This window comes from Euprymna scolopes, chromosome 12, assembly GCF_053919585.1.
Source record: "Euprymna scolopes isolate OS-2025 chromosome 12, ASM5391958v1, whole genome shotgun sequence".
NCBI classification, from domain to species: Eukaryota; Metazoa; Mollusca; class Cephalopoda; order Sepiida; family Sepiolidae; genus Euprymna; species Euprymna scolopes.
In genome coordinates, this window is record NC_136493.1 from 150,701,935 (window position 1) to 150,846,113 (window position 144,179).

The 144,179-nt window shown below is 34.4% G+C and overlaps 1 protein-coding gene across 4 annotated transcripts; it reads right to left on the reverse strand.

The window, feature by feature from the left end:
• Positions 1 to 26,778: 26,778 nt before the first annotated feature.
• On the reverse strand, positions 26,779 to 116,289 carry LOC145291547 (toll-like receptor Tollo). 4 transcript variants are annotated; one of them, XM_080137561.1, is made up of 3 exons: positions 116,020 to 116,289; positions 102,283 to 102,500; positions 26,779 to 31,522 (listed from the first exon to the last, which is right to left on the reverse strand). In XM_080137561.1, exon 3 carries the CDS (start codon positions 31,505 to 31,507, stop codon positions 28,115 to 28,117), a length of 3,393 nt encoding a protein of 1,130 aa, XP_079993687.1. In that variant the 5' UTR covers positions 31,508 to 31,522; positions 102,283 to 102,500; positions 116,020 to 116,289; the 3' UTR covers positions 26,779 to 28,114. The 4 variants fall into 4 exon arrangements, with proteins under 4 accessions (XP_079993687.1, XP_079993686.1, XP_079993688.1 ...); XM_080137560.1 differs by lacking the exon at positions 102,283 to 102,500 and having other exon boundaries at positions 116,020 to 116,283; XM_080137562.1 differs by lacking the exons at positions 102,283 to 102,500; positions 116,020 to 116,289 and adding an exon at positions 95,530 to 96,232.
• Positions 116,290 to 144,179: the final 27,890 nt, after the last annotated feature.

The following is a 144,179-nucleotide window of genomic DNA, read 5'->3' on the forward strand; positions in this document are numbered from 1 at the left end:
CTCCCAGTCTGTATTAAGTCCCCCAAGAATCATCCCAGTCTGTTATAAATGTCTTTCTGTCAGAATTATCATCATTATATCCCTGTTCTAAGTCACCGTTAAACATGTCTCCAGTATGAGCCCCCCGACCCGCTACACAACATGAGGTCACACAATGTCAAGTTTGACAAACAACAGACCACACAAGTATTGCTGTACTATCTCTGGTTTTGTCTCTAATTCAGCAAGTGTTTTGACAAAACTCTCAAAGGTGCATAATGAAGTCCAACCACAAGCAACACCAAATATTGGCAAGTTCCTCTGTCACCTCTGTGAACGATTTTGCAAGAGTGTAGCTGGTTTGAAGAGCCATCTACATGTGTGTGGACGCTCTCATCAATCTGAAGAGATGGCAAGCTTCTGTAAAAAAGTAGGAGGGAGGGGATCATACTCTGCTGCAATATTTGACAGTATATATCGGAGTTCATATTTCCTCCCAATGAACTGTGGTTCTCCAGCACTCATGCAGCCCCAGACCATGATATTCCCACCACCATGCTTGACTGTAGGCATGACACACTTATCTTTGAACTCCTCACCTGGTCACCATCACACATGCTTAAGGCCATCAGAACCAAACAAATAAAAATTTCGTCTCATCAGACCATAGAACATATTTCCAGCAATCTATTGGCTTTCTTGACATGTCTTCAGCAAACTGTTTGTAGGCTTTCTTGTGCATTCCCTTCAGAAGAGACTTTCTCCTGGGTTGGCAGCCATACATACCAATTTGAGGAATACAAACATAAGTGCATCATGCTTACAGTCAAGCATGGTGGTGGGAATGTCATGGTCTGGGGCTGCATGAGTGTTGCAGGTGTTGAAGGGTTCTAATATGTACTGTCAAATACTGCAGCAGAGCATGATCCCCTCCCTCCAGAAACTGCGTCGCAGAGCAGTTTTTCAGCATGACAAGTACCCAAAACACACAATCAAGGCAACCACTGCTTTACTGAAGAGACTGAGGGTAAAGGTGATGGACTGGCCAATCATGTCTGCAGACTTGAATAGAACATCTTTGGGGCATTCTCAAGCAGAAGGTGGAGATGCGCACAGTCTCAAATATCCACCAGTTCTGCGATGTCATAACTGAAGACTGGAAGCGCATTCCAGTGGCTACATGTGAAGCTCTGGTAAACACCATGCCCAGGAGAGTAAAGGTAGTTTTGAATAATGATGGTGGCCATACAAAATATTGAGAGTTGACATGTATGTTAATATTGACAACTTTTTGTAAGGGGTGTACTCACTTTTGTTGGCAGGTTGGTTGGTTGTTTTTGTTTTACAGCATATCAACTCTTTTCAGATTATTTAATGCCGAATTCAGTGATTTTGAAGAAAATAATTTTGAAGAGAATATATATTTTTTTTTTTAAATCGGTTTCTATTTAACCCATAGCTGGGTCCCTAACAGGTACTACCACTCCGGGTCAGAGTGGACCTGAGAGCAATGGCAATTAAGGGGTGGCTCCACACTCCTCCAAGCCCGCAAGCTGGGGCCTCACCATCGGATATAGTTTAAGGTCATATCCAAGACCTTTGTTGGCAGGGATTTAGCTTTTAATGGCTATATTTTGAGTTATTTTGAGGGGAAAATAAAGTAACTCTATTATATATGCTGCAGACAGACTACTTTTCATTGTGTCAAAAGATTATTTTTTCAGTGTTGTCCCATGAAGAGATATACTTAAATATTTGAAGAAATGTGAGGGATTAGGCGTGTCAGAATTCGCCATTAAATAAAGAGTGATTAAATAGACTCCCTATCTTTCAAAGCTTATAACAATATGAATAATGTAATTTAAACCATAATTTTTTTCAATAAAAAAGAGCAAAGACCAAACTTTAAAATAATAAAAGGTTTTATCGAAAAATATACAATATTTTTTTTAATCGGTTTTCATTAAGAAAGATTTCACGAAATTCAACGAAATTTAACTTAATCTAAAAATAATAAATATATATAAATTAAAAAAAATCACTTACCTATATAAAATACTAATCAATAGATGCTCCCATTCTTCATATATGAGAATTTGTCCATATTTATATTTTATATTCCATGTATTTTTAAAATAAAAGAATTTTTTTAAACAACTATTTGAAAAGGCCGCCATTATATATTTTATATTCCATGTATTTTTAAAATAAAAGAATTTTTTTAAACAACTATTTGAAAAGGCCGCCATTACATAAGCATTGTTACGGTGTTAGCAAAGCGGCAAAGCAGTATTTCTTCTTGTTTTGAAATACGGATGGATAGAAGGACATAAAAACGACACATACGCATTAGCCATCTAGCCTTGTGCGTGAAGAAATATGTGTCTCCATAGGTGAAAATTAATCACATTTTACTTATCAGTTTTTGCCTTAAAAAACAAAAGACACTTGAGGAATTTTTGATTTTTTTCTTCTTTTCTCAATATTTTGATTTAATATATTTTATTTCTTCTTTTATGGAGTGAATTTTTTATTTAAATATCTAAAAAGAAACATTAAATGAAATAGAAAAAATTATCATAATTCTACGAAATTTACAATATAACAAGATTATAAGGTTTCACTTAAAAAAAAAAATTCAACATGGTTAAAAAAAAGGTTTTAAACTTTGGACTTTAAAGGTAAATTTGCAAATAATTATTATTTTTTGTTGTTTTAAATAAGCTTATTTTATTTATTGATCTTTAATCTTCAATTTGTGATGTATAAATTTGAGGTGAGAAAATTAATTATTTTCATTTTAATAGACATTTCAAAATGGGGGGGGTGAATGAAAAAAAAAAACGCTTGTCTAGAATATTATTTCGGTTTATTGGAAAGAACATAAAATTTCACATTGAACCTGAAAATATCGTAAAAATTGAACCAGTAGAAAAACTTTGATAGATTTTTAAAGTTTAAAAATTGAAAAAAATCTAACTCGTAAAATTAAAATTTCATTACGTAAAAAACATGGGATGCAGTGATGCACTAGGTGTGTCAGAAATTTCGTGAAAATAGTGAATAATTCCACCCCATCTTTCCAAGCTTATAACTCCTCGAAAAATGTAATTCAAGCCCTAATTTTTTTCAATTAAAGGAGCAAGGACCAAGGTTTCATTAAAAAAAACACAAAAACAAACAGCGTGGGGTTTAAAAAAAAAAAGAAGTTCCATTAAAAAAAAAGAAAAAACAAATAACGTGGTTAAAAAAAAGTTTTTAAACTTCAAACTTTACAGGTAAAATTCTAAAAAACACTACTTGTTTTTTTGTTTTAAATATGAATATATTATTTATTGACTTTTTCTCTCCAATTTGTGAGTAAATTAATTATTTACTTTTCGGTGAGTAAATTAATTATTTACTTTTCGGTGAGTAAATTAATTATTTACTTTTCGGTGAGTAAATTAATTATTTACTTTTTAATAGAAACTTGAAAATGGGGGGGGGCGTGAATAAAAAAAAAAAACGTTTGTCTAAAATATTATATTCGGTTTATTGGAAAGAACATAAAATTTCACATTGACCCTGAAAATATCGTAAAAATAAAATCAATAGAAAAATTTTTAAGATTTTTATAGTTTAAACTATTAAAAATTGAAAAATATTGAGTTCGGAAAATTCATTACTGTTTGAAAAAATATTTTTCTATTACTTTTAAAACAACTTTAATAGTTTATTTTGGAAGTATAATCCATAAAGAAAATAAATAAATAAATAAAGAAAGAAAAATAAATAACCTACTTTTAACAGAGAAATTATGAGATGTTCATATTTTATTCGCAGTTTCGTGTTAGGGGTGTCAAAAATTCCCACAAAAATTCTGATACACCTAGTGATGCACTCACTTTTGTAATATATATATATATATATATATATATATATATATATATATATATATATATATATATATATATATATATATATAGTGGAAATGGTAATTAATAAAAACTGAAGAAAGTGCTCAATACCGTTTGTAGAGCAAATATGCGTTTTATTTGTTATTATCCTATCTTTCTGTTGTTACATTATTGTTTCAGCTACTTGGCCGTTTTTTTGGCCGTCTGTTGCATCCTCAGACTTTTACAGAAAGTCTGAGGATGCTACAGACGGCAAAAAAAACAAAAAAACAAACAACAAAAAAAATAAAACGGCCAAGTAGCTGAAACAATAATGTAACTTAACAGAAAGATACGGTAATAAAAAGAAAGCCATTTCTATTATAAATCTAGCTATGATGAAGCTGAAGCTCATATTAATATTGATCTGGATACAACAGAGATAGATCTGGGAATTTGTAGATTCTTACGAATATTACGATTCCAAGCACAAACAATTGGAATAAACATCAGTGATAGGCCCTATCACAGAGATTTTATTAGATTTTTAGAAAACAATTTTAAATTTTAAAGGATAACCAAGAAACACATTTAATATAAGTCCTTAGATATAGATAAGGCAAGATATTGACTGAAGATTTTGCACCTGTGAAAACTATTTCGCGAGACGAGAATAACATTTTTTTCCGAAAGGGAGATAATAGACATGTACGTTTTGGAGTAATCTCCCCTGTAATAAAGAAAAATATAAAAATAAATCTTTCTTAACGAGATTGCTTAAGGGAAGCAATCTAGAAATATTTTATTATATATTTCATTTTCTTTATTTTTTTTTCCATTAATATATTTAAGCGCCATACAAAGTTTTTACTGGAAAATATGACAAAAACTAATTAATGATAAAAAAGAGTGAAAATATATTAAACGAACAGAAAAAATATGCCAGAATGCAATCGACAACCTGTTTGAATCCGATCTAGAAATAGATCTTCATTTTTTATTTATTTATTTATTTATTTTTTTAAATATTTCCTGCGTCTTTTTTTTTTTATATAGTTTTGTTTTCTGGAGAACTCTGCCATACTAACTACTAAAAAGAAAAATTAATGCAAATATGTTTTGATGAGTGGATCCTAACTCACTTCCCTTTATGTTTTTCCATCAACTAAGATCAAGTCTCAAGTAATTTTTATTATATGCTGTGTGGTCATTTTTTGCTTTCTTTTCAACAGCATGGACAAAATTTAGATCCGCACGATTTTCTTGTTCCAGTTCAAACTAGGCCGAAAAGCTACCAACAAAGCTCGTGATATCAATGATGCATTTGGCCCAGGAACTACTAACAAACATGTGGCATAACGGTGGTTGAAGATATTTTGCAATGGTGATGAGAGGCTCGAAGATGAAGACAGTCATTGCCGGCCAACTGTGGTTGATAACGAACATTTGAAAGTCTTAATTGAAGCCAATCTTCGCAAAACCACATGAGAAGTTTCTGTTGAACTCGAGGTCGACCACTCAACAGTCATTCGCCATTTAAAGCAAATAGGGAAGTAAAAAAAGTTAGATAAATGGGTGCCGCATGAATTGAACAATAATCGTCATTTTGCGACGTCTTCTATGCTCCTTCTGTGTAACAAAAACGACCCATTTCTCGAGTGGATTGTGACGTTTGATGAGAAGTGGATCCTCTACGACAAATGGTGATGTTCGGCACAGTGGTTGGATGCTGTAGAAGCTCCACAACACTTCCTGAATCCAAAATTGCATCTAAAAAAGGTTATGGTGACTGTTTGATGGTTTGCGGCCAGTCTCATCCATCACAACTTCTTGAATCTAGGCGAAACGATTACGGCGGAGAAGTACTCCTGACAAATTGATTAAATGCATTAAAAGCTCCAACGTATGTGCCTGAGATTGAGAGACCAATTCACCTCCATGACAACGCTTGCCTGCATGTTGCTCAACTGACCCTACAGAAGCTGAATAAATTGGGCTTCGAAACTCTGCCTCATCCACCATATTCATCGGACCTCTCGTCCACTAATTATCACTTTTTCAAGCATCTTGACAACTTTCTGCGTGAAAAATGCTTCAAAAGCCGAGATGATGCCGCATCATTCTTCAATGATTTCATCACTTGCAGAACTTCAGATTTTTATGCTAATAGGATAAATAAAATTGCTTCTTGTTGGCAAAAATGTGTCGATTCTAATGGTTTTTATTTCGATTAATAAAGTTTATTATGAAAGGAGTTATGATATTTTGAAGTTGAACATCAAAAAACGACATTATTTTTGCACCAACATAATAGTTTAGACTTACAGCACGTGGTCCATGTAGATGATGAGGATGTTGGTGCTGAGCCAGAGAGTAATGAAGGTGAACCAGTGCTGATGCAAAGACTGCAGAGAGAATGCAATGTATCTATCTGGATTATGTAATGTGAAATGATCTTTCATGATCATTAGGGCGTGTGTAATTAAAAAAATTGATTACGTGGTGAAAGGAATAAAGTAACTTACACAAAGAGATGCGTCTCTCTCTTTCCTGTCGGATGACGGAATGAGGGAGGAAAAGAGAAAGAAAAAATCTTCCTTTGTAGAAGGTTCGGTAATATACATGTGGCATAGATTTGCATAAGAGGAAACTGTTATGAAAAGAGCGAGTTGGAAGCACAACGGCAATTTTTTTTTCGATGGCGGAGAGAGAGAAAACGAACGGTGGAAAATTACAGTTGAATTTAGTCATGGGAAAGCAGGAGTTTGAACGAATATTTTTTCTTCATTTAATTTTCCTTTTTTCATATGGATACATTTTATGGAATGTTGGATTTCTTTCTGGACATATTTATTTGATAGAAGAAAACTTGCAAAGTTGAGACGTTTTACCTTTTTTTTTACATGGAGGTCACCACTTATCAAGGCCCGGAAGCCACTCGGGGATAAGGGTTATTGCGTGTACAGTAATCAATGAGATAGTATGATAGTAAACATTAGTATTGGAGATTTGATAGAGTGTCTTACTTAAGAAGAGAGCATTTGTCAGGAATTTGTTTATGTTGGACTGTTAGAGAATGGATATGGAGAGATAGATAGATAGATAGATAGAGAGAGAGAGAGAGAGAGAGAGAGAGAGAGAGAGAGAGAGAGAGAGGAGAGTGTGAGTTATAGTGTAGACAAGTTGACCGGAAGTCAAGATCAGCTGATTGGATTGCGTGTGAGTCATGTGATCAGGTTAGCTGAATCGAGGAGATTTGGTTGGGACTTGGAAGAGAGCGGACGGCTTCGCTGTTGTCTCCTCCCCTTCGCTGTGGGGGGGGGAACGAAGGCTGACGTGGTAGAAATAAGACCTAGAAAAAGAAACAACACAGGCCAAATTCACTTTCCAATCTTCTGCGTTTAAACTGGAAGGTGAATAAAAAACTATAGAACCAAGTTCTTGTCTTGGAGTGAAATAAATCTTCGTCCCCAAAAACAGGTATCAAGTCTCCTTCCCAGACGAGAATTTCCAGATGGATCAACGAAATGGCAGAAGGTATGTTGAAGATACATGACATGTCACACACATATTCACACTTAACAGCATATGAACATATGTAATAGAAAGACCACTAGACGATCACACACACAACGACATTAACTCTGGTAAGATAATTAAACACTCAATCCTTTCTAAATAAACCAATATACAAAAAACGCTCATTTGGTGTCCGTTGACCAGTTCGCATCAACGATGCGATATCGAACCTGGGGTGAAAAATACGTGGAAGCAGGTCCTGAAAATGGAATGGAGATTTCGTGTCAAAAAAAAAAAAAATAGACAAGAAAAACACATAAAATACAATAAAATGTCTGGAAAAAAAGAAAAAAGAAAGAACAATAGAAAAAAAGCAATACACACGTACAACCTTTTCACGAAGAAAGAAAAGAAAGACATACAGACACACAGATGTAAAACTTTATATACAGAAAATAGTTAAAAAAAATGTTTATCGTATTAGGAATTAGCTCGTTATCAATCGAAGAAAAATATCACTTAATGTAGAAATTAGAATGGAAAAAAAGAATTACGTTATTCTGTTTAAAACAATGGACCGATGAGACAGTAAGAAAATGTAATGGGAACACGCACAGATGAAATTGTTTTGAATTGTGCCAATCATGATTTGAAATATTTACACCGTTGCAGAAGTTTATAGAGGAAACCGCCATCGCTTGTTTTGAACTGGGTAAAAAAAAAGAAAAGAAAGAAAAGAAAAAAGAAAAAAAGAATTGATGCTCTTTTTCAGGCCAGAAGCAATGGACTGTTTCTGTAAATCGTGAACATTGTTTTTCCAGTTTTAACAGCATTTTTGAACATTTTTTTAAGGACTGAAGAAGGTTGTTTTATGTAATTACTTAGAAGTTAATGTTCATTGTTAGAAAAAATGTGTATTGATGATTTGATATTGTATTATATAATGTATAATTGCTGTTTTCCAGGGGTCTGCAAAATAGTAATTTAAAAAAAAAAGAAAGAAAAAAATCAGAAGATTAGATTAAGATAAAATGGTCGGTCTAGTCAAATTAGAATTTTAAAAAGGGGACAGGATTAAATTTACGTAGGCGGTTAACTATTTTTTTTTTTTTTTTGGAAGAGATTCGCAGGACCCTGCAAGGGGGATTTTTTAATAGGTTTTTCGATTATGAAAAATGCTATTTTCGCCGCCTGTATGTAGTTTTATTAAGCTGACCGGTGTTACGGTTGAAAGATCATATTCTTCACATACAATAAAGATGGGAGTACTGCAGGCCTATGGGCTTAAAAGACTTGTTGTAGTTGCAACGAGGGTGCGCGATAGAATGCAACCACATAGATTAAGTTTGCAGATAGGGCTGCTTATGAGCTTCGGCTGATTGAAAATGCCCAATCTTGGGAGTAACAGAACTTCCAACACAAGAGCGGACGTGTAGTGGTGACGTGGCGCTATGTAGTGAATATGAAGTAGGAGAAAGAATAATAATAAAAATAAAAAAGATAGAATATATGCCACTGATGCGTAAGAACTTTAGAAGTAAAATGTTCCCGTATTGTGAATTAAAGGTTTAAAGAATAACGCCTGTATAAAAGAAATCAGAAATCTGTCGGATGAGATGTTGGCAAAATTTTATTTTTGAGATAAGGGGGGAGGCGCCTTGATATTGGAATTGGCATGGGATGGCTGAATGACAGCTGTTAACGAATATGGGGTTACTTTACCCACATCCCTGAATGATGCCATATGGGCCGTGAAAAAGGGTCCGGCCGAATAAATTATTTAAGACGGGAGACATAGAAAACATTTATTCAAACGCTCATTTGGTGCTGTTCTTGAACCAGAACACTCAGACAAGAGTGTGAAAAAAAAACTCGAACCTGGTGGTTACCATAAAAAAATATTATATAGACACATCGGAAAAAAAGAAAGATATTGTACACTACACATAAAAAAATGAAAAGATAAAGAAAATTAAAGAAAAAAAAAAGAAAACAACGTAGGGTTCTTTCATTGAACAGCGGTGAAAAAAATATAGACACAACGGAAAAAAAGACACATTAAAATTATGTATAGTTATATATTATGCTAAATGAAGAGAAATAAGAAAAAAAACAGATAGCTCGATCGACATACAGATAACGAATTGTTGATTTTAAATATGAAAACACAGAAAGAAAAAAAATGCTATGTCACGGTGTAAAACAGAGGAAATTGAAAAAGAAAGATATATCAATCGACATACTGATAATAAATTGTTGATTTTGAATATACAGCCAAGGTAAAAACAGAAAGAAAGAAAAAAAAGAAATAGAAAAGAAATATAAACTTTAGTTACAGAGTGTGAATGAAATGACTTGTCACAATTACGAGAAACACGTCAATCAAATATTTGTTATGAATTTATAGGTTAAACAATTATATACACTTAAAATGTTGCTAAATTGTAAAAGCTTTGCGTACTTTTAGGGAAAACAATGTGTATTTTTTTTTGTTAAGAAGCAAGGGACATATTCTGCTAATGTGAAATTGTTTTTCTCTAATTGTACGTTTTTTTTCGTAAGAATTTTTTTTCTGGTGTGGAAAAATGTTATTCATTGTATGTAAACTGTTTAATGAAATGTTAAAATGTATGTTTTTTTAGATTAAGAAAAAAAAGAAAAAAAAAACACAAGTTTTGTCTTTGGGTGATGGGATTCTGTGATTTCGAGTAGGATCAACATGGAAAAATCCATGGGTGGAAGTCCCGATAGTTTTCGCTGGCTATATGCCTTGAAAGGCAGTCGCGGTTACTGACCAGGAAAAAAATGATAGAGAGAGAGAGAGAGAGAGAGAGAGAGAGAGAGAGAGAGAGAGAGAGAGGGGGGGAAAGTGAATTTGGCCTGTGTTGTTTCTTTTCCTAGGTCTTATTTCTACAACGTCAGCGTTCGTCCCCCCCCCTCAAAGAAGGGGAGGAGACAACAGCAAAGCCGTCCGCTCTCTTCCAAGTCCCAACCAAATCTCTTCGATTCAGCTAACCTGATCACATGACTCACACGCAATCCAATCAGCTGATCTTGACTTCCAGTCAACGTGTCTACACTATAATTCACACACTCTCTCACTCTCTCTCTCTCTCTCTCTTCATTCCCTAACATTCCTTTCCCCCTTATTTATAAAAATGTATGATGAAGACATACATTTTTTTACTACCAACTTTTACTAAGGGAATCCTAAGCTCACCCCACTGGCAAAGGAACTGTCATACCATTATTCAATAAATCATAATTCAAATAAATAAAATTACATCCACAAATAATACCATGTGGCGTGAATCCTTGCGCCCTCGAAGGTCAACAACTCTCTGTGACCCCATGGCCGCCATCTCGTATCTTAGGATCATGCAGAGATCACGATATCTCTCGTCACGCTAGATAATGTTTTTCTTGAAGTAACAATGGTGAATGCTCCGACGAGCTCTTGTATCCCCTCAATGTAAAATACCCCTGACAAACCGACAAGCAGCAAAATCCCACCCCTACACAGTAGAAATCCCTAGATGTAAGAAAGCCTTCTACTCTAATAGTTTCTTCCCCAGAACTGCTAGACTTTGGAATTCCCTTCCGAGTTCCTGCTTTCCCAACTGTACTGACATGCAGAAGTTCAAGTGTAATGTGAACAAACATCTTGCTGCTAAACTCCCTACATAGTATTCCTACATCTTATGTCCCCGAGAGTAGCCCCCTACATCAAAGTTGCTCTGTGCCTTGTTTGGGGTGAAAATGAAGAAAAAAAAAAATGAAGAAAAAAATGAAAAAAAAAAAAGAAAAAAAAAACAGAAGCTATCTTAATAATGGCAGCATCTTAACAGGAAGGTTATGGGTTAGATACATGGTTAAAGCTAAGTATGTGCAAAATGAATGCCGATGCTCAAAATGTATGAACATGTATGACCTTTACACAAAAACTCATAAAAATATCAGGAAATTAATTTCTAGGATTTATCAAATAATGATTACAGAATCTAATGAACCGATTATTTTTATTTGAATCTTAGTGGAAATATATTATTTTGTTTAAACAAAAATAACTTTACTAAAGTTGTGGTTTTCTGTAGTAAAAGAAAATGAATGAATTCATTTTTTATTTTTTTTTGATAATAAATCATCGTAAATTGTAACAATAAAAAAAAAAGTAACTTTTTAAGGAACAAAAAACGAAAAAAGTCTGTATTAATGAATTCAATAAAAAAGAAATAATTTATCGAACTACCAGTATTATTGTTGAATTAATTATTATTGTTTATTTAATATTTTCACACAAAAAAATTATAATTGCAAAAACTATTTCTATTTTTACATGTTTCGCATAATTTTTATATGCAAGATATTTTCGTTGCTTGAATAAACGTGAAACTTTTGGTGTAACATAATTTTTATATGCAAGATATTTTCGTTGCTTGAATAAACGTGAAACTTTTGGTGTAACATAATTTTTATATGCAAGATATTTTCGTTGCTTGAATAAACGTGAAACTTTTGGTGTAACATAATTTTTATATGCAAGATATTTTCGTTGCTTGAATAAACGTGAAACTTTTGGTGTAACATAATTTTTATATGCAAGATATTTTCGTTGCTTGAATAAACGTGAAACTTTTGGTGTAACATAATTTTTATATGCAAGATATTTTCGTTGCTTGAATAAACGTGAAACTTTTGGTGTAACATAATTTTTATATGCAAGATATTTTCGTTGCTTGAATAAACGTGAAACTTTTGGTGTAACATAATTTTTATATGCAAGATATTTTCGTTGCTTGAATAAACGTGAAACTTTTGGTGTAACATAATTTTTATATGCAAGATATTTTCGTTGCTTGAATAAACGTGAAACTTTTGGTGTAACATAATTTTTATATGCAAGATATTTTCGTTGCTTGAATAAACGTGAAACTTTTGGTGTAACATAATTTTTATATGCAAGATATTTTCGTTGCTTGAATAAACGTGAAACTTTTGGTGTAACATAATTTTTATATGCAAGATATTTTCGTTGCTTGAATAAACGTGAAACTTTTGGTGTAACATAATTTTTATATGCAAGATATTTTCGTTGCTTGAATAAACGTGAAACTTTTGGTGTAACATAATTTTTATATGCAAGATATTTTCGTTGCTTGAATAAACGTGAAACTTTTGGTGTAACATAATTTTTATATGCAAGATATTTTCGTTGCTTGAATAAACGTGAAACTTTTGGTGTAACATAATTTTTATATGCAAGATATTTTCGTTGCTTGAATAAACGTGAAACTTTTGGTGTAACATAATTTTTATATGCAAGATATTTTCGTTGCTTGAATAAACGTGAAACTTTTGGTGTAACATAATTTTTATATGCAAGATATTTTCGTTGCTTGAATAAACGTGAAACTTTTGGTGTAACATAATTTTTATATGCAAGATATTTTCGTTGCTTGAATAAACGTGAAACTTTTGGTGTAACATAATTTTTATATGCAAGATATTTTCGTTGCTTGAATAAACGTGAAACTTTTGGTGTAACATAATTTTTATATGCAAGATATTTTCGTTGCTTGAATAAACGTGAAACTTTTGGTGTAACATAATTTTTATATAATCTTGAAAATAGTTTTTATTTTAATTTAAAGCAGGAACATAGAAAAATAATTAAAATAAAAAAATAATATAAATTGTACAAATGTTATCACTGAGGTGAGAGAAATAATAATATCCCCTCCCACGGACAAATCATATGACATCCTTCGGGAAAGAGTTACAATGGCTGTGTCAGTTTCTACATACAGGTGGATTTCATAGTTATTAGACAACTCCGTTCAAGATTTATGCACACATATGAGGAGAGGTGTATGGACCTCAATTTGGGCTTGCATAGAGCATTTACCCATATTTTTTAGTGACTGATGTAGACAGTGCTATCTTAGGTACCGATTTCTTGCAAGCGTTTGGCCTGGTTATTGATATAACAGGCCAGTGTTTAAGAATCCTTCAATTTCTGTATCTTCTTTTCATAAGGAAAGTTTTCCGCACTCCATCACACACTATATCGAAACAAAAGATCTGCCTATTCATAACAAAGTGCTTATCATTAGAAATGATAGTAGCTTCTACGGCTAAATTTCAGCAAATTTACAAAGATTGAAAGGACTTCACTGCTTCATATAGTCCACAAAGACCTTAACACATGGCATGCATGTGGGGACTACAGAGCACTGAATGCGGTTACTAAACCGGATAGGTATCCAGTACCACACATCCAGGACATAATGGCAATGGCTCAAAATAATGTTATTTTTTTTACAAAATTGGACTTAATCCAAGCATATCACCAAATACCGATGGATATGAATACATTCCCAAAATGGCTATCATTACACCATTCAGAATGTTCAAGATTTTGTGAGTTCCTTTTGGGCTGCAAAATGCAGCACAAACATTTCAACGATTCATAGACCGGATTTGCCATTTGTCTGTGCATATATAGACGATGTACTCAATGCTAGCCAAAATAGACAGGAGCACACCGATCATGTGCGACAAGTATTTGAACGCCTGAAGCAATATGGGGTAGTCCTAACCCCATTAAAATATGTTTTTGGTCAATGTGGAGTCACATTTTTAGGACACCATATCTCAGAGGAAAAAATTTCCCCATCACCAGAAACAAAGTCCATTCAGGATTTTCCTGTTGCTACAAGACATCTGCACCAATTCTTCAGGCTAGTAAACTTTTACCGTATGTTCCATCCTGTGCACAAGTAATTTTGCCATTGACAAACTTGTTGATAAATGTGAAGAACAGTGACATTGCACTTTCAGAGCATGCAGTAGGAGCGTTCAACAAGATCAAGTCTATGATGCAGGAGACCGGCAAATTATCTCACATCCAACACAACCATGGACTGTGCCTTGCAGTGGATGCGTCTGCAGTTGGTATTAGAGCGGTCCTACAACAAAAATGTGATATGGACTTGTGGTGTAAATGAAGAAAAGAGAAACAAGAACGACCGACCGCGTTTTTGTGTGGCTTACCTCGTGTTCATAATGAAGAAGAAAGAAACAAAAATGGCTGCCCTGTTTCTTTATATACCTACAGGGTGACCACGAGGTATGCAAATGAGATGCTCCTGATTGGAGATAAAAGAGGAGTGATTTGGGGAAGGAAGGATTCTAAAGTTAGATTGCGAGCAGAGAAGTTGTATTTGTAGAAGAGAAAAGTCGGATTCGGGGAGAGAAAAGCTAAAGTTGCAGAAGTTCGTTTTGGAGTGGAGAGAAGACGCGTCAAGTGGTAATCAGAAAGTGAAAAGTTCGGACAGCAGTGTCACGCAAGCGACAGGACTGGATTTCCTTCTTTTCCAATAAATTAACAGAGGCAGAAAAATGCTACAGCACATTTTCCAGCTTTCTCCACAAGACGCCATTTCCATCAACTCATAAAAAGTCAGAAACTTCTGTTGGGCGCTTTGTGGTCTTCCTCAAACAAATATTCTCCCACAGAGATTCATCACATGGATTATATCCTCCAATTTACATCGAATATTTGGCACTTCAAGAGAGCAGACAACATTCCAGCTGACACCTTATCGCGAGGAATAAATTCCTTCTTGTTGGAACCTTCCATTGACGTTGACACGTTGTCTGGTGAACAACAGAAGAATGAGCACTTGCAGAATCTCCTGCAAAACAATGCAACTTGGTGAGGATTACCAGCAACAAAAATGTGTGTGTGACAAGCACAAACAAACTGTATCCATACGTTCCAGCATCTTTAAGCACTTTTACAATTGATTTTGCCAAGTACTCTAACCACTGCGCCATGGGTCCTTGCAGACAATTCTAGTCCGAAAAGTGGGAAAAATCACTTCTAAAAGTGATATTCTCCTGAAGGTTGAAGGTTCAATCCTCAGTGTTAGCGACCGAAAAAAATACATTTGCGAATTACTTAGGACCTCTATCCAGGGCGCGAGCCTTTTCTAGTCTCACACAAAAACACGCGTTCACATCCCAAGCTATATTACTTGTCATATACATATGCGCATACAAACATATGCTCGCACGTCCACACACATACATATATACACGTTCGCGTATATGCACTCACATTCACGTGTATACACACACATGCTAACATACACACATGTACTCACATACGCGCACACGTACGCACACATGGGCAACGTCATTTCTTCTTTCAAAGGAAATCCACATATGCGCAAAAGACCACCGGAAACAACTATAAAAGCAAGAGCAATAAGCTGCTTCCTCCTTTTCGGACCAGCTCTTCAGCTGAGAGGTTCGACGAACCAGCCGCCTCCCTTTCGGGAGGCACACGCCCGTGCACGTCACGTCCCCTCCTACTGTATGTGGGGCAAAAAGCTAACAGAGAGTACGTACACCTTATACGCTTTCTCTCTCCATGAACTGGATTGACATTCTCATCTTTCTCTCTCTATATATACAACTTGTGCCTGAGAATACCTTCCCGTAGCTGACTGCTAACATGGCGCACAGCTTTACTGATGCAACCCTCTATCCTTTTTTTTTGTCTACATGCGGGACCATCATTCCCATTTCCACTACATTATTCACTTCTCTTCCCGTGCGCGAACAAACGATAGTGACCCGAACGTGAGATGAACACACATTTCCTTTTCTTTCTACACCATTAGTCCCGCAACAAACAATGGATACATCCGAACGCGGACATGAACACGTGTTATACCTAAAACATTCATTTTTCAACAGAAAATAAACAACACGTTTATTTTATCCAGCAATTGAGTTTTTGTTTCCTTCATTCCATTCGTTTCATTATTTTCTTTTGTAATGGGATTAGGATATATATATACTAGTCCTATACACCAGTCATGACTGACGGAACAAGAGCACGCTACCCCCACGAAGTAAATAAAGAGTTCCGCTCGAAATTCCGTCCAAATTTCCAAATTTGACATAAACATTCCCGAGTTTGACAAGAAGAAAGTTGAGGTTTCATTGACCACCGAAACGTGAAAATCACACTTAAGATGAGAACAGTAGTCCGATAAATAATGATACGTATGACCAATCCTCATCTCAAAAATTATGAAACGTCAAAGCCATCCTTGATTGAGAGATCTAACATTTTTACTGGCGGCAAAATTTCCTTGAAGCAAATATCTTTTTAGCGGCTCCACACTTCACCTCAGTCAAATGAAGTCTTCTAAATAATAATTTAACTCAAATGTTTGTTTTTTTCTATGGATGCTCCTAACTACTGGAATTAAGTAAAGTTTACTATTTCTAATATGTAGTTTTTACGTTAAAATATTTTTTTTTTTGTCTTTATGGGTGCTATCATCGTTTATTTAAACTGAAAGTTAGTTTTTATTTTGAGGATTATCTCCCTTTTAAAATGAAAGTTATCTCCCTTTAAAAAATGAGGTAAAAATTATGTACACCATTACTTGAATTTGTTCTAAATTAAAAAATAAATAAAATAGCAAAAAGTTTTATTTGATGTGTTCAAATTTTGCGCTCCCCCCCCCCCCCCCATGACAATACAAACCGACTTCTATGGCCTTGAAGGGGCTTTGAATTTGACATGCCTGGACTAGTGGATCTGCTTAAAAGCATTGAGGGTAAGGCCATCTTTATAACAGATTAAGAGATCTACAATTTGGGAGTCTTTTATTGGTGCCAAGATTTCCAGTCAGCAAATATCTTTTTAGTGGCTCACACTTCACTCTCATTGTTCGAAGACAATTTCATTCTGAAAAGAATCCGAACTCATCAAATTTATTTCACCTGATATTCACATTCTTTATTTGTGGTATTTGCTTCCGTTTTATCTTCTTACATTGTGTAGCGTGATTTTCTTTCATCGTTCTTTGCACTTTTCATTAACCTTTATTGTCTTCTGTTTCTTAATTTCTTTTATTCCTCAATTCTCTTTTTTTTCTTTCTTACTTTTTCCTGCTTTGACTTCTTCCTTTCTTATTTATTTTTCTATTCCTCTCACTTAACTGGACCTTAATTTTTATGTTGTTTCTTTCTGCCTTTATTATACAGCGCAATCATGCTGATATACCAGTTCCTGTTAGATCACCAAAGTAAAGCAACGTTGAGCCCGGTCAGTACTAAAATGGGTTACCATTTAGAAATTCCAGGTGCTGACTACTGTACACTCATTAACCCTTATCCTCGAGTGGCCTCTAGGTCTTTAAAAAGAAGGCAAGTGGTGACTCCTTTGTAAAAAAAAAAAGTCCAGGTGCTATATGTGCTCTAGACCTCTTCAAAATCGACCTTTTTCTTCAAACATATGGAAACTGATATTATTCCCATTCTCCAAGGTCTAAATTAGCTAAATATACCAGTTATTGTGATCTTGGACCTTGGCTATGCCTGCCTCAAGAGCCATGTAATTTTATTGTTGACGTTTTTCAAAAACGCTGCAAAATTTGGGATATTATGTCCTTATTTTCATTGTAGCTTTCCATAGGTTGATGCTAGAGCATTGAAAGTGGTACCAAATGAAAGCTAATAAAATTTTCTTGCATATGGTAGTAAGCACAATAAAACACATGAACACCTGTGTAAATTTTAACTACTTTTAATGCACAAACAGCTGGGACACTACAAAAAATCAGTTTGGTAGTATGATAGCACTGCACTGACATATATATTGCATAAGAAACTGTCAGATAGGATGTTACTAATACATGTATTATCACTTGTTCAATGTGACTTTTTGGAAACTGTCAAATTTTTTCCTGTGGTACTCCACAACTTGTAGTAAGTAGCTTCTTTGCTCTGGGTCACTTGTGATCTGAGTTGCAAAGTCACTCATTAGTTTCACACCTCTCTCAGCCACATCATTGGTCACTTTCACTGACCTCACAAACTTCTGTGCATTCCTGTAGCTGTCATTGCCTTCCCAGGTGTCAGCAGGAGTAGTGAGCCAGTAACATTTCACTCGAAGAGCATCAAACAGAAAGTGAGACTCTGGCCCTACCAGGTCTGTGAGAACTGTAGCTGCATTGATGACAGGAAACACTGGCTTGCCTTTCCTGTAACTCTCAGGTTTCTCTGTTTCTGACAGCTTGACTGCGAGATTCTCTTTTGCAGACTTGGTCATGCTGGCATGTGAACTGAACAAGGTGAATGGTACTAGTTCCTGGGTCAGATACCAGCGGTGGTTGTTCATTTTCTTGAGAACAGAGGTTGCCAGTTCATAGTCATACTGCTTGTATTGCAGCATGTTCTTCATAAGCTGGAGGTCATGGATAAGTGCATCAGCTGCAGATGTGGTCGTCACCCAGTGGCTGGTGTAGAATAAGGCCAGGAACTTGTTCATCCTCTCCAGCTTGAAGATAGTGTCCATGTTGTATTTTAGTTCCTTGGAAAACATGAGCATCTTCATACAATAAATGTTCCTGGCCATCCAGCGGGCTTGGTGAATGGCACCTGGCTTGGCCCAGTGGATACCTCGAGGAGGTTCCTCACCAAGCAGGATCAGGCACAGCTCTACCACCTCTCTGTAATCTGCCCTCGGACTTGCTTCCTCAAGGAAATTGCCTAAGACTGCAATTGTGCTTGTCTTCTTCTGTTTCAAGTCTTGTTCAACTAGGCCCAGAACTCTTGGGCAGTCCTTAACCAACTTGTCCCATTTCTCTTTCACATTGCTGAACATTGGGTTGTCAGGACTCTTGACCTTGCTGAACACAGCCTCCCATACACTTCCAATTATTACCTCTGATATGTGATGGCGACAAGCGAAGTAGAATACCTTTTTGCCTAGTTTTTCTTCAATAAGCTTCACTGCACCCTTGTTGATGCCACTGTTGCTTGCTGTGGTATCAAATACCAAGCCTACAATGTTGTCTGTGAGACCCCATGCTTCTATCAGTTCCAATGTAGCATTACACTGTTGGATTCCTGTGGAACTTTCTATGAAGGGCACACCAAGCAGCTTCCCTTCTTCATACTGTGGAGTACCAGAGACGAGCACTGCAAGAATTTCCACTGGGTATCTTTCACCAAGAACATCCCGTAGAAGTTTTCCATCCCAGTGTAGTGCGCAGTAATCCGGCGGACTTTCCTTGAAGTTATTCATGTAACTTTGGCACAAGTTATGACGAGTGTTTATCCTATTTCGTCTTGTAGTAGAGGCTGATATAACAAAGTCATCAAGATCTTCGCCTCCTGCCTTCAAAACTGCAGACACCATGGCTGTAGTCTGGTTGTCAGAGAGTGACAACCGATCTGCAGTGCTACAAATCTCTTCACTGGTCATAACTGAGTGTGGAAAGTGTAAGGTTATCGTACTTGGTTTTGATGAACAGCTTGGTGTTGTCTCAGTGTATTCTGAACCCTCACTAGTACCAGAGCCTTGACTGTTCTCTGGGTCTTCATCACTTGAAATTTTCCCAACTTCTGCTGCTGCAGCAGTCACTGATGATAACATTCTCTCTTCTCTTTCTTCTCGGAAGCTTTTCTCTCTAGACTTATTCTCAAACACCTTATCATGACCTGACATGTGTGCTAGGCGAGTAGTCTGTTAGTCCAAGTAGAAATTGACGTCCTCTTTATTGGTCTCCTTTGTGAGCAGCCTGTTGCTTCTTATCTCCTCTACAACATCCTTTGCTCCAATATCAAATAACTTGTCTAAGTCCTTCAGAAAGTTAGCTCGTTTCTCTTCCTTTGGTTTGTTATTTCTTCCCTTATTTTTAACAATTTTCCTGTACTTTTCATGGAGGATCATGAAACGGTTGACTGCATTTGGTCTAGTTAGTGTTTTAATCCTTGCCATATTCCAGAATGGCAAAACGACATCCACTGTATCATGGGCTAAAGACCTATTGTCACTGTTGGGATTATCATTCCTCAAATGCAGGAAATACTGGAACACCTGGTGATTAGTAGGAAGTTGAGAGCCCCTGATGCTGGAGCTGGGTTGCCCAATGAGATACACATCACTGAATGACCTTGTAGCAGGAGTTGCCACCTTTCTTCTCTTTTCAGTTGGTTCATCCCGTTCACTTGTATCGCTGAACACTTTCCCACAGTGTAGTTGTCTTCCAGATGCCATGTTTTCAGCAGTTCACAAATCTTAACAAATCTGAAATGAAGAGATAAAACATACTTAGTGATAATAAATTATATATATGCATTAAGAGTAACATTTTTGAGATAAAGTTATGTATTATATGATGGCATCCTTTCCAAGCATAAAAAAATATATATGTTTGTGCATTAAAATTAATTAAAATTAACACAAGTGTTCATGTGTTTACTACCATATGCAAGAAAATTTTATTAGCTTTCATTTGGTACCACTTTCAATGCTATAGCATCAACCTCTGGAAAGCTACAATGAAAATAAGGACATAATATCCCATATTTTGCAGCGTTTTTGAAAAGCGTCAACAATAAAATTACATGGCTCTTGAGGCAGGCATAGCCAAGGTCCAAGATCACAATAACTGGTATATTTAGCTAATTTAGACCTTGGAGAATGGGAATAATATCAGTTTCCATATGTTTGAAGAAAAAGGTCAATTTTGAAGAGGTCTAATATGCTCTCAGCTTATCTCAACATTATTTCCAGTCGTTCTGGATTTCTCCTTACCACTGGACTCAATCAGTGCCGATTTAGCTAAGATATGGATGTAGATTGCGCAACCCTTGCCTCACAATTCCATGCACAACCAACCTTCCTCAATATTTTCTACATTATATTATAAAAGACTGTAGTAGTAATTCTTCTAATGCACTCACCTCCAAAAGACAGAAAGTCTGCTCTGTTTGTTGTCAACACACAGGAGAGGAAGAAGAAGTGGTAGATGTGGTTGGTTTTATGGGAGAGAGGGCGAGACTGAACTCGGACAGATAGGCGACTGTGCTTTTGCTCAAGCAGGGAAAACGGTGAGAAGAGAGAAAAGTCCCCAAAGAAAGTTAGTGAAGCTGAAGGACCCAGCAAATTTCAAAGACACTTGAATTATAAATTTTTGAATGTAATTTATGTTATATAATTTACTTATATGTAACTATTTACAGATAATAATGAACTCTTCCACTTTCTGATCGGTAGAATATGTCTCTCAGCATTCTTCACAAGTTATGCACAAGTCATGTGCACGTTGCAGTTGAACTGCTTCCTGGTTGAATACAACATGGTAGCCTTCAAATCCAATGTAAACAAGTTCTTGTTGAGCCGTCCCCATAAATAATCAAATTCTACTCATTAACCCTTATCCTCGAGTGGCTTCCGGGGCTTGATAAGTGGTAAAAAAAATGGCAGTCGGACTGACGTATACCCATACTCTTTATTTGTTATAGTTGTTTTCTTTTGTTCAATATATTTTATTTCTACTAATTACCGAGTTGTATCTTTCTTCCAGAGCCTTACGGGGCCACAACACTTAAAAAACTCAAAATTGAATTTTTGTGGGAATTATTTTTATGTTATTATTAATTAACAACTGAAAACTCTAGTCATTACTGCTTTAATTTCTTAACTCAAATTTGCGAGTTATTTTTTTATATTTTAAAATTGTTCCATGTCATTATCTTTTTCTTCTTTTCGTTTTTCTTTTAATATTGGCAACGCTCTATATACTAGCTTTATGCCTTTGTTTACCCAAAGTTAGCATTCATAAGAATCCGTCAATAATTGGAAAATGTTTCGATTTGTTTGTTATGGTTCTCATTATTTCGTATGGAAAAAAACATAAAACTTCAGACTAATCTCAAAAGACAATTTTTTTTCTTTTTTTAATTTTAAGTTCTGATTTTTGAGATGAAGGCTGATTTTTTTTTATTACTTGTATTGATCGGACTATTGTTCTCATCTTGAGTGTTATTTGTGCAACGTTTCGGTCGGATTGGCCTTCGACCTTCGTCAGGCATGTTGGTTGTTGTTTGGAAAAGAAAAGTTACAACCAACATGCCTGAGGACGGTCAAAGGGCAATCTGACTGAAACGTTGCACAAATAACCCAAGATGAGATGAATAGCTCGATCAAAAGAAGAAATACAAGCTATATAAATTATCTAAGAAAATTTACATCATCTTTAGTAAAAAAAAATCACAGTTGCTTAATCACTTGGCCTGTTATAGGATACCCTTTTATATATATATAACATTTTACATATATAACATTTTATATATATATAACATTATATATATAACATTTTATATATATATAGCATTTTATATATATAACATTATATATATATATATATATATATATATATATATATATATATATATTTTTTTTTTTTATTTTTTTATTACATTTTCACCCCAAACAAGGCACATTGCCACTTTGGTGTAGGGGGCTACTATCAAGGGAAACATCTACTGGGGTACTATGTAGGGATTTGGGCAGCGAGATGTTGGTTCACGTTGCACTTGAACTTATGCATGTCAGTACAGTTGAGGAAGCAGTGACCTCGAATGGAATTCTAAAGTCTAGCAGTTCTGGGGAAGAAACTACTGGAGTAGAAAGATCTTTTACATCTAGGTATCTCTACAGTGTGGGGGTGGGATTTTGCAGCTTGTCGGGTCTGTCGAGGGTGTTTACGTCGTGGGGGCACAAGTGCTTGCAGTTCATCAGAGCATTCACCATTATAATACTTGTAGAACAGGCAGAGGGATGCAACGTTTCGACGATGGGACAGAGGCTGAAGCTTAGATGCCAGTTTAGGGCCTATCAGATTTGCGACTCTCTTTTGAACCCTGTCAAGAAGCGAAAGACTTGTAGCCGATGCACCAGCCCAAATATGACAGCAATACTCCATACATGGGCGAATAGTGGCCTTGTAGAGGTACAGGATACTTTCGGGTGTTAGAAGTTTTCTAGCACGGTAGAGAGAGCCCACCTTCCTCGCAGCGGCCCTGGCAATGCTCTCAATGTAATTGTTCCAGCTCATGTTTCCTGTGAACGTTAGGCCAAGGAGCTTGAGAGACGTACTCTCAGATAAAGAGTCGTTGGCCATTGCTATAGGTGGTAGAGGAGGTTTCTTGTAATTATTGAATGAAACCAGTTTTGTCTTGGCGGCATTGAACGTGACCATCCATTTTTGTCCCCATTCCACTACTGATTGGAGGTCTTCCTCTAGTGTTTCTGCCATTACTTTAGATATATGTTCATTTGTTTTCCTGTCGTGCCTGCTATAGATTGTGGTGTCATCAGCATATATACCCATCTCAGAGGCAATTTTGTCGGGGAGGTCATTTATGAATATCAGGAACAGCAGAGGTCCAAGGATAGATCCCTGTGGCACTCCCGCATTTATATCATATTGTTTAGATGTACGACCGTCGAGGACTACCTGGATTTTTCTCTTATCTAAGAAGGATTTAATTATGTTAAGTATTCTACCAGTGATACCGTATGATCTAATCTTCCTGAGGAGACCCTCATGCCATACCCTGTCAAAAGCCTTGGATATATCTAGAGCTACCGCTCTGCCCTCTCCCGCTTTGTCCAGTGAATGGTATATGCGTTCAGAGATTACAGTGAGGATGTCTGCCGTGGAACGGGCTTGTCTAAATCCATATTGTTGGTCGGTCAGAAGTTTAGCATCTGTAAGGTGCTGGACTAGAGCATGGTTAATTAAGGTCTCAAATATTTTGGCAAAAAGTGGGAGGAGGCTAATAGGGCGATAATTTAATGGGTCAGTTCTTTCACCAGAATTCTTGAATACTGGTACCACAGAAGCAGTTTTCCAACAGCCTGGAAAGCAAGATTCATTAAGGCATTTGTTGTAGAGTTTGGAGAGAACTGGAGCTACTTCGGCTGAGCACTTTTTTATTAGCACAGCTGGGATGAGATCGGGTCCACATGCTTTTGAAGTGTCAAGGTTTTTTATGATAGCATGCACCTGAGCAGGGGTGATTATTAGATCGTCAAGCGTGGCGTCTGTCCGCATAGGAAATTGAGGTAGGGGGTGTTTTAGAGGGTCCAGTGTGGAGTTTGAGGCAAACCGACAGGCAAGCATGTTAGCCTTCTCGGTTTCTGAGCAAAGAACCTCGTGATTGTTAGTTAGTGGGGGAATTGTTGATTGCCCATTATTTACTACACTGTTGTAGATTTTCCAGAAGTCACGAGTTCCTAGTTTTTGTGCTTCGATGCGTTTTTTAGTGGTTTCCGTAAATTCCCTCTTAGCTGTCGCTATTTCTTTCTTAACGTTACTTCTAGCTTCTATGTACTTCTGTCTGTTTGAACTGGACTTATTTCGGTTAAACCTGCGGAATGCATGCTGCCTTTGGGCAATGGCAGTTGCGCAAGTTGAAGTAAACCATTGGGGAGAGTGGGGCTTGCTATAGAATTTCCGCATGGGAACATGCGCTTCGATTGCAGTTTTGAACCATTCAGTGGTCTCGGTTGCACACTGTTCAGCAGGAAGAGAAAAAATATTTCCCCATGGGGCGTCTCTGATAAGATCTCTGATGGCTTCCCAGTCAGCCTTTTTATATCTCGTTGTTTTGAGCACTGGCTCTTCAGTTTTGGGTCTAGAGTTTAGGGCGATTTCAACCATTATCACCACATGATCAGCGTTCCCAAGTGGGCTGTCGGCTTTCGTTACACAGTCATCAGGAACTGTGGTCAAAAACAGATCTAATAGTGATGCGTGTTGTTCTTCCTGATCAGGGAAGCGGGTTGGAAAAGTAACAATTTGCGATAGGGAGTGAGATACAGAGAAGCTATGAGTTGTGCTGCCTGCTGCATCTGTGTAAGTAGAGAATCCAAGCCAGTTTTTGTGATGAACATTAAAGTCACCAAATACATGTACTTGGGCGCTAGTGTCGAAGGAGAGTGCTGTGTCTATGCTGTCAGATACTTTGTTTATTATGGTGCAGTCTTGGGTCGAGGGAGAGCAGTAGAGAAAGTAAAAGTAGCTAATGTTGTGTTGCATGATTAGTCTAAAGCACATAAAGGCTTGATCATCCCGATATTATACAACTGTTGATGGAGCAGCCGCTCTAAGTGCTACCGAAGAGTTAGGGCACCTGTACTACCAGTCGGAAACAGCAGCCAGTAACTGTCAGTCCGGTACACTCAACCCATCAGAGGAAGGTCAACCCAATCTAATTGCTCAGGCATATATGGTACTCAAGCATTCTCAAGTGCCCAGCTTTAGGGGTGGGATGTGTCGGGAGTGGGGGAAATGGCGTTCATTGCCCTAGACAAGAAACAAGATCTACCAATGGGTGTTTCTGTCGAATCACTGTGATAGTATCTCTGCGCCTGACTAATAGGCAAAGAAGGAGTATGGAAGCCGGGCGATAGGCAGGACCTATCTACTCCTTAAGCAATTTAGGTTTGCAAACCGGTAATTTGTTTGAGTCACCAGCTCTAGGAAGGTTGTCATCCAAGACTGAAGAGGCCTCCCTCCTCTTTGGTTTAGTTTCAGAGTGTTCCTTCTCCTAGACGGATGACCTGGAAAGATCTCCTGGGTCCGTCACCACTGAGAGGGTTTGCTCCGCGCCTGGGTTTTAATCCAGGTATTTCTGCGACCCCGCGTGGTTAGTTAATGTTATTGGGTTAGTTTATAGAGGTTATATATCTGCTAAATAGTTACACTCCTCAAAGTGAATTAGGGATATTGTTATTTCATTGTTACTGGATAAAGGGGTTGAGTAGAGCTCATGCAGTGTAAGCAACTATGATTGTAAGGAGGCTTGTTAGGAGGAGATAATGTGGTTTGAGGCTTTCTCTTATATATATACATTTATTATTTTTCTTTATTTTTTTTTTATTCATGTGAGCTTGGGTCTAGTATAACATTAAAGTGTGAGTAGGTGTTAAGAATTGAACTACGAGTTGTGCCCAAACTATATTTTAGATGACAGCAGGGCATGAGATGCGAGTGCACTATAGTACGGATAAAACAGTAAGTTTTGAGTCATGTGTAATTTGGTAAATAGATATATGGGCTGGTTTTAGTAGGTGCGAATAAAGTTGAAGGTACAAAGTGAGTTTCTATTATTGAGAGAAGATGTTTTCAGCTTTCAAGTAAGAGTTATGGACATTTAGCATAGCAAGGAGCATTGGTTCAGTTTCGTATTAGCGTTGCAAAGCTATCTAAGAGGAGACATAGTTGTGTAATGCAGTGTGGTGTGCTTTGCTTCCGAGTACATACTTTGGCTGTTAAATACCAACTAGAATAGGAATGAACTCCAATGCATGTCTAAAGGGTAGAATTGTATAGATGTGTAGTGATGACTAAGCAGTTAGCATGTGAGGGTTAGGGGCTCGAAGTTAAAGGTTCCAGTACAAAACGGTGTGAAATGTAGGAGTTAGGTGGCGGTTTGGTGGGAAGGAGCAGATTGTTAGCCTTCAAGGGACAGGGGTTATTAATTTACAAGAAACAGATCTACATTAGGATTTAGAGTGGCAGGTAAGGTTTTTTTTTTTTTTTTTTTTTTTTTTTGCACATGCAGGTTAGACAGAGGTAATCGTCTTGGAGGTAAAATGTATATTGGGATTTCGTAGCTAGCAGTTAGGTGTTTGTTCCAGTTACAAGAACTAGTTCATGGCGGATCGGAAATTCGTATTTTGTATTTATAGGCAGACATTAAGGTCACGCACAGAGCATAACATCAACTCAGGAAGAATAGCTCTAGTATCACAGCTAAGATACTGCATATTTAGGTAACGAATAGTGAAAGTTAAATTGGGCGGCACTTTTTTTTTTTTTGCACCTTACCATGGCTGTTACTATTAAGTATTGTACTTAAATAAAGTTCTTCTGTCATCTAATTAATCTAAATAGGGATTCCTCCACCCCATTACTACGTCGATGTGACATGGTAAAAAGAAAAATTTGTCAGGAAATTGTTTTAAAATAAGTGAATCAAGAATGGTCAAGATGTGTGAGAAATAAAATTAAATTACATAGAATGATATGAGCACAAACGAAAAAAGAGAGGGTTAGATTTGTTTGGTTTTAAAAATAATAAAATAAAATAAATAAGTAAAAATAGAATAAAATAAAATATAAAAATAAAATAAAGTGTGCAAAAAAAAAAAAGTACTTTGCTAAAATTGAGCTGTGTGGCTCTCTTCGACCACCATGCAAATGACGCTAAGGAATTCTGCCCTTTCTATCCCAGGTCATTGGAGTAGGGGGGGGGATACACTTTACATTTGGGGTCGTTTAGTGATAGCTTTCTCTTCTTTTTTTAAGGAGAAGGAAAGGAAGAAACCAATATTCTGCTTATATATTTTGAATAGATTCTGAACGTCGTCACATTTAGATTTTACAGTTACTTGGCCAGGCAAGAATTAAATTAAAAAACTGGGTAATTAGGCTGAAAAGAAATATAGAAGCTAATACGCAATTTGAAATCAAGACAATTTCTTGCCGGAGATATTTACCAGTAAAGAAAGTCCATGTGTCTGTTCTTTTATCGCCCACGAAGCATTTTTAGACACATGGTTTACGATTCGGGTGTTTATATGTCAAGCGGTCGACTTCATATTTAAATTAATCTATTTCAATGAGAGTAGATTATGCATAAAAAAAAGTTCTTCTGTCATCTATTTAATCTAAATAGGGATTCCCCCACCCCATTACTACGTCGATGTGACATGGTAAAAAAGAAAAATTTGCCAGGAAATTGTTTTAAAATAAGTGAACATTTATATAACATTTTATATATATAGCATTTTATATGTATAACATTTTACATTTTACATATAAATACAGACGAACACATAAAAATAATTATGATTTATATGGTTTTTCTTCATTTACACTTTCTTCTTTCTTGTCGGGCAAAGCGAACCTAAGTTTGTCCCAAAACCTGGGGTCATCATATCTCAAGTAAGTTTTCGTTTTCATGTAAAGTTTTAATCCACCATCAACCAAATCCGGGTCGACATCTTCGAGCAAAACCACAATGAGGTTGTTCATTTTATTTGATAAAGATTCCAGGTGGGCCGCTTGAAACTCGTATCTACACCATTCACTGGTGAGGAACTCATTTGTTAACAAAAGAATCGTTCTTTTACTCTTTTCAATACTTTCAATGATGTTATCTACAATGGGAGCTCCAACCAGAAAATCTCTGAAATGAACGCACAATTTATAAGCTGGAGTTGTGTTTTCTTCCAAATGAGGAAGCATTTCGTTGACCACAAATGCATCCTGTGAATTGTGATACGAAACAAACGCGTCATATTCTTTGTCCTCTTCATCCAACTGGTTTTTCTTTGTTAGAATTCGCCAACCAAAACGAACGAAAAGTAAGATTTGGATTTCTATACGATACACATAGACAATGGAACCAATGATAAAAGCGAACACGATCAGCGACATTCCAATCGACAGACCATATACAAGTTTTGTGTCTTGAACCGGTGATTGTGTTTGTAAAGTTGAATTTAAAGATTTGTTTCGACAGAAATTCACGTCATATTCCAAGATTGGTATTTCAGTTTGATTACACAGAAGTGTATCCGATTTAATTTTAGATGATAAAGTGACGAAATGTTCACTCAGATATGCTAAATCTTCACATTTGCATGACCAAGGATTATCGAAAAGAAAGATCGATCTCAAATGATCAATATTGAATGTTTGACTTTCGATTTTTCGAAGATTATTATGACTCAAGTCTAGTATTTCTAAATTCGGTGTCACATTAAACGTTCCTGGCAATATTCTTTCGATTTTGTTGTGATTGAGAATCAACTTGTTCAGATTCTTTAAACCAAACAAACCATTTGAGTCTAAAATCGTGATTTCATTATTTTCCAAATGTAACACTTTAAGTCTGCTGAAATTGATGAATGTTCCTGCGCCAATTCCTGTAATTTTCGAATTATTTAAATACAGAATTTCAGCCATAGTTTTCCCACCAAAAGTTGCGTTAGTTAAATATCCCAAATCGTTTCTACTGAGGTCGATTATAGTAGCATTTTGAGGTATGCCGTTTCCATCTGTGAAATTAGCGTTCGTACAATTTGCTTGATTTACGTTGTAATCGTATGTATGTGTACATAGGCATTTTTCCGGGCAAGTGTCTCGACAATAGCAGTTTTCATCGTAACAACACGCACAAAAGAGTCCACAGATGAAAGACAGTTTCTGATAAATGCTTCTTTCGTATTCACATACAAAGCTGTCTGTTTCAATTTTGTGAAACATCCCAACGGGTAACCAGGTTTTACCGTTTTCATAACACATCACACTCACCAGATCCTGAATAATAGGATAGCTACTATATAAACTTCCTTTTATCAAAGAGAGTTTTTTCATCCAAGCCAATTCGCAGCTGCACTCAAAACGATTTCCAGAGATATAAAGGTTTGTCACCAACTTCTTGTAACTGATTTTTAAGCTCATCTGGCTTAATGTATGAATCCGGTTCCATTTCAGATCAACTGAGTTTAGATTAATCAGATTTTGAAAAGTCCACGGTTCCACTGTTTTAATACGGTTATTTTCCAACTGTATAAAAGAAATACTTACTGGGAAAGTATTCGGTTCCAGTTTGGATACATTATTAAATTGTGCATAAAGTATCTTAAGAGATTTTAAATTGTATAGAACCAAGTGAAGATCTGTAATCTGGTTGTGTGCTATATTTAAGCCAGTTAGTGCATTCAAACCCTTAAAAGTCAGTTGGTTCAAAATCGTCAAGTTATTGTTTTTCAAGTTCAATATGGATAATTTATCCAAAAACTCGAAGGCATTGTCTTCAATTTCTTGAATGATGTTATTTGCAAGAAGCAATATTTGCAAGGAATAAGAAGAAGAATGCAAAAATGGTTTTCTCGACACGTAACCAATTCGGTTATTGTTAAGATCTAATATTTGTAACGTTTCTGTGATTCGTGGAATTTCAGGCAAAAGATTAAAGCTGACATTCAACTGCAGCAATTTTGGCATCGTAAGGAAAGTGCTTGGACCAAAATTTGAGATTTTATTGCCTGATAAAAGCAACACAATTAAATTCTCTAATCCATTAAAAGACTCGTTAAACAGAGTAGAAACATTGTTAACTGATAAATCTAAGTATTGTAATAGGTTACAATTTTTAAATACGTTCGAAGGGATTTTGGAAATGTTATTTCGTGCAAGAAATAACTTTATTAGACTTGATTGTTTTCCACAAATCTTTGGGGGGATTTCTGTCAGACTGGCGTTTTGAACATTTAACGTTATTAAAGATGACCGTTCGAGTGACGTAATGTCGTCTATAAAAGTATTTTCAGCGAATAAAATCCACAAGTTCTTCAAATGTCTTACGACTCGTGGAAGTTTCTTTATAGGATTGTTGGAAACAATCAAAGTTCGAACTGAAAAAGAATCAGAAAGGAAATCATCTGGTAGCTGTGTGAGGTTGTTATCCGAAAGATCTAAAACTATTAATCGAGTTAATTTAACCAGGGAATCGTTTTGGATTTCTGAAATTTTGTTGCCTTTAAGTGTGAGTGATTGTATGTTTGTCAGTTTCTGCCTAAAATCCGGTTTTAGCAATTCTATTTGGTTGAAATCTAAGTCAAGTTTGATTAAATTGCCGAAGAAAGACGAATTATGCGAACAAAGATTTAGCAATTCACTTAGACTGTTGATTTGATTTCCTGGAAAAATCAAAGTGTGGATATTATTTAATGCACATAGACTGTCTCTTGTTAAGCTGTGCCAGTTGCTATCTACTATTTTCAATATTTCTAGTTTGGGAAGATGAGAAAAGGCTTTCGGATGTACCGTCAGATGCAATGCATTGAAAATGGAAAGATTCCTCAGATTGTTTAATCCCACAAACACGTTTTCATCTATATAGTCAAAATAGCAGCTGGAAATGAATATTTCCTCTAATCGGAACAAGTCTTGAAACATCCTCGCTTTCAGCATGCTTCGTTGAAGACTTTTCTTGTTGCATATTATCGCCAGAGCGATGGTATTTTGCGGCGCTAAAATGCTGAAATTGAAAGAAGTGGAATTGTAGTTTAGGTTGTTAAACCTACAAATGACTGAAACATCATCTGGTTTCAGTTTCTGGTAGCAGTCACATTCATTCGGGCATTGGTAACTGTTGACGGGCAGCACTAAGGCAACTGGAACGATTATTACAAAATTGAATACCAATTGACACTTCAAGAAGTGCATCTTTTCTTCGGTTTCCTGAAAGAAAAAAAATATTTAATTAGAAATTTTACAAAAAATACAGCTGTTAGAAGTGATATGCAAATATAAAATAACTATACTTTTATTTTCTTTGGCAATAAACCATGTTTCTTATGGGAAAGTGTGAATCTTTGTGAATGATCCGTGTGCATTCACTGCACAGGCCATGATCATCTTGTTATGTTCATCGGAATTCATTACTTAATTCCAACAATGCCACTCATATGGTCCCTGCCAGGAATGTTATAACAACTATAGTTTAAAGTAGTTGCCTTATTTTGAGTGTAGTTGGTTCTACACAAAGCCTTCACTATTATGAACTTATTTTGAGAGACCATAATTATTGTGGGGTACAAATCATTCTCTATTTAAGAGCTAAATGGAACCATCCAGTCCTATGAATACCACTGGTTTTAGAGACTAAATGGAGACATTCATGCCATGTTTAACCACATGCTACGAACACGTTCCTCTTATACCACTTTAGTGGCTCCTGTATTCTTTATGATAAATACATATTATATTTATACACTTTACACTATTTGTGCTTTCTTTCATTTGTGATCCCGTGTCTACAACAACTGGCGACGAGGACGATTCAAGAACTTCCCGGATCAATCTACAATAATTGTTTCCAACAACTGAATGACGAACATTCGGGCAACGAATTCACTCTAAAAATAAAAACAGCCATTGGAAGACAACATTTGACGACCAAAAGCATTCAAGAAAAAAGAACACATGCAGATATTCGAAATAATTTTTTTCTACACGTGGGGAAAATTTGAAACTTCAAAAGTATTTATTTTTCAAATGTTTGGTGAAGAACGAGAAAAACCACTTGTCTACATTGCGGAAAAAACAACATTCGAGCGTAAAAATCCACAAATACGGGATAAAGAACACTTCGAAAAAAGGACAACAATTCTTCCCGAAAAAATGGATTTTACAAAGACATCGTCAAAAAGCCTTATCTTACTGTTAAAAAAGCTACTAAACCGTAAACTACGAGCTGAAACAGAACTCATAAGTGGAATTGCGTGGAGAATTATTATTACTGAATAAACGAGACCAAGTTTTCAGTAAGCACAAAAAAAACTTTGTCGTTTTAAAAAGCATGTCTTGCTAATACGTCTTATGGTTAAAAGGCATTAGCGTTGGAAAAAGGGGGGAAAACTCCTGCAAAATAAATAATATATTTATTTTATTGACTAAACCGAGTATTTGCACCAATTAAAAAAGACGTCAGATTTTAATTCGATTAAAATAAACTTTTCACTGGTCGATGGGACTGCACGTTGAAGAAGAAAAAACGATTTTCGCTAAGCACGACAAATAAAGTGTTAACTTTTCTTGTTAACACTTTATTTGTCGTGCTTAGCGAAAATCTTTTTTCTTCTTCTTCGACGTGCAGTCCCGTCGACCAGTGAAAAGTTTATTTTAATCGAATTAAAATCTGACGTCTTTTTTAATTCTTTTTCGCACAGAGATCAAAAAGAATAGCCAATATTAAATAAATGCTATAAACTCTGTTTCACAGATAAGTAACTTTTTCTTTTTAAAGAAAAAAGAGGAAACAAATCAACAAGGAATTGAACCCTGTATCTACACGTTACAAAAATTGAAAAATGACAAACGAAATCTACTGCTTTCTGTATGAATGCAAACGGCAAATTATTTTCTCAGAAAAATTGCCACATGAGGAAATAAATATATGAAAAAAATATTCGTTATTTAAACCAGGGACGAATTTTGTAAAGTTTTTTTTTTCATAGAGCTGGTACTATAGGAAAAGTAAATTAACGAATTGGGTTGTTGTGTCATATTAAGTAATTCCATACCGCCCCCCCCAAATATGAAAATGGACGAGTTTACAAAACAAATTTTGGAAATGGTGAAATTCCAACAAAGTCAACAATTAGAACTTGAAAAAAAGGTTCAGAGAAGAGCAATTGACAATACAGAAACAAAACGAAGAGAAACAATTGACAATACAGAAACAAAACGAAGAGAAACAAAACGAAGACAACGTTAAATTTAATAAAATATCTCGAAGAAAAATGAGGAAGAGAAAAGAAAGAAATGAATGAACAAATATTGGAAAATCAGTTAGATTTAAAGAAATTATTCGAGGAGAAACAGGAAAGAGAAAGGAAAGAAATGAATGAACAAATATTGGAATTGAAAAAATTACATTTACAGCAACAAAACCAGTCAGATACAAAAATGGATTTGATAACACAAGTTTTAGTGAATAAGGACAGTGGAGAAGAAACCAGCACGGCCTTTTCCCAAAATGCGATCTGGTCAGCTATTGATACATTTCACTATGCTCCTGAGGAAGACCTAACGTTTCAGAAGATTTGAAGACCTTTTTTAAATTGATTATGGACGGATCAAAAGAAGGTTCGTTTATTGCTACGGAAGTTAGGTACATCCGAACATAATAAATTCATGGACTATATTTTACCAAGAAAAATTGTCGTTTGACGAGGCAGTCAAACTATTAATGAAGTTATACTGTCCAAAAAGAAGCCTTTTTCATAAAAGATAGAAATGCATGAATCTTACACGTAAGGAGAGTCAGGACTATACGACATTTGCGTCTATAGTTAATAAGCCCTGTGACGATTTCAAATTGTCGTCATTAATGGCGGATAATTCAAAATGCTTAATATTCACACAAGGTTTGATAGCCACAAAAGACACCAATATAAGACGTTGTGCTCTAAATAAATTGGAATTAGAACCTGATTTTACGCTTCAGAAAAGATTGTCAACAGTTCGTGGCAATGAAGCAAGATTCCCGAAACATAGAGGAAGCAGGTATCGCTCACATTAAAAAAAATATGCTTCAAAAATCACCCACTAGCAATTGCCAACCAAGACGCAAAAAGAACCCTTCACAAAATTATCAGGATAGAGAAAATCCTAGAACCCCTTGTAGCAAATATGGAGGACCTCATGGGTATAACGCATGTCAGTACCAAAGGAAAATAACATGTAACTTATGCAAGCGAGCAGGGCACAAGGCCTCATATTGCAGAGCAGAAGTAGCAAAAAAGAGCTACGTAAAAACTGCAAAAATGGACCCTTCACCAGCAGAGAACATAAGGAAATATGTTACGGTGAGAATCAGAAATAAAGAAGTGAAACTGCAGCTCGATTCAGGGTCGGATTTATCAATTACAAATTTTCCCACGTGGAAGAGAATAGGAAAGTCCACGATGACAAAGACGAATGAAGTCGCAAGATCGGTAACTGGTGAAAAAATAAATTTGGAGGGCGAGGTAGTTATTAATGTGTCACTAAAAAGAACGACGAAAAAGTTAAAAGTTTTAATTCTAAGGAATGCAACGAACTTATTCGGGACCGATTGGATTCAGGAATTTGAATTATGGGACTCGCCAATGAATGATTTTTATCATAAAGTCAAAAACCTAATGGCTGAAGCCGACAAACTCCAAAAAGATCTCAAAAAATCTTTCCCAAGTGTTTTCTCCAAAAAGCTTGGAAGTTGCACAAAAATAAAAGCAAGATTCGAATTGCTGGATGATGCAAAAACAATATTCAAAAAGCCACAGAGTGTACCATTCGCTTCGAGTGAAAAAATTGAAAAAGAATTCGAGAAACTAGTTAACACTGGGATTTAAACTGCTATAGCACGTGGACATCCCCCACCGTATACATAACAAAAAATCTAAAGCGATTAGGGTATGCGCAGACTTTTTGACTGGATTGAATACGGCACTCAAGGACCATCATCACCCGCTACCAAACCCAGACGAAATATTCACTAAGTTAAATGGTGGAAAATATTTTTCCAAAATAGACTTAAGCGAGGCGTACCTACAAATACCAGCAGGGGAAGATAGCTGAAAACTTTTGTGTAGCTCAACGCACAAATGACTTTATAAATTCAATAGATTAGCATTTGGTATAAAAGTAGCACCTGCAATTTTCCAACAGGTAATTGATATTTTGCTAAGCGGTTTGGATTTCGCAATAGGCTATCTGGACGATATTCTTATGCGTAGTCAAAATGTTGAACAACATAGAGATCATGTATTTCAAGTGTTTGACAGAATAAAATAATATGGCTTCACATTGAAGAAAGCAAAATGCGAATTTTTTTGGAACGAATTAAATACCTGGGTCATATAATAGATAAGGACGGGAGGAAACCCGATCCAGACAGGTCCACAGCTATAAAAGACATGCCAGAACCTCATAGTGTAACTACATTGCAGAGGTTTTTTTTAGGACTCGCAAACTATTATCAAACGTTCATTAATAACATGCATGAATTGCGTGCGCCATTGAATGCACTAAAAAAGGACAAAAAATGGAACTGGACGCCTGAGTGCCAGGCAACGTTTAAGAAATTAAAAGATATATTAACGTCAGATTTATTCTTGAGTCATTTCAATCCAAAACAAGAGATTATTGTCACAACTTCTTATGGGATCAGGGCGTGCATTCTACACAAGATGCCTGATAGGTCTGCTAAGTTGATCGCCCATGCGTCAAGAACTTTACTTCCTGCCGATAAGAATTAATCACAAATTGAAAAGGAAGCACTGGGGATCATATTCGATGTTACAAAATTCCACCGATTTTTACACGGTCGTAAATTTAAATTGCAAACTGACCATAAGCCGCTTTTATCCATCTTTGGCTCTAAAAATGGTCTGCCAAATTACACAGCCAACAGACTGTAAAGATGGGGGGACCATTCTACTGGATTACAATTTCAGTATGGAATTTTTTACATCTGCGAAGTTAAGTCACGCAGACGGATTGTCGCGATTAATCCCAAAATCAAGGGAACCGCTGGAAGACATAGCGTCACTATAAAGTGAAAAGAACTATACACAAATACTATGTAATGCGATATGGGAACTAGGAGAGGTTCAGAAAAGGATCGGGCGGATGGTCTATATTACTGAAGGTCCAAGATTTACACACAAGAAAAATTTAAACCAAATTCAGAAACGTATAACTGATGACGTAGGACAACTGCCTGCTGAACAAGAAGCAATGGACCAGATATATGACACGTTCGACTTGGTAACACCACAAGCAGCCGGACAACGCCGGTCTTCCAGAAAAAGGAAACTGACCGACCCTATAGAGATCAACCCCAGGAAAAAGAGCTATACGATCATCACAGAGGAATGAAAAGCTCGGGAGGGGGGTGTTGTGGGGTACAAATCACCCCTATTTGAGAACTAAGTGGAATCAGCCAGTCTTATGAATACCACTGGTTTCAGAGACTAAAGGGGGACATTCATATCATGTTTAACCGCATGCTACGAACACGTTCCTCTCATTTAGTGGCTCCTGTATTCTTTATAATAAATACATATTATATTTTATACACTTTACACTACTTGTGGTTTCTTTCATTTGTGAACCCTAGCACGGGTCTACAACAACTGGCGACGAGGATGATTTAAGAACTTCCCGGATCATTCTACAATAATTGCTTACAACAACTGAATGACGAATATTCGGGCAACGAATTCACTTCAAAAAACACCCATTGGAAGACAGCATTTGACGACAAAAAGGATTCAAGAAGAAAGAACACACGCGGATATTCGAAATATTGTTTTTCATACACTCGGGGGAAATTCGAAACTTCAAGGATATTCATTTTTCAAAAGATTTATATTTATACACTTTACACTACTTGTGATTTCTTTCATTTGTGACCCCTAGCATGGGTCTACAACAATATATATATATATATATATATATATATATATATATATATATATATATATATATATATTGTTTTCAAGTAAGACTTACTTGTTGTTTCATCAAATACTTCTGCATGCAAAATCCGATCCCGCATTTTGCTAATTCCTACCCTCTGATGAGAAGAAAAGTATTTCTTCGAAACTCCGCGGATTAAGGACTATCCATTTATCTAGTGTTTCCTTTTCAGATTAAATATGTTTTTAACTCATTTCAAAGTGTTTTTTAACATATTTTATTAACTGTTTGCTCATATTATAAGCTCTATTTCTTATTTGGTATTATCGAGCTTTTACATCTGGCTGAGATAATTTTATAAATATTAATTCTTTAATATTTATAATATACTTTAATTTTACCATCTTGGATCATTTTGGTAAATTCAATTGTAATTTTTATTTTATTATTAGCTCCCATTTTGTTGAGCTTTTTATTCTCTCCAGATATGTTTGAAAAGGAACACATTCGTCTGTCCGCCAAAAATATCCCTATTCCTACCCAACAAGAATATATCCATAAATTTGTTCTCGCTTTGAACACTTTCCTTAAAAATATAAGGTGGAAGGCTTATCACCATGACTTAAGCATTAAAAATAAACTCAAAGCGTCTATTTCCTCTGAAGACCAACTTCACCCAGAAATCTTAAATGAACTCCCTATCAACTCTCATAGAGAACAGAAGATATTCGAAAGAATTGCTGCCAAATTTATGGATTAAAAACTACTGCCCACCTCAAATACAACCCTCACCTCGCAGAGTTTAAGAATTTCATGTTAAATTTAGTCAAAAAAATTAAATTTAAGAAAAAAATCACCATTATAATCCGGTTACTCGAAAAATAAATAATGTTACCGAAAAAGTTAAAAAGAATAAACATATATTCGTCCCTGCTGATAAGACAAAAAATTATTATAAACTTGACTATCCTACATATAAAAAACTTTTGTATAAAGAACTTAATAAATCTTATAAAATAGTCCCTCCTAAGACTTTAGATTCCATTAATTCTGAAGCTAAACTTTTACTGACTTCTATGAACATTCATAACTTCACTGAAATAATTTCTCCGGGTACTCCTAGATTCACCCTCAAAGATCATAAACCTAATTTCTATGGCAACCCCTCCATCAGATTGATCTGCCCATCTAACTCTGACTTAGGAGCTTTAAGCAAAAATATCTTAGATAGAATCATCCCTTCTATTAAAGAAAAAGTAGGTTTCCCTCTTTGGCTGAATTCAGATTCCGTAATTAATTCATTTGTTTCCCTTAAAAATAAACACCTCCTTAACTTCATAACATTTGACATCTAAAATTATTATCAATGAATATATCCGATCCTTTTAAATAAGGCTTTTATCTTTGCTAAAAGAAATTCTGACTTAACTAATTTAGAAATAAAATTAATTCTTCTAGTGAGAAAGTCCCTTATACAATTTAACAATAAGCTTTGGACTAGAAAGGATACCCCTGATAATTTTGACATGTTGATGGGTGCTTCTGACTCTGCAGAAGTTACCGATTTAGTGAGACGCTTCTTACTGAAAGAACTTAAATACCACTTTAAACATATCCAAGGGGGTCTTTATAGAGACGATGCCCTTTTTATTACAACAGCCAGGCCAAGAGAGTACAACAAAACAATTAAAAAATTACATACCTTCTTCAATAACTTTGGCCTTTCTATAATTATCTAACCAAACAAAAAAACTTCAAATTTTCTAGATGTTACACTTAATCTTAACACCGACCCTCATAGCCCCTATCATAAACCTAATCTTATGCTTTTATACGTCCATAAATCTTCTAACCCCAACTCAATTATAAAATCTATAGTACCATTTGTCTCTAGAAGAATTTCTGCTCTTTCTACTGATAAAAAACACTTTTAATAAAAATGCTACTTTCTTCAATAATGTCTTATGGAACTCAGGACACAAGGAAAAGATTAAATACAACAATTATGCTCCTCCTGCAGGCCGCCGCCTTAAATCTGTAATCACACACAATATGACTCGTAAGAAACCAGTTCAAATAACAAGATCTGCCGCTATCAATAACAATGAACCAGTCTACAGTTATAATCCAAACCAAAATACTAATTGCAATACCTCTAACCCACCCAGTCGCATCAGGAGAAATAATAACAAAAAAATTAAATCAGCCCAAAAAATCCCTTTCCCAATTAAACCCAAAACTAACTGTAATTGTAATAACAAACATCTTTGCCCACTCAATAATGATTGCATCCATAAAGATGTTATATATTCTTGCACTATTACTGAGCTCCCACGCAATCCTCCCATAACAGACACTAATATTTCATCTTCAAGTTATTCTTCTTCCCATCCTCCATCTGATATAGTTACTAATCCAATACACCATTCAAGCAGCCCCTCCATCTACAATCACACAAATAATAATAATAATAATAATAATAATAATAATAATAATAATAATAATAATATTTCTCCTGACAGCCATCCTAACACTAACAACACTCATTATCCTCATACAGACATTGTCCCACCATTTGTTGAACACTATGAACAAAATTCAAACTATTTAACTAATACAAATCAGCAAATTAATATTAATACCAGACCTCGAGCTTTTAATAAAGTACATACATATATCGGCGCTACTTCAACATTAATTAAGAAAAGAATATCAAACCACATTTCTTCTTTTAACAACCATAATTCTAATAATAACCAAGGAACTTCTCTAACCACTTTAATTAAAAAACTTAACTCTAACAATACCCCCTTCTCAATCAAATTGACTATCATAAAAAAGTCTTATACTCCAGGCTCTAAGTCATGTCGCCTCTGCACAACCGAAGCTATAACTATAATCACTCCCCCATCAAAGTAACAATATAATAAATTCTAAACATGAACTGATCTCTTTCTGTAAACATAAGTCCAAATTTTAATTATGGCAATTTTGAAATTACATAGTTATTACTTTTACCTTTTATATAGATATAAAAAAATTTCTTTAACTTTATCGTTTATCTACATACTTCTTAATACTTTATAATTTAATAATCCTTTATTTTAATTCTTTATCTCTTCTTTGCATGGCCGGTTTTTATCTGCATTTTCTGTTTTATTCTTTAAACTTTCCTATCTATCTAATATATTAATCTACCCATATTTTCATATCTTGTATGTATATTTACTTATATTTTACTATATGCATTTACTTACTTTTTTTTCTTGCTTTTTCCTGAATTTGCAGATACCGGCAATCCTCTCCCCTTAAATAATTTTTATTTTTTATTTTATATTTTATTTTTATTTACTCTTTATTTATTATTTATTTTCTATTTATTTATTAATTAATTTACTTATTTTCCATTTAGTGTCTTCTAACAACTCTTGCTGACATTTTTTTAAGTGATGACCTGTACATTTCAGTTGACCTATATTTTTTTGCGTCTTTAACATTTCGTGTCTGGGTCCTTTTGACATTCTTTCTCTATTTTATATTCAACTCTATCATCATTTTTTCTTCTTTTTTTCTCTCTCCTCTTTTTCTTCCCTGATCTTTCTTATTTATATTTATGTCTCGGAAGTAGAGTGGAAAGCATATCTTATTTTTCTTTTATTAATATTATTGTAATTTTTTCCTTTTTTCCTTGTACACTTTTTTGTGAATTCTTCCATGGATTTCTGCGTTTGGATTATTATGGACCATCTTCTTCCAATTACGTTATTTCCTTGGATTTTATTTGTACAAATGGAAATTCAATTAACTTTCTTGAAGTTATACATTTGGATTTTACCGTCACTGGATTATTTATCTTCCACCAGACTATCCATTCATGTGTAATCACCTTTTTCTTCACTATATTCCCTCTGCTTCACTTTTTTTTGTTTTCAAGTAAGATCTTTGACTTGTTGTTTCATCAAATACTTTTGCATGCAAAATCTGATCCCGCATTTTGCTAATTCCTACCCTCTGATGAGAAGGAAAGTATTTCTTCGAAACTCCGCGGATTAAGGACTATCCACTTATCTAGTGTTTCTTTTTCAGATTAAATATGTTTTTAACTCATTTCAAAGTGTTTTTTAACATGTTTTATTAACTGTTTGCTCGTATTATAAGCTCTATTTCCTATTTGGTTTTATCGAGCTTTTACATCTGGCTGAGATAACTTTATAAATATTAATTCTTTAATATTTATAATATACTTTAATTTTACCATCTTGAATAAGTTTGGTAAATTTAATTGTAAGTTTCATTTAATATATATATATATTATTTATATATATATATATATATATATATATATATATATATATATATATATAGGAAATTTATTACTGTGAGTGCAGAATGAGTTTACATATTGTTTCAGCTAGAGGAAGATCCTCAAAGAGAGGAAATATCCAACTAGCATCGTCAGAATTCATAGATGGACAGCTATGAATTCTGGATATTTCCTCTCTTTGAGGATCTTCCTCTAGCTGAAACAATATGTAAACTCATTCTGGACTCACAGTAATAAATTTCCTATATACTGCTCTGGCTACACATTGAGCACTGTAGTCCGGTTTTTTGACCACTGGTAAATATATATATATATATATATATATATATATATATATATATATATATATATATATATATATATATATATATATAACAACAGTAATCATAGTTTTCTTCTACTGAACAACAAGCATGCAAATTAAGGTAAACATACATTCTAACCCGAACCGAAACCGATTCACTCTACCACTGTTCTAGAATGTATATATATATATATATATCTCAAAACGTGGCAGAAGGTGTGTGGTACTGTGGTACCACCCCTAACCAGTGCCAGGGACAACTGGATCCGACGGCTCAGGGAATCGAGTTTAAATTCCCGGGGTCCTACGCTCTTCAATTGCCTGCCACGTAACATCAGAGAGATCACGAACTGCAAAACAGAATCGTTCAAGTCGGCGCTGGATACCTAGCTGAAGTCAATACCAGACGAACCTCAGATCCCCGGTTATACCGCTATGAGACGCAGTGAATCCAATAGCTTACGCCACATGCTTGCCTGTGTAAAGAGGGACAGCGAAACGGTGCAGCGGTCTATTGATTCGACGCCGCCTATACCGTCTCAACTGGAGGCCGCTTGCCGCAGTGACCTTGGAGGGCTCTGACCGCCGAAAGACATCACACAAAAAAATAGTAATAAAATCAAAAGGATGTAGTGTTTACCTGATATACGCAATGGTAAACTATAATCTAATATAAATACCAGTATTTATATATAGATAATTTAATCCCAACCGAATAAAAAAGCTCAATACGAAATAGAGAGTAGAGTTTATTATAAGAGAAAGAAAATTAAAGTTGAACTTTACAATCCAAATTTATTGTTCGACTGAATACTCCAAAAAGCAATTTACAAAGTCCTTATTCTACAGAGTTTCAAAGAATGCTATTCTTGCTATTATTCTCATCAGAGGACAGAAAGAAATCAGCAAATTATATTTGCAGCAATGCTAGAATTTGCTAGTTATGGCATTAAGTGAAACCGCAATTCATTGTAGTTATAAATTGCCAAGAAAAAAAAGTCCAAAAAATATTGGATATGTAAAAAAATATAAAAACAAACCGTGCATAATATTTCAGCTTGCATGAAAATTCTTTCAAGGTGATCCAAAAGGCGAAAATAGTTCTTTAGAGAGAATGGAGTCCAAAATTAAATCCAGTTTAATTATACATGTAGTCCGGTTGGAAAGTTTTCAAGTCAGCCCAAATAATGGAAATTGTTTTTTTCCGACAGTGCAGTAACCCAAAGAGAACTTGATCTCCAGTCAAATGGGATCGAAAAATAAAAAGAGAAAAACAGCATGTCATCTTTCATCGTCGGCTTAATTAGAAAAAATGATTTCAGACTAAAATTTTTAAGAATTAAGATCAGGCTAAAAAAAAAAAAAAAAAAAAAAAAAACAGCCGTGAAAGTTTGTATTACTCTGACCGGATATTGTCTAGACAGACTGAAACAATTCTTTCTGTAAATTGTTAAATTCGATCTCACTATTAAAAGAGTAAGGGAGTGAGAATTAGAAAGTTTTAAATGTGGCAGATTCTTAGTGATAGTTAATTATAAAGCTGTCGAAAAGTCTTGATGTTAATGACGATAATAATAATAATAATAATAATAATAATAATAATAATAATAATAATAATAATAAATGAAGTCGGAAAAGTTAAAATTTTGGTTAGGTTAAACCAGTTCTTTTCAGAAATAATTGAAAATATAAATTTTAACAAGGAAGTCATCCTGGTTGGTGAAATGATGTACTTTTATATGAAATTAAAACTTCAGCAAAACATCAGATAAGGGTAGAAATCCATTTCCACGTGGAGAATTAAATGACGGGTGCACACGAGTTTAACGTCACAAGGATGGAGTCAACGTTGTTTGTTTACAGCATGCTGGGGGCTGGGCTGGGCTTGACTGCCTATAAGGGCCTCAACTAACTCCTGGAGACAGCCAGAAAATTATTTACAAAAATGCATTTTCTTTGTGCACTGATTGGATGAAAAGTCAATACCTTTGTCACTTTTGTCACTTTTGTGGGGTGCTTTCAACACCGTCCACAACAATTACCAAGGTTTGCTATTTATGGTGGAATATTTGCATGAGTGTAGAAAACAACTGTGCGTGCAGCCAAAATGCCCTTTATACAGCCGTGCCGTGCGGTGTATCAGAATTTTTGTGGGAATTTTTGACACCCCTAACACGAAACTGCAAATAAAATATAAAAAACTCGTAATTTCTCTTTTAAAGGTGGGTTGTTTATTTTCTTTATGGATTATACTTCCAAAATAAACTATTAAAGTTGTATAAAACGTAATAGAAATATTTAAAAAAAAAAATAGTAATGAAATTAATTGAATGTTACGAGTTCAGTATTTTTAAATTTTTAAATTTTAAAAATCTATCAAAATTTTTGTATTGATTCTATTTTTACGATATTTTCAGGGTCAATGTGAAATGTCATGCTCTTTCCAATAAACCGAATATAATATTTTAGACAAACGTTTTTTTTTATTCACGCCCCTCCCCCATTTTCAAATTTCTATTAAAAAGTAAATAATTTATGTACCAAAGTTTTATATATCACAAATTGAAGATAAAAGATCAATAAATAATATATTCAAATTTAAAACAAAAAAAGTAGTGTTTTTTAGAAATTTGCCCGTAAAGTTCGAAGTTTAAAACCTTTTTTTTTTAAAAAGCCCACGTTGTTTGTTTTTTTTTTTTTGTTTTTTTTTTTTAATGAAACCTTGGTCATTGCTCCTTTAATTGAAAAAAAAAATTAGGGCTTGAATTACATTTTTCGAGGAGTTATAAGCTTCGAAAGATAGCGGGTGGAATTATTCAATAGTTTTCACGAAATTTCTGACACTGCTAGCCGTGCACACAATTGGGTTTTATGGTTGGTGAGCAGACATGCGTTGTGCGCTGCCTTTGTTTTAGTTGAGTAGCCTTTCCCGTTATTTGCTAGGGTGATGGCAAGGCTACGATAAAGGGATTGGCATTTCATTTTGCATGTACCCAGCAAAATGGATACATTTTTGAAAAGAAATCCCAAGTAATGCTGCCATGTAAAAAACAACAGAATTATGACATAAAATTTTATTAGTTCAAGATTTTATGATTTGCAGAGATTTAATAAACAATTTAATAGAAAATTAAACAAGTTTCCCCACTCTCTATCTGTGCCTAAATCTAAACGCAGATTCCATGAACAAAGTTTCTTTCTCAGAACTTCCCGGTTGTGAAACACTGTTGTGCTATCCTGCTGCCATACTTACCGGTTGGATACAATATGGTAGCCTTCAAATCCAATGTAAATAAGTTCTTGTTGAGCTGTTCCCCATCAATAATTAAATTCTACCTAATTTACGCCATTAACGATTACTCCACTAACACCTTACATTCATTCTTATTCTCGAGAGGCCTTCTGGCCGTGATAAGTGGTTAGTCCCTAGTAAAAAAAAATATTTTTAAATTTATTCATTTTTAGAGTATTTAACTTGAATGTTCGTATTTAAGCAATTTTTCTCTGTTCTTTTATTACAGATGAAAGAATTACTTCCCTTTAATATAGTTAACAAGTTTGAAGAGTTATTCCCCTTTGATTAATCAATTTGTTCAACAGTGAGATATTATCTAAAGAGACCATAAAAAAATGACGCTTGCGTTAATATTCCGAGGATCGACTCCTGAGGTACACCCACATTTATATCATATTATTTTGACATACGACCAACGAACCAAAAATGAAACAATGTTAAGTTACAACATAGTTGAATTTGCTAACACAAAACAATAAGAAGTAAATGCACTGTAATAATGAAACAATGTTACTTGGTACGTGCAAAATGAATCGCAAGCCCCCCAAATGTATAAACATTTTGACCCCTCCATTCACTAAAAACTTCATTAAAATTCCGGAAATGAACCAATTTTAAATTAAATTTTCATTATTTATTAATTAACAATCACAGAATATAATGAACTCATTACTTTTTCTAACCTGTGTGAAAAGTGTAAACAAAAAAACACAGGGTCTATCCTGAGATCTTTATTATTCCTGATATTCATAAAATGACCTTCCTGATACAATTGTCTCTGAGATGGGTATATTTGCTGACGACACCATGCTCTGTTACAGGCATGAGGGGAAACAAATGAACACATATCTAAGGAAATGGCAGAAACTCTCGAGGAAGACCTCCAATCTGAAGTGGAATGGGGACATAAATGGATAGTAACGTTCAATGCTGCCAAAACTAAGCTTATTTCCTTCAATAATTACAAGAATCTTCTCAACAGCCAATAGCTATGGCTAAAGATACATTACCTAGAAGTACTTCTTTAAAACTCCTCGGCTTAACGTTTACAGGGAACATGAGTTTTAACAGATACATTGAGAGCATTGCCAGGAGGTTCTTGATTAGCTTGGCAACCTCATGCACGGATATTTGTATGTTACCTAGCGTGTTCTGTGTTATAGGAGGAAATATGGGGAGTTGATGGCCTTCGTCGCATAGGGTAGAATTAGCTGCAAAGTTCTTTGCAAATAGTTTGGCCTTGTCTGACGCTGACGAGATGACCTCTGGTCCATTTATAATGGTTGAGATAGAACGCACACTTCTGTTCAGGATCCTATTTGTTATTTGCCAAAACTGGTGGGAACCAAGCCGCTGATCAGCTACCTTGGATTTAACAGACTGGGCATATAGCTCTCTTGCATTTTTTATTACTCTTTTACAGTGGTTGCTGGCAGTCCTGAAAGCAGCTTTAGTCTCAGTGCATCTATTACGTTGGTAGTTATGGAAAAAGTGATTTCTGTGCGTGATAGCAGCAGCACATTCTGGGAAGAATCATGGCTGGCTGTTAGGTTTTTGTTGGAATTTTTTAGATGATATGAATTGGTCTATGCCTACAATTAACCATTCGGTCAGATCTGATACTATAGAGGACACTTCCTTTTTAAACATGGAGTGCAGAGGTAAATCAGATATGAATGTACGGAAGCTATCCCAGTCAGCCATAGAGTATCGGTATACAGTACGGTGGAGGGGTACATCTGGGGACCTATTACATTTCGTTTTTATCTTAACTGATACGATGGAGTGGTTGGAGGATCCTAGAGGAGAATGAACGGAACATGAACATAGCTCAGGGGAAGTTGAGAGAAAAAGGTCTAGGAGGCTTGCATATTGACCGAGTGTATCGGGCACACGGGTGGGTTTGCGAACAATCTGAGTGAGGTCATAAGCAATGGCAAAATCATGACAAAACCTCCCCTCATCGTCAGTCTTATTTGAATGGGTCAGCCATTCCACGTTATGGATGTTGAAGTCACCACAGATGTGGATGTTAGCCGAGGGATGTGCAGACAGGATGTGGTCTATTTTCTCAGATATGCTCTTAAAGATAGTAACTCCGCTGTTGTGGGGCCGATAGAGGGCAAATATAAATGTAGTGGTGTTAGCAAGTGCAACCCTGAAGCACATATAGGGTAAATTAGGATCTTCTCTAGAGATATCCCTGCCACACGGGAAGTCATCTTTAATGTAGGCACATATTCCATGCCCATGGCGAACTAAGTTTATTTCCTTCCATAATTACAAGAAACCTTCCCAACCACCAATAGCTATGGCTAAAGATACATTACCTGAAAGTACTTTTTCAAACTCCTTGGCTTAACGTTCACAAAGAACCTGTTGGAATGGGGTCAAAAATGGATGGTAATCTTCAATACTGCCAAGCTTCTTTCCTTTAATAATCACAAGAAACCTCAACCACCAATAGCTATGGCTAAAGATACATTACCTGAAAGTACTTCTTTAAAACTCCTCGGCTTAATGTTTACAGGGAACATGACAGCATTGCCAGGGCTGCTGCAAAGGAGGTGGGCTCTCTCTACTGTACTAGAAAGCTACTCACGCCTGAAAGTCTCCTGCATCTCTATGAGGCCACCATTCACCCATGCATGGAGTATTGTTGTCATATTTGAGCTGGAGCATCTGCTAATAATCTTTCGCTCTTGGACAGGGTTCAAAAGAGAGTCGCAAACCTGATAGGTCCTGAACTGTCATCTAAGCTTCAATCTCTGTCCCATCGACGAAATGTTGCATCCCTCTGCCTGTTTTATAAGTATTTTAATGGTAGGTGCTCTGACAAATTACAATCCCTTGTACCTTCTCGACATAAATACCCCCGACAAGCAGCAAAATCCCACCCCTACACAGTAGAGATCCTCAGATGCCAGAAAGTCTTCTACTCTAATAGTTTCTTCCCTAGGACTGATAGACTTTGGAATGCCCTTCCGAGTTCCTACTTCCCTGACTTTACATAACACTTGAACTTCTGCATGTCAGTAAACAGAAATTTTGATGCTCAACTTCCTACATAATACCCTTACAAATTATGTCCCAGATAGTAGCCCCCTACATCAAAGTGACACTGTGCCTTGTTTGGATGAAAATGCAACAAAAAACTTATTCAATTAATTGGAATTCTTTTTGAGATGAGAAAATTTGTATTATTTATCCATTTATTTACTGCGAACTGTTATCCTCATCTTCTGGTTGTTGTTTCACAACGTTTTAGCCAACTATTCCTATTTGGTGAGACAACAACAACTATGGAAGGCAGTAATTGCTGAGGATACACTTAAGGGATTCAGCATTCCTATCCCTTCGCGATTAACCACCTGAGGAACAGTTGGCCGAAACATCGTGAAACAACAACTAGACAATGGGGATAATAGTCCGCAATAAATAAATGAATAAATAAAAAAAAAAAACTTGTTTCCTTTATCGATTGATTATTATTGGTATATTTCTAATTTTGAAAAATTTTAATTCTTAATTTGTATATAAGTTTATTTAATTTTTTTGATACTTGTGCAGAATACAGACCGTGCTGAAATAACAATGTTATTATTTACAAAGCTCTTCATTAATATAGGTAAGGGATGACGTTTTGTAACTATATGGTACTTTCATCTAACAGTTTGATAAACAAAAATACCCTAAAAATTAAGTTTAACTTGAAAATCCTGTTTCTAAAAATAGCACAGTTCGTATTTGACATAAGTACTCTTTTTTGTTAATGTTATTGGATGGGAAATGTCAAAATAATTATGATTGCTAATTTACTTTTCATTTTATTCTTTAGTATATAGTTTTGATTTTTTTTTTTTTTTTTTTCATATGATGCGTCGGAAATTTCCCGGATTAAATTTATTTGGCGCTTGTGAAAACGATTGTGAAATGCGTCGGAAATTTCAAGGGTTAAATTCATTTGACACTTGTTGAAAAGAAATCTTTTTTTTACTTAATATTGTTTCATTGTTCCATAACTTCTGCGTCCTAAAGTATCTCTTGCAAAATATACCTCTTTTTACTTAGTCAATACTGATTATCTCCCCCTAGATTAACATCATCGTTTCAGCAAGCGCCAAATTTCCAGCAGCAGAAACTAGATTAAAAGTTGCCGGATTAGCATGATATTTGTTGCGAGATTAACGGGTGTCGATGTTAATCCCGCAGATTCAAAATAATAATAGTGATAAGAATCAAGTGTAAAATGGAGTTGAAACAATCAAGCAAAGATGACTGAAACGAACGGATAAATCAAATACAAAATTTACTTTTTAAAAGGATTGTAAATGAATGAAAAGAGAAGATAAGAAAGTTTCTTCTTCATTGCAAGTCTCTTCCTGCGACTGAGGTGATTGAATGAAAAGATGTAGAAAAGTGAAAGTTCCGGTTAGAAATAACCAGTCTTTTTACGAAGAATTAAACAATATAAAAGGTCCACCGCTTACTTAGTGGAGAGATAAGAGAGGGTAAAAATAAAAAGTCTGTTAGGGTTGCAAGTCCGTATCTATGTGAAGGAATTAATTGATGGGCATGCGTGTGTTTAACGTCCAAACGCGGACGGGTCGATGTTGATGTTTACGCCATGGTGCTCAAAGGTCGACTCCGTTTAAGCGCAAAAGTGCCTTTTTATACCTCTCCGACCGGCTCCAGAGAACATTAGCTTCTGCTGATATTTTGACGTTTTGGAAAATTGTAAAAGAAATTATATTCTGAATTTCCTCATTGGATGGTTGTGTCACGTGACCTGCTTTCAACTACGTCCGCCAAAATATGTTCTTTTTAATTTTGTTATATTGAGCAAAGTGTGTGAGCGTATTTGAATTTGAGCCGTTGCTGAGAGAATATGTTTTTTCTCAAAATGCGCGGGGAAAAATGGAATTAATAATGTTTCGGTGTGTGTGTGTGTGTGTGTGTGTGTGTGTGTGTGTGTGCGCGCGCGTGTGAGTGTGTGCATGAGTGACTGTACAAATACTCCCCTCCAGATTGAAAAAAAGATATAAAACTTTCTTTTCCTTTTTTTTTTTTTAATATGTCAAAATATATTGAAGCTTCCTGTAGGCAAGGAAGGGTGTAAGAAAATGGCCGGCATGGCAAAAACATAAGCTACAATGTGAGCGCACCGCGACAATTATTTAATTTATATGTCGGTAAGAAACTGTGGCTTAAAACGATTAAAATGCGCCAGTCTTCTCGTTAGATTCGAATTGCAAACCGATCGTTGTGGATCGCGTCAATGTTGTGCAACACTATGGATAATCTTGAGTTGACTTGGGTCTACAAACGTATCTCCATTTCCATTATTGGAGAGCCTGCTCTCGGCCTACCAAGCCAACAAACCATCCAATGTTCTTGGTGTTTTGGATATATCCAGAAAGCTATTTAAAGTCGGCAGTTCCAAAAATTACTTAAAATATTGCAGTAATAGAGTAAAATTTTGCGTTATTATTTTTTTGTTTTAATTTATACAAATTGAATTTTCATGTAAATGTTTTTACGTATTTCATGTTATTTTCTTTTGAAGGTTTGTTATTCTTCAATTATTGATTAGTATGGATTTCCATTTATTACAGTTTTAAGCGCTTCTACACTATCAGAACGAAATTTCGGAAGTTGTAAAACTGAATTTCACATGAAAACAATGGTATCTACCTATTCCTCATATTTTAAAACTGATCATATCCAAAAATTACGAAAATCGATGAGGTAGAAAATTATTTATTAAAGAAAACAGAAAATAGAAATTGAAGAACACGATCGGATTTGCTTGTGTCAGACACAGGAGAGTTCAAAAGGGAGGTAATTTTCCGTTTCGATTTATTTTATAAAAACAAGATGGCGGCAATTTTCACCTGCTAACAAAATTAAACTTGTTTTTTTTTTTTTTAAATAATTCAGTAATATTTACGTAATTTCGATTGCATAATTTGGAAGCTAACGTTGTAATTTATTAGAACTGACAACCCCCCCCCAAAAAAAATATCAGTAGAAACCGTTATTTTTTTTTATCTGAAAACTCCATTTATTGACTACAATAGTGTAGAAGCACCCATTTATAATTGTTAAATAATCGTTTTTATCAAATGAAATAAAACATTCACTATTTAAAACTATAATCACGTAAAATGTGAGCATTATATCTTTCTTGTATATACTATGGGTCACATTGTGAAGAAATCAAAGGGCGAGTAGTGGGGTGATTGAAAATGATGGAAATAAAAGAATGAAAGAAAAAAAGAGAGAGACTAGAGATACAGAGAGAGGGTGAAAGAGAAAGAAGAAAGAACAGAGGAGGAGAAAGAATGAGAGATTTAATAGAAAGAAAAAGAGAGTGTTTAAGAAAGAGAGAGGGGAAGGAGGAAGAGCTATATAATCACAAGAAAGTTTCACAAATAGTTGATTCCACATTTGTCTTCTTTGATACCAATTTGGAAATATTGTTACGTCATTTTGACATTTTTTTTATATTTCCATTTTGTAATATTTCATGTTATTCTAACTTCTAATCAACCATTACATTTTCTAAAACTAAAGTTTAATTTCCAACAAGCAACTAAGTCCCACCCCTTCACAGTAGAGATCCATAGGTGTAAGAAAGTCTTTTACTCCAATAGTTTCTTCCCCAGAACTGCTAGACTTTGGAACTCCCTTCCGGGATTCTGCTTTCCCAACTGTACTGACATGCAGAAGTTCAAGTGTAATGTGAACAAACATCTTGCTACTCATCTCCCTTCATAATGCCCCTGCAACTTAGATCTCCCAGACTAGCCCCCTACTTCAAAGTGGCACTATGCCTTGTTTGGGGCGAAATTTGATTAAACAGACTATCCCAAAGTAAGATGACCAATTTTCACACATGCTTATATTTACTACCACTTTTTATGGAGATTGCTCCAGACAAAACATCAAGCCACTTGATGTAAGGAGCTAAAATAAACTACTACTACTACTACTACTACTACTACTACTACTACTACTAGTAGTAGCCAACTCCAAGCGTTTAATGGATAAATTCCGACTCAGATTCAAAAGGTCTAAGGTTATTAATAAATTTATATGTTCTTATGACATAAGCAACCTGTTTACTTGCGTACCGATTTTAAAAAATTTAAACGGTTAATAAATGTTCCGTATTTCTGCGTTTACCGTGGCTGGGAACAGTAAGTGAGAAATTCGCAAAGCAAATCAGCTCAACGTGCAAAATTGTTATTTTGCTTCAAATGTACGTGTTGTGTTCTCTACGAGAACGTTAATGCCCATCCTCTCGAAAAGATGTTCTACCCCCCCATCATAATAATAATGTAATTTACAATTTTGAATGTAGTTGCCGTGCCAACTATGTTGGTCGAGCAACATTAAGATTGGATGGAAGAGTCCAACAACACGTACCTATCAAAATCAGAAATGGGACATATCAAACAACAGACGTAATTGCCAATACATACGGGTCTTCAATTACTGATGACCTCATAAAAACACCGTCTTGTGCAGCGAACTTTAGCACGAGTTCTTTTACAATCTTGAGTCATGCTCACTCATTATTCATGTAAAGATCTTGGAGACTGTTCACGTTCGGTTGAAACGGCCTTCTCTCTGTAAACAGAAGGAATGCTTCTTGTTTTTTTTTTGTTTTTTTTTATAGGCATAACCACTTAGCAAGGCCCAGAGACCACTCGATGATAAGGGTTAAAGAGTGTACAGTAGTCAATTGGACAATATATTAATCGCTTGTTTATGTTGGACTGGAAGACACCCATATTGTAGTCAGCTGGAAAGCAGGAAAACGGAAGATAATTCCACAGGCGTGCAGTTCTAAGAAAGAAGCTTTGTTCATGGAATCTACGTTTAGGTTTAGGCACAGATAAAGAGTGGGGGGGATTAGTGATAGTGTTTTCAGCTAGACGAGTGTTTCTTGTGAAAGTTTGATGAAGGAGGACCATAGATTGAAGCTCAGTCGAGCACTTGCCATGAAAATAACGATATAGCAGAGACAAACTCGCAACACTCTTCTGTGAAATAGAGGTTGCAGGGAAGAGAAAGGACATCTCCTACGATGCTACGAAGTTTATTTTGAACTCTATCAAGGCAGGACAAGTCCTTTCTAGCAGCTCCCGCCCAGATAGGGCAACAGTACTTCATCCTTGGACGTACCTGGCTCTTATATAGATAAAGAATTGCATCAGCAGTAAGGTGATTATTCTCTAGGATCTTCGAGTAATATAACGCTGCTGCATTTTAATCGTTTTTCCCTCTCTTTTTCCTCTCATACATATCGTAATGTAACGTGATTTTATCTGTACATATTTTCGATTCCCGTTCGTTTTTTTTTCTCACCAAAACAAATCCATCAATAAAGCTTTGAAAAGCGAGGGCGAAACCGGTCAGCTGACTCCTCCAATTTTTTTTCTCTTCTCTTCACCTCATTGACTTTATTTTAAACGTTTTTAATCTTAAATCATGAATTTAAGTCTTCTCTTCATGATTCTGATATATAAATTTTGTACACCTCAAAGAATCATGATATATATATATATATATATATATATATATATATATATATATATATATATATATATATATATATATATATATATATATTAAATACCTACAAACACCAGTATTTCTTTTTATGCATAGTTTCTACATTCTGCATGATCGTGTAGACTATAGAATGAAAACATTCAAGCACATAATCATGTTCCTCTCTCTCTCTCTCTCTATATATATATATATATATATATATATATATATTACCTGAAAGTATCCTGTACCTCTATAAGGCCACCATTCGCCCATGTATAGAGTATTGTTGTAACATTTGGGCTGGTGCATCTGCTGCTAGTCTCTCACTCCTGGACAGCATTCAAAAGAGAGTCGCACACTTCCTGAACTGTCATCTAGGTTATAACCTCTACCTCATCGGAAAAATGTTGCATCCCTCTGCCTGTTTTACAAGTATTTTAATGATGGATGCTCCGACGAACTACAAGCTCTTGTAATCTCTGGACGTGAATACTCTCGACAAACCCAACAAGCAGCAAAATCCCACCCCTACACAGTAGAAATCCCTAGAAAGCCTTCTACTCTAATAATTTCTTCCCCAGAACTTCTAGACTCTGGAACTCCCTTCCATGATCCTGCTTTCCCAACTGTACTGACATGCAGAAGTTCAAGTGTAGTGTGAACAGACATCGTGTTGCTTAACTCCATTCATAGTATTCCTGCAACATATACCCCCGATAGTAGTCCTCGACATCGAAGTGGCACCGGTCCTTGTTTGGGGGGGAAAATGGAATGAAAACAAAAATCTTGTCATCTACAATCGGGCCGTCTTTTAAAAATGGGATGACAGATGAATTCACACACACACACACACACACACACATACACACATATATATATATATATATATATATATATATATATATATATATATATATATATATATATTAGTGGCCTAGCAAGGCCACAGGGAAGACAATCAAGCAAAAAAAAAAAAAGAAATCCTAAGCAAGATTCATCCTAAAGTAGCAAAATTAAATGTGGCCTGCCAGGACACTATATATATATATACAAATGTAGGTAAATTTCGGCATATTTTACTTGTTTGAAAATATCTATTTTTTTACCAATTGTCATGAAATGTTAACCATAGAATAGTATTATAATCTTCAAAAAGCCTGCAAATTTTCATGTACTTTCGTCCCATAGAACAAAAGATACGAGCATTTCAATATTTAATTTGGCCATGAGTTCCAAATCTCAGCGACTATTGATCAGAATTTAACAAATGAAGTCTCTTTGGAAATGACCCGAATTGTGTAGTGGGATATGTAATATTTGCTCTTAAGGTCGCACATTAAAGGGATCATCCATCATCCAGAGCCTATTGTTTGGCACTTTTTACAGCCATAAAGTGTTTCAATCACAGTCATTTGTTTTTCTAGTTTTGCATATGAATTACAAAATATCTGATATTTCTCCGAAACCTCTGGCCTCGATGGAAGGGAGATTAAAACTTACTGCTATGGTTTCAAATGATCTGAAATAACAGCAAGAGGAAACTTGATTCCAAATATTTCTGATATGATATATCTCCTCTCTTTTGGAAATAGGAAAGCCTGCACCGCTAAGTACTATGGCTGGAGCACTGAGTGTGTTGGTTTCGATCCCAGCTGATGGCACCGAAGTCGTTTTCTATGTTTTTGTTTTTAAATCTTTGAAATAATTATGACATATACATTGGGCACAATATAATAATCAATAATCAATAGAAAATTTTCTCTTTAACAATAAATAAGGTATCTGCATGAATTAAAATATGATAGTTAAGCATATTTTATGACCGAGCGGTCTGTTAGTGCATATATATATATATATATATATATATATATATATATATATATACTTATTAAGTGTTTCCTTTTCAGATTAAATATGTTTTTAACTCTTTTTCAAAATGTTTTTTAACATGTTTTATTAACTATTTGCTCTTATATATATATATATATATATATATATATATATATATATATATATATATATATATATATATATATATATATATATGTGTGTGTGTGTGTGTATATATATATATATATATGTAGCAAGATCTCAGGCGATACCAGATGGTCTCGCTTTTCAAATAGAGGAAGAGAAGGTAGGAGGGGGTGTGATATTTGATCAAGAAAAAAAGAAAAATGTCCCTGGGACTTTATCAAGAAAAGAAGAAAATAATAGATAATAATTGTTCTTTAAAGAGAAAGAGAAGGAAGAGGTTCACAAGAAAAAAGAAAAATGAAAAAACTATAAAATAAGGGGATAGAGAAAAAAGTTCACGAGAGAAGAAAAAGAATATAAGATAATGCGATAGAGAAAAAAGAGGTTCAGAGAGGGAAAAAAATGAAAAGTAATCTTCAAATGACAGAGGGGGGAAAGAGGCCAGTTTTATAAAAACGATTGTCTTTTTGGAATTAGGGTCCTTTTTACTGGCTGGCATCGAGACATCCACATCACTTTCGCCCCGCCTGGGGTTGGGTGGGGGGCAGAAACCCTCATAAGAGCTTTTTTTTTTTTTTTTTTTTTTTTTACAAAGGCATCACCACATTATCAAGGCCCAGAGGCCACTCAAGGATAAGGGTTAAAGAGTGTACAGTAGAAGTTGGTCAATATAGTAATCATTAGTAATGAAAATTTGGTAAATTTAATGACTTATATGGAACGGCTCATCAAGAACTTATTTACCTTAGACTTGAACACAACCATATTGTAGTCAGCCGGAAAGCAGGAAAACGGAAGACAATTCCACAGGCGTGCAGTTCTAAGAAAGAAGCTTTGTTCATGGAATCTATGTTTAGGTTTAGGCACAGATAAAGAGTGGGGGAAATTATTGATAGTGTTTACAGCTAGACGAGTGTTTCTTGTGAAAGTTTGGCGAGGGGGGACCATAGATTGAAGCTCAGTTGAACACTTTCCATGAAAATAACGATACATCAGAGACAAACTCGCAACATCTCTTCTGTGAGATAGAGGTTGTAAGGAGGAGAAAAGGACATCTCCTACGAGGCTACGAAGTCTATTTTGAACTCTATCAAGGCAGGACAAGTCCTTTCTAGCAGCTCCTGCCCAGATGTGGCAACAGTATTCCATCCTTGGACGTACCTGGCTCTTATATAGATAGAGAATAGCATCAGCAGTGAGATATCTACTGGATCGATAGAAAGATCCCACCATTTTTCCAGCGGCCTTGGCAACAGATTTGATATACGTGTTCCATTTAAGATCAGGAGTAATGGTCAAGCCCAGAAGCTTGTCAAAACTTGAGGCCTCCTGAAGACGAGAGCCATTCATTTCAATTGATGACAAATGTGGATTAAAATGTTGATGATGTAAAGAGAGAAGCTTGGTTTTAGATGCATTAAAAGTAACCAGCCACTCCTTTCCCCATTGTACTACATGCTCAAGATCAGAGGAGAGAGAATTGGAGAGTACTTGCTCGTTTACTGTCTTAGATGTGGTACCATAAATGGTAGTGTCGTCAGCATAAATGTCTACAAATGATGTAAGGATATGATTTGGAAGATCTAAGTTGAAAAGCTCTCTTAGCTGGGAAATCAACTGGATGAACTTAAATTATACAACCTGCATCACGAAGCTCGGATCAAAGAACTCGACTTTAAAACAAGTGTACTCTAAATATCTTAAAAGGATTTATAAATAATTATTTTGTTTGGTTTATATAAAAATGACCTCGAGTTTTTCTTTGTTTCTCGATTGCCGGCCTGAATGAGGATGCAGTTTATTTCAGGTATGCCCTGACGCTAGATGATGAAGGAGACAGACTGGATCCACCACGAAGCCAGAGTGACGAGCGAAGTGGACGATGTTGCCACATGGACTTAGGGTCATGCACATTCCGCGTGCCCTGAGCATCAGAGAGATATTTTCCATTGACCGGTTAGAGTTTGGTCACGCTTGAGGTGCCCACCACTAGACAAGTAAGAATGTAGCCCTGCTGGGTTGCATCTATGATCCTGCGAGCCGGGAGCGATGAACACGGCCAAGAGTACATCATAAGTATGCTCCCGTGAACCAGGTTAGCGACAGATGCTGCGGCCCTGCTCCCGGACGAAGAGAGGGGGTTAGGGTTATATATATATATATATATATATATATATATATATATATATATATATATATATTTCTGTAAATATATTTTCTTATAATATATATCAATCCTTATTTAAGAAGCTCAATGTAATTACAGAGCAATATAGAGAATCCAAAATTCATGATCTTGACCATCTTATCCAACTGAATTAAAGGAATAAATTATAAGATGGTCAACAGAATAGAGAGAATAAATAACAAAAAAGTTATATTCCAAAATTCATGATGTTGACCATCTTATAATGAAGTAGTTATATATATATATATATATATATATATATATATATATATATATATATATATATATATATAACTACTTCATTTACTCACATAAAATTAATATACGAAAGTATAGATTTATGCGTAAACTTTAAGTATTTACTTCAAAAGTGCTCAATACGTAGGTAGAGCTAGTTAGTAATTTATAAAATATATATCGCGATTAAGCTACACTGAATATTCGGCGTTTCATCCACTCTAGGATTCCTCATATATATATATATATATTTATATATATATATATATATATTTATATATATATATATATATATATGTGATTAGTGTTTTTTGGAAAAAGAATTCCAGCAGAGTGCTCAATTAAAAGGAAAATCCAAAATGTATGAGCGTATTTATGTTTTGTCTACAGAAAGTTGTTAGTTGAGACAGGTCATTGGTACCGTCGGTTTTAAGCTCGATAATAAGGCCCGTTTAAGGTATCCTTATCAATAGAGGAATATTGGCTGATGAGTGCTTGATAAGGATACCTTAAACGGGCCTTATTATCGGGCTTGAAACCGACGGTACCAATGATCTGTCTCAACTAACAACTTTCTGTACACAATATATATATATATATATTTCATCATTGGTGAAAAAACCGGACTAGAATGCTCAATGTGTAGCCAGAGCAGTATATAAGAAATTCATTACTGTGAGTCCAGAATGAATTTATATATTGTTTCTGCTATATCTTGATTGTTTATTGGTCTCCGTACACATTGGATGACATTTTAAGGACATGACATACCAAATTGTTTATGATGTCAAAACGAAATGTCACGTGATAGACATATAAGATATTGTAGAAATCTTTATATTATCTCAAAAAGGTGAAACGACACGGGTTTATGCCACTCATTTAAATATATAAATGGTCTACTTGTGATGCATGTCTGATGCTCTGCATAACCTCTTGTTTAGCTCCCCCTTACCTAAACCGAAACTCTTTAAAAAAATATGACGACAGTACAATCTAAAAATAAGCTTAAACCAGACTTAGGGACAAACAAATTCAACTTGCCTCCTCCCTTGAGGCTTGCATTCACAAATATCCGTGGGCTTAGAACTAATTTAGCTGATGTTGAAGCATTTCTCTTAACAAATACCCCGGATATCTTAGCACTAAGTGAGACTAACCTACACTCCTCCATCCCCTCTAACCACTTTAACATGCTTGGATATCTCCCACTCTGCTGTAAAGACTCTGACAGACACATGCACATTCGTAATACCCTCCCCCTGACTAGAGAAACAAACCTAGAAATAGATGACCAAGCCTTTATGTGTTTTAGACTAAACATGTAACACAATATTAGCTACTTTTATTTTCTCTACCGCTCTCCCTCGACTCAGAACTGCACCATAATAAACAAAGTCTCTGACAGCATAGACACGGCACTGTCCAACGACACTAACGCACAGATACATGTATTTGGTGACTTTAATGTCCACCACAAAAACTGGCTTGGATTCTCTATTTACACAGATGCAGCGGGCAGCACAACACATAGCTTCTCTATATCTCACTCCCTATCACAAATTGTTACGTTTCCAACCCGTTTCCCTGACCAGGAAGAACAACACGCATCACTTCTATATCTCTTTCTGACAATGGTTCCCGATGATTGTATAACGAAGGCCCACAGCCCACTCGGGAACGCTGATCATGCAGTGATAATGATTGAAATCGCCCTAAACTCTAGAGCCAAAACTGAAGAGCCAGTGCTCAAAACAACGAGATATTATAAAAAGGCTGACTGGGAAGCCATTAGAGATCTTATCAGAGATGCCCCATGGAGAAAACGAGACCACTGACTGGTTCAAAACTGCAATCGAAGCGCATGTTCCCATGCAGAAATTTTATAGTAAGCCCCACTCTCTCCAATGGTTTACATCGACTTGTGCAACTGCTATTGCTCAAAAGCAGCATGCATACCGTAGGTTTAACCGACATAAGTCCAGTTCAAACAGACTGAAGTATATAGAAGCTAGAAATAACGTTAAGAAAGTGTTGTGAAGGAACATAACTGGCTATACACCGGTTACAAACTGTATATATATATTGGACTGTTTGGCAGACAGGGGAGACAGCGGCAGACAAGCAGTCGCAGTAAGACGGATAGTCTTACGTGTTGATTATCAGACTTTCTTCCCCATACTTGTTACTATGTACTTCTATTTACCTTAGGCGAGCAGCCTTACGTTTCTGTATTATAAATAAACCCCATTACACATACCACTCGGTGTAACTCACGTTTGTCTTTATTTCCTAAGTATTTAGGAATATAACAATGGCGACGAAAGGATGTTCTTTCTCTTAACAGAGATAAATTACCGTACCAAGGACTGTGTACAATGCAAGGATTTTTTGTTTTACGAAAAAAACAAACTACACAAGGATTTTTGACCACGTGCGTCAATGAATTTAAAAATTTTTCCTACCTAAAGTAGCGAAAAGTACGGATTTTTCTTCGTAAAGAACTCACAAGAAATTATAGAAACATGTTCAAGGTAAAGTGGAATTTATATTTATTTTGACAAGTAAAAAAAAAAAAAAAAAAAAAAAAAAATGGTCGCAAGTTGAATTCGAAACTACACTAAAGGATTACGAGTTTCGAAAGAAAAAATATAAATACAACGACTATTGTACCATTTTATGCCACGTGGGAACGGCAGCCATATATTTTTTTTTTTTTTGGAAAATTAATTGTTTGTTATTGCCTTTATATAAATAATTGGAACTATTTGTCGTGGGAAGTAAGAAATATTTTGTGTATGAACTTACGTTGTTGAAAAAAAAAAAAAAAAAAAGAATTATTTTACAAAGCCTGTTGAATTACTATGGATGAACTTTGTTGAAACGTGTTGTGTCTGCATATTGCTACTAATTTACGATATACGTAAATTTACGATTTTTCTTTGGAATTATTGTGTAGAATTCGAAAAGACATTTTTGTACTAGAAGCTAACATGGAACAATTAGCAGAGTTAACTAAGGCTCTAGCCCTTAGCATCCAGGAACAGACAAAAATGACTCAACAATTTTTAGCGCAACAACAACAACAACAACAAATTCAACAACAACAGCTACAGCAACAGCTGCAACAACAACAAGAAAGAACACAAAAAACTTTAGAGGCACAACAAGAACAAACAAACATACTACAACGACAAATGTCGACACAGCAAAAGAATTTAGAAAAGCTAATTCTAACGTCGACCGGGAAGAAGACTAATTTTTCTGCCGAGGGTATTTCAAATTCACTAACGGAATTTCGTTACTCCCCGGATACTGGTGTTACTTTCCCTGCATACTACAGAAGATACGAAACAATTTTTACGAAAAGATGTTTAGACTGGACCGATGAGGAAAAAGTTACCCTGCTACTACAAAAACTGGGTACTGATGAAAACACCAAGTATGCAAATCTAATTCTACCAAAAAAACCGGAGGAGGTTTCGTTCGAGGAAACAATTAGTACCTTGTCGAAAATATTTGATAAAAGGGATAGCCTATTTCACTCTAGATACAAATGTTTGAACATTCAGAAGGCAGAAGCTGAAGACTATCTAGAATATGCTTGCACTGTGAACTGTTTATGCGAATCATTTAAATTGAATGAAATTTCCGCAGACCAATTTAAATGTTTAATCTTTGTACAAGGTCTCACAGCACCAAGGGACAAAGATATACGTTCACGGATCCTAACAATTATGGAGGCGGATCCTAACATAACATTGCAAAAAGTCACTGAAGAGTGTCAACGTCTGATTAACATAAAGAAAGACAACACTCGCATTGAAGAGAAAAATATTTTTAAGGTGCAGCAAGTAAAAAGGCAAGGGACCACAAGAAAGTCCAGGTTCCAAGAACACAGGATCCTTAAAGGATACAAAGACCCAAAGCTAAAGTGTAAATGTTGTGGTAGTTTAAGACACAACAATAAGACCTGCTGGTTTAGGAACAAAATATGTTATGAATGTGGTCTCAGAGGTCACAAGGGAACATACTGTGCCCAGAAGAAAAGACAAGGGACCGATAATGTAAATACGCTTCGCATGAATAAAGAAAAAAGCTGCGAAAGACGGAAATATGTTGATGTTCGGATAAATGGACATCTGGTTACATTGCTTCTGGATAGCGGTGCAGATATTAGTATTATAAATGAAGATATATGGAAAAGGATAGGTCGACCTGAATTAACGAAAACCAGAAAGACGGCGAGAAGTGTGTGCGGCAAAAGATTAGAGTTCAAGGGAGAATTAAAATGCAAAGTGACATTCGCTAACCAGACTCATAAATCCAAAGTGTACGTCGTACCAGGAAAGAATACATGCCTGTTTGGGGTAGATTGGATTGTCCTGTTTAATTTATGGGAGAAACCCATAAATTCGTTTTGTAACGTTTTAACTGCAGAAAAAGCAAACCAAAGGGAAGACTTCCTGAAGGATTTGAAAACTGAATTTCCCAATGTTTTTGCCGAAGGACTAGGACTCTGTATTAAGACAGAGGCAAAATTTGAATTAAAGAAAAATGCCACTCCAGTATTCAAACCTAAAAGGAATGTGCCTTTTTCAGCGATGGACGCAATCGAAAAAGAGTTGGATAGACTTCAACAACTGGAAGTCATTGAAAAAGTTAACCACACAGATTGGGCAAGTCCAACCGTGTATGTAAAGAAAAAAAATAACAGAATAAGGGTCTGTGGAGATTTTTCAACGGGTTTAAATGACTGTCTATTGGACCATAATTATCCCCTTCCGTCCGCAGAAGATCTGTTCTCTAAGCTTAACGGAGGAAAAATTTTTTCTAAGATAGACCTCTCAGATGCTTACTTGCAAATTAAGATCAGCGATGAATGCTCCAAATACTTAGGCATAAATACTCATAAGGGCATTTTTAAGCTAAAGAGGCTTCCTTTTGGATTAAAGGTTGCTCCTGCTATTTTCCAGCAAATTATGGACACGATGCTGGCAGGGTTGGAATTTTCAATGGCCTACCTTGACGATATCCTAATTAAAAGTGAAAATTTGCAAGATCATAAGAAGCATGTAAAAGAAGTATTCAAAAGAATACAGGAATTTGGTTTTAAATTGAGCCCAGAAAAATGCGATTTTTTTATGAAAAAAATTAAATATCTAGGTCAAATAATCGACAAAGAGGGTCGAAGACCGGATCCACAAAGGACTGAAGCAATTGAAAAGATGCCTGCTCCAGATTCAGTGACAAAATTAAAATCGTTTTTGGGATTAGTTCAATACTATGCAATTTACATCCCTAACATACATAATTTAAGAGCTCCTCTTAACGAGTTACTGAAAAAGGGTGTTAAATGGAACTGGAATAAGGAATGTGAATCTGCTTTCCAAAATATCAAAAGATGTCTACTGTCAGACTTAGCATTGGCACATTTCAATCCAGAAAAGGAACTAATACTAGCAACGGACGCCAGTGATTACGGTGTTGGCGCTGTATTACTTCACAAGTATGAGGATGGTAGGACAAAAGCTATCGCCCATGCTTCAAGAACGTTGGTTGCAGCGGAGAAAAATTACAGCCAAATTGAAAAAGAGGCGCTGTCGATAATATTTGGAATTACAAAGTACAATCGATTTCTCCATGGACGATCTTTTATTTTGCAAACCGACCATAAACCCCTACTTACCATATTTGGATCAAAGAAAGGCATTCCCACACATACTGCGAATCGATTACAGCGATGGGCTGTAACCCTCTTAAACTATCAGTTTAAGATGGAACATGTATCCTCAAAAAAGTTAGGACACGCAGATGCATTATCACGGTTGATCCCTAAAAGAAGCGAAAGTTTCGAAGAAACGGTAATTGCTGCGCTTAAAGATGAAAGTGAATGTACAAGTTCAATGTGTAATATGATACGTGAACTTCCGGTAACTTTCGAAAAAATAAAAAAAGAGGCAGTAAATGACATTTTCATTAAGAAAATGAAAAATCAATTGGGATGGATAAAAAAAAATAAAAAGGTAGATCAAACAACGCCTTTTTCCATCTGTGAAGATGTGCTCATGTATGGTGAGAGGATCGTAATTCCACTAACGTTACAGAGGAAAATTCTGAAGGAATTTCATACAGGTCATCCGGGCATTTCGAGAATGAAATCCCTTATGAGAGGATATGTGTACTGGCCTGGTATGGACAAGGAAGTTGAAAAATGTGTCAAGACATGCAGAGGATGTCAATTAGCAGCTCGAGATCCTCCAGTAAAAACGACGCCATGGCCAAAGACGGACCTACCCTGGTCACGTCTGCATATTGATTATGCGGGACCTATAAATGGTTATTTTTACTTGATTATTGTAGATTCTTTTTCAAAATGGCCAGAAATATTTAAGTTTAGACATCCAACAGCAAAAAACACTGTGAGTGCGCTTAATGAAATTTTTAGCCGTTTTGGAGTGCCAAAAACCTTAGTGAGCGATAATGGAACAGCATTTACTGCTCATGAATTCAAAGAATTCTGTGACTCACTAAATATTCTACATATGACAACACCTGTGTACCATCCACGATCGAATGGGTTGGCCGAAAAATTTGTAGATACGTTTAAAAGGGCACTTAAGAAAAATCTTACTACGGACACAGACGAACAATGTATTCAAACATTTTTAGCAATTTACAGGGTGACACCAAATCCTAATAATAATGTCAATTCTTCCCCGGCTGAGCTAATGTTTGCAAGAAAGATAAGATCTGTCTTCGATAGGCTGCTACCAGAGAAAAAGAAAGTTTTCAAAAAAGAAAACCTTAATACCAAGTGCTTCTCCCCAGGTGAAAATGTATATTTCAAAAATTTTCAAAATGGACGAAATCAGTGGGCTGAAGGTATTATCAAAAAAAGGATTGGGAGCATGGTCTATACCATCCAAGGATTAAGTTTTGTCTGCAAAAGACACAGAAATCAAATACGTCCCAGACTGTCTCCAAATGTGGAAGAGACACCAATGGAAACATTGTGCGATATTTTTGATATACCAAAACCAGCGTGTGTACCGCAAACAATGAATATTTCGCCTGAACCGACCATACGGGCTGGACAGAAACCTTTACCCCGGGTAACGCTGACCAGAAGGAAAAGCGCAAGAAAGAGAAAAGTTACCAGGAGATTAAGCCCTGACCCTAAAAGGAAGAGGTATTTAAGCTAAAATCAGGAAGATTTCAGCTTCAGGGGGAGGTGTTGTGAAGGAACATAACTGGCTATACACCGGTTACAAACTGTATATATATATTGGACTGTTTGGCAGACAGGGGAGACAGCGGCAGACAAGCAGTCGCAGTAAGACGGATAGTCTTACGTGTTGATTATCAGACTTTCTTCCCCATACTTGTTACTATGTACTTCTATTTACCTTAGGCGAGCAGCCTTACGTTTCTGTATTATAAATAAACCCCATTACACATACCACTCGGTGTAACTCACGTTTGTCTTTATTTCCTAAGTATTTAGGAATATAACAGAAAGAAATAATGAAAGCTAAGAGAGAATTTACGGAAACCACTAAAAAGCGCATCGAAGCACAAAAACTAGGAACTCAAGACTTCTGGAAAATCTACAACAATGTAGTAAATAATGGGCAACAATTCAACAATTCCCCCACTAACCATCAATCACGAGGTTGTGTCCTCAGCAACCGACAAGGCTAACATGCTTGCCAGTCGGTTTGCCTCCAACTCCCCACTGGACCCTTCCAACCACCCCCTACCTGACTTTCCTATGCAGACAGACGCCACGCTAAACGATTTGAAAATCACCCCTGCTCAAGTATATGCTATCATAAAAAACCTTGACACTTCAAAAGCATGTGGACCCGATCTTATCCCAGCTGTGCTATTAAAAAAGTGCTCAGCCGAAGTAGGTCCAGTTCTTTCCAAACTCTACAACAAATGCTTTAATGAAGCTTGCTTTCCGGGCTGTTGGAAAACTGCTTCTGTTGTACCAGTATTCAAGAATTCTGGCGAAAGGACTGACCCATCAAATTATCGCCCCATTAGCCTCCTCCCACTTTTTGCCAAAATATTTGAGACCTTAATTAACCATGCTCTAGTCCATCACCTTACAGATGCTAAACTTCTGACTGACAAACAATATGGATTTAGACAAGCCCGTTCCACAGCAGACATCCTAACTGTAATCGCTGAGCGTATATACCATTCACTGGACAAAGCGGGGGAGGGCAGAGTGGTAACTCTAGATATATCTAAGGCTTTTGACAGGGTATGGCATGAGGGTCTCCTCAGAAAAATTAGATCATACGGTATCACTGGTAGAATACTTAACATAATTAAATCCTTCTTAGATAAGAGAAAAATCCAGGTTGTCCTCGACGGTCGTACATCTAAACAATATGATATAAATGCAGGAGTGCCCCAGGGTTCTATCCTTGGACCTCTATTGTTCCTGATATTCATAAATGACCTCCCCGACAAAATTGCCTCTGAGATGGGTATATATGCTGATGACACTACACTCTATGGCAGCCATGACAGGAAGACGAATGAATACATTTCTAAAGAAATGGCAGAACACTAGAGGAAGACCTCCAATCTGTATTGGAATGGGGACAAAAGTGGTTTGTCGCGTTCAATGCTTCCAAGACTAAACTAGTTTCATTCAATAATTACAAGAAACCCTCTCTACCACCTATAGCAATGGCCAAAGACTCTTTATCTGAGAGTACATCTTTCAAACTCCTTGGTCTAACGTTCACAGGAAACATGAGTTGGAACAATCACATTGAAGGCATTGCCAGGGCTGCTGCGAGAAAGGTGGGCTCTCTCTACTGTGCTAGACTAACACCCGAAAGTATATTGTACCTCTATAAGGCCACCATTCGCCCATGTATGGAGTATTGCTGTCACATTTGGGCTGGTGCATTTGCCACTAGTCTCTCGCTTCTAGATAAGGTTCAAAAGAGAGTCGCAAATCTGATAGGCCCTGAACTGGCATCTAAGCTTCAGCCTCTGTCCCATCGACGAAACGTTGCATCCCTCTGCCTGTTCTACAAGTATTTTAGTGGTGAATGCTCTGACGAACTGCAATCACTTGTGCCCCCACGACATGAGCACCCTCGACAAACCCGACAGGCTACTAAATCCCACCCCCACACTGTAGAGATCCCTAGATGTAAAAGATCTTTTTACTCCAATAGTTTCTTCCCCAGAACCGCTAGACTCTGGAATTCCATTCCAGGTCCCTGCTTCCCCAACAGTACTGACGTGCAGAAGTTCAAATGGAACGTGAACCGACACCTTGCTGCCCAAATCCCTACATAGTACCCCAGTAGTTGTTGCCCCTGATAGTAGCCCCCTACACCAAAGTGGCAATTTGCCTTGCTTGGGGTGAAAATGTAATTAAAAAAAAAAAAAAAAAAAAAGATACCATAGACGAAGAATAAAAATTTGTCAAAATTTGTCCGTTTGGTCAGTGACCGTATATGTATGCTAAATAAACTGTATAGACCCGAAAGGTTTATGATACAAATAAATACACGTTGCTCTTTATTATTGAATCAAATAAATAACCATACTATATTAAGAAAACTGATCTTGGCCTTCGGATCAAGATTCCAAATCAGAGAGAAACGGTTGGGTTAGCATTTCAGACGGGATTGGAGGGGGGGGGGCTTACTAACCACGTTATTTATTTTTGTTTTCCTTTTTTTCCTATCTCCCTCGACACAAATGAAACTTTTATTAATATTGTTATCTTTTTTGTATTTTTGATATAAATAAAAAATGTTTTAAAATTGGGTTTAAGTAGGACCCCCCCTCCCACCACACACACATAAATACAAATTTAAAAGGGTAACCATGATAAAAGATGCTTGCCGAGAGAAAAATCTTTTAAAATTTACAACAGAGACGAGATGAATCAACCAACCTCATCATCTTCTTTTTGAGTTGGCCTTGTGCCTAAATTTTTTGTTCATTTTCCCAATTGTATTTTTTCCTTGTGAATAAAAAAATTAATATCTCAAAGTGTAGTATCTGTTCTTCAGATGCTACACTTCAATTTTTTGTTCTCTGTCAGTGAAGGAGAAATCCTTCATGATTGAGACAATTTAAAATTTTTGTTCCTTTTCTCCGCATTAAAAAATGTGTAATTCTGTCCTGTGGGAAGGCATTGTAAATAGGAACTATTTATTACTAATAATTTCCCAATTGGATACTATTATTCATTATTGACCTAGACTATGCGGGGTAATTGCGCTAGTATATCATTAAAATTAGGTTGAAAGATTATTCTGTCTTAATCTGAAATAATTCTTTGTTTGATAATAAAAATATGTTAATCCGATCATCGCTGATTAGAACATTTTGTGTTTCCACTCTCTTATGCATCTTCTTTCATTTGCTCTCAGTGTACACACACGCATGCACGCACACACACACGCACACATATATACACGCACATATATACGCACACACACACGCACGCACATATATACGCACACACACACACGCACGCACACACATACACATACATATGTATAGACGCATGCACACATGCACGCACACATGCACCCACACATTTATATAGACGATGTTCGAGAATAGTTTTGAAACCTTTTGGAAAAGAAAGAAAGACGCCATTTTTTTTTAGCCAGTAACCAATCAGATCTCAACGTTCAGCTCACGTGAAAAAAAGTTTCTATGAGCCTTCACCATAGCCTCCAGGCAGGACTTGAACTTAGAATACGGTTGACACCACTTTTATCCTTGTAATCATATCGTCCTTGTTCCTTTTGAGTGAAATAACTACAGAAATCTGCAACTCACTGGTTTTTCTTTTCTTCCTTTTAAAATTCCGGCTGGCATTTTTGGGAAGCACTAATCAATTTTTTTTATTATTTTTAGCAAGTGATATATTTCGAACAATCTTCATCCTTCAGCTGTCACTAATGAAATAAAAAAAAAAAAAATCGGTTGAAATTCTTCCGTTGGCTTAAAGCGCTTTCATTTAAAAATAATTGCAATCTCAATAATTACTAACTACTACTATTACGAATTAAATAATTGTTAACTCAAAGAATACGAAAATATCTACGGAGCTAGTCACTTTTCTCCTTTCTTTTCCAAACAATAACCAACATGCCTGAAAACGGTCGAAGGCCAATCCGACCGAAACGTTGCACAAATAACATTCAAGATGAGAACAATAGTCCAATCAATACAAGTATTAGAAAAAAAAATCAGAACTTTAATAATTGCAAATGTTTGTAAATATTTGGATCTCACCCATATTTTTTGTTGTTGTGGAGTTATTGTTTTTCTATATAAGATTTTAAATACATTATATAATTATTTAAATTAACAACAACAAAAAACATTGAGTGAATAAATTTTTTTTATCCGTTTTATCCTTTTGTTCAATTACTTTCAAATACACAGTAAAACGATTACTTAAACAAAAGAAAATGGTACAATATGAATAAAAACTATTTCTTCGGAATACTGTTTTCATCTCAAGTGTTATTTTCACAAACCTTATGGTTGATGTAACCTCCGACCATAATCAAGTATACATTTTCTAACACAGGAATCTTTCTGTCGAACTCAAGAATATTCATGGATAGAGCACTTGGTAAAATTCAGTTGTAAGTGACAGTCTTGTCTTCTAGAGGTTGAAGGTTCAATCCTCAGTGCGGGTGATACTCAGAATACAATTGAGAATTACTTAGGACTTTTACCCGGTCATTGCCGACGGAATGAGAGCATGCTACACTCGTGGGTTAAATAAAGGATTCTGTCCGAAATGACATAATTATAGTTTAATTTTGACTGACGTGACCTTCTTTGACCTCAAGTCGCAGATTAAAAAAAAAAAACAGAACAAAACAAAACAAAAAAAAAGCTGGGTTAGTATGAGAAAAAAAAAAGACAACGTTTTAGAAAGGTCCTAAAAAGAGTTAGGAAAAAATATATGTAAATAAATCTACAATAGACGCAAAGAAAAAAATAGATAATGAATAGATTTAAAAAAAAAAAATCTAAAATGAAAAAAGCACACCCACATGAAAGAAAAAGTAAAAAGAAACTAGTCACGAACGAAAAAAAGGAATAGAAACAAAGACAGAATAGTTGCAAAACGTTTTAGGTTATAAAAAAAAAAAAAAATTGCGAAATAGTCAAAATAATTTACAGCGCAGAGCAAACTTACAGGGAAATGTTTGAAATTTGAATAAGTTATTTTCTCATTGTAAAGCAACACTTTTTGTTGGAGAAACTTCACATTTTTGTTGCATGAATGGCAAGGTTTGATTGCCAAAGTTGCGCAAATTGCCACATGAACTCCATTATTTGTATGCTGATCAAGGTGAAGAAGCTCGCCACTTCAAAAAGCACCTGAGACAATATAATAGCCTGCTTCAAATGACATCTTTTGGTTGCAAAGAAATAAATCCACAACACGGATGGAATCCATGTATAGTTAATCAAGGGCAGATCCATCACTATATTGGATCATTATTACCCGAGCTAGACAATCAAGCTCAGTTTATTCAGACATACTTTCTTGACAAAGAATACAGTATTGATGTTCGGATGAATATGTACCAGAACATTGAATTACGTCGGAATATCATAGAAAATATTGAGTATATTCTAAGACGTGATTATACCTATGTGATAGGCGATACAATAATCAGATGTTTAATGAAGTAGGAATTATTATTCAAAATAACAGTGAACAGCAAACATCACGCCATATGATATTGAGAGAAAGAGGTGGACAGCTTCAGACAATATCGGAATATCATCGATCATATGATCCACTACAGTATGTACTGTTTTTCCCTGATGGTGAGGATGTCTGGCATCCCGAGATGATAATGACAAATAACTAAAAATTAACTGCTATGTGTTATTATGCCTACCGCATTATGATCCGTGATGATGAATTTAGCCAAATATTAAGAGGTGGGAGATTGTTTCAGCAGTATGTTGTGGATATGGCAGGAAAAATTGAAGTAGATCGTTTGAACTACATTAGATTGAATCCAGGCTCTTTTAGATCTACAACATACGGAGGTTTCGTCGAAGCCTTACATGATAATGATGATCTTAGTAACAGAAAAGTTATTTTGCCATCAACATTTGTTGGTGGTCCACGATATATGATGGAGAGATGTCAAGATGCTATGATGTATGTTAGAAAGTATGGGACTGCAACTTACTTCATCACCATGACATGCAATCCAAACTGGCCTGAGATTAAAGATAATCTCATTGAGAACCAATTTCCTCACGATCAGCCTGACATAATTGCAAGAATTTTAGATTTAAAAAGAAAGCTTTTCATTAAATATTTAACAAGGTAATTGTATTGCCTACGTTCTAAGTGTTGAATACCAGAAAAGAGGTTTACCATACCTACATTGCCTGCTATGGATGGAAGAAGAATCTAAACCCACACCTCAGAATTATGATGATTTTGTTCAAGCTGAAATACCAAGTAAAGTCGAAGATCCAGAAGGACATGAATTGGTATTAACGCATATGATACATGGAGCAAACTGCAACAGTAAATCTCTGTGCTGGAAAAATGGCAGCTGTTCAAAGAGTTACACAAAACCAAATAGTGATGAAACAAGATCTGAACATGATTCATACCCTATTTATAGGCGAAGGTCACCAGAAATGGAAGGTCATCAAGGCTATAAAGAAGGTAGAAATGAAGCTATAACTTCAAAATGAGGTGTACCTTACAACATGACTTTATTGAAGTTATTTAATTGTCACTTAAATGTAGAAATATGCACTTCTGTAAAATCCACTAAATATGTAATTAAATATACATAAAAGGGAAGTAATCATGCAGTTTTCAGTGTAAGCAAAGACGAAATTAAGCAATACTTGACAGGAAGATATATTGGATCATCAGAAGCAGTTTCGATGATACTGGGATTTCCAATTCATGTTAGAGAACCTGCAGTTGATCGTCTTCAGACACATCTCCCTAATCAACATATGATCTATATTCAAAGGACAAGCAACAAAGACCTTAATGAAAGTGCTTCTTGCACAAATCTAACAGTGTTTTTCAATATTTGCCAGAATGATGAATTTGCCAGAACACTCTATTACTCAGATGTGCTAAAATACTGTGTGTCAAAATAAGAAATGGTAACAAAGAAAAGTGGGTAGAAGAATAGTTGACCACCCAGGAGTTTTTTGAAGCAAATATTCTTGGTCGTATGTAAACAGTCTAACCAAATAGTCGTGAATTGTACTTTTTGTGTCTACTACTTCACCATGTAAAAGGACCTAATTCTTTTGAATCTTTGCGAACTGTAGTTGGTCATATATGTCCATTATTTAAAACTGCTTGCAAAGAAAGAGAATTACTGCTTCATGACAACCACTGGATACAAACAATGGAGGATGCAGAGAAAACAAGAATGCCAAGAACGATAAGTGATCTGTTCATTGTGATACTTTTAAACACAGAATGTTCAAATCCTCTTGAGTTGTGAGAAAAATTTTCCAAACTCTTTGACAATGGATTACTACAATGCAATGCAAATCCAAGTCAACAATCAGAATATGATCAATAAAAATGCCATCAACAACACGTTGAGGTACATAGATGATAAACTTTGTGCTGCTGACAAATCACTGCGAGATGTATTACCTTTGCCTCAGAAATTACCTAATGTGGTTCGCATGAATAGAGCCATAATGGATGATCAAAACTACAATATAGCAGAGAAAAAGTACATATGAAAACTCACATCAATATTTATTAAATGAGGAACAATCGATCATCTACAACTTTATATGCAGTTGCTTAAACACAGGCTCTTTTTCATTGATTTTCATCGATGCTCCAGGAGGCACAGGAAGGACCTTCTTAATAAAACTTCTTCTCTCAAAAGTAAGGAGCTTAGGACAAATTGCACTGGCTGTAGCATCATCAGGTATTGCTGTAACATTGATGCCTGGTGGTCAAACTGCTCATTCCAGATTCAAGCTTCTTCTCAATGTAAGAGAAAATGATGTTTGTAATTTTGATAAACATTCAGAAACAGCCAACTTGATAAGGGCAGCAGAAATTATTATTTCGGACGAATGTCCAATGATAAGAAGGGCGAGTTTAGAGACGTTCGACAGGACTCTCAAGGATATATATGGGAACAATGAAACATTCGGAGGGATATTGACGGTGTGCAGTGGTGACTTCAGGCAACTACTACCAGTCATAAAGAGAGGAAATGATGCTGACATTTACAATGCTTGCATCAAATGGTCGTTTTTGTGGTGTAAATTTAAGAAATTTTATTGTAAACAAAACATGAGAGTTCAAGATAATGATAAGTAATCTAAATTTCTTATGAAGATTCGTGAAGAAAAAATTGAAAAAAAATGAAAATGGTGAGGTTGAACTGCCTGACGATTTGATAATCCATGCAGATAATGTTGACCAATGTATTAAATACATTTATCCTTCATTTGACAATCTAGAAATGTTTGCTGAAAATTGCATACTAGTCCCATTTAATGATACAGTTAGAGTAATAAATCATAATTGTATTGAAAAATTGACTGGACAAGTCAAAGAATATTTGTCATTTAATTCTGTTCTTGAAGGAACAGAAGCTACACATTACCCAACAAAATTTCTTGATTCGATAGAGTTATCAGGATTACCTCCACATAAACTTGAACTCAAAAAAGGAGCTCCAATCATGTGTATGAGGAATATTGATCCACCACGCTTATGTAATGGCACCAGACTAATAATAGAGGAGCTGTATAATAATTTGATTATTGCTAAAATTATTGCATGTTTTATCTGAAGGTGACAATATTCCGTTTGCCAGAGTCCAGTTTCCTATACAATTAGCATTTGCTATGACAATTCATAAATTTCAAGGACAGACTTTACAGAAACTTTAAGTTTATCTAGACAAACGTGCCTTTCAACATGGACAACTATATGTTGCACTCAGTAGAGTTAAGCGAAAGAATAACATAAAAGTTTTTTTTTAAAAACACTCAAACTGTAAAAAAATGTAAATAGAAAAGCATTGTCAGTTTTATTGACATTATTATTAGCATATAAATAAAATATTAATTTATTATTAACATATAAATTAAATATTAATTTTATTATTAGCATATGAATTAAATATTTATTTTATTATTAGCATATAACTTAAATATTAATTTTATTATTAACATATAAATTAAATATTAATTTCATTAGTAGCATATAAATTCAATATTAATTTATTATTAGCATATAAATTCAATATTAATTTATTATTAGCATATAAATTAATATATTAATTTTATTATTAACATATAAATTAAATATTAATTTTATTATTAACATATAAATTAAATATTAATTTTATTATTAGCAAATAACTTCAATATTAATTTATTATTAGCATATAAATTAAATAATTATTCTATTACTACCATATAAATTAAATATTATTTTTATTATTAGCATATAAATTAATGACTAATTTTATTATTAGCATATAAATTCAATATTAATTTTATTATTAGCAAATAACTTCAATATTAATTTATTATTAGCATATAAATTAAATAATTATTTTATTACTACCATATAAATTAAATATTATTTTTATTATTAACATATAAATTAATGACTAATTTTATTATTAGCATATAAATTCAATATTAATTTTATTATTAGCATATAAATTAAATATCAATTTTATTATTAGCAAATAAATTAATGACTAATTTTATTATTAGCATATAAATTCAATATTAATTTTATTATTAGCATATAAATTAAATATCAATTTTATTATTAGCAAATAAATTAATTACTAATTTTATTATTAGCATATAAATTCAATATCAATTTTATTATTAGCAAATAAATTAATTACTAATTTTATTAATAGCATATGAATTCAATATCAATTTTACTATTAGCAAATAAATTAATTACTAATTTTATTATTAGCATATAAATTAAATATCAATTTTATTATTAGCAAATAAATTAATTACTAATTTTATTATAAGCATATAAATTCAATATCAATTTTATTATTAGCAAATAAATTAATTACTAATTTTATTATTAGCATATAAATTAATGACTAATTTTATTAATAGCATATGAATTCAATATCAATTTTACTATTAGCAAATAAATTAATTACTAATTTTATTATTAGCATATAAATTAATGACTAATTTTATTATTAGCATATAAATTCAATATCAATTTTATTATTAGCATATAAATTCAATATCAATTTTATTATTAGCAAATAAATTAATTACTAATTTTATTATTAGCATATAAATTCAATATCAATTTTATTATTAGCAAATAAATTAATTACTAATTTTATTAATAGCATATGAATTCAATATCAATTTTACTATTAGCAAATAAATTAATTACTAATTTTATTATTAGCATATAAATTAAATATCAATTTTATTATTAGCAAATAAATTAATTACTAATTTTATTATAAGCATATAAATTCAATATCAATTTTATTATTAGCAAATACATTAATTATTAATTTTATTATTAACATATAAATTGAATATTAATTTTATTATTAACATATGACTTAAATATTAATTTTATTATTAACATATAACTTAAATATTAATTTAATTATTAACATATAAATTAAATATTAATTTTATTATTAACATATAACTTAAATATTAATTTTATTAATAACATATGAATAAAATATTAATTTTATTATTAACATATAAATTAAATATTAATTTTATTATTAACATATAAATTAAATATTAATTTTATTATTAACATATAAATTAAATATTAATTTTATTATTAACATATAAATTAAATATAAATTTTATTATAAACATATAAATTGAATATTGATTTTATTATTAACATATAAAATTATTATTAATTGTATTATTAACATATAAATTAAATATTAATTTTATTATTAACATATAAATTAAATATTAATCTTATTATTTACATATAAATTAAATATTAATTTTATTATTAACATATATATAAAATATTAATTTTATTATTAACATATAAATTAAATATTAATTTTATTATTAACATATAAATTAAATATTAATTTTATTATTAGCATATACATTACATATTCATTTTATTATTTACATATAAATTAAATATTAATTTTATTATTAACATATAAATTAAATATTAATTTTATTATTAATATATAAATTAAATATTAATCTTATTATTTACATATAAATTAAATATTAATTTTATTATTAACATATAAATTAATTATTAATTTTAATTTTAACATATAAATTGAATATTAATTTTATTATTAACATATAAATTAAATATTAATTTTATTATTAGCATATAAATTAAATATTAATTTTATTATTAGCATATAAATTAAATATAAATTTTATTATTTACATATAAATTAATTATTAATTTTATTATTAACATATAAATTAAATATTAATTGTATTATTAACATATAAATTAAATATTAATTTTATTATTAACATATAAATTAAATATTAATTTTATTATTAACATATAAATTAATTATTAATTTTAATTTTAACATATGAATTGAATAATGATTTTATTATTAACATATAAATTAAATATTAATTTTATTATTAACATATAAATTAAATATTAATTTTATTATTAACATATAAATTAAATATTAATTTTATTATTAACATATAAATTAAATATTAATTTTATTATTAACATATAAATTAAATATTAATTTTATTATTAACATATAAATTAAATATTAATTTAATTATTAACATATAAATTAAATATTAATTTTATTATTAACATATAAAATTATTATTAATTGTATTATTAACATATAAATTAAATATTAATTTTATTATTAACATATAAATTAAATATTAATCTTATTATTTACATATAAATTAAATATTAGTTTTATTATTAACATATGAATTAAATATTAATTTTATTATTTACATATAAATTAAATATTAATTTTATTATTAACATATAAATTAAATATCAATCTTATTATTTACATATAAATTAAATATTAATTCTATTATTAACATAAATTAAATATTAATTTTATTATTAACATATAAATTAAATATTAATTTTATTATTAACATATAAATTAAATATCAATTTTATTATTAGCATATAAATTAAATATTAATTTTATTATTAACATATAAATTAAATATTAATTTTATTATTAACATATAAATTAAATATTAATTTTATTATTAACATATAAATTTAATATTAATTTTATTATTAACATATAAATTAATTATTAACTTTATCATTAACATATAAATTAAATATTAATTTTATTATTAACATATAAATTAAATATTAATTTTATTATTAACATATAAATTAAATATTAATTTTATTATTAACATATAAATTAAATATTAATTTTATTATTAACATATGAATTAAATATTAATTTTATTATTAACATAAAAATTAATTATAAATTTTATTATTAACATATAAATTAATTATTAATTTTATTATTAACATATAAATTGAATATTAATTTTATTATTAACATATAAATTAAATATTAATTTTATTATTAACATACAAATTAATTATTAATTTTATTATTAACATATAAATTAATTATTAATTTTAATTTTAACATATAAATTGAATATTAATTTTATTATTAACATATAAAGTAATTATTAATTTTATTATTAACATATAAATTGAATATTAATTTTATTATTAACATATAAATTAAATATTAATTTTATTATTAACATATAACTTAAATATTAATTTTATTATTAACATATAAATTAAATATTAATTTTATTATTAACATATAAATTAAATATTAATTTTATTATTAACATATAAATTAAATATTAATTTTATTATTAACATATAAATTAAATATTTATTTTATTATTAACATATAAATTAAATATTAATTTTATTATTAACATATAAATTAAATATTAATTTTATTATTAACATATAAATTAAATATCAATTTTATTATTAGCATATAAATTAATTATTAATTTTATTATTAACATATAAATTAAATATTAATTTTATTATTAACATATAAATTAAATATTAATTTTATCATTAACATATTAAATTAAATATTAATTTTATTATTAACATATAAATTAAATATTAATTTTATTATTAACATATAAATTAAATATTAATTTTATTATTAACATATAAATTAGTATTAATTTTATTATTAACATATAAATTAAATATTTTACACAATGGGTCATGAATGTTTGTTTAAATTAAATGAAAAAAGTTACATTTTATTTTCATTTTCTATTTAAAAAGCCATTATTAACATAGGGAGAGTTTCTTTTTTAACTATTCTGTACTTTCAACTAACAATTTCATTTAAAAAAAGATATATCAAAATTTGAATTTAATTATGGTAAGTATTATGGTATCTGTTCAGTGCACATTTACCTATAAGTATGGCCAACCACTTATAATTCAGTAACTGTAATTTTTTTTCCAAAATAATCAATTATAATACACAGAACGACTCATAGAAATCTATCTATATCCTTTTTTTTATTTTAATATACTTTCAAAGAAATGTTTCTGTTATGTCAAAAAAAAAACTATTTTCTTTACGTCACAAGTGTCACGCTCATACATGAATTCCATAGCTAATATAACATACTGACCCTACGGGTCACGGGTAGTCTAATATATATATAATACTTTCGAATCTCGCTAGATTCAACTACTCTGATGAGTCATAGACGACGAAACACGTGTCAGTGGATAATTATATTTTAAAAATAATATATACATGCCACTCCCCATTTAGGGGGTACCAAATTGGTCAAGGGAAAATTATTCCCAACTCGCATTTAGATAAAAATGCACTTTCATATAAATAATTGAATTCATTCAAAAAGTATCGCTAACAAAAACAAATAAAAACATCTACATAAAAACGCGATTCATTTAGTAATCGAGCGAGGTGGCCGCATGGTAGAGGTTTAGGCTTCTTATCATAGGACCTTGGTTTCGAATCTCGCTAGATTCAGCCACTTTGATGAGTCGTAGATGACGAAACACGTGTCAGTGGATAATTATATTTTAAAAATTATATATATATATATATATATATATATATATATATATATATATATATATATATATATATATATATATCTGGGCAGGAGCTGCTAGGAAGACCTTATCCTGCCTTATCTCAATAGAGGATGCGCATATAAAAACGACAAACAACCACAGAATTCGCGCATAAGCCTGAATAGTCCTAGAGTGGATGAAACGCGGAATATTCAGTGTAGCTTAATCGTCATATATATTTTATAACTTACTTTCTCTCTCTCTCTCTCTCTACATATATATATATATATATATAGAGAGAGAGAGAGAGAGAGAGAGAGAGAGAAAGAGAGAGAGAAAGAAAGTCTTTTATGTGTGCTTGGTAAAAAGCAGTTGTTCTTTAGTGTAATAGGGGCGCGGTGACATGTTGCCTTGGCAAAACTTTGGTTACTAATTAAAAGTGCTTATTGGAACTTTTTGAATGAAACGCTGTAAATGTGAAAGACCTTTTACGCAAGCAGTTGTCCTTTAATATGACAGGGGCGCGATAACGTGGCGCCTCAGTCTTTTTATTTTTACCAATTAAAAGGGCTAATTAGAACGTTTTTTGAATGAAACGATTGCAAATTATTTGTTGAAATGTTTTTATTAGGTTTTGATGACTTTTTTGTTGAGGTAGTAAAAATTTTCAGCTGATCCCTAAAAATTGATTATGTGGAAATTTTGTGCTTCACAGATCTGTGTTTTTAAAAAAAAAATTTTGTTTTGAACTGTTTATTCCTTGTTAAACAGGATTTAATGAACATTTGTATTTTAAATGTTTGGTGAAGAGAATCATTTTTTCTTTTTTTATGTGAACATAAGGGAGCGGCACTCTCAAAATAAAGACAAAGAAACCACAAGCTAAGATTCACTCCAGTTCTGCTGTGACGAAATTCCTTGGAGTAAATAAAGAATATATATATAAAAATATACAGCGTCTTGTGTCTGTCTTGAAGCGTTTCTTTAAACAAAACCAAGCTCTCCAAGACGTTGGCGAATCCCCCAGGAGTGTGCAGCAGAAACAGGTATGTCATCATATGTTACGTCATGTATATGTTTTTTTTTTTTTTTTTTTTTACACAGTGATCACCACTTATCAAGGCCCGGAAGCCACTCAGGGATAAGGGTTATTGTAAGTACATCACGTTAGTGAGGAGATTTTATGAAGTGTTTAATTAGGGGGGCGGCTCATTAGGAATTTGTTAACATTAGACTTGAAGACATCCAAGTTGTAGTCCGGAGGGAAGCAGGCAGACGGAACAGAGTTCCACAGGCGTGCAGTTCTAAGAAAGAAGCTTTGCTCATGAAATCCGCGTTTTGATTTAGGCACAGATATAGAGTGGGGGAAATTTTTCACAGTGGATTCAGCTAGACGGGTGTTTTTCGTGAAAGATTGGTGAGGGGGGACCAGGGATTGGAGTTCAGACGAGCACCTGCCATGAAAATAACGATAAAACAAGGATAGGCTCGCAACGTCTCTTCTGTGGGAGAGGGGTTGCAGGGTAGAGAAAAGGGCATCCCCCACTAAACCACGAAGTCTATTTTGTACTCTGTCAAGGCATGATAGGCTGTTTTTGGCAGCTCCTGCCCAGATATGGCAACAGTATTCCATCCTTGGACGTACTTGGCTTTTATATAGATAGAGAATTGCATCAGTAGTGAGATATCTTCTGGAGCGGTAGAAGGATCCCACCATCTTTCCTGCGACCTTGGCAACAGACTTGATGTACGTGTTCCATTTCAGATCAGGAGTAAAGGTCAAACCCAGAAGCTTGTCAAAACACGGGGCCTCACCCAGACGAGAGCCATCCATCACAATTGATGCCAGCTGGGGATCAGAGCGTTGATGATGTAAGGATAGGAGTTTGGTTTTGGATGCATTAAAGGTAACTAGCCACATCTTCCCCCACTGAACCACGCGCTCGAGATCAGAGGAGAGAGAATCAGAGAGAACTTCGTCATTTACAGCCTTTGATGTGTTGCCGTAGATGGTCGTGTCATCAGCATAGATGTCAACGAATGATTTAAGTATGTGTTTAGGGAGGTCATTGATGTAGATCAGGAAGAGAGTTGGGCCCAGGATTGACCCCTGAGGGACTCCAGCATTTATATTGCAGGCCTCCGATTTTTGTCCATCTACCACTACTCTTATGAGCCTATCAGAGAGAAATGATTTAATGATTGAGAAAACATTTCCAGTTATACCGTAGCTGGAAATCTTGTGAAGTAGACCCTTATGCCATACTTTGTCAAAGGCCTTTGATATGTCGAGAGCAATTGCCCTAGAAAGGAAGCCTTTGTCAAGAGATTCACTAATCCTGTGGGATATAACCGTCAGCACATCTGCGGTAGATCTTGCAGAGCGGAAACCATATTGTGTGTCACTAAGAAGGTTATTCCTGCTGAGGTGGTTTACTATTTCTCTATTTAATATTGATTCCAGTAACTTACTCATAACACAGAGAAGACTTATTGGTCTGTATTGAGAGGGAGATGACTTATCACCTGAATTCTTAAATACAGGGCAAACTGAGGAGGTCTTCCAGGGGGTCGGAAAGCACTTCTCCTTAAGGCAGCGCTTAAATAGTTTCGTAAGTATGGGAGCAAGTTCTGGTTGAAGCTTTTTTAACACTATAATTGGGATGCCATCAGGGCCAGTTGCTTTACTGGAATCTAGGTTCTTGATTAGCTTGGCGACCTCATGCACGGATATTTGTATGTTACCTAGCTTGTTCTGTGTTATAGGAGGAAATATGGGGAGTTGATGGCCTTCGTCGCATAGGGTAGAATTAGCTGCAAAGTTCTTTGCAAATAGTTTGGCCTTGTCTGATGCTGACGAGATAACCTCTGGTCCATTGATAATGGTTGGGATAGAACGCACACTTCTGTTCAAGATCCTATTTGTTATTTGCCAAAACTGGTGGGAACCAAGCCGCTGATCAGCTACCTTGGATTTAACAGACTGGGCATATAGCTCTCTTGCATTTTTTATTACTCTTTTACAGTGGTTGCTGGCAGTCCTGAAAGCAGCTTTAGTCTCAGTGCATCTATTACGTTGGTAGTTATGGAAAAAGTGATTTCTGTGCGCGATAGCAGCAGCACATTCTGGGGAGAACCATGGCTGGCTGTTAGGTTTTTGTTGGAATTTTTTAGATGGTATGAATTGGTCTATGCCTACAATTAACCATTCGGTCAGATCTGATACTATAGAGGACACTTCCTTTTTAAACATGGAGTGCAGAGGTAAATCACATATGAATGTACGGAAGCTATCCCAGTCAGGCATAGAGTATCGGTATACAGTACGGTGGAGGGGTACGACTGATGGCTTCTTACATTTTGTTTTTATCTTAACTGATACGACGGAGTGGTCGGAGGATCCTAAAGGAGAATGAACGGTACATGAACATAGCTCAGGGGAAGTTGAAAGAAAAAGGTCTAAGAGGCTTGCATATTGATTGGGTGTATCGGGCACACGGGTGGGTTCGCGAACAATCTGAGTGAGGTCATAAGCAATGGCAAAATCATGACAAAACCTCCCCTCATCATCTGTCTTATTTGAATGGGTCAGCCATTCCACGTTATGGACGTTGAAGTCACCACAGATGTGGATGTTAGCCGAGGGATGTGAAGACAGTATGTGGTCTATTTTCTCAGATATGCTCTTAAAGATAGTAACTCCGCTGTTGTGGGGCCTATAGAGGGCAAATATAAATACAGTGGTGTTAGCAAGTGCAACCCTGAAGCACATATAGGGTAAATTAGGATCTTCTCTAGAGATATCCCTGCCACATGGGAAGCCATCCTTAATGTAGGCACATATTCCATGCCCATGGCGATCTTGGGAGTCAGATTTAGCTGTTAAATTGGAGTATCCATTAATTATGAACTCATCTAGGGAAGTGGTCGGCCCTATTCCAGTTTCACATAGAAATAATATGTCCGGTTTCGTCTCCTGTAATTGGGTTTCAACCTCTGGAAGGTTGGAACGTAGACCCCTGATATTGGAGAAGGAGACCTGGTAGTAGGGGTCTACGCTGGAAGATGGGGTTCTAGGTTTAATCGAGTTTTTATTCTGGAGATATTTCATGTTGAGGTTTTGGGATTTGTGGAATAGGTCGGCATACTTGGTTAGAGCAGTACAGAGAGGGAAAGTAAGAGAGAAAAAGACAGGAAAAATTTTTTTTTTTATTTGTAGCACACGAAAAGGTAAAGCCGTAACAATTACCCACTAGTATGGCATCGAGAGGCCCCACCAGAGACTACTGCATGGTCCAGATCCACTCACCAAATGGCAATACAGCAGTCCCAGTACTTTGCGCCTGCTGATAGGACAGCCTCCTTAGTGGTTAATCCAAGGTTCAGGTCCCTGACTATCAGGCGGATAACGTCAGCCCAGACAAAACGTTTACCTCCAGCACCCTTACTAGTGACATGGCAACAAGGACAGACAAAGACAGAAAAATATCCGACATCTCAAACTACTGGTCACCAAGTAGTACCGACCTTTAAGCAGCTTTTTCTTCACCCTTTGTCAGAAACATCACTCATTGAATGAGGACTGAATGACAAAATAGGAGAAGCGAGAGTTACGTGTATTATAGGTTTTGACACGCAAGCACGCACCAACAACTAGACGAATCATGGGCCGCTAAAACAGACATTAAAGATGAGGACAACAGTCTGTTATAGACCGCAAACACAACATACATACATACATACAAACACGACATACATACATACATACATACATACATACACACACACCTACATACACACATACATACATACACACACACACATACATAGATATACACATACATACATACATGATGATTGATGATTGATGATGATAGCAACGTCTTGTCAGACGAGTGCCACTCCCTCAGACACTTAATGTCTATGAGCCCAAAAATGACTTTTTTTTTTAGTCCTACTGGTGAATTCACGCGCTCCAGTAGGCATGATACTGAAGACGGTCATTGAGATCAATTATTACATACTTTCAGCATTTCAAGCTTCCACGCGTCACAACTTTTCCATCGCCACAGGACCATTTTTATAGACAAATGCCTGAGGGAGTATCTATACACAGATGATGTTACAGAGTCTTAGCTTTGTACGACAGCTAAGTCTCTCTCTCCGTTCAAAATGTTGAGATCCAGCAACAAGCAAGAGCAAGATAGCCAGCAACAAGTTAAACTGCAGACCACCTTAATGCGGGTACTGGTTTCCCGCTTTATGGTTTTTTAAATCAGTGATTTGCTTCTCCTAGAAAGGTTGCCTTCACCACGGCTTAACAGAGCCGTCTCCACCCCAATATACACATGCATACACACAAATATACATGGCGCTAGTTGGCCGTTGACCCCGAAAAAGGGTTCATTCGCCCTTTGGAAGGTCTTGTTTTTAATCCTTCAGGGAGACTAGCCACCATCCTCACCAAACAAGTCTGGTGGGGGAACCAGTTTAGTCGCCGGTGACCCGACCATGAGGCAGGTAGTACTGGGTTACATGGTATCAGTAGCATATGACATGACCTGTATACATGATGATTGCAACGTCTTGTCAGACGAGTGCCACTCCCTCAGACATTTAAAATCTATGAGCCCAAATGCCCGAGTGAGTATCTATACAAAGATGATGTTACAGTATCTTAGCTTTGTACGACAGCTAAGTCTCTCTCTCCGTTCAAAATGTTGAGATCCAGCAACAAGCAAGAGCAAGATAGCCAGCAACAAATTAAACTGCAGACGAGCTTAATGCGGGTACTGGTTTCCCGCTTTATGGTTTTTTAAATCAGAGATTTGCTTCTCCTAGAAAGGTTGCCTTCACCACGGCTTACGGGAGCCCTCTCCACCCCAATACACATATACACACACACAAATATACACGGTGTTAGTTGGCCGTTGACCCAGAAAAAGAGTTCATTCGCCCTTTACATACATACATACATACATACATATACATACATACATACACACACACATACATACATACACACATACATACATACATACATACATACATACATACATACACACATACATACATATGGTCCGCTTATGATAAGAACACACAGACATTTATTAGTGCCACGTTGATACAAGCAGTACATAGACCCATCCCGCGACACAAATCCGTTACAAACGTATATATACCATAAGTTAATTTGGTACTGTATATACACGGTCATATAAACACCAATATACAATAATTGGGACAATAGATTAGTTATCGTTAGTAGTGGAAATTTTGTATAATTTGACTACTTAAGGGGGATAGCTCAACAAGAACCTGTTTACATTGGAATTGAAGCAGACCAGTTGTGAACCGATTTTCACAGGTGAGAAGTTCTTGGAAAAAAGTCTATTTATGGAATCCACATTTAGGTTTAGAGAGTGGGGGAAATTATTGATAATGGTTTCAGATAGACGAGTGTCTTTTGTAAAAGTTTGGCGAGGGGGATCATTGATTGGAGCTCAGATGAACACTTGTCATAAAAATAACCATAGACAGGCTAACAACGTCTCGTCTGTGGGAAAGAGGTTGCAGGGAAAAGAAAAGAAGATCACCTACTAGATTATGAAGTAAGTTTTGAATTCTGTCAAGATAGGATAAGTAGCTTCGAGCAGTTCCTGTCCAGATGTGGCAACAGTATTTCATCCTAGGATGTACTTGGCTTCTATACAGGTAGAGAGTTGCATCGGCAATGAGATATCTACTGGAGTGGTAGAATACGTCAACCATTTTTCCAGTAATCTTGACAACAGATTTGATGTATGTGTTCCATTTCAGATCAGAAGTGAAGGTCCAGAAGCTGGTCAAGACATGGAGCTTCCTCAAGAAGAAAGCTATTCATTGCAATTGGGGTGTGATAGGGGTCAAAAGTGGGAGGAAAGATGCTTGGTTTTCGATGCATCAAAATTAATCAGCCACCTCTTTCCCCATTGTACCACATGCTAAAGATCAGAGGAGAGAGACTCAGAGAGATCTTTGTCATTTCCAGCCTTTGAAGTGTTGCCATAGATTTTGGTGTCATCTGCAAAATGTCTGCAAATGATCTAAGAATATAATTTGGGAGATCAGGAAGGGAGCTTTTTTCTTTTTACAAGGGAATCACCACTTATCAAGGCCCAGAGGCCACTCGAGGGTAAAAGTTAAAGAGTGTACAGTCGTCAAAAAGACAATATCATAGTAATCATTAGAAGTGTAAATTTGGTAAAATTGGATTATTTAAGGAGAACGGCTCATCAAGAACTTGTTTACATTGGACTTGAAGACGGCCATATTGTAGTCAACTGGAAAGCAGGTAAACGGAAGAGAGTTCCACAGGTGTGGAGTTCTAAGAAATAAGCTTTGTTCATGAAATCTACGTTTAGGTTTAGGCACAGATAAAGAATGGAGGAAATTATTGATAGTGTTTTCAGCTAAACGAGTGTTTCTCGTGAATGTTTGGCGAGGAGAGACCATAGACTGAAGCTCAGACGAGCACTTGCCATGGAAATAATGATAAAACAGAGACAGGCTCGTAATGTTTCTTCTATGAGAAAGAGGTTGCAGCGAAGAGAAAAGGGCATCCCCTACTAGGCTATGAAGTCTATTTTGAACTCTGTCAAGGCAGGATAAGGTCTTCCTAGCAGCTCCTTCCCAGATATGACAGCAATACTCCATCCTTGGATGTGCCTGGCTCTTATATAGGTAGCGAATTGCATCAACAGGTAGATATCTACTGGATTGGTAGAAGGATCCTATAATTTTTCCAGCGATCTTGGCAACAGATTTGATGTACATATTCCATTTTAGATCAGGAGTAAAGGTCAAGCCCAGAAGCTTGTCAAAAAATGGAGCCTCCCCAAGACGAGTCATTCATTTCAATTGATGCCAGATGGGGATCAGAACGTTGATGATGTAAAGATAGAAGCTTGGTTTTAGATGCATTAAAAGTAATCAGACACTTTTTCCTCCATTGTACCACGTGCTCAAGATCGAAGGAAAGAGAATCAAAGAGAACTTGGTCGTTTACAGCCTTTGATGTGCTGCCATAGATGGTAGCGTCATCAGCAAAAATGTTTACGAATGATCTAAGGATGTAATTTGGAAGATCATTAATGTAGATCAGGAAGAGAGTTGGATCCAGGATGGACTCCGGAGGGACTCCAACATTAATATGAGCTTCTGATTTCTGCCCATCAACCACTACTTTTATGAACCTATCAGAGAGAAAGGATTTAATAATTGAAAAAACATTTCCAGCTATACCATAGCCGGAGCTCTTGTGAAGTAGGCCTTTATGCCACACCTTATCAAAGGCCTTTGATATGTCAAGAGCAATTGCCTAGAAAAGAAGCCTCCATCGCAACATTTGCTAATCCTATGAGAAATAACTGTAAGCACATCTGCTGTAGATCTAGCAGAACAGAAACCATATTGCATATCACTAAGAAGGTTATTTTTGCTGAAGTGGTTGACTATATCTTTATTTAACACAGATTCAAGTAACTTACTCATAAGGCACAAGAGACCTATTGGTCTGGACTGAGATGGAAATGACCGATCACCTGAATTCTTAAATACAGGGCATACCGATGAGATTTTCCAGTGTGTTGAGAAGCCATTCTCCTTAAGAAAGTGCTTAAACAGCTTTGTATGTATGGGAGCCAGTTCTGGTTGAAGCTTTTTGAGCACTATAATTGGAATGCTGTCGGGATGGAACCCTGAGAGACGCCAGCTTTAATATTGTGAGCTTCTGATTTCTGCCAATCAATAACTACTCTTTTGAACCTATTAGAGAGAAATGATTTAATAATTGAGAAGCCATTTCCAGCTATACCGCAGCTGGAGATCTTATGATAAGCCTTTTTGCTATACTCTATCAGAAGCCTTTAACATGGCAAGAACAATTGCTTTAGAAGTGAAGTGTTATCCGGGTAAAAATACATTGCTGGGAGAAGAGTTTAGAGAAAAAGAAGTCAAAATATAGTCAAGTTTACATTTTTTTTTTTCAAATAAAATTTAAAAAAATATTCGTTTTAGTTTCCCTATATTTTATTTTTGATTAAAAACAAACGTGATTAATAGTAAAATAATAATTGCGTATTTACTAAATAAATGCGATAAATGCACACAAGATCTTATTTTATAGCTTTAATCATAGAAAGATAAAAAGTAGGTCGATAGAGAATATGCGCTGACTACAGCAAATAAAAACATTATTTCGTCGCGTTCTTCATTGTGGTATTAATACCAGCTTTTAGATGAGAACAAGCAATGGCTACACGAATATGAATATGAGGAATAAGAAACCAAGTGTTAGCTCCAAGAAAAGAGACTCTTGTTAGATAATGAACTAAAGTCTACTTTTAATTGGTTGTTTTTTAAACATTATATATATATATATATATATATATATATATATATATATATATATATATGATGAAAATAATGGAAATAGTATTCCGACAAAATAGAGAAAATAAAAAAGGAACAAACCGTATTATGTGTTCACCAACGTTTCGTCTTTATTTCGAGACTTCCTCTGGGTGAAATAAAGACGAAACGTTGGTGAACACATAATACGGTTTGTTCCTTTTTTATTTTCTCTCTCTCTCTCTATATATATAAACCTACCCAAATCACCCTACTCCATCCTATCCCACTACATTATCATCTCCCTCCCACCTAACCAAATGACTTATATCAAGTTTAACCCCACTTTTCCACTATATAATTCCAATGTGTTTTATATCTGTTGTTCCGCTTTGTCAAAATTAACCTCCCCAATCCCCATACACTCCACACCCCTTCCCCTCTCCATTCTCTTTATATATTTGCCGACGCTGTCATATCTGTGCACATATACGTATGCGCATATCTGTACTTATTTGTAATGTGTATGTCTAGAACTTATATCTATATACCCTTTTTTATGTACTCCTTTATACTTTTCTTGGTATGCGCATGTATATATGTGTATATATGTGTATAGTTACGCTCTTTATATGTATATATGCATATGTATATATGTATATATGTATATGTGCATATTTATCTCCTTGTGACTGTGTGCTTATGTTATAATATATTACAATGTTAATAATTTCTAACCCAAGTAATGCTAATACATTTGACCCCAAACTAAAGTAATAAACCAGGTAATTACCCCACAAAACACCATCTTAGACTCCATTTCTATATCTAAACTTACCTGAACTATTAGGACTTCTGAATCATTATGACTGAACCTTTACTCACATAACCTTTTTTTTTTTAATTACATTTTCACCCCAAACAAGGCACATTGCCACTTTGATGTAGGGGGCTACTGTCAGGGACATAAACTACAGGGGTACTATGTGGGGATTTGGGCAGCAAGATGTCGGTTCACGTTACACTTGAACTTCTCCATGTCAGTACAGTTGAGGAAGCAGGAACCCAGAAGGTAATTCCAAAGTCTAGCTGTTCTGGGGAAGAAACTATTAGAGTAGAAGGCTCTCTTACATCTAGGGATCTCAACTGTGAAGGGGTGGGATTTTGCTGCTTGTCAGGTTTGTCGGCGGTATTTACGTCGAGGGGACACAAGTGCTTGCAGTTCATCGGAGCATTCACCGTTAAAGTACTTGTAGAACAGGTAGAGGGATGCAACATTTCGTCGATGGGACAGAGGCTGAAGCTTAGATGACAGTTCAGGACCTATTAGGTTGGCGACTCTCTTTTGAATCTTGTCTAGAATTGAGAGACTAGTAGCAGATGTACCGGCCCAAATGTGACAACAATACTCCATACATGTGCGGATGGTGGCCTTATAGATATTTTCGGGTGTTAGTAGCTTTCTAGCACGGTAGAGAGAACCTACCTTTTTCGCAGCGGTCCTGGCAATGCTCTCAATGTAATTTTTCTAACTCATGTTTCCTGTGAACGTTAGGCCGAGGAGTTTAAAAGATGTACTTTCAGATAAAGAGTCTTTGGCCATTGCTATTGGTGGTAGAGAATGTTTCTTATAATTATTGAAGGAAACAAGCTTAGTCTTAGCAGCATTGAATATGACCATCGATTTTTGTCCCCATTCCACTACAGATTGGAGATCTTCTTCTAGTGTTTCTGTCATTTCCTTAGATATATGTTCATTTGTTTTCCCCTCGTGTCTGTTTTAGAGCGTGGTGTAATCAGCATATATACCCATCTCACAGACAATTTTGTCAGGGAGGTCATTTATGGATATTAGGAATAATAGAGGTCCAAGGATATACCCCTGAGGCACTCCCGCATTTATATCATATTGTTTAGATGTACGACCGTCGAGGACAACCTGGATTTTTCTCTTATCTAAGAAGGATTTAATTATGTTAAGTATTCTTCCAGTGATACCGTATGATCTGATTTTCCTGAGAAGATTTTCATGCCATACCCTGTCAAAAGCCTTAGATATATCTAGAGCTACCGCTCTACCTTCCCCCGCTTTTTCCAGTGACTGGTATATACGTTCTGAGATTACAGTTAGGATGTCTGCTGTGGAACGAGCTTGTCTAAATCCATATTGTTGGTCAGTCAGAAGTTTAGCATCTGTAAGGTGATGGACTAAAGCTTGGTTAATTATGGACTAAAATATTTTGGCGAAAAGTGGGAGGAGGAGCGGGATTTACTGGGTCAGTTGTTTCGCCAGAATTCTTGAAAACTGGTACCACAGAAGCAGTTTTCCAGCAGGCAGGAAATCAAGATTCATTAAGGCATTTGTTGTAAAGTTTGGAGAGAACTGGAGCTACTTCGACGGGCAGTTCTAGGGAAGAAGCTTTGTTCATGGTAGCCATGTTTAGGTTTAGGCAACAATAGAGAGTGGGGGAATTTATTGATAGTGATTTTGACTAGACGAGTGTTTTTTTTTTGTGAAGGATTGGTGAGAGGGTACCATAGATTGGAGATCAGTCGAAAATTTGCCATGAAAATAGCAATAGAGCAGGGGAAGGCTCGCAACGTCTCCTCTGTGGGAAAGAGGCTGCAGGGAAGAGAAAAGGGTATCGCCTACTGTCAAGGCAGGATAGGGTCCTTCGAGCAGTTCCTGGCCAGATGTGGCAACAGTATTCAATCCTAGGACATACTTGGCTATTATACAGGTAGAGAATTGCTTCAGCAGTGAGATATCCACTGGAGCGATAGAATGCTCCAACCATTTTTCTAACTACCTTGCCCACGGATTTGATGTATATATTTCATTTCAGATCGGGAGTGAAGGTCAAAACAAGAAGTTTGTCTAAACATGGGTTGTCCTCAAGATGAGAGCGGTTCATTTCAATAAGGGCCAAATATAGGTCAGGGCATTGATGATGGAAAGATAGAAGTTTATAATTCGGCTAAGTCTTAGAAGATGCATCATCCCGCTATCTCTCCTTCTCTCTCCCTCTCTATCTGAGGATGGATTGTTTTATTGCTGATCGCCTGAGGCGCCCTTACCCGGGACTGTTAAACCAAAACCTTCTGTACTCGATTGGAATTCCACCAACAAATAATGGGACACAAATAAAATCCAATCGAGACGTTATTTCCTCCCACCTGAAGACAAAGTTCGACACAAGGTATTTTTTTAATGTGATAAATTAATGTACCTCTCCCTTAATGTACAAAGGCAGACGACACTAAGTAGGCACAGCGTTAGGTTAGTGTTGGGTTAAAAAAAAAATTTAGTTCATCAAAAAATAAAATAAAAAATAATAAAGAACTTGAAAAATTATATATATATATATATATATATATATATATATATATATATATATATATATATATATATATACTAGCATCTGTGCCCGGCGTTGCCGGGTGTTTGGAGGTGTATGCTGAGCAAAAAAAAAAACCCCAAAAAACAAAAAAACAGTCAATTTTTTTAACTTTGACCCTATTATGACCCCTTAAAATTTATTGTTTTGGGCTCCAATCAAGTTACTAAGTTAGATCCATATCCAAAAAATCTATATCTAAAATTTCAAGTGTTTAGACCCAAAATTGTCGGAGGAGTTTGGTAGAGTTCTCAAAGGTCAAATCGTTGAACTTTGACTCCTTAACAGCGCAAAATTTCTGGCCGACAACCGATCACATAAATTTTTCCAAATCTCAGTACCCTCTATATCAAATTTCGAGTCTGTAGACTGAAAATTGACAGAGTTATTGGGTAGGGAAATGCACACACACACACACACACACACACAGATACACAGACGCGTTCACTTTTATATATATATATATATATGTGTGTGTGTGTGTGCGCGTGTGTGTGTGTGTGTGTGTGTGTGCCTTGGACATATTCTTTGTTTAAAGTGGGATACCTTTGTTCTTGATACATATGTCTTAAATAAGGCCAAAACAACAAGTATTGCTACCATCTTTATTAAGAACCAGATGCGTTGACCAGCCTGATGACTATCGACTCCCAAAACAGTTGTTGTATGGTGAGCTCATTTTTGGAAAAAGGCCCTAGCACAAGCCCAAAAACGTTTTTGTGGTAGCATCAAGGAGAGTCTGGTGGGCTTTCCTGTGCTTGTTGACAGTTGGGAGTCTCTAGCATATGATCGCAAGCAGTGGAGGGCATTGATATACATGGGCGCAGAACATTTTGAAGCAGCCAAAATAGACCGACCGAAGCCCATGAGAGCGTGTAGGAAACGCCAAACCTTGCCGCCCAATCATGGAGATCTTTGGATCTGTGAGGTGCGTGACTGGGCTCTGTTGTCTAAGGTAGATCTTGTTTTGCACATGAAATCGCACGATGATCAGACCAAATATCAAGGTCCCATGTGTGATATGAAAAGACACTGGAATCTTAGGAAGATTTCAATCATACCAGTTATTATAGGTGCCACAGGACTTATGAAGAAGAACCTGAAGTCCTACCTAACTAATATTCCTGGTGAACCAAGTGCAAAAGAGATTCAGACAATTGCACTTAAGGGAACAACGAGGATACTAAAAAGAGCTGTCGGTTGGTTTCAATAAAAAGCAGGGCAATGTTGGCAGCTGGTTTGGCTGCCCCATACCCAGCATTGCAATCTTCAAAGAAAAAAAAAAAAGACAAAAAACACAGGTCCCGTTGCTGCAAGTTTCATCCAAATCAATGAACATTTTCAGTGTCATGTCTGCTTGAGGGTGTGCAAGTCACTGGTAGCACTGAAAAGTCATCTTTGAGCATATGTATATATGGCTTTTCAGTGACTGAGGGAATAGCACTCATTTGACAAGACGTCGCAATCGTCGTCAACACACACACACACACACACACACACACACACACACACACACACACACACACACACTGTTTTGAACTGTTTTGTTTTCTTAATTTCATTCATCCAGAGGAAATCTTGCAATAGACGAAATGGTGATGAACACATAACTTCGTTTGTTCCTTTTTATCTCTCTCTCTCTCTCTCTCTCTCTCTCTCTATCTATCTATCTATCTATCTATCTCTCTCTTTCTCTCTCTCTCTCTCTCTCTCTCTATATATATATATATATATATATATATATAGTCCTGGTCAAAATCATAAGACCACTTAAGAAAGTAAGCGTTTACGCATATTATCGAATTTTTAATCAAACAAATGCTTGAAACCATTGCCAAAAGGGAAAATATGATGGGAAAAGAATGAAATCTGCTTCATTCGAAAGCTTAACCCTGATTTAATAATTATTTTTAAAAAAAAAAACATTTTTACCTGGTCAAAATGATAAGACCACTGATAATTTATCTAACAAAAGGCAATTATAAATTACTAAAAAGGGTCTCAGCATTAGTATAGCCTTCATTATTACAAATTACTTCAAAAATTCTCTTTGGCATGCTTGTTTTTTATCAGTTGCAAAGGAATTTTATCCCATGTACTGAAAACTGAATCAAAAAGTTCCTTTATCGAATCATACTGGGTTCCATCCTTGAACACTTCTTTTGCCATCCATCCCCAGAGATTTTTAATGGGATTGAGGTCCGGAGAACATGCTGGATGATCTAACAATTCTACATTATTTGAGGAAAAGTATTATCGTGCTGCTGTTTGGCTTTTCAATCAACTTGAGCTCATACTGGAGTTTTTTAAAACTTCTTCTGATATGGCGATCCAGTGATGGGGTTATTTTTTTTTTTTTTTTTTGGTCGACCTGGACTCTTTTTGTGCCCATATTGATCTGGATTTCTTAAAAAAATTGTGATGACCGTTTTGCTACGATTCACTTCGACTACAATGGATCTATGGGAGAGTCTACCCCTATTAAGCTCAAAGATCCTTCCTCTCTCAAACTCTGATAATGGTTTCCCTTTTGCCATTTATAATTTAGTAAGATGTTTTTTATCCACTAACAAGTTGCTTTTAGTAACATAGAAAGCTTATCGTATTCATTTTTTCAAAACTAGCCGATTTTATTAAAATGATCTTATCATTTTAACCAGGTGAAAATGTTTGTTTTTTAAAAAATAATTATTAGATCAGGGTTAAGGTTTCGAATGAAGCAGATTTCATTTTTTCCATCATATTTTCCCTTTTGGCAATGGTTTCAAGCATTTGTTTGATTAAATATTTGATAATATGCGTAAACGCTTACTTTCTTAAGTGGTCTTATGATTTTGACCAGGACTATATATATATATATATATATATATATATATATATATATATATATATATATATTAGTGTTGGAACGATTATCAGAATCTAAATCGAAAATAGTAAAAATCGGAACATTTAGGGGTATCGGAATCGGTATCAGAATCGGAAATATTGGTGCCTATCGGTGCCTATGCTAAATCGATTCTTTTAATTGTCATTTTTTTTAAATCTAATTTTATTTCAAGCAAAATCTTTCATTGCTGGTAATATTGATAAATTAGAAAATATTCATTGATTTTAAAATACAAGTAAAGCTAAAATCGATAGATCATCCTCCAGATTTTAATTCGAATTACTTTCGTTTAAGTACAACGTTTTCTGATTAAAAAAAATCATTGAACAGATTATTTGTATCTACGGCCACTTCGACAACCTGTAAAGTTATCGTAAAATGATACTAAATACCCACTTCTCATCTAAGACTACAAATTGACTACCCGGTAGAGACGTCTCAGGCGATAATTCTCTAACACTTATTAATGAGGAGAGGACCAAAGGGTTCTTGTGCAGTTTAACAAAAATATTTAAAAATGAAAATAAAGAAAAATTATGATGTACGTACCTGTTATGGAATTGATTTGATCAAATAGGATTCCTTTTATAGAGGAAAATCCAAGAGTAACGCAATCATCTTGGCAATCAAGAAGGGGGAACCAGGGGAGATAACTCCATCTAATTATTGAAGTTTGCAAAAATTTGATGAGATTATTTTTACAGTTTTGAATACTTTAAGGTATTCCTTTTTCTTTTGTTTTTTTTTTACTTTGAAAACATCGTTGCAAAAATTATTAATAAAATTATTAGTGTGTTTTGACAAACTTCAAGAATTAGATGGAGTTATCTCCTCTGGCGCCCCTTCTCGTAACTGGAAATTCTCAAGATGGCTACATCGCGATCGGTCTAACTAAAATTTGATTTTATTTTCTGTAAAAATAAAACTACTTGATTAAATTAAGCGATTTGTAAAAAAAAATGAGAACTTCATTCCATGAAGATTTTTCTTCATCTTCGTTTTCTAATATTGTTACTTAAGGTCATAAGCGCCAAACAAAGTGTAGTATAGTGAAGAAAAATCCTTCTGGATTGAGAGCATTTTAATTTTTGTTTTTATCGCGAGTGCTCTCGTTTGGAAAAAAAAAAAAACTGGCTTTTCTGGTTTTGTATAACTTTGCCATCGCGAGGAGGCAAATATAGAAACCAATGAGACCACGTGAGTATAAAAGAGGCGCAGTATTTCTCTTCTTTCTAGTGTCGCCGACGTCTTTTCGGTTTTTTTTTTCCCGTTTCCGGCATGTTTTGAGTGTATTAGTAAGCTCAGACGAAAAAAACAACAAAATAACACAGGAATAAACAAGAGAGAGAGAGAGAGAGAGAGAGAGAGAGAGAGAGAGAGAGAGAGAGAGAGAGAGAGAGAGAGAGAGAGAGAGTTTATAATGAGAACTTTTAAAATTGAAAAAAAAGTAAGTCAGGCGAGAGGATGCCGTTAAATTAATTTCACTCACCGCCTTCTATAGCGACAAAGACTGACAGGTTACTTAACACCTGACATTCACCTCGGCAATCATTTCGACAGGTGGAGTATAATTCGGTTCAGTCCTAGAAGGTGCAGCCTCCCAGGCATTACCTGCTCTCTTTGATGAAAGTTAATAAATTTCCGATCGCCCAAGGCATATTTATTGCAGGGTAGTGCACATTCAGAGGATTCTTGTGTCACATGTTCCTGCGACAGAAAAGAAGCAAACGCCATCATTCCGACAATTTTTCCGACATATTTCTTAAATATTTGTCGATATTTCACAACGTAAATGTAGGCATTCTTACTACAGACAACAAAACGAAAAAGTGGTTTAAAAAAAAAACAAGTATATATCAAATGTCTGCTTGAGGGTGTGCAAGTCACTGGTAGCACTGAAAAGTCATCTTTGAGCATATGTATATATGGCTTTTCAGTGACTGAGGGAATAGCACTCATTTGACAAGACGTCGTTATGGTCGTCAACACACACACACACACACGCACACACACACACACACACACACACACACACACACACACACACACACACACACACACACACACTGTTTTGAACTGTTTTGTTTTCTTAATTTCATTCATCCAGAGGAAATCTTGCAATAGACGAAATGGTGATGAACACATAACTTCGTTTGTTCCTTTTTATCTCTCTCTCTCTCTCTCTCTCTCTCTCTCTCTATATATATATATATATATATATATATATATATATATATATATATATATATATATATATATATATATAGTCCTGGTCAAAATCATAAGACCACTTAAGAAAGTAAGCGTTTACGCATATTATCGAATTTTTAATCAAACAAATGCTTGAAACCATTGCCAAAAGAGAAAATATGATGGAAAAGAATGAAATCTGCTTCATTCGAAAGCTTAACCCTGATTTAATAATTATTTTTTAAAAAACAAACATTTTCACCTTGTCAAACTGATAAGACCACTGATAATTTATCTCACAAAAGGCAATTATAAATTACTAAAAAGGGTCTCAGTATTTAGTATAGCCTTCATTATTACAAATTACTTCAAAAATTCTCTTTGGCATGCTTGCAACTAAGTTTTTTATAAGTTGCAAAGAATTTTATCCCATGTACTGAAAACTGAATCAGAGAGTTCCTTTATCGACGCATACTGGGTTCCATCCTTGGACACTTCTTTTGCCATCCATCCCCAAAGACTTTCAATGGGATTGAGGTCCGGAGAACATGCTGGATAATCTAACAATTCTATATTATTTGAAGAAAAGTATTCTCGTGCTTGTCGAGAAGTGTGTATCGCAGCGTTGTCTTGCTGGAAAATCCAATTTCTTCCACACAGACATGGACCTTCAGTCCTGATAAAAGCATTTTAAAGCATTGAAATGTACTTCAATGATGTTTGCCGGCCTTTCACTACTTGCAACTTTAGGGTCCCAGCTGACGAGAGAGCACCCCAGATCATTAAAGATCTTCATCCACTATGCCGAGTTGAAAAAGTCTCTTTGGGCAAATTTTTATCATGCCAATAGTGTTGAAATCCATCTGGACCATCTAGATTAAACTTTCACTCATCGGAGAAAATTACATTTTCCCACTTCTCTTCATCCCGTCTGGTATTTGGCAGCATATTTAAGTCGGTTAGTTTTGTGCTGTTCAAGAAGACGTGGTTTTTTCAGTCGATTTAAATGATTGAAACCCTTCATTTTCAGATGCCTTCTAATGGTTTTAGGACTACATTCTGCTGCTGTTTGGCTTTTCAATCGACTTGAGCTTATACTGGAGTTTTATTTTTAAACTTCTGATATGGCGATCCAGTGATAAGGTTATTTTTTTTTGGTCGACCTGGACTCTTTTTGTGCCCATATTGATCTGGATTTCTTAAAAAAAATTGTGATGACCGTTTTGCTACAATTCACTTCGACTACAAGTGATCTATGGGAGAGTCTACCCCTATTAAGCTCAAAGATCCTTCCTCTCTCAAACTCTGATAATGGTTTCCCTTTTGCCATTTATAATTTAGTAAGATGTTTTTTATCCACTAACAAGTTGCTTTTAGTAACATAGAAAGCTTTTCGTATTCATTTTTTCAAAACTAGCCGATTTTATTAAAATGATCTTATCATTTTAACCAGGTGAAAATGTTTGTTTTTTAAAAAATAATTATTAGATCAGGGTTAAGGTTTCGAATGAAGCAGATTTCATTTTTTTCCATCATATTTTCCCTTTTGGCAATGGTTTCAAGCATTTGTTTGATTAAATATTTGATAATATGCGTAAACGCTTACTTTCTTAAGTGGTCTTATGATTTTGACCAGGACTATATATATATATATATATATATATATATATATATATATATATATATATATATATATATATATATATATATATATATTAGTGTTGGAACGATTATCAGAATCTAAATCGAAAATAGTAAAAATCGGAACATTTGGGGGTATCGGAATCGGTATCAGAATCGGAAATATTGGTGCCTATCGGTGCCTATGCTAAATCGATTCTTTTAATTGTCATTTTTTTAAATCTGATTTTATTTCAAGCAAAATCTTTCATTGCTGGTAATATTGATAAATTAGAAAATATTCATTGATTTTAAAATACAAGTAAAGCTAAAATCGATAGATAATCCTCCAAAAGTGTATTTTGACGTTTAGGAAACTATCTACACATTTAACATGTTTTTACGAAAATCGAGGAAAATAACAATCTTATAGTTAAATAATTAGAGATTTATAAAGAATCGAATCGGTAATTGTATCGGAATCGGGAAAATATTGGAATCGTTGTTCCATCACTAATATATATATATATATATATACAGTGATGATCATATTTATTGGCACGGTAAAATAAAAGTTAAATTTTGTCTAATAAATTCTAAAAAAGGGATTAAATTAAAGAAAATAACAAAGTATATTATGTATTTTTAACTGGCCTTTCCGATGCAGCAATCGGATTTTAGAAAAAATAAATAACAAAGGAACAACAAACATAATTGCAAAAAACCCTTGTTCAAAATTATTGGCACGATTTATTTAATAATCAATTGTATAGCCTTGGGCCTTGATTACCTTCCTCAGTCGCTTTTCATAGTTTACAACCAAGTTGTTGCACTCTTCAGTAGTAATTTTAGCCCACTCTTCCTGACAATAATCCTCCAATTGAATAAGATTCTTAGGCTTCCTTTGCATTACCCTCAATTTTAATGTTCTCCATAAATTTTCAATTGGATTAAGGTCTGGGCTTTGTGATGGCCACTCCAAAACATTAATATGATTGTCCTCAAGCCATTTCTTAGTCAGTTTAGCCGAATGCTTTGGGTCATTATCTTGCATGAACCACCAACGACGGCCAAGTGAGAGCTCTTTAGCAGAGTCTTTCAGGTTTTCATCCAATATTTTAACATAATCTTCCTTTTTTATGCTACCTGTGACCTTAACAAGTCGCCCTGGTCCAGAGGCAGCAAAGGATCCCCAAAACATCAAACTGCCTCCACCGTGCTTCACTGTGGGTATGGTGTTCTTAGGCAGGAAAGCTTCGCCAGATTTTCTGTAAATATAAGACACTTTATTATGGCCAAATAACTCTATTTTCGTTTCGTCAGTCCATAGAACACGTTTCCAGAATGCAACATCTTTATCAATATGACGTTTTGCAAAGGCTAACCTTGCTTTCAGGTGCATAGGCTTCAATAAGGGAGTCTTTCTCGGACGACATGCTTTTAAACCAGCTCTCTTCAAAACTCTACCAACTGTATGTCGAGATACATTCACTCCAGAGGTGCTCTGTTCATCAACAATCTCCCCAACAGAGATCCTTGGGTTTTGTTTTACTTGTCGAACAATTTTCCGTTCATCTCTTGGGGAAAGAATCCTTTTTCTCCCTCTACCCTCTAAACTCATAACGTGGCCTTGCGATTTGAACTTGTTTATTATGGCTCTAACAGTGGATTTGGGAAGGTTTAGCTTCTTTGAAATCTTATCATAGCCCTCCCCATTGGTATGGCATGCTACAACAAGCTTCCTGACTTCTTCGCTGTGTTCCTTAGTTTTAACCATGGCGATTGAAAATTATAATTTAGTCACTTATAATAGTTTAAATAAATCGCTATCTAAAAATTATCTGAAAAAAATTATTCACTGAATTAGCGTTAAACAAGCATAATATGGCTATAAAAAAGTTCAGAAAGCACGTAAACCGGAAATTGATTGATATTATACTGATACTAAAAGAAAAACAAAGCCGTGCCAATAATTTTGAACAAGGGTTTTTTGCAATTATGTTTGTTGTTCCTTTGTTATTTATTTTTTCTAAAATCCGATTGCTGCATCGGAAAGGCCAGTTAAAAATACATAATATACTTTGTTATTTTCTTTAATTTAATCCCTTTTTTAGAATTTATTAGACAAAATTTAACTTTTATTTTACCGTGCCAATAAATATGATCATCACTATATATATATATATATATATATATATATATATATATATATATATATATATATATATATATATATATATACATACACACGCACACACATACACACATACACACACAGAGGGGATTTTAATTCGGATTACTTTCGTTTAAGTACAACGTTTTCTGATTAAAAAAAATCATTGAACAGATTATTTGTATCTACGGCCACTTCGACAACCTGTAAAGTTATCGTAAAATGATACTAAATACCCACTTCTCATCTAAGACTACAAATTGCCTACCCGGTAGAGACGTCTCAGGCGATAATTCTCTAACGCTTATTAATGAGGAGAGGACCAAAGGGTTCTTGTGCAGTTTAACAAAAATATTTAAAAATGAAAATAAAGAAAAATTATGATGTACGTACCTGTTATGGAATTGATTTGATCAAATAGGATTCCTTTTATAGAGGAAAATTCAAGAGTAACGCAATCATCTTGGCAATCAAGAAGGGGGAACCAGGGGAGATAACTCCATCTAATTATTGAAGTTTGCAAAAATTTGATGATATTATTTTTACAGTTTTGAATACTTTAAGGTATTCCTTTTTCTTTTGTTTTTTTTTTACTTTGAAAACATCGTAGCAAAAATTATTAATAAAATTATTAGTGTGTTTTGACAAACTTCAAGAATTAGATAGAGTTATCTCCTCTGGCGCCCCTTCTCGTAACTGGAAATTCTCAAGATGGCTACATCGCGATCGGTCTAACTAAAATTTGATTTTATTTTCTGTAAAAATAAAACTACTTGATTAAATTAAGCGATTTGTAAAAAAAAATGAGAACTTCATTCCATGAAGATTTTTCTTCATCTTCGTTTTCTAATATTGTTACGTAAGTACATAAGCGCCAAACAAAGTGTAGTATAGTGAAGAAAAATCCTTCTGGATTGAGAGCATTTTAATTTTTGTTTTTATCGCGAGTGCTCTCTTTTGGAAAAAAAAACTGGCTTTTCTGGTTTTGTATAACTTTGCCATCGCGAGGAGGCAAATATAGAAACCAATGAGACCACGTGAGTATAAAAGAGGCGCAGTATTTCTCTTCTTTCTAGTGTCGCCGACGTCTTTTCGGTTTTTTCCCCGTTTCCGGCATGTTTTGAGTGTATTAGTAAGCTCAGACGAAAAAAACAACAAAATAACACAGGAATAAACAAGAGAGAGAGAGAGAGAGAGAGAAGAGAGAGAGAGAGAGAGAGAGAGAGAGAGAGAGAGAGAGAGAGTTTATAATGGGAACTTTTAAAATTGAAAAAAAAGTAAGTCAGGCGAGAGGATGCCGTTAAATCAATGTCACTCACCGCCTTCTATAGCGACAAAGACCGACAGGTTACTTAACAGCTGACATTCACCTCGGTAATCATTTCGACAGGTGGAGTATAATTCAGTTCAGTCTTAGAAGGTGCAGCCTCCCAGGCATTACCTGCTCTCTTTGATGAAGGTTAATTAATTTCCGATCGCCCAAGGCATATTTATTGCAGGGTAGTGCACATTCAGAGGATTCTTGTGTCACATGTTCCTGCGACAGAAAAGAAGCAAACCCCATCATTCCGACAATTTTTCTGACATATTTCTTAAATATTTGTCGATATTTCACAACGTAAATGTAGGCATTCTTACTACAGACAACAAAACGAAAAAGTGGTTTAAAAAAAACAAGTATATATCAAATATTTTTTTAATGTTTTAACTTATTTTAAAGCGTTTATTCAATTCGAAAAACAAGTAGTGTCGCGTGTTACAACATAAGAGGGTTGGTCTGGAAAGTCGCTCAAAAATAGAAAATTAAATAAAATACTGGTAGAAACCCAATGAATGTCACGGTAACATTTATTGGCTTTCTACCAGTGTTTTATTTAATTTTCTATTTTTGGACGATTATGGAGACTCTTGCATTTCATGTTTTCAAATGTCTCTTGTATTTAACAAGTTGATTATCAGTTTTCTGTGATTCGCAGATGGTTAGTATATCATAGAGATCTATGGTCAGTGCGCACATTGGTGGAGATAGACGGCAACAATGTTGCGTTTTTCTATCATGTACAGCACATATACAACATATTCCGTGATGATTGATACCGTTGTTTTATTTCTAATTTCGCTATTTTCTTTTTCTTAAATGCTAAGTACAGTGTTTTATAATTCGACAAACAGGGTAACATTTCTGCCTTACTATTTGTGGGTTGAACTGCAAAACTGTCTGGTACAACGCCAATAGATCTCTGTTAAAGATGGACTACTTTTGGCACTCTTATTGTTTGCATGAGTAGATAGGGATTTATAATTATTTATTATTTGGTGCAGTGTTGCTCTTACAGCAGGGATCGACGACTTATTCGATTCCGCAGGTCGGATCATATTATAAGTAAGAGTTTCGGGCTGAACGAATGTCATTACTAGAAATATAAGGAAAATTACATATGAAGACCTCTGTCAACTTAAATATTTAAAACCATAATTAAAATAAACATTGAGTAATCAGAAAAACAAAAGAAAATTTAAACTGGATCCCCTCCCCCCAGTTACTTTTCCTTAAGGAACGTCAAAATACTTCAAAATGAAAAAAAATCAATCGAAGTAGAATGAATGACGTGTGTGTTTGAAATTGTTATTGAAAATTGTACCACAAACGAGCCACACAAAGAAGCCAAAACGAAACACATATACGCATACATACAGGTACAAATAGTTGCAAGCATATACACTTTCGTACGTACACATGCAGTAGCATCCACACATTAATGAAGTATGAAATAAAAAGCTGACAGATAACATTTTCTCTTTGAAGCTGCTCCTGCCTAATGTCTGTCGAGGTCGGTTGGTCAAATATGCTCTCAGTTTGTGTTTTATATTTATTTCTTTATATCTTATGCAGAAATGGAGGTTTTGCGGTTATAGTATTCAAATTTTGCTGGGTGGATCAGAGGAAGACAACAGCAGGTTTTTGTTGAATTCAAAAGCCGTGTTTTTCAGGTTAAAAATAATCATTGATAATCAGGCTCGTGGGCCGGTCAAAATGTCTTTCCGAGCCGGATCTGAGTCATGGGCCGGAGGTTGCCTACCATTGTCTTACAGTATAGTTGGAGCTATCTGTGACTAGGTGGTATTGTGTGGCATTTGGATCAGGGTGTGTTAATGCGAATATTTTGGCAAGAATGTCTTTTATTTGGTAAAATGCTTCATTTTCAGGTGGGCCTAATTTTAGTATTTTACCTGCAAAATTGTGTTTAATGGCTTCAGTCAAAGGCATTAGCATATCTGTAGTCTGTGGAATTGATTTTCTTTAAAAATTAACCATTTTTAACTTTCTGTGGCGTTGGCAACATTGCTTTTATAGAATTGGCATTTGTCGACGAAGATCGTTTACCTCAAGAATGAAGAGAACTTTTTCCGAGGTCATTGTGGTGTTGTTCCTTGGATTCACAAAATACAAGAATGTGATCAACGTACACAAAACTAATGTCCATAAATAAGCTGTCCATTAATTCGTTGGAAGGTCGAACTGGCATAAATAAACACGTTAAGAGGGCAAATGTCGTTATTAGCACAGATTTTTCAATGTAAGCTCATTGAATGGGAATTTGGAGATAGGCTTGTAGTAGATCAATTTTTTGAAAATATCTTGCTTTTAAAGCTTAGATCCCAGTCTGTTGATGTTTGGGATTCGGTATTTGTTTAGTTTTGTCAGGTGGTTGGGTGTCTTATGTTACCACACACTCTCGATTTTCCTGGAGTTGATTTTGGAACGAAGTAAATTGGTGAAGACCGTGGGAATTTTCATGGCCTGATTATACCAACCTATAAAAGTTCCGTGAATTCCTGCTTTCATCGGATAGTTGTTGAACTTTGGCATATGTTGGAGCATGGCCTCCAATGTCTATGCCATGAGGTACTATCGTGCGGTAATATTATCCACATATTTTTGTTTCAGAAATGGTACTATTTCGTCTGCCAATGTACCCAATTCATATATCGAGGAATTTTTTAACTGCCGCTATAACTGGGGTTATTTCAGTATGCAATGGCTGGATAAATTTGTGGCGCACGGGTTCCTCTTAAACGCTTACAATCAGTTCCTTTAAATACGTTGATTTATAGTTATTTACTATAGTTACGGCGCCAATCAGTCTGTTGAACAACTCAGATTTTGATTTTTGGTGCATATTTGTCACGGTCTCTCTCAGTTACTCTTTGTAGTTCTTTGAGGATGATGGTGGTGGGTAAGTTTGAAAGTAAACCAAGAAAAATGTTTGAAATGACGTCATACAAAAGTCGTTTCGTTTGATATGTTCCTCAACTCGATTTGAGTTTTGCATACGGTGAACCACCCGTCCACAGCAGCATATATAAATCCTAGGATTTTTATTGACACCGACCACATAGTATTCTCCGTTGCTTAATAGTTAACAGAAATGCTATTATTTTAGCTATGATTTTTTTTTTATTAGAAAGCGTGTTCAGGAACGACGGAGGGTCGCCATTTATGGCATGTTTTATAGGGCATTTAATTTAATACTAAAACACACAATCAGATAACTTTCGTGTAAAGACAAAACAGATAAATGTACGCAACATTGAAATATTTATATATAACAAGATATTTGCTTTGAAGGCCACTTTTCTTGTTCTTACGTAACGCTTGACACTTGTTTGTCGAACCGAGTAAACGTTTTAAAGTATATTTTAAAACAAACCCAACATTCCTAGTATAAAGAAAGTTTTATTTGATTATTTGTAAATGTAAATTTGTAAATCAATTTTGCCAATTTCTGCATCATAGAAAAATGTGAGTTCTTTATCTTTTTTCTGGCCTTTCTTCCACAGTCGACGCATGTCAGAACGGTCCTTATGAAATAACATCGAAAGAAAACAGCATAGCGGCTTACGCAATGCGGGACTCACGAACTACTAAACATAGCGACAACATAAATCCACTGCTAAACGAACACATCAACACTGTTTCATACACACACCCTTTCACTGACAAAATAGACGCGCTAATACACACATGCGTGCGTGCACATTTCAATGCCTGAGGCATTTATACACGTAAAACGCACACGGCAACAACTGGAATTAAGGCATATACTCAATTCCTCCTTACAAATAAAACAACTTCTTTCACATAGAACGTTCTCTGCACTGTTTGAACACTAATTCTTTACCTTGCTATATTTTTGGTTGCTACAAAACGTATCTATACTAGTGAATAGAATTATAAATCAACCCAACAGTGGTTTTATTGCTGACGGACTTCTGTTCTGCTCAGTCCTAGGAGGTCCACATTCCCAGGATATTCCTTTGTTGGTTTTTTGCTAATCGTCTGCGTGTTATGGTAAGTAATATGGTTATGGTTAAACATGGAAAAGTAAAGGACTAGATATTCTAGTAAAAAATATAATAAAATTATAACTTAAAATATTGCAGCATTAAGAATTGATTATATAATGTTATAAATTGAATTTAAAAAACATCGTTTTGTAGTGCTCTGAGATATACCTCAAGTAAAGTTTAATAAAGGTGTTTTTTGTTCACACAAAATAATACAGTTTCAGTAAGATTGATAAAAAATGAATTCATTATATTCTATTAATAAATACTGAAGATTTCATGAAATTTAGAGGATTGGAAGTTCATTTTGCACCCACAAACGGAAAGCACTTGCGCTGCAAAATCAAATGTCATTTTGACATATAAAAAAAATCAAAATGAAATACTTTTGTTTAAAAAACATTGTTATAATTGTTGAAAAAATCCTTTGTTTGGTTTTTGCAATGTATGTGAACATCTTAAATTACTTATCTACTATATTATTTGCTGGCTACTAGGATGGTAGATATAATGGCGTTGTTTTTTCGAAGTTAACGCACTAAGCGCTCTATTACTTACAAAAAAGCCCGATCAGCCCAGTCGATATTCCTTGGTGGTAGGAGTGCTGCAGACGATTAGCAAAAAACTAACAAAGGAATATCCTGGGAATGTGGACCTCCTAGGACTGAGCAGAACAGAAGTCCGTCAGCAATAAAACCACTGTTGGGTTGATTTATAATTCTATAATAAAAGTTTTTTGCTAATCGTCTGCGGCACTCCTACCACCAAGGAATATCGACTGGGCTGATCGGGCTTTTTTGTAATTGATAGAGCGCTTAGTGCGTTAACTTCGAAAAAACAACGCCATTATATCTACCATCCTAGTAGCCAGCAAACAATATAGTAGATAAGTAACTTAAGATGTTAACATACATTGCCAAAACCAAACAAAGGATTTTTTCAACAATTATAACAATGTTTTTTAAACAAAAGTATTTCATTTTGTTTTTTTATGTCAAAATGACATTTGATTTTGCAGCGCAAGTGCTTTCCGTTTGTGGGTGCAAAATGAACTTTATAACATTATATAATCAATTCTTAATGCTGCAATATTTTAAGTTATAATTTTATTATATTTTTTACTAGAATATCTAGTCCTTTACTTTTCCATGTTTAACCATAACCATATTACTTACCATAACACGCAGACGATTAGCAAAAAACTAACAAAGGAATATCCTGGGAATGTGGACCTCCTAGGACTGAGCAGAACAGAAGTCCGTCAGCAATAAAACCACTGTTGGGTTGATTTATAATTCTATCCACTAGTATAGATACGTTTTGTAGCAACCAAAAATATAGCAAGGTAAAGAATTAGTGTTCAAACAGTGCAGAGAACGTTCTATGTGAAAGAAGTTGTTTTATTTGTAAGGAGGAATTGAGTATATGCCTTAATTCCAGTTGTTGCCGTGTGCGTTTTGCGTGTATAAATGCCTCAGGCATTGAAATGTGCACGCACGCATGTGTGTATTAGCGCGTCTATTTTGTCAGTGAAAGGGTGTGTGTATGAAACAGTGTTGATGTGTTCGTTTAGCAGTGTATATATGTTGTCGCTATGTTTAGTAGTTCGTGAGTCCCGCATTGCGTAAGCCGCTATGCTGTTTTCTTTTGATGTTATTTCATAAGGACCGTTCTGACATGCGTCGACTGTGGAAGAAAGGCCAGAAAAAAGATAAAGGAATTCGTATGCTTTTTTATAGTGCGTGCAAAATTTTTAATGAATAAATTCGTTTCTCTGGTTGACTAAAATAAATTGCCGATTGAAGTTCTGTCCAATAAAGAGTTGATATATAAAAGTAACATTCACTACCGCTACTACTTCTAACACAATTAGTATTTTTTTTTAAATTCAGTCAATTTTCATTACATGCAACAGAAGGCAATACTCCCAGACATTACATACTTCTTTCGGAGGAGATGGGTTTATTGTGTGTCCCATTCGTGAAGAAGCTCCGATGAGAATATATAATTACAGAGACAAAAAATGTCACGGTAAAAATGGCACATAACAAGAATGGAGCAGTAATTCCCAACCTCTTTCTTAGTCGAACTTTATCATACACCTTAAGACATAACCACGACTCTACTAATTTTAGTTGTATATGTGTTATATATTACTAATTTTAGTTGTATATGTGTTATATATTGCTAATTTTAGTTGTATATGTGTTATATATTGCTAATTTTAGTTGTATATGTGTTATATATTACTAATTTTAGTTGTATATGTGTTATATATTGCTAATTTTAGTTGTATATGTGTTATATATTGCTAATTTTAGTTGTATATGTGTTATATATTGCTAATTTTAGTTGTATATGTGTTATATATTACTAATTTTAGTTGTATATGTGTTATATATTGCTAATTTTAGTTGTATATGTGTTATATATTGCTAATTTTAGTTGTATATGTGTTATATATTGCTAATTTTAGTTGTATATGTGTTATATATTACTAATTTTAGTTGTATATGTGTTATATATTGCTAATTTTAGTTGTATATGTGTTATATATTGCTAATTTTAGTTGTATATGTGTTATATATTGCTAATTTTAGTTGTATATGTGTTATATATTGCTAATTTTAGTTGTATATGTGTTATATATTACTAATTTTAGTTGTATATGTGTTATATATTGCTAATTTTAGTTGTATATGTGTTATATATTGCTAATTTTAGTTGTATATGTGTTATATATTACTAATTTTAGTTGTATATGTGTTATATATTGCTAATTTTAGTTGTATATGTGTTATATATTGCTAATTTTAGTTGTATATGTGTTATATATTACTAATTTTAGTTGTATATGTGTTATATATTGCTAATTTTAGTTGTATATGTGTTATATATTGCTAATTTTAGTTGTATATGTGTTATATATTACTAATTTTAGTTGTATATGTGTTATATATTACTAATTTTAGTTGTATATGTGTTATATATTGCTAATTTTAGTTGTATATGTGTTATATATTGCTAATTTTAGTTGTATATGTGTTATATATTGCTAATTTTAGTTGTATATGTGTTATATATTACTAATTTTAGTTGTATATGTGTTATATATTACTAATTTTAGTTGTATATGTGTTATATATTGCTAATTTTAGTTGTATATGTGTTATATATTGCTAATTTTAGTTGTATATGTGTTATATATTACTAATTTTAGTTGTATATGTGTTATATATTGCTAATTTTAGTTGTATATGTGTTATATATTGCTAATTTTAGTTGTATATGTGTTATATATTACTAATTTTAGTTGTATATGTGTTATATATTGCTAATTTTAGTTGTATATGTGTTATATATTACTAATTGCTGACTTTATAAGTAATATAAAAATCATAATAAATAAACTCAGTGGCGAATTTAGAAAAAAAATAGTGGGTAGAGCAATGGTTTTCAACCTGTGGGTAGTGACCCCAATGCCAAGGGGTCGCCACTTGAATTTGAGCCGATTATCAATACTCTATTAAACACGGGTAAAACATATTGATACAAAGTTTACTATTCAAAGTAAAAAAAAAAAAACGTTTCTCGCGAGCAGAATGGCGCAAAATTAAATTTGCTTGTCAGTGTAGCCACTTTCTTCTTTCGTGATAGGCTGGCAGAGGAAATTAAGTTGAATTCATTATGTGTAATGTGTTTGTCAGAATCATCGTTGAAGTATTTCAATATTTTTGGTATTCCTATGAAAGTTTAGATACAAAAAATTAGGTTACATTTATAAACAGGGTAATAAAAGAACTGACCAATCAGATAAAACCACGTTCTGCAACGAACCAATTCCATAAAATATACCGAATCTCTTACGAATTTCTGTACACACACTGGAATGAACTCTGCTATTCACCTCGAGACTTCTTCCGATTGCCTATCTACCGGAAACACTATTCTTCACATTCGTCTGCAAGCTTTTCCAATTCAAAGCTGCTCTGGATTGATATCGCCATTTTGTTTGGATCAAGATTTCTTTTCTCTACTGAAACTAAAATGGTTTACATCGCAAAAAATGTATTATGATATACACATATACTGAGTGCCGTTACTTTCTTCCTTTACAGATTTGGGAGAGAGGAAGAAAAGGGACGAGAGAAATATATGAAGAGAGAGAGAGAGAGAGAGAGAGAGAGAGAGAGAGAGAGAGAGAGAGAGAGAAAATGAGGGAGAATTATAGCACAGCCACCTCCCCCTTTCCTCCTTCCTGTGCTTTGCTGTCCCATGTCATACTCGACTTTTGCCTATTTTTATTGCTTGTTTAGTTTCAGATTTGTTTCGGTTCCGTCATCAGTGTCTCTCCTTCCGCTTACCTAATGTTCCTATTTACTTGCTTCCCATACAAGGGCAAAGTTAGATACAAGATCGCTTTTTAATATAGGGAAATCCAGCTTCCCCAAAAGGGGCACTTTGGGTAGAAATAAAAATTAAAATTGTCTCAGTCATGAAGGATTTCTCCTCCACTGTCCGAGGAGAAAAAAAGTAAAGTGTAGCATCAGAACAGATACTACACTTTGATGGTATTTATTTGCTCCCCCACTGAGCAAATTAGGCACAAGGCCGTTTTTAATGTGAGGTAAAAACCAGCTCCCCTAAAAGTAGGCAAAAAGGGGGCACTCTGGTTACCAAAAAATAATAATTGTCCCAGTATAGAGGGTTTCCCCTCCATTGACTGGTACAAATCATCTTAAGTGCAGCACCTGCCGGAACAGATGGTATTTATTTGCTCCCCCACTGAGCAAATTAGGCACAAGGCCGTTTTTAATGTGAGGTTAAAACCAGCTCCCCTAAAAGTAGGCAAAAAGGGGGCACTCTGGTTACCAAAAATAATAATTGTCCCAGTATAGAGGGCTTCCCCTCCATTGACTGGTACAAACCATCTTAAGTGCAGTATCTGCCGGAACAGATACTACACTTTGATCCTGGCCAAAACGCCAAGTGACTCTTTAAAAATGAGTGTGAGAAAAAAAAGTAGAGCGATGATTTCTTGAAGTGGGGGATTTACGGACGTAGGGATTTATTGACATGGGGGTCAAAAACGTTCAATGCTGCCAAGACTAAGCTCGTTTTCTTTAATAATTACAAGAAATCTTCTCAACCACCAATAGCTATGGCTAATGATACATTACCTGAAAGTACTTCTTTCAAACTCCTTGGCTTAATGTTCACAGGAACATGAGTTGCAACAGATACATTGAGAGCATTGCCAAGGCTGCTGCAAAGAAGGTGGGCTCTCTCTACCATGCTAGAAAGTTACTTACGTCTGAAACTATCCTATACCTCTACAAGGTCACCGTTCGCCCATGTATGGAGTATTGCTGTCACATTTGGGCTGGTGCATCTGCTACTAGTCTCCCACTCCTGGGCAGGGTTAAAAAGAGAGTCGCCAACCTGATAGGTGTTGAACTGTCATCTAAGCTTCAGCTTCTGTCCCATCGACGAAATGTTGCATCTCTCTGTCTGTTTACAAGTATTTTAATGGTGGGTGCTCCGACAAACTGCAAGTATCTTGTATCCCCTCAAACATAAATACCCTCAACATAAATACCCTCAACATAAATACCCTCGACAAACCCGACAAGCAGCAAAATCCCACCTCTACACAGTAGAGATCCCTAGATGTAAGAAAGCCTTCTACTCCAATAGTTTCTTCCCCAGAACTGCTAGACTTTGGAATTGATATACAATTAGCGGGGATATCCGGCATTGCTCGTGTGTGTTGTGGTGGTGTAGTAATGGTGAGAATAAAAAGCAGCCCGTTGGGGGGGGGCAATAGGGTGAAGAGAGGTGTAAAAACATTGGTAGTAGGCAGGAAGGCTCGATCTTGTAACGCAAAGGAGGAAAAAAAAAGGTGAAAAAATGTAACGCATCGAATTTAAGCATAGTTAATCGAACGTACGATGATTTAAGTGCTTGGTATTTATTTGCTTACCCATGAAAGCAGATTAGACACAGGATCGTTTTTAATGTGAGGGAAAAGCACCCCCCTAAAAAAGAGGGCATTCTGGCAGTATCCAAATAAATGATAATTATATCAGTATGAAGGCTTTCCCCTACATTAATCAAAAACCAATTAACTTAAGTGGAAGCACCAATCTCGACCCGAATGCCAAGAATGCTTTTCTGCTTTTTCAAATAGTTTCGCTTTATACGAAAAAAACAAAAAAAAAAAAACAAAAAAAAAAAAAACACCCAAGACGACGCCACAGTGGGAATTTTGTTTAACTCGATCAAAAAAACGAAAGGAACACAGGACTTTTAGAAACAAACATATATTACAGGCAAGGCGGGTTGAGCGAGCAATACCATTCCTCAACTGTTGGGGGTTTGCACACGACCTCCTTGGCTGCGTACCAATCTCTGACTCCAAGCACCGGTACTCGTTACTGGAAGTGATGTCACCAGAGGAAGTGACGTCATGGATGGGCGTCTCCAACACTAACCGATGCGTGAACCCCGATGCAAAAAGCTTTTTGTGGACATACACAAACGCTTGCGGCCATTTTGCCTTTTATAGATTAGATAATGATTTCAAAAGCTGGAATCGAAACCAAAGCATGCAGGATTCCAGTCTTAATCGTTATTTGCTGCTTCAGCCTTCATTGTTACAGTCTGAGTTATAACCAGATCGATTAAAAAAGCCAAGAATTAAACGACTTCAAGCTAAAAATGTATACGTACACATGCTCAGAATTTAGTCGATTTACGCCAAACTCAACTGTTTTTTCTTCAATTTGGATTCTTTAGCAGCTATTTTTACTATTTTTTTTATTAAAAAAATCAAATTGAAAATGTTTCTGAGGTTCAAATACACCATATATAATGTTTCGAGTCTGTAGACCAAATATCCAGAGAGGAGTTCGTTAGAGACGTTTCTCTCTCTCTCTCTCTCTCTCGCTCACACACACAAAGTCACTTATATATATATATATATATATATATATATATATATATATATATATATATATATATATATATATATATATATATATAAATATATATATATATATATATATATATATATATATATATTACAGGAGAGTCTCCATTCATCAAAGCCCGAAGGCCACTCGAGAATAAGAGTTAATGTGTAGCAATCGTTAATGGTGTAGATTGGGTAGAATTTGGATTATTTAAGGGGACGGTTCAACAAGAATTTGATTACATTAGACTTGAAGGTTACCATATTGTAATCGGCCGGGGAGCAGGCCAGTTGTATCGTCTCCACAGGCCAGTAGTTCTGGGAAATAAGTTTTGTTCATGGAATCTGCGTTTAGATTTGGGCACAGCTAGAATGGAAGGGGGTGGTGATAGTAGTTGTAGCTAGTCGAGTGTTTTTTTTGTGAAAGTTTGGCAAGGGGGGAGCTTAGATTTACTGTGAGATTTTCATTTATATTTTTCCAAAATCCTTATTATCCACTTGTGCCATTTTTATCTGTAATATTTTACCCGTGTCATTTTTATTTATAATATTTTATCCGTGCCATTTTTATTTATAATATTTTACCCGTGTCATTTTTATTTATAATATTTTATCCGTGCCATTTTTATCTGTAATATTTTATCTGTGCCATTTTTAGCGAAGCTCATAATATGAATACTTTTTGTCAGCATTTCTTAAACACCGATCCTCCTCTCTCTAACTTCCCTCGTGAGGAGGAGTAAGCAAATCGGTATCGACTCGTTTACGATGTGGACATTTTTTTCATAAATACTGTGAACTAAACCTCATGTTTCTCACACATTTCAGGCATTATTAAGAGGATAACCTATATATATATATATATATATATATATATATATATATATATATATATATATATATATATATATATATATATTGTGTGAGTCCGTAATCTAAGTTTTGGAGGGAAGTGTCCTCATCTCTCCATACAAAGCGCCAGGTATTCTCAAATAGTCTCCCATTTATTTTTTTAGCCGATTATATGTGAACACCTTGAAATATTTGGTGATCTTTTCCCATTAAAAAGAAAAAAAAACAATTATTTTAGAATTTAAAGTGGGAGATCACTTTTGGGTATAAATTTAATGTGAATTATCTCCCTTTTTTATTTGACAGTTAAACATTTTTTATCGTTGTTAATATCTGCGATATATTTTCTACGTTTTTTTTTGGGGGGGAGGATCAATTTTTAGGCGATTATGTGTGATTTTATAATCTTGCCAGTCGGACTTAGGGTTAATGGTAAAAGTAAGAATGGTTTCGAAATTGAGGATCATTTTACGTTATGTTTATATACGAAACAGATTTTCCAGTTTAAATTCTAAAATAATTGCTTTTTTCCGAGTATTACATTGATTACGACTGCTTCAAATAGTATATATATATATATATATATATATATATATATATATATATATATATATATATATATATATATATATATATATATAAAGGTGTGTAAAAGCAAATTAGGCACAAGACCGTTTTTAATGTGGGGTAAAAACCAGCTCCCCTAAAAGTACGCAAAAAGGGGGCACTCTAGTTACCAAAAATAATAATTGTCCCAGTATAGAGGGTTTCCCCTCCATTGACTAGGGCAAGTTATCTTAAATGCAGCATCCGTTCTGCAGATTCTACACTTTGATCCCGACCCGAAGATCAAGAACAACAGAAAAAAGGCAAGCTTCGTTTCTATTTATTTAATAAGAAAATAACATTTTTTTTTTTTTTTTTTTTTTTTTTTCTTATATATGGGTTGTGGAATTGCATTCATCTGCAAAAGATCTAGCTAATTTGCATATTCTTTTAAACATTCATTTTAATTAATGCCCTATTTGTTTTTTCGGTTTTCTTATGGGATAATCATCTTTAGTTAACTATTACGTGTAATTATATTCATGCAGATATCCTACATGATTTATACTTGTGTAATTTTTGCGTAAAATCTTTACAGTAAATAAAAAATTGTTTCCATATATATTTATGTATACGCATATATTTTTGTTTAATCTATTAGTCTATCTGTCTATATATCTATAAAAGTGAACGTGTCTGTATGTCTGTCTGATGTTTGTCTGTGTGTCTGTCTATGTAAATTTACCTACGCAATAACTTTGTCTACAGACTCGAAATTTAATATACAGGGTACTGAGATTTAGGAAAATCTTTGTGATCGATTATCGGCCAGAAATTTGGTTGTTAAGAGGCAAAAGGTGAACTATTTGACTTTTGAGAACTCTACCAAACTCCTCCGCCAATTTTGGGTCTAAACACTTGAAATTTTAGATATAGGTTTCTTGAACATGGATGTAACTTAATAACTTGATTTGAGCCCAAAACAATAAGTGCTAAGGGTCATAATAGGGGTCAAAGTTTAAAAAATTGACCGCTTTTTTTTTTTTTTGCTCAACATGCACCTCCAAACACCCGGGCAACGCCGGGTTGAAATGCTAGTATATATATATATATATATATATATATATATATATATATATATATATATATATATATATATTGTTTTTTTTTAAATTATCGACTAACACGTGTTTCGTCGTCTACGACTCATCAGAGTGTCTGAATCTCGCGATAATCTAACGATACCTATCTAATTATGATACGAGAGTGTCACGTGTCATTAGGTACAAAATAAGCATGTATTCATTTGAACGTGCTAAGAAATGTTCATACTTACATATAAGCCACATTTCTGCTAGTAACATTGTTGGACGGCGGACACAGGAAACGTTCAAACTCCTTTCTTCTTTCTTTCAAACAATAAGGAAATAGCGAATGCTAACTTATGTAGAAGAGTTCACATTCTCAACTCGAGTCTAGATATTTCAATTGTTATCATAACGCAAACATTCCAAGAAAAAAGTTAAAAAAAAAAAGACAAGAAAAAAGAAAGAAGGGGAATAAACTGCGCTAGTTTACTGTTTACTTAGTTTCAGAGTCTGGGATTGCCCACAGTCCGTTCAGAAATTATGTCAAGGAGACGATTGTCAGGGTGTAAAAAAAAAAAAAAAAAAAAAAAAAAAAAATTAACAGAATAACTTCTGAAATTCAGTCACGTGTCGATATACCAGATACTCTCATTTTTTTTTTTTTTTTTTTTAAGAGTGAATTGTTCTCAAGTTTTAACATTACTCGGAAATAACCGTTGCTTAATGCATGTTTTATTTAATTATTAAAAAAAAAAATTCTTTAAGTAATTCTAAAGAATCCAGCAAAATCACCTCTACCCACCCCACTAAAAAAAAAAAAAAAAAAAAATGAAATTCTACTTTTAGGAGATTACATGTGGACACTCTGAAAACATGCGGAAAAATATTTTAGAATTTAGAGTGGGAGATTAGTTCCTATATTTACAATGCCTCCCCACATGACAGAGTTAGACACCAGGGTCGTTTTTTAATGTGGAGAAAAGGAACACAAATAAAAATTGTCTCAGTCGTGAAGGATTTCTCCTCCACTGACAGAGAACATGAAATTGAAGTGCAGCATCTGAAGAATAGATACTACACTTTGATCTTGTCCCGAAGGCCAAGTTGCTAATATAAACTTCATATAAAATGATTTCTCCATATTCGGGTCATTCTAACTTTTCAGAGCAACTAACTATCATTAACCATAAGTTCGATTGGCAACGTCGTTAAACAACCTACGATCACATGATAAAGAAGACCCCCCCAAACGCACAGAATGCATTTATTATTATTATTATTATTATTATTATTATTATTATTATTATTATTATTATTTATAATAATAATAATAATAATAATAATAATAATGATAATAATAATAATATTTATTATTATTATTTATAATGATGATGATGATGATGATGATGATGATGATGATGTTGATTAACTGCCATAAAAGTGCTAGAAATTTTACGTTAAATTCATTTTTTTATACCTTTCTGAGAAATGTTTCATGGTGTTTACACATAATCGCCCCCAAAAGTAGAATATTATTTTATTTTTATTTTTGTGTGTGTGCGATTTACCTGACATTGTTAATCTAGAATAATGTCAAGAATTGCTTTAAAATTATAGCAATCGTCAACGTGAAACGTCAAATGCAAATTCGACCACAAAAGTATAGTTACCACTTTATAAACCAGTCCAAAGGGAATAATTTTCTTGTTAAATGGTAGGGAACTATTCATAGCTTTTTTTGAAAACAGATAATACACTTTGCTCCTAACAAAAAAGTTAGGAGCAAAGTGTATTATCTGTTTTCATAATACACCTTATTTTTTATTTTATTTTTTTTTTTGTTCTCGGTCCATGGAGAATAAATTGTAAGAAATTCTCTTACTCGTTTTTGCCTTTGACTGAATGAAAGAGACACAAAAAAGCAACAAAGGCTCACCTTAAATTCAAGAATAATTTTATTTACAAAAGGGTAAAAAAGGAGTCCATACTGCAAAATAGTGCCCTCTTTAGCTTCTGCCAAATGGCGGGTAGTTCTTGCCTTGAAAGGCGAAGGTAGTTTTCTTCTTGTTGAAGATGCTGGTAGAATCGGCCGCTCGTAGAATTGGTTGATGGTTCTCGAAATCCTTCCAGTTGTCGAATACGAACAACGCACGTTGCGATCGATGTTCATAAAATAATATGCCCCCTTGCGGGCAATGATAATGAAGTAATTATTCCGTAGAACATTTTAGCCTCTGGCTAGTATCCGCATTTAAATGAGCGGAGAAATAAATGGGGTAGAACCCTGCCTTAGTTCATTAGGCACGGAGCGAGATTACGTGCGTCGGCTTTCTCCGACGTCAAATTGAAATCTATTTTTGAAACACAAAATTCCCGCCACTTCTGCATCCTTCGCAGCAACTGAACCACGCAATACCATTGGTCGAAATAATCGCGTGATTGTAAATCACGCGGTTATCGCCCTTGCATTCTGAAATTTCTAAAAAATCTTTCTAGACTGAGGCAACTTTTATTATTGTCACAATTCAGAGTGCCTCTTTTTTGAGAATTGGAGTTTTCTCATATTAAAAATCGACCTTGCCTGTAACTTTGCTCTCGTGGGGAGGTAAGTAGATAGGGGCAAGAAACTATTTTTTAATTAACAAAATAATTATTAATTAAACCAAAGAAATGTCCCACAATTCAGTACGCAAAGTTAAAACGCCGGAAGTGGACTCAGTTTGTGAAAATATGGAATGGAAGTCAGCAAACATGAAACGAGATACGAAACCACAGGGAACTAATTTATTTCAAAAAATTATTTTAGTTTAAACATTTTTTGTGTTATCATGAAACAATAAAAATAATAAACTTTAATTTTTTTTGCATTTTTATCAATAGTTTTTTTTTTTTTTAGTTTTGTGTTAACACTTGTGTTATCACGAAAAAAAAATAAATGAGAATTTTTATTATTTTACATTTTATGGTGTCTTTTTGAAATAATATATTTATGTCTTTTACAAGTTTTATCACAGATTTTGTTTTTGTCATAAATAATGCGTGTTCAACATTTATATAAAAAAAGAATGAATTTCCGGGTTTGTAATTCAATTGAAGCTACATTGATTTATGATGCAATATTTATGACAAAATTATGTGATAAAATTTGTGAAAGAATTTGTGAAAATTTAAAATTATTTCAATATGAATAAATTTTAAATATTTAGAAAATTATTTATAGAAATGTAAGATATGAAAGCTTAAATTACTATTTTGAAATAAAATATTTTCATATTTTAAATATAAAAAAATATTTATAGAAATGTAAAAAATAAAAAAAATTTCTGTTGTTTCATGATACGGTTTCGGTTTTCGCTTCATGTTTACTAAGTACGTACAAAATGATTGCCGATGCTCAAAATGTATAAATATTTTGACCTCTCCCTTTACTTAAAGATTCACCAAAAATCAGGAAATTAACCAATTTAAATTAAATTGTCAGTATTTATCAAATAATGATCACGGAATATAATGAACTCATTGTTTTATTTTCCTTGCTTGCATGAATGTGAAACTTTCGGTGTAACATAATTTTTATATAATCTTGAAAAAAAATATTTTTTTAATTTAAAAGCAGGAATATAGAAAAATAATTAAATTAAAAAATGGTAAAAATCATACAAACGTTCACAATAGGAATGTACCGATGCACATCTGGGGGAAAAAAGAAACCAGCACCCCCTATCTCCCTTTAACTGTCTGACGTCATTTTCAGACAGCCTTTTGACTGTCTGAGATTTTGGGCTTCCATATAATACATCTTTAGAGGCTTCAGTTTTGTTGGCATTCTGCGAAGCGAGAATCTATCGCTTTGGGGAGCTAATTAAGATATTTTTTTGTACAAGCAAGGTGTTTTTTTTTTATTATTATTTAATTCAATATCTTAGAACTTTACTAATTATCTTTGAAATAGACCCAGAAAACTAATATTTATCTTTCAAGGGATGTTTTTACAATGGACTTATTAAACTTCAAAATTTAACTGAATTGATTAGCTCGCCATTTTTCATGATTTTTTTTCACGTGTACAAATATTTTTTTTCTTTTTGCACAGTGGTCGCCACTTATCAAGGCCCGGAAGCCACTCAGGGATAAGGGTTATGCTCCACTATTTGTACCTATACCTAATGTTTACTGAATTTCATTTTATATTTAGAATAACCTGGGTGCCCGGCGTTGCCCGGGTGTTTGGAGGTGTCTGTTGAACAAAAAAGAAAGAAAGAAAAAAAAAACGTGGTAATAGGCAAGCAGGCTCGAACCCGTACCACAAAGGAGGAAAAGAATGTGAAAAAAAAACAATAAAAGTGGCGTCTTTGCTGTTGCGCCCATCGTCAAACCGGAAATACCAATCTTGTGAAAAATCCGTCGCATCTGTCGAAAGTTTTAGGCATACATACATACATACATACATACATACATACATACAAACAGACAGGTGAGATTTATATTATAGATAAACCGAGTCCACTTCCGGCGTCTTAACTTTGCGTACCAAATTTTTAAATATAGCCAATATTTTGATGATTCGGACTACTATTCTCATCTTGGATATTATTCTCACAACGTTTCGCCCGATGTAACTACCAATCTTTTAAAGTTGCATCTTGTAGAACTCTACACGGAACTGAACACTAACCTGAATCCACGGGGGTAAATTGTTTTTCTTTCTGAGTCAACAAGATGCACCTGAAGAAGGTCGTAAATTACATTAGCCGAAACGTTGTGAGAATAACAGCAAAGATAAGAATAGTAGTTCGAATAATCTAAGAAAAAATTATCACTACTCATGTAAAAAATCAAAACACTGAAAAAAATACGGCACGTCTGCAGTACACGGACGTTAGGGGGCGATAACTCCAATTTCTTCTAGGTCAACTAACACGGCAAATAAATAGCAAGACTTTTTTTTTCGAACACAAAAATATTTGAAAACGAAAACATTTATTGTATAAAAATGTACCAAAATATAATTGTAAAAACAATTGTAGTGACCAGTGACCAGCTAAATCAAAACGCTCATCACATAAACAAAATAATTCATTCGGAATCTATTCATTGCATTCCAGAAAACTGGTATAAGAATTAACGCTCCAAAATTTAAACAGTTCAGAAAGCATTTCCACAAGAAACCATCACCGCTGCCCGTGGTTATCACATACGCTGGACCCCGTCCATCAGACGTTAAACAACAACGCCAAGAATACCAAAGACTACACAGAGTTTTCTTAAAATACTATCGTCGCCACCTGTAATGTTGCTTGAGTCGTTGGAGATGTCCTTTTCTCTTCCTTGCAACCTCTATCTCACAGAAGAAATGTTGCGAGTTTGTCTCTGATGTATCGTTATTTTCATGGAAAGTGTTCGACTGAGCTTCAATCTATGGTCCCCCCTCGCCAAACTTTCACAAGAAACACTCGTCTAGCTGTAAACACTATCAATAATTCCCCCCACTCTTTATCTGTGCCTAAACCTAAACGTAGATTCCATGAACAAAGCTTCTTTCTTAGAACTGCACGCCTGTGGAATTGTCTTCCGTTTTCCTGCTTTCCGGCTGACTACAATATGGTTGTCTTCAAGTCTAACGTAAATAAATTCTTGATGAGCCGTTCTATATAAGTTATCAAATTTACCAAATTTTCATTACTAATGATTACTATATTGTCCAATTTCTACTGTACACTCTTTAACCCTTATCCTTGAGTGGCCTCTTGGCCTTGATAATGTGGTGATGCCTATGTAAAAATAAAAAAGAAAACTCCGAAGGACGTTTAAGGACTACCAAATTCAGACAGCCGTTCCGCAAGTCCCAGCAATGATTCCCCAATCTACATACAGTTTTTTGCAGGCTGAATAACCTGCTCGAAATTATCGCCATGTGTAATCAACTGCTATTACACAAATCGGCACGGATTAAAATGTCGGATAAAAACTGCAAACGAACGAAATATTCTATTTCTCATTAAGGAAGCTAATACTAATAACAATGAATGAATATTCTATGCTTACAAACGTTTTTCTCCACAGTATTTCACATTCGTAAAGTTTTCTTCGTTAAATTACTTAGTTTCGAAGGATTTCTCCAGTCACTTAAAAAAAAAAAAACTATCAGTCACACATTTACAATTAAGTAATATTCTTTTCCCGCTTGAAAAATGTTCCCAAATCTTTGCCTTATATAAAAAAATACACATTTCACTGTATCAACCTTTTTCATTCCCCCACGTTGGAAGACAGAACACATTCAAGGACTCTGATTGCACCTCTAGCACATAAAAAAAATAATATTTGTAGCAGAATCAAATGGAACTTTTTTCTTCCTCGAATCAATTCCTCTCCCCTGTGCTATTTGGCCACATACTGACCAATCAGGGGTACGGCGCATTGATCCTTCCTATCCCCTAAGGCCAGCATCCGGTTTGAGGAAGAAGAACTCGCCCTTACTGAGCGAGACACCAAACGAAACGGACCCTCTTTTCCTCTCTCTCTCTCTCTCTCTCTCTCTCTCTCTCTCTCTCTCTCTCTCTCTCTCTCTCTCTCTCTTTCTCTCCACCTCGGTGTTATTTCTATCGGTATCGACGATTCCACTGGAATAACTACCGCAAGAGCACCACGTAGCCGGAGTCCACCTTTTGACCAGGAACATATCACATTCTCCTTAATAAACCTTTTCTGTGTTACATTTTATGAAGTTGTTGCGTTCGTCATTTCAGAAGTTTGTATTGAATTATTTATTTTATTAGGTTGTGCCCTAAAAGCATTTAAAACCCTAAAAATTCTTCTGGTTAATAAAAATTGTTATTTTAAACGTATGTAATTGTTTTGAATCGTCCCTATTTGCTGACGTATTTTTTTTTTTCATTTTACTTGCTCAAGAAAGGTATTTCGACCCACGCTCTCGACTTCGTCATGAATTCAGAGACTGGTCGATCGATCTTTCCCCTACATAATTATTGAAAAAGTCACCTTAAGAAAATATAATTTTAATAAAACATTGGATTTTTTTCCGAAACATTTTTTGAATTAAAGTAAAATTGTTTTTCTTTTTTTAAATTAAAGTAACATTTTTTCTCTTAACGGAAAGTTACCGCAAGAAAATGTAATTTTGATAAAACATCTTTGGATTAATGTAAAATTTTCACTGTAACAAAATATGTGTAGGTTTAATTTTTAAATTATTAAACTTGAGTGGCCTCTTGGCCTTGATAATGTGGTGATGCCTATGTAAAAAAAAAAAAAAGAAAACTCCGAAGGACGTTTAAGGACTACCATTTGAATGAAATTAAATTAATAAAATTGGTTGACTTATTGTCATTGTTGAAATAGGTTGAAAAGTTACAAGGGGTATATTTTCCTTATTTTGGAATTTTCCAAGAAGTACGAGTTATCGTTCCCTGCTCCTTGACCTAGAAGCGCCATCTGGCGAGAGTTAGCTTGTTCCGTGTTGACTGAGGTATGTTTGTGATGCTGTGTAGTTCTAAAGGGGTCATTGTTCCCAGGCCTAGCCTTGCTCTTTTGAGAAGTGTTTAATTTATTGCTAATCGCATCGCATACCGGTAAATACCAGCAGGGATGCCCAGGCATTTTTTCAGGGTCGAGTGCTCGTCCTATAGGGCGCTGGCTCTTCGAATCCCACTTTCCAAACTTTGTGTCACACCATCCCGCCGTGGAAAAGAGATAAATGTGCCCCCCTTTCCCGACTCAACCCACCAATTGGATATTTCATATATATATATATATATATATATATATATATATATATATATATATATATATATATATATATATATATATATATATAACTACTTCATTTATTCGCATAAATTTAATATATGAAAGTATAGATTTATGCGTAAACTTTAAGTATTTACTTCAAAAGTGCTCAATACGTAGGTAGAGCTAGTTAGTAATTTATAAAATATATATGGCGATTAAGCTACACTGAATATTCTGCGTTTCATCCAACTATAGGATTCGTCAGGCTTATGCGCGAATTCTGTCGTTGCTTCTTGTTTTTATATATGTTGAGGATTTCTAGTCTGCCAATCAGCTTTCTAGTATCCACCGCGCCCCTTCCTTCCAGCCAATGGGCATGCATTTTATCAAACAAAGGATCTGTTTTAGAACTAGGTTAGTGGGTTTAGGTGGTTGTTCTCCTTTTTTTTATACATATAAATATACCTATGTGCACACAACAATGCACATACATATACATATATACATACATATATATATATATATATATATATATATATATATATATATACATATATGTATGTGATCGTTTATGTATATTCATGTTTATTTAATTTATTTATTTGTTTTTTTCCTATTGTTATTGTTAGTTTTAAAGCTATTTTGTATCGCTATCCTAGAGTAAGTTTTATTTTGTGAACACAGTTGTTTGCTATTTCCCGCCTACAGTTTAATAGATTTTGAGGTTCTTTAAAGTACAGGATAGAAAATTTTTCATGGAGGCATAATTTACATGGGTCGTCTAAATGTCTGCATGTGGTAGCTTGTCTCATTATTTTCCATTCGACTACCGCGTTCTTTGAGTTCCCAATATTTATTCGCTAGTGTTGTTTTTATACGGTGTTTTTTTTATTTTTGAATGTGCTTTTGTGGTCATAGTATCGGGTTTTGAAATCTAAGGAAGTCATGCCTATGTAATATTTCTTGTTATTCGGGTTTTCTTTCGAAAATATTGTTGCTTGATAAACTACGCTTTTTGTTAGACATTTATTTTGGACTGGGCAAAGTGTGCGGTGTCTACAATTGCATTTATCTTGTTCGTTATTAGTATTTTTATTTAAGGTATGGTTATTCTTGTCCGGGGTTGGTTTGTTATTATTATTATTATTGTTATTATTATTATTATTATTATTATTATTATTATTATTATTATTATTATTATTATTATTATTATTATTATTATTATTTCTGCTAGTGTTGGTTTTATTTCTGTCATGGTGTCTACTTTTTTTATTGTTTATTTTGTTGTTGTTTACATTGTTTTCATTTAGTATTTTGTTATTATGTGCCTTAATTATCATCTCTAAATTTTCGCAACAACTGTAAGATAACTTCAAGGTATTTTTATTGAAGATTTTGTGTAAGAGTTTGGTTGCGGGAAAGTGTTTTTCAATAAGATCTAGAAATTTCTTGCCAAGTTTTGTTTTTAACATTTGATTGTATGGGGCCGTATACCAAGTTATAGTTCTTTTTCTTCTGTTTTTAATTTTATTATAGTTGTTGGTGTTTTGCTGCTTATATTTGATATCGATATTTTTTTATCCACTATTTTTTAGGGCTGTTTCGTAAATATTGGATGACCTGTTAAATGCATTTTCGTCGCTTGAGTTATTACTGAGTCTACTTACGATCGAGTTAGGAATATGTTTTATAATTGATGGTGGGTGGTTGGACTTAGGGTTTACGTATATATATCCTCACAAGCATATTCGATACTACGGATATCGGCCTATATAGAGATGACGGACTAGCTATAATAAAAAACTCCAACAAAGTCAAGGGAGAAAACTTTAAGAAAATCATACACAAAGAAATGAAAAAATTAGGCCTAAAAGCGGACATATCAGCTAACATAAAAATAACAAACTTCCTGGACGTCACGTTAAACTTAGATAAAAACACATATGAACCATACTTAAAAGATAACGTTACTCCAATTTACGTAAACCCTAAGTCCAACCACCCACCATCAATTATAAAACACATTCCTAACTCGATCGTAAGTAGACTCAGTAATAACTCAAGCGACGAAAATGCATTTAACAGGTCATCCAATATTTACGAAACAGCCCTAAAAAATAGTGGATACAAAAATATCGATATCAAATATAAGCAACAAAACACCAACAACTATAATAAAATTAAAAACAGAAGAAAAAGAACTATAATTTGGTATACGGCCCCATACAATCAAATGTTAAAAACAAAACTTGGCAAGAAATTTCTAGATCTTATTGAAAAACACTTTCCCGCAACCAACCCCTTACACAAAATCTTCAATAAAAATACCTTGAAGTTATCTTACAGTTGTTGCGAAAATTTAGAGATGATAATTAAGGCACATAATAACAAAATACTAAATGAAAACAATGTAAACAACAACAAAATAAACAATAAAAAAAGTAGACACCATGACAGAAATAAAACCAACACTAGCAGAAATAATAATAATAATAATAATAATAATAATAATAATAATAATAATAATAATAATAATAATAACAAACCAACCCCGGACAAGAATAACCATACCATAAATAAAAATACTAATAACGAACAAGATAAATGCAATTGTAGACACCGCACACTTTGCCCAGTCCAAAATAAATGTCTAACAAAAAGCGTAGTTTATCAAGCAACAATATTTTCGAAAGAAAACCCGAATAACAAGAAATATTACATAGGCATGACTTCCTTAGATTTCAAAACCCGATACTATGACCACAAAAGCACATTCAAAAATAAAAAACACCGTATAAAAACAACACTAGCGAATAAATATTGGGAACTCAAAGAAAGCGGACATTCGCCGGTAGTCGAATGGAAAATAATGAGACAAGCTACCACATGCAGACATTTAGACGACCCATGTAAATTATGCCTCCATGAAAAATTTTCTATCCTGTACTTTAAAGAACCTCAAAATCTATTAAACTGTAGGCGGGAAATAGCAAACAACTGTGTTCACAAAATAAAACTTACTCTAGGATAGCGATACAAAATAGCTTTAAAACTAACAATAACAATAGGAAAAAAACAAATAAATAAATTAAATAAACATGAATATACATAAACGATCACATACATATATGTATATGTATATATATATATATATATATATATATATATATATATATATATGTATATATGTATATGTATGTGCATTGTTGTGTGCACATAGGTATATTTATATGTATAAAAAAAAAAGGAGAACGACCACCTAAACCCACTAACCTAGTTCTAAAACAGATCCTTTGTTTGATAAAATGCATGCCCATTGGCTGGTAGGAAGGGGCGCGGTGGATACTAGAAAGCTGATTGGCCGACTAGAAATCCTCAACATATATAAAAACAAGAAGCAACGACAGAATTCGCGCATAAGCCTGACGAATCCTATAGTTGGATGAAACGCAGAATATTCAGTGTAGCTTAATCGCCATATATATTTTATAAATTACTATATATATATATATATATATATATATATATATATATATATATATATTTAAATCGTTAACAGATTGAATTTGAATATTAACATTGGAATAAATTAATATAGCATTTACGTATTTGACACACTTCGAATAACTTAAAATAAATTAATTAACTTAACAATAATAAGCATATTTAACGGGAATTAAGTAATGTACATTTAATTTGCTGTGGGGTATCTGTGTCATTGACTGCAAATTCTCCATACAAGTCGGTGCATCGGGAGCTTGACAGAGAGAGAGAGAGAGAGAGAGAGAGAGAGAGAGAGAGAGAGAGAGAGAGAGAGAGGATTCAACTGGACTGGGCCGAGACTTCGCTTTGCTCCCTACCAACTCCGCACCGTTTAGAGATTGATCCTCGAACATGGGATTGAAATCACCAAAATGAAAAATGGCCAGACTTTACCAAAAAGTGTTGTCCAGACACGAATATTAAGAGCCTAAGTTAAAACTTGTAAAGAATCAGTGTATAATTTTTCAACGAATAATTATTGTTACTTTATCCAAAAAACAAAACAAAACAAACAAAAAAAAAACCCAAAACAAAACAAACAAAAAAACAAAACAAAACAGAAAAATAAACAAACACACAAAAGAAAACAGTGGTCGAAGTGTTATTCTTTATTCTTTTGGCTTAAATGACCTTTGCTCCCCAGCGATACAAACTTAGGCGCATACTGCCGGACGATTTGTTCTTTCAATCTTTGGGGGTTTTCCCCGAAACTTTTTTTGAATTAGTAAAAAAGTAAAATTGGATTTTTTAATTTTTTTTTTTATTAAACTAACATTAGATTTCTTTCTTTTCACAACGCGAGGGAAGTGGTAATTCGCCGGATAGAACATTTCAACACTTAGATTCTTCGCCGGAGTGACCGCCGAGTACCCAAAAATAAATCGGGACCCAGAACGGCCAAATTCAGTGACGTCACTCGGTGGATATCGTTAAAGACGGAAAATGGGCACACACATGTAAATAAAATTTTTTAAAAATTAACATAAAATATTAGTTGTGTGTTATTTTAAAAAATGTGGAAATCTATCTTCAGAAGAATATAAACAAAACAAATCGGACGCCATTTTTATGTTCAACAGACATAAAAATTATATCCAATCAGAAATGGAAATTGCGATCACTTCATACCGAAATTGTATACTATTAAATATTTACGATAGTATCAAGTGTAAGAGTTACAGTAGAGCCAACATAGCGAGTGAAAAGACCGTCGCTTTCCTTTGCAAATGATTAACTGAAGAGAAAATATGGAGCAGGACTAAATACTACAATCGAAAAAAATCTCTTTAAAAGACACTTTTGAAAACGCTGGAAAATATGTGTGGAACAGCAATGCAGGAAAAGGTTTTTATGTTGTTTTTGTTTATTATCTTTTTCCAGAAATCTCACTTTATTTTATATATAAGACGAAAAGAACACCTATTTGAGCGCTATCAATAATTTTACTTACGATCTTAGATGCTGTCTAAATACTCAATGATAAAATGTTAACTGTTGAGAAATATGACGACAACAGACTTAGATATAAGTTCCTTCTTGGTCTCATACGAAAATATATACGAATAAAATATTTTTTAGAACAAATTAATCCCGGAGTGATAGTTTAAAATGTATGGTTTTACATCGAATAAAAGCTATTGTAAGTTACAAATTATTTTTCTGGAATAATGGTAATATTTCTTGCTATATTAAATAATTATTTAAAATTTTTAGCAATTTTCTCGATGTTTTTATTAGTAAGCGTTTAATAGAAAACTTTCAATTCATATTAAAGGGTAGACGTTGTTACTTTGGTATTGGAACCAAACGAAATCAGCTTTTTTTTTCGGCAGCTTTCAGTCGTTTATGTAAAAAGCTGGAAAATGCTGAAGCGTTTAGCTAAGCAGACGACGACCTTACTTTTTAAATTTAGCAAATCTTACGATTCATGACAGCTGATAATTGAAGAAAAATGATTAAACCGAAAACGGATTTCGTAGCTATACGATAGACGATTCAGTCTCTTGAAACATTGATCATATTTTGTCAGGAGAAAAAACTCATCGCATAAAAACACACAAGATACGCACACATCTACACGCTGTACAAATGAAAGAAAATAACTGACTTCTTAGTGACATGCAATATGGTTTCCGTTCTGCTAGATCTACAGCAGATGTGCTAACGGTTATATCTGATAGGATTTGTGAATCTCTTGACAAAGGCCTCCTTTCTAGGACAATTGCTCTTGACATATCAAAGGCCTTCGATAAGGTATCGCATAATGGCCTACTTCACAAGATTTCCAGCTACGGTATCACTTGAAATGTTTCCTCAATCATTAAATCATTTCTCTCTGATAGGCTCATAAGGGTAGTGGTTTACGGGCAGAAATAAGAGGCTCATAGTATTAATGCTGGAGTCCCTCATGGGGTCCATCCTGTGCCAAACTCTCTTCTTGATCTACATCAATGATCTCCCAAAACACATACATAAATCATTCGTTGACATCTATGCTGATGACACGACCATATATGGCAACGCACCAAAGGCCGTAAATGACAAAGTTCTCTCTGATTCTCTCTCCTCTGATATCGAGCGCGTGGTACAGTGGGGGAAGAGGTGACTGGTTACTTTTAATGCATCTAAAACCAAGCTCCTATCTTTACATCATCAACGCTCTGATCCCCATCTGGCAACAATTGAAATGGATGACTCTCGTCTAGGGGAAGCTCCATGTTTTGATAAGCTTCTAGGCTTGACCTTTACCCCTGACCTGAAATGAAACACGTACATCAAGTCAGTTGCCAAGGTCTCTGGAAAAACGGTAGGATCCTGCTACTGCTCCAGAAGATATCTCACTGCTGATGCAATTCTCTATCTACATAAAAGTATGTCCAAGGATGGAGTATTGCTGCTACATTTGGGAAGAAACTGCTAAAAACAGCCTATCCTTCCATGTACAGAGTACAAAATATGCTTCGTGGCTTAGTGGGGGATGACCTTTTCTCTTCCCTGCAACCTCTCTCCCACAGGAGAGACGTTTATCGTTACTTCCATGGCAAGTGCTCGTCTGAGCTCCAATTTCTGGCCCCCCTCGCCAATCTTTCACGATAAACACCCGTCTAGCTGAAACCACTGTCAAAAGTTTTCCTCACTCTTTATCTGTGCCAAAATCGCAACGTAGATTCCATGAACAACGCTTCTTTCTTAGAAGAGCACGCCTATGGAACTGTTTCGTTTGCCTGTTTCCTACCTAACTACAACTTGGATGTGTTCAAGTCCAACGTAAACAAATTCCTGATGAACCGCCCCCTTAAGTAAGACACTTTATCTAATCTCCAATACGAACGTACTGAACACGCAATAACCCTTATCCCCGAGTGGCTTCCGGGTCTTGATAAATGGTTACTACCTTGTAAAAAAATAATATTTGTGGCGTTCCATAAATACAAAGTATAGAATGCAGACGTCGCTAAGAACATGAACATTTTTCGTGCCTAAGAGCAATTAGAGTTAGCGCAGATAATAAAATAGACTGTACAAGAAGAGATAATGACACCTTCTGTATATTGCAAAGATATTCTGAAAGTCGTACACCAGATACCGATGGTCGCTTACGAGTTAAGACATACGAAAAGCTGACAAAAAACTTTTGAGGGACATAAAAAGTTTCTGAAGAACATTTAGGATATGCCAAATAACGGGATAGCTCATCCAAAACATCCCCCTGCACCGTCCCAACCTATACCAGCGGTAGAGGAACCGTTTTGTCGAGTGATCGCAAATTGTGTGGAGCCATTGCCAAGAACTAAGCTAGCTTACAACTATATGTTAAGCATAATGTGAGCATCTACGAAATTCCCCGAGGCGTTTCAATTATGTATAATTTCTCGACAAAGAAAGTAGCTGACGCCCTTGTAATTTGTTCTTTTTTTACTAAACTGAAGATCATACAGATCGACCAAGTGTCTAATTTTATGTCGAGGATATTCAAGAAAATAACGGAACAATGGGGGGGGGCTATTCATATAAAATCCAGTGCATATCATTCACAGTCCCAGAACTATTTAATGCCGCCTTGAAAACTCTGCTAAGACCATACTGTGTAGAACATAACATCGAGTGGGATCGAGAGATTCAGTTCTTGTTTTTCGTAGCTCGCGAAGCAGTTCAAGAATCATTAGAGTTCAGCCCTTTTGAATTAGTCTTTGGTCATCCAGTGCGAGGGCCGTTAAAGTTAATAAAGGAACAATGGGTCATTAATATGTTAGATTATGTCTCCAAAATACGACGAATTCTTGTCGAAGCGCAGAGGTCGGCCAAAAGTTCACATAAAATTAGCTAGAGAGCTAGAGAAATTATATGCGATAAAAAAGCAGTAAAAAGAGAATTCAAGGAAGACGATGAAGTTTTGATACTCCTGCCTTTGAACGGACAGTAATTTAAAGAAAAATACCCCGAACCATACACTATTGCATAAAGGATTAACCCCCCTGAACTATAAAATAAATACCCTTAATCGTAGAAAGAAGATGCAAATATGTTACGTTAAAATGACGAAGAAATATTTCAGGATGGTGGAAAAAAATCAATAGCATCATATCACAGCGAAGCTGTGAATCAAGGCTTTCTCAAGAGAGAAGTTATTTTTTTTTTTTAGAAAAAGATCCACCCATCAAATTAAACAATTAGGAGATTTTGAGAAACTTGGAGTTCAAATTTGCACATCAACCCCCGGGCGAAGGGCGGGAATTTAAGCGATATTGTCAAAATAGAAGGACTTATTCTCAGATGCACTCAGGCGCACGAGCGCAGCGGTACACGATATGGAAAGTTAGCAGTAGTGAGGTAGGAGATACAGTAATTAGAATAGAAGTAGAATAAAAAAGATAAAGAGAACAGAATATGAGAGACAGAAAGAAAATAAAAAGAATTCTCCTTTTCTTATTATTGCTGGAGGTGTGACATAAAATCATAGCAGGCCTAGAATGCAGAAAGAGCACGACGACACCTTTACTCTTTTAGAATTATCAGACAGGCTGCCAAAATTCCCCTCTTCCATCTGCCACGGTGTAAAAGTCATAAAAAGTCAGCGAGATAGATCTCCACCCATCTTCTTGTCTGTCTGTCTGTCTACCTCTCTCTCTCTCTCTCTCTCTCTCTCTCTCTCTCTCTCTCTCTCGCATAGAAGCATAGAAATCCCGAGTTCTTGAAGCGATGAAGTCATTGAAGGCTGATTCGGCATCATCTCGGCTGTAACGTAATCCCTCATTGAGGAGCGTTAGAACTACGCTGAGGTAGCTTTGTATTCCCGGGTGACGCCAGATAACCCAAGGATTTAAGATAGAGAAGATAAATATACATATTTTATTTCATGTCAAAATAGATATTGTTTGAAAACCAGAGAAATATATTTTTACGGCTAAAAGTTAATAAGGGGAAATTTCACTTAGAACCTTGTCCGGCCTTAAAATGAACTCAGGGTCGGAGGTCAGAATTGACATCTGTCCTTGAAAATCATACTTAGATTTCAGTGTGGGAATTGTACCCATGCAAAACCCTGGGGCTTAGGATTTTGTGGAGATTTCGTGGCGAAATCCTATTGGCTGGGGAGAATTTCCAACCCCATCCACTTATCTTACTATATATACGATTGTCGTGCGAAAATTAGCCAGAGTTTTGAGAGAAGAGCGAGAAGAGTTGAGCCAGAGAGAGTTTCAGATCAGAGTAGAGAAGAGACGTGACCCCTTCCCACCTCATCCATCCGTCCGTCGGTCGCTGTCTGTGAAGAGAGTTGAGACTTTGAAAAGAACTTACAAAATCTGAATGAGAATTGTAAACACATTTGTATATATTTTTATGAGAATTAAGCTTTTGTAGATAGACTACAATCGTTGTCTTTCTTCCTGTCTGCCGCTTCGATATTCGCTTTCAGCATACCAGATTATGTAACAACCTATGAGGAGCCTAGACGACACGTGCCGAGAATCTAGAGTTCTAACCACCTCCTCGAAGGAAGCGTTACAGGCTTTAAAGCATTTTTCGCGGAGAAAGTGTTCGAGATGCTTTAAAATGTGATAATCGGTTGGCGAAAAGTCCTATGAATATGGCGAATGAGGCAGAGTCTCGTAGCCCAATTCGTTCAGCTTCTGCAGGATCAGTTGAGCAACATGCAGGCGAGCGTTGTCATGGAGGGGAATTGGTCTCTTCATATTGGTAAATCTCAGGTACATACGTTGGAGCTTTCTGGTGAATTTTGTCAATTCGACCCCTTTTTTGCGTGAGACGACAAAGGATTTTGAGGTGTCCGAAAAGTAAAAAAAAAGTCAGTAGACTTCAATACGATGAACGAAGCGAGCGGGTTTGTCGAGTGTATTTACATCAGGGGGAACAAGGGCTTGTAGTTCGTTGGAGCACCTATCATAAAAGCACTTGTAAAACAGGCAGAAGGATGCAACATTTCGTCGATGGGACAGAAGCTGAAACTTGTTTACACAAAGAGCATCGCTTTATACAGTTACAGTTTAGACAGTTCAGGACCTATCAGGTTGGCGACTCTCTTTTTAACCCTGCTCCGGAGTGGGAGACTAGTAGCAGATGCACCAGCCCAAATGTGACAGCAACACTCCATACATGTGCGAACGGTGACCTTGTAGAGGTACAGGATACTTTCAGGCGTAAGTAACTTTCTAGCACGGTAAAGAGAAAGAGAGAGAGAGAGAGAGAGAGAGAGAGCGAGAGCAACTTCTTCCCAGCAGCCTTGGCAATAATCTCAATGTATCTGTTCCAACTCATGTTCTCCTTGAACTTTAAGTTAAGGAGTTTGAACGAATTACTTTCAGGTAATGTATCATTAGCCATCATTATCAGTGGTTGAGAAGGTTTTTCGTAGTTATTAAAGGAAATGATCTTAGTCTTGACAGCATTGAATGGGCCATCCATTTTTATACCAATTCCACTACAGACTGGAGGCCTTCTTGTAGGGTTTCCACCATTGCCTTTGTTACTCGTTTGCCATGATATTCATCTATTCGGCATTTCTGTTGGGGATTTGTCGCTCTTCCCATATCTTGCTCCAGTAGAGTTTCAATATATAGTAATGATTCCAAAAGTTATTAAAAAATTATGACCCTCGTACGATCCGTTAGAATCGAAATCAGAACACTTAGCGCTCTAGTCTTATCTGTTATTTATCTGTTATTTATATTTCCAGCGTGGTAATCGTTTGAGCTATAGACAGATGGACACGAAAGATTAAAATCAAAGGGACTTTGATCTATGAATGTTCAATTTTACGCATGCGCAAAAGTAACAGCAGGTGTAATGTATTATTCGACTTACTCTGCCAAGGTCAACTGTTTTGTTTTCAATTTTGACTCCTTAGCAGCAAATTTTGTCGGCAAAAAAACAAATCGCAAGTATGCTACAGGTCTAAATACCCTATATATCAAGTTTCAATTCTGTTGATCAAATATTCAGAGAGGAGTCTGATAGAATGTTTTTGCACGCATACCGACAAGGTCATTTATATATATAGTTTTGGGACGATAAATCGGAATCGGAGATCGGAAAAATCGGAAGATTTGGGGGTATCGGAATCGCAAAAATATATAAAGAATCGGAGTCGAAGTCGGTAATTGTATCGGAATCGGGAATTTAGCACGGAATCTGTGATTGTATCGGAATCGGGAAAATATTGGAATAGTCTAATCACTACTTATATATATATATATATATATATATATATATATATATATATATATATATATATATATATAATGCTTCTCGAGTTGAGCATATTGAGAAGTGATACACGAATTACCATTAGCGTATAAAGCGACGTTCTTTGTGTAAACAAATCGAGTTTAGGTATTTCGGACGATGTCAAAACATCGTTAAACTCACGACTCGCACAGGAGCCGCCGGTAGCGTAATGGTTAGGAGTCTGGACTGTCGTACAGGCGGTCGGGTTTCGATCCTGGCTTGATGTCGTTGCCTGTCTAGCCGCACTGATGAGCTGCGAAACAGTACTGTATGTGGATGGCTATATATATATTGTGTGCTAGAATTTTTTTCATCTTAAATTCTTCACAATTATGCAAAATATGGAAACTATGCATAAATATAATTCAGTGGAATAGCGAGATGTAACCAATAACAAAAGAAGTCATAAAATAAGTAATTAATTAAAGCCCGTTTTCAAAGTTAACCTTCATGCAGTCGCTCACATATCCATGGCATGGTTAAGAAGTTCGTTTTAATAATTTTAAAATATGAAAAGTAGTTTTTAATATAAATTTTAGAGCGAGAAAAAAAATTCAACTTTATAGGTATATCGATTATTATTATTATTATTATTATTATTATTATTATTATTATTGAAGGAGCATGTGGTGAGAAGTGGGGAGTGGATGCTTAAGGTTGTGGCCAATGAAGTGGAGGTATGTGAGACCAAGACTGATTATGTGAAACGGATGGATAGAGAAAGGGCAGAGGAACTGACTAGAAAGAAAATGCATGGAAGGTTCTTCCAGGGTATAGCAGAATTGGCTGATGAAAGATCATGGCAATGGTCAAGAGCAGGCATTAGGAACACGATTGTTCAAAAAAGTGGTTCTAGGAGAGGAAGTTGCTGCAGAATGCCGGATTTGTGGTAAGACCTCAGAGTCAATTGCACACCTTGTAGCAGGGTGTAGTGGATTGGTCCAGAGACAGTACCGCAAAAAACACGATCGCATGAGACTCCGGATATATTGGGAGGTGTGTAAGAGGGTTGGGGTGAAGTGTGTTGGAAAATGGTTTGAGGAGGTGCCTAATGAAGTGAGAACAAGTGAGGATGGCAAGGTAGAGGTATGGTGGGACAAAAGTGTCATAACAACCAAACAATTGGGACATAATCGTCCGGATTTGGTCGTCATTGACAAGGTCTCAAAAAACTGGCAGATTGTAGACTTCTCAGTACCCTGAGGGAGGAATATGAGAGAGAAGGAGAATCAGAAGTTGAGCAATTATGCACCATTGGCCTTGGAGATGAGGCGTATACACGGGGTTAAAACACAAATAATCCCGGTCATAGTTGGTACACTAGGAGTAGTATCAAGTCGTCCGGAAGGACAATTGAAAAAACTACGAATCCCCGATGTTTTAGGCGGCCTTCAGACCTCTGCTATTGTAGGTACCACGACCACCCTTAGAAAAACCCTTGATCGTTGAAGCTCCTGGTTTGGAGCCGGGAGTGAGGGAAATCCCCTGGAAATGAATCCCATCCCTTTCCAGAGAGGCATTGATAAACGAAATCAGAATAATAATAATAATAATAATAATAATAATAATAATAATAATAATAATAATAATAATAATAATAATATTAATAATAATAATAATAATAACAATAACAATAACAATAATAATAATTATTATTATTATTATTATTATTATTATTATTATTATTTATTTATTTATTTATTTATTTTTGTACTTACTCGGAGTTCTGGCAAAAGCAATCATCAAGTATTACTCATACTGATAATAACCGGTAGTTTTTCCTGGAGTCTGGCTACTTTTTCTTCCCTGTCTTTCCACCCTTATTGATCCTTAACAGGTATTTATAGTACGTGCAAAATGAATGCCGAGGGATAAAATGTACAAACATTTTGACCCCTGCTTTTACTTAAAAATTCAACCCAAATCAGAAAAGTAACCAATTTCTATATGTTCAGTATTTCTCGAATTATGATCATGGAATAAAATGAACCATTTTTTTCTTTTTAGTGGAAATGTATTATTTCGCTTTAAAAACACTTTTATTAAAGTTATGGTTAAAAAAAAAAATGCATGAATTTATTTTTGATTTTTTTTTTTAGTGGAAATGTATTATTTCGCTTTAAAAACACTTTTATTAAAGTTATGGTTAAAAAAAAAAATGCATGAATTTATTTTTGATTTTTTTTTTAGTGGAAATGTATTATTTCGCTTTAAAAACACTTTTATTAAAGTTATGGTTAAAAAAAAATGCATGAATTTATTTTTGATTTTTTTTTTTAGTGGAAATGTATTATTTCGCTTTAAAAACACTTTTATTAAAGTTATGGTTAAAAAAAAAAATGCATGAATTTATTTTTGATTTTTTTTTTAGTGGAAATGTATTATTTCGCTTTAAAAACACTTTTATTAAAGTTATGGTTAAAAAAAAAATGCATGAATTTATTTTTGATTTTTTTTTTAGTGGAAATGTATTATTTCGCTTTAAAAACACTTTTATTAAAGTTATGGTTAAAAAAAAATGCATGAATTTATTTTTGATTTTTTTTTTTTAGTGGAAATGTATTATTTCACTTTAAAAACACTTTTATTAAAGTTATGGTTAAAAAAAAAATGCATGAATTTATTTTTGATTTTTTTTTTTTAGTGGAAATGTATTATTTCGCTTTAAAAACACTTTTATTAAAGTTATGGTTAAAAAAAAAAAAATGCATGAATTTATTTTTGATTTTTTTTGAAAATAAAGCATAGTAAATTGTAACATAAAAAAATCAAAATTTTCAGGAATATTACGAAAAAAAATATTACAAAAAAAGCCCCTAAAGTTCATATTAACGAAATCGATATAACTCGAAATAAAAAATTAATTTATCAAACTAACGATATTATCATTGAATTAAGCATTGTTTATTTAATATTTTCACATACAAAAAAATTATAATTGCAAAAAATATTTTCTTGTTCTTTTTTTAGATTACATTTTTAGTGTATTTTTTATGTGTAAGATTCTAATATTTTCATTGCATGAATAAACGTGCAATCTTTAGCGTAGCATAATTTTTATATAATCTTGAAAAAAATTTTTTTTTTATCTAAAAGCAGGAACACACAAAAATAATTAAATTAAAAAAATGTTAACAATTATATAAACGTTCACAATAGGAATGTACCGATACACGGTTAGGAAAAAAACCCTCCTACCTCTCTTTTGTACCCTCTCCCTCCCTTCTACCAGCCATTCAGATAGCCTTTTGACACTTTCTGGCATTTTGGGCTTCCGTAGAACTAATACTAGACGACTTTTCGCTTGTTTTGATTGTGCGAAGCCGGAATCTCTCGCTTTTGGGGGCTAATTAAGGTATTTGTTTTTGTACAAATAATGTGTTTTTTATTTTATTTCATTCAATATCTTAGGACTTTACTAATTATCTTTGAAATAGTCCCAAAAAACTAATAGTTTTATTTCCATGTATTTTAAAATTAATTTATTTTTCAAAATTTAGTTGAACTTATCAGTTTCCGAATGTCGCTGTGCAAAACTTTTTCATTATAACTTTTTTTTTTTTCACGTGTAAAAATATTATTTTCTTTTTGGAAATTAACTTTAGTCTTTAATCTTTCAAATACAATCAAAAAGTAGTCGGAAATCCACAAAAAATATGATAAACCGGCTTTCAAAACTATGCCCTTATCTTTTTTTTCCGCCGTTAATGCACGTACCTAGTTATTTGGTATGGCGCGAGTCGATGATGACACTGCGATGGGGGGGGGGGGGGCGGCAATAATTAAGTAATATGTTTTTTTGTTTCAGTTTTTTTCGGTTTTATGTGTTTTACTCCTGTTGAAGTTTCTATATGGACAGTTAGCGTTTGTAGTTCATTAGTCTCCCCTTTCGAGAATTTTTCTTAAGATGCGAAAACTCATCCATACGATGTAATTATTATAATTATTATTATTTTTATTATCATTATTATTATTATTATTATTATTATTATTATTATTATTATTATTATTATTATTATTATTATTATTGTTGTTGTTGTTATTATTATTATTGTTGTTGTTATTATTGTTATTATTATCATTATTGTTGTTATTATCATTGTTATTATTATTGTTATTATTATTATTGTTGCTGTTATTATTATTGTTATAATAATAATAATAATAATAATTATTATTATTATTATTATTGTTATCATTAAATTATTATTATTATTATCATTATTATTATTATTATTATTATTATTATTATTGTTGTTGTTGTTATTATTATTGTTATTATTATTATTATTATTGTTATTATTATTATTGTTGTTGTTGTTATTATTATTGTTATTATTATTATTATTATTATTGTTGTTATTATTATTATTATTATTGTTGTTGTTGTTATTATTATTATTATTATTGTTATTATTATTAATGGTATTATTATTATTAATGGTATTATTATTATTATTATTATTATTATTATTATTATTATTATTATTATTATTATTCTACCCCGCCTTTATCTTTCCCTCTTTTTCAATTTGTGGAGATAATCGCAATGTTAATCCATATCGCATTTTTTTTTAAACCGTCAAGCGGATTTTATTTAAAGTTTCTGCCCAAAACGTTTAAACACAGCTGTCAAAAGTGGACTAAATAGGTTTTTGCTTATCTCCGACCCAACCACGCTTTATTGTGATTATAAAATCCACTTTAGTCGACTGTTACAACTTCAGAGAGTTCGAACGCCATCCCACCTGAGCTGCCTCTGTCTCCTGTGCTCGACGATTCCTTTATCTTTTGTAATGTCTCCACCCGAGTATGGTTTTCACAAAAAAGGTGAGCCAAATTATTACATTATTTTTATTTATTTCTTTTTATCTCTATATTTTTATCTACATTATTCATCTATATTTTCCTTTGTTCTAACCGAAACTCGTCTGCGCTCTATAGTATACGCATCACTTCTGTCGTTCGTTCTCATCCGATCTCAGATCAGCAACTGTTGATTTTATGATAAAGACAAAAAAAAAAAATACTTTTGCAGGGGGATTACAACAGTAGGCGGCCTTGCGGCCTTGCGACCTTGCGAATATATGTCAATATTGATTTTTGGATTCTCCATGCTCTGTGGATTCAAAACTATTTAGATTTGTAAATCTCGCAAAACTTTATACGAAATTATATTTTATGTACTATATTGGCAATTGCCTGTATGATGTCGATTAAAAAAAAAGAAATTACGATCAATTTAGTTGAGATTTCCCCAGATCAAATAAATACTGCTGACTTCAGATACACTTATTGACAAAAACCTATAAAATATGTTAGCATACTGCCTTAATAATAATAATATATTGTATTTCGTTTTCAGCACACACACACACACACACACACACACACACACACACACACACACACACACACACACACACACACACACATTCCCGAAACAGTGTTTCATGCTAAACAACTGATGGTCCCTTTAAGAACATTGGTATTATTGTTTGTTCACGTAACTAAAAATCTTCAGCAATACGGGAGATTAATTGATTGACAAAATAATGTTCCGACGAACGAACAATTTTTAAAAATTGTTTTAAAGGTTTTATAGAAACTTCAAAGACTCTATATATATAAAGGTTCCGTTCAGTTTAACGGATTACGGATATCCACTAAAGTGTACCTGCGCGTGATTTTTTTTTTTTGTGGAGAGAATTGTACAATTTTCAACAACACCTCTCCTGAATCGGCGTTGTTTTAATTCCATTTGCAACTATATACGTTCAGGACGACTGCAAACAATGCTGAGATACAGCGCTTAGTATTCTCAAATGGTCCTCTGGTACTGGCTAGGCTCATCATTGTTTAACTTCAGTGATCTGGCGAGAACGGGCGTGTCAATATATATATATATATGTATATATATATATATATATATATATATATATATATATATATATATATATATATATATATATATATATATATGAACAAATGATTAATAAAATATGTTAAAAGACATCTTGAAAAAGAGTTAAAAAATATTTTATTTTAAAAAAGGAAGCACAAGATAAGTGGATAGTCCTTAATCCGCGGAGTTTCGAAGAAATTCTGTGTGAACTCGAAACTCCGCGGATTAAGGACTATCCACTTATCTTGTGCTTCCTTTTTTAAAATTAAATATGTTTTTAACTCTTTTTCAAGATGTCTTTTAACATGTTTTATTAATCATTTGTTCATATTATAAGCTCTATTTCCTTTTCGGTTTTATTGAGCTTTTTACATCTGGCTGAGTTTATTTTACTTGTAAATATTAACTCTTTAATATTTATAATATATTTTAAGTTTACCATTTTGCTTACCTTAGTAAACTTATTGTAACTTTTATATATATAAGCCTGACGAATCCTATAGTTGGAGGAAACGCAAAATATTCAGTGTAGCTTAATCGCCATATATATTTTATAAATTACTATATATATATATATATATATATATATATATATATATATATATATATATATATATCATTAGCGAATCACTACTGAGAGCTCAAAGAAAGTGGACGATCATCGATAGTAGAGTGGAAAATAGTACGACATATAGAAACTTAGACGATCTGTGTAGACTATGTTTGAATGAGAAATTAGCTTTCGTAAATTAAAAAAAATCCCAAAATTCATTAAACTGCGGGAGTAAAATAGCAAACGTATGTGTGATTGTCTTCATTTGAGCGGAGTCTCAACCAAAAGATTCAGCCCCATAGACTAAGATATTTGCTATAAAACCACAAGGGTCTAATTGCACTGACAATTAGATGTGCTAGTGCATATCGAGATCAGTGTGTGTGTGTGTGTGTGTGTGTGTGTGTGTGTGTGTGTGTGTGTGTGTGTGTGTGTGTGTGTGTGTGTGTGTGTGTGTGTAAGCAACGATATGAAACCCGAATGAGTAATTTTTTTACCTGTTAAAAAGACACATTAACCAAAAAATAATTGTTGGCAGTCAGTTATTTGGTGGAATTTTGTGGGAAAAAATAAAAAGGAAATGTGCCGTTTCCAAGTTCAAAAGATCTTTTGATTCGAAAAAGTTTGATAATTCTAGCAGATGAGGGAGGAGGAGGGGTTTTTAGGAATTTGGTATTTGGGGCGGACAACGATAGAAATTGCTTAAAAGTGAACAATTCCATTATTTCTTATCACAGAAAAATCTGTCTTTGAAGAATTTAGACGTCATGGCGTACGTTGATTGGTCCATTAAAAGATGAGCACATACACATCTCTGCATAAATAAAAATCGCAGAGCTTGTTTGGAGAGAAGAAAAAGAGAACGGTCAGACAGAGAAACATTAGAGAGAGAGAGAGAGAGAGAGAGAGAGAGAGAGAGAGAGAGAGAGAGAGAGAGAGAGAGAGATCTTAAGTACAATACTTAATATTATAATTTTTTTAATGGCGAGTAGACAATGCATTGTGGATGCATTATCGGCAGTTCCCGTTCCTCTCGCTTCTCATAATTTGTCCCTCAGTCATCATTTATGATGAGTGATTTTTCTGACAAAGGAAGAAGAAAAAGCTGTGTTTTAGGTCGGAACGAGATGTCGGAAATTTTGTTTCTATGTCCATCCCTGTAGTCATGTGACTAATCAGAGCTGACGTTATCCGCCTGATAGACAGAGACCTTAACCTTGGATTAACCACTAAAGAGGCTGTCCTATCAGCAGGTGCAAGGTACTAGGGCTGCTTTATTGCCATTTGGTGAATGGATTCTGGGCCATGCAGTAGCTTTTGGTGGGCTTCTCGATGCCATATTAGTGGGTAATTGTTACGGCTTTATCTTATCATGTGCTACAAAAAAATTTCTTGGTTTCTTTTTCTCTCTTACTTTCTCTCTCTCTCTGCCCTGCTTGAAGCAAGTCTGACGACCTATTCCACAAATCCAAAAACTCCATCAATTCAATTAACTATAATATTAATATATATATATATATATATATATATATATATATATATATATATATATATGAACAAATGATTAATAAAATATGTTTTCCAGAAAAAATACATGATTAAACTCAAAACTCTAACTTCCAACGTAGACCACGACTGCCATGTCTCCTTCAATATCAGGGATCTACGTTCCAACCTTCCAGAGGTTGAAACCCAATTACAAGATACTAAACCAGACTTATTGTTCCTAAGAGAAACTGGCATTGAACCGACCATTTCCCTAGAAGAGTTCGTAATTAATGATTACTCTAAATTAACATCCAAATCTGACTCCCAAGATTGCCATGTGCCTACACTAGAGATGGCTTTCCATGTGGTAGGGAAATCTCCAGAGAAAACCCTAAATTACTCTACATGTGTTTCTGGGTTGTACTTGATCACACTACTGCGCTTTATTTGCCCTTCATCACCCCCACAACATCGGAGTTACTATCCTTAAGAGCATATCTGAGAAAATTGACCACATCCTGTCTGCTTATCCTTCTGCTAGCATTCACATTTGTGGAGCCTTCAATGTTTACAATGTTGAATGGTTAACCCACTCAAACAAGATGATCAGAGGAGGTTTTGTCAGGATTACTCCATTGCTTATGACCTCACTCAGATTGTTCACGACCTCAGTATGCAAGTCTTTTAGACATTTTTCTAACAGTTCTGGCAAATAGCAAATAGGATCCTGAACAGAAGCGTGCGTTCTATCCCAACCATTATCAACGGACCAGAGGTCATCTCGTCAGTATCAGACAAGGCCAAAGTATTTGTCAAGAAATTTAACTCCCCGTATTTCCTCCTATAATACAGAACACGCTAGGTAACATACAAATATATGTGTGTGAGGTCGCCAAGCTCACCAAGAACCTTGATTGCAGTAAAGCAACTCGTCCTGACGGTATTCCAATTATAATGTTAAAAAAGCTACAACCAGAACTTGCTCCCATACTTACCAAACTGTTTAAGCGTTGCCTTAAGGAGAAGTGCTTTCCAACACCCTGGAAAACCTCATCAGTATGCCTTGTATTTAAGAATTCAGGTGATAAGTCCTCTCCCTCTCAGTACAGACCAATAAGTTTCCTGTGTGTCATGAGTAAGTTGCTGGAATCCATATTAAATAAAGAAGTAGTCAACCACCTTAGCAGAAATAACCTTCTTAGTGACATGCAATATGGTTTCCGTTATGCTAGATCTACAGTGGATGTGTTAACGGTTATATCTCATAAGATTAGCGAATCTCTCAACAAAGGCTTCATTTCTAGGTCAATAGCTCTTGACATATCAAAGGCCTTCGATAAGGTATGGCATAAAGGCATACTTCACAAGATTTCCAGCTACGGTATAACTGGAAATGTTTTCTCAATCATTAAATCATTTTT

What these genes read in the sequence shown, in the direction of transcription:
- LOC145291547 (XM_080137559.1), bottom strand. Translation starts at nt 42,941, where the DNA reads ATGCAAGCTGAAATATTATGCACG. An exon ending in AAGCTGAAATATTATGCACG is followed by an intron (nt 31,523 to 42,917) that starts GTTTGTTTTTAT and finishes TTTTTCTTTCAG; the next exon opens with GAAACCGAAGAAAAGATGCA.